The sequence below is a fragment of the Papaver somniferum genome, chromosome 11 (assembly GCF_003573695.1).
Source record: "Papaver somniferum cultivar HN1 chromosome 11, ASM357369v1, whole genome shotgun sequence".
Taxonomy (NCBI): Eukaryota; Viridiplantae; Streptophyta; class Magnoliopsida; order Ranunculales; family Papaveraceae; genus Papaver; species Papaver somniferum.
In genome coordinates, this window is record NC_039368.1 from 138,431,618 (window position 1) to 138,575,796 (window position 144,179).

The 144,179-nt window shown below is 35.4% G+C and overlaps 9 protein-coding genes, 2 long non-coding RNA genes, 4 other non-coding genes and 1 pseudogene across 29 annotated transcripts in view; 5 read left to right on the top strand and 11 right to left on the bottom strand.

Annotated features, from left to right (window-relative positions):
* LOC113322998 (zinc finger CCCH domain-containing protein 65-like) overlaps window positions 1-4,364 on the top strand; it is a 7,239-nt gene extending 2,875 nt beyond the window's left edge. For 3 of the 6 annotated variants that reach the window (XM_026571215.1, XM_026571220.1, XM_026571221.1), the window contains 6 exons: window positions 1-599; window positions 1,629-1,767; window positions 1,874-1,959; window positions 2,101-2,217; window positions 2,362-3,619; window positions 3,737-4,364. The exon at window positions 1-599 is cut by the window's left edge and continues 244 nt beyond it. In XM_026571215.1, the coding sequence (XP_026427000.1) occupies window positions 1-449 (449 nt within the window). In that variant the 3' untranslated portion in view covers window positions 450-599; window positions 1,629-1,767; window positions 1,874-1,959; ... (1 more) ...; window positions 2,362-3,619; window positions 3,737-4,364. The remainder of the gene's footprint in view (window positions 600-1,628; window positions 1,768-1,873; window positions 1,960-2,100; window positions 2,218-2,361; window positions 3,620-3,736) is intronic. The other 3 variants (XM_026571216.1, XM_026571218.1, XM_026571219.1) reach the window with 3 other exon arrangements.
* Window positions 4,365-21,862: 17,498 nt separating this feature from the next.
* On the top strand, window positions 21,863-23,462 carry LOC113323081 (peroxidase 3-like). Its single transcript, XM_026571327.1, has 4 exons — window positions 21,863-22,111; window positions 22,201-22,392; window positions 22,520-22,682; window positions 22,797-23,462. Exons 1-4 carry the CDS (start codon window positions 21,908-21,910, stop codon window positions 23,210-23,212), a joined length of 975 nt encoding a protein of 324 aa, XP_026427112.1. The 5' UTR covers window positions 21,863-21,907; the 3' UTR covers window positions 23,213-23,462.
* Window positions 23,463-34,119: 10,657 nt separating this feature from the next.
* Window positions 34,120-36,687, bottom strand: LOC113323770. Of its 6 annotated transcripts, none has more exons than XR_003347830.1 (5): window positions 36,551-36,687; window positions 35,762-36,225; window positions 35,459-35,519; window positions 35,265-35,276; window positions 34,120-35,121 (listed from the first exon to the last, which is right to left on the bottom strand). It is a non-coding gene; the product is annotated as an uncharacterized LOC113323770 (long non-coding RNA). The 6 variants fall into 6 exon arrangements; XR_003347829.1 differs by having other exon boundaries at window positions 35,735-36,225; XR_003347828.1 differs by having other exon boundaries at window positions 35,265-35,519; window positions 35,735-36,225.
* Window positions 36,688-44,440: 7,753 nt separating this feature from the next.
* Window positions 44,441-47,785, bottom strand: LOC113320325. The gene is made up of 2 exons (XR_003346037.1): window positions 47,265-47,785; window positions 44,441-45,612 (listed from the first exon to the last, which is right to left on the bottom strand). It is a non-coding gene; the product is annotated as an uncharacterized LOC113320325 (long non-coding RNA).
* Window positions 47,786-58,290: 10,505 nt separating this feature from the next.
* LOC113325646 lies at window positions 58,291-58,433 on the bottom strand. Its single transcript, XR_003348100.1, has one exon. It is a non-coding gene; the product is annotated as a small nucleolar RNA snoR136 (small nucleolar RNA).
* A 15,950-nt stretch (window positions 58,434-74,383) lies between these two features.
* Window positions 74,384-74,455, top strand: TRNAG-UCC. Its single transcript has one exon. It is a non-coding gene; the product is annotated as a tRNA-Gly (tRNA).
* A 71-nt stretch (window positions 74,456-74,526) lies between these two features.
* TRNAA-AGC lies at window positions 74,527-74,599 on the bottom strand. The gene has a single exon. It is a non-coding gene; the product is annotated as a tRNA-Ala (tRNA).
* A 2,671-nt stretch (window positions 74,600-77,270) lies between these two features.
* TRNAA-AGC lies at window positions 77,271-77,343 on the bottom strand. The gene has a single exon. It is a non-coding gene; the product is annotated as a tRNA-Ala (tRNA).
* Window positions 77,344-89,293: 11,950 nt separating this feature from the next.
* On the top strand, window positions 89,294-93,710 carry LOC113325444 (serine/threonine-protein phosphatase PP1-like). Of its 3 annotated transcripts, XM_026573652.1 has the most exons (6): window positions 89,294-89,512; window positions 89,782-89,969; window positions 91,660-92,219; window positions 92,576-92,773; window positions 92,875-92,986; window positions 93,210-93,710. In XM_026573652.1, exons 2-5 carry the CDS (start codon window positions 89,786-89,788, stop codon window positions 92,980-92,982), a joined length of 1,050 nt encoding a protein of 349 aa, XP_026429437.1. In that variant the 5' UTR covers window positions 89,294-89,512; window positions 89,782-89,785; the 3' UTR covers window positions 92,983-92,986; window positions 93,210-93,710. The 3 variants fall into 3 exon arrangements, with proteins under 3 accessions (XP_026429437.1, XP_026429436.1, XP_026429438.1); XM_026573651.1 differs by lacking the exon at window positions 89,294-89,512 and having other exon boundaries at window positions 89,525-89,969; XM_026573653.1 differs by lacking the exons at window positions 89,294-89,512; window positions 92,875-92,986 and having other exon boundaries at window positions 89,525-89,969; window positions 93,210-93,693.
* A 1,810-nt stretch (window positions 93,711-95,520) lies between these two features.
* LOC113322306 (serine/threonine-protein phosphatase PP1) lies at window positions 95,521-98,992 on the top strand. Of its 2 annotated transcripts, XM_026570375.1 has the most exons (4): window positions 95,528-95,993; window positions 97,019-97,578; window positions 98,101-98,307; window positions 98,632-98,992. In XM_026570375.1, the coding sequence occupies exons 1-4, from the start codon at window positions 95,810-95,812 to the stop codon at window positions 98,641-98,643; spliced, it is 963 nt and encodes a 320-aa protein (XP_026426160.1). In that variant the 5' UTR covers window positions 95,528-95,809; the 3' UTR covers window positions 98,644-98,992. The 2 variants fall into 2 exon arrangements, with proteins under 2 accessions (XP_026426161.1, XP_026426160.1); XM_026570376.1 differs by lacking the exons at window positions 98,101-98,307; window positions 98,632-98,992 and adding an exon at window positions 97,912-98,086 and having other exon boundaries at window positions 95,521-95,993.
* An 86-nt stretch (window positions 98,993-99,078) lies between these two features.
* Window positions 99,079-100,363, bottom strand: LOC113322308 (desiccation protectant protein Lea14 homolog). Of its 2 annotated transcripts, none has more exons than XM_026570379.1 (3): window positions 100,245-100,363; window positions 99,576-99,828; window positions 99,079-99,429 (listed from the first exon to the last, which is right to left on the bottom strand). In XM_026570379.1, the coding sequence occupies exons 2-3, from the start codon at window positions 99,824-99,826 to the stop codon at window positions 99,129-99,131; spliced, it is 552 nt and encodes a 183-aa protein (XP_026426164.1). In that variant the 5' UTR covers window positions 99,827-99,828; window positions 100,245-100,363; the 3' UTR covers window positions 99,079-99,128. The 2 variants fall into 2 exon arrangements, with proteins under 2 accessions (XP_026426164.1, XP_026426163.1); XM_026570378.1 differs by lacking the exon at window positions 100,245-100,363 and adding an exon at window positions 99,908-99,958.
* A 194-nt stretch (window positions 100,364-100,557) lies between these two features.
* On the bottom strand, window positions 100,558-101,561 carry LOC113322307 (desiccation protectant protein Lea14 homolog). The gene is made up of 2 exons (XM_026570377.1): window positions 101,091-101,561; window positions 100,558-100,986 (listed from the first exon to the last, which is right to left on the bottom strand). Exons 1-2 carry the CDS (start codon window positions 101,462-101,464, stop codon window positions 100,686-100,688), a joined length of 675 nt encoding a protein of 224 aa, XP_026426162.1. The 5' UTR covers window positions 101,465-101,561; the 3' UTR covers window positions 100,558-100,685.
* Window positions 101,562-122,083: 20,522 nt separating this feature from the next.
* On the bottom strand, window positions 122,084-122,948 carry LOC113323427 (annotated as a pseudogene).
* Window positions 122,949-123,615: 667 nt separating this feature from the next.
* LOC113325432 (desiccation protectant protein Lea14 homolog) lies at window positions 123,616-124,512 on the bottom strand. The gene is made up of 2 exons (XM_026573639.1): window positions 124,273-124,512; window positions 123,616-124,047 (listed from the first exon to the last, which is right to left on the bottom strand). The coding sequence occupies exons 1-2, from the start codon at window positions 124,419-124,421 to the stop codon at window positions 123,762-123,764; spliced, it is 435 nt and encodes a 144-aa protein (XP_026429424.1). The 5' UTR covers window positions 124,422-124,512; the 3' UTR covers window positions 123,616-123,761.
* Window positions 124,513-126,261: 1,749 nt separating this feature from the next.
* LOC113325319 (pentatricopeptide repeat-containing protein At5g66520-like) lies at window positions 126,262-126,924 on the bottom strand. Its single transcript, XM_026573519.1, has one exon. The coding sequence runs from the start codon at window positions 126,922-126,924 to the stop codon at window positions 126,262-126,264; it is 663 nt and encodes a 220-aa protein (XP_026429304.1).
* An 11,243-nt stretch (window positions 126,925-138,167) lies between these two features.
* Window positions 138,168-139,056, bottom strand: LOC113321128 (desiccation protectant protein Lea14 homolog). The gene is made up of 2 exons (XM_026569011.1): window positions 138,734-139,056; window positions 138,168-138,598 (listed from the first exon to the last, which is right to left on the bottom strand). The coding sequence occupies exons 1-2, from the start codon at window positions 138,934-138,936 to the stop codon at window positions 138,307-138,309; spliced, it is 495 nt and encodes a 164-aa protein (XP_026424796.1). The 5' UTR covers window positions 138,937-139,056; the 3' UTR covers window positions 138,168-138,306.
* Between the last annotated feature and the right edge of the window lie 5,123 nt (window positions 139,057-144,179).

Here is a 144,179-nt window from a genome sequence, read left to right on the forward strand (position 1 = left end):
CATTACTCTCATTCAGCAAAACACCTCCAAATAACTCCAGTAATAAGGCAGACTCCAATAGCACAGAAGCAAGCACTCGAAAAGATCAAGAGTCATTGAAACCACCCCCAAGTTTGGATGAGCTGTTCCAGAAGAATACAACGTCAACGCCGTCTTCTGCCAGTCAATATTCACAAAACCCACTACAGAACGTGCAAAACAAGAATTCAGCTAAAAGAGCACCGTCATCAACCTTAAATTTTGCAGCTAAATACGAATCAGAAATGAAGAAGAATCGGTCAAAAACTCCCACCGGCTTGAGCACCACCAACACCACCACCGACAGTAGTAAGACACCGACTAGCACTGCCAGTTCAAGCATTGATAACATCCAAAATCGATTACTCAAAGCTTCTCCGTTACTTCAAGAATTCTTGTTTGGTTTTGGTGGTACTGATGGTAAACTGTAATTTGCAAAAACAAAAAACCATTTCATTCATAACTGTAAGTCCTTCTCAGACAAGTTTGTGAAGCCGTCTGAACAAGAAGCTCCTGAACTATTGATCGAATAGGTGAAAGCTACTTTGAAATGAAGGTTTTGATGAGATGCATATGCGGTGGTACGTTGCCTTCTCCCTCTTTGTTTACTGCTGAGCTCTATGCTTGTTTTTAGGAATTGATAATGGTCACCTCTCATAAGGACAGCGTGAAGAATATCTGTCATGGAGTAGTTTGCTTTATTGCCAGTTTGTCATGAAGTTTTTCTAGACCTTCTCTATGCTTCCTAAGTTTATTAAATTGGTTTATATTAGACAGGAATTGTATTTGCTTTTGGAAATCGTAGACATACTGTAGATCTCAGTTTTGCTGATTTCCATACATCCGTGGACAAGCAATTCTATGTCCAGAGCGGATAGCATGGATATGCTGAATTTTACAGTAGAATTTAGATTGTAGTCATCTTCTACTTTGAGCTGTTTTAGCAGATTACTAAGATTTTAAATCCTCCACGTTTGTTAAATTCCACAACGGAGCAGTGACAATGGAATTAGCAAAGTAATTGATTGATTTTTCTGTTTGGATTGGAATTGGGTTTTCGATATTATATGAGTGTTATGTTGTTTTTGAGCATGAGAAGGCATGGACAAGCTTAATGATTAGTGCAGTATTTCTTATTGATAAAAGATTTAACATGATTTCTTTGTGATGCCTATGCTGTGAGGTAGAAAGTAGATTTAGCACTACGGATCAACTCGTGTGTATGTTCTTAATTATTTGTACTCTTGAGATATTCTCATGGTTTCTTCCAGGAATTTTCATAGTTACTTATCCAGCTGTTTTCTGTGGGAAATGCTGTTTCTGCGTATTTTTCTTCTTTGAAAGCTGAAAGCTGTTAGAATGGAGATTCTACCTTTTAGTTTTAAAGGTTTAAATTATATGAACCCACTCCACTGTATCCAAAGTTCTGACCCAAACCAAATTCCTAATTATACACGGTGAATTCTCCCGCAGCTGCCTGGTTAATTTTCAATTGTGATGATGCTTGGAATGATACTACTAATTATGGTGGAATAGTAGTTTTGCTTTTAGTTCAGATAGATAATATTGTTTGCTGCCTGATTTCTTGAGCATCTTCACCTGTTTTTCAGAAGGGGAAAGGGTGCAGAAAGGGAAGGAAATCTAAAGTTAATGTATCATCGGAGTGGCTAACTTGGACATGACAAAGGAGAAGAAAACACCTAAAGTTAAACCCCTGAAAGATGAAAGTTTCGGGATTGGTATTCTGAGGTATCTAATTGACCCTTTGTTTTCTTAGTTTGTATTTGCATATTATATAATGTGATAGTGCTTAGATCTGTAAGGAATGTGAATTCTGCTCTCTTGTTTTGTGCAGGTAGCAGTGAACTGATCGACTACTATGATATATCTGGGTGTTATATCCACAGGTCATCTACCATGGCTATTCGGGAAATTAAGCAAGTGGGTGAACATTTTTAAGTTACTGAAATCCTTCAATACCTATATTAGCTAGAAATTAGGATTATTTTTTGAATGTCATTTTATAGAATATATTGATCTGATATGATGATGTTACTAATTTACACTGTTGTCCATATGCAGACATTCTTCAGTGCAGAAACTAAGAAAATGATGATCAAGAGTCACTACTTGTCTTTGTTTGTGTCTGCTACTGCCTTACAAACGGAGAAGGATCACATTGAGGGCTTCGCTCCAGAGGTGAGAATCTAAATGCATCGTACAACCATATGTTAGCTACTTGTTTTTTGTTCACAGTACACCAGGAAGTTTTTGTTGACATAACTATTAACCTCTCTTTATCATAAGTGTTAGCCTTAGAGTTGGATGTTTTCTTGTTTGCAGATCTTTCTGCAATTGATACTTGTTGCTCTTAGTTCCTCGTTGTGGATGCAGGGTGTTGATCTAAGCATTAGGGCTCAGGTTTTGGCCGTCTCTCTTTAGAGCAGATGCAATTTTAACCTTTTATTTTGCATTTTAAGATGGCGCTGGTAATGGATTCTGTCTTGCTATTAGATACTTAAGGCTAAAAATTTCAAGGGTAGTAGAACTTCCTAAGTTACCAATGCTAGACTTTTTGCAAGGGTAGTAGATGTTTCAACATAAATCTGAGCCAAGGAAGTCAATTTTTCAGGAGAACAACCTCAGTGTTCCATATTCTTGTGAACAAATACAACTAGTTCGGAGGATAAATAAAATCTGTGATTTCAATGGCTAGATTGTGTGCTGGCAATTAAGAAACTTTATTTTTTGGTGCTGGTGATGGCGAGGTTGCTTTGTTTTTTTGCCTACCTTTGTATCGCTATCTTTCTGCGGTTATGACCTGAATAACACTCAAGAAGAAAGACAAAACACTAGTAGCAGTTATGTCATGGTTCCCATTTATGGATATGTTTCGGTCTCGGCTTCTCTTTAACCAATCATTTAGTCGCGAGAATCATTTCATCTGGAAACAAGGCCAATGTTCAGGACTAGTAATTCACCCTGCTTGTATTAATTCCAGAGGTATTGTCTTACCATTCACGAGCTCTATGTTTCATGGATATTTTGAAACCTTCCTTCTTGTAACTTACATAGGACAGGTAGCGTTTATGACATGTAAAGACGGGTTAGAGGAAAGCTGACGCAGCTCCTGCATCAAAAGCAAAAACTGTAGACAATTTTGGATGTCTTTTTGCACATTGACGAGTTATGAATGTAACTGAGCTTGATTTTTGTGCTGCCATCTAAAGTTCCAGTTGAACAGATCTATAATGCTCATTTTACTTGGCCTCTGAAGACCACACTTCATTGTGTGCACAGGGGTATTTTCTGGCAAAAAGAATTAAAATCATTTAGTTGAGTCAGATCTGACTCAAAAGATAAACACAATTTGTCAGGCACTAGTGAGTCAGACCCAGATGACTCAGGTGATTCGAGTTAGATCCAGATGACTCGGATCTGGAAAAGGAAAAACAAAACAAAAAGGTTGCAAGTCCAGTTCTGCTATTATTTGATTAAATTCCTACTCGGGAGGCTGTCGTTTCTTAACTTTGTTGTATTAAGTGATGGTTGCAACTTGTAACAAGGGTGTTATTGAGGAGATGAGAATTGAGTCACACAGGTTAAACATTGTCCACCCAGTCTAACTGATTCTGATTTTCTTATAAACTTATTTATTCGCCATGCTTTAGTAAGAAATTCTTGCTGACGGTGTATGTGATCTTGTCTTATGTTGCAGGGCCACCTTTTGAATATGGACAGGAAGAAAGCTATAATGATGGCCATGATGGAGAAATGACTTTTTTTTTATGGGACCTTAACTGTACCAGTCAATCAAATGGCAGAAGCATGGGCATGTACGCCCTCTCACTTCACAACCTGCAGCGGATATGTAGTGTTTTAGTTGGAACTTCCATTAACCTGCGTAAATTTCTCTTGAAACTTGGTGATCACATAAATGTATGTCTGGCGCATCTGGATCAACATCTGAAACATGAGACAGCGATCTGCTCAAGGAGGTGCTAAAATTGGGGGTCCATAATCCATATCATCATATTTGTGATTCTGCATAGTACTATCTGGTTAAGCTAAATGTTCCATATGGTGTGCTGACTTGCTCTGTCAGAAGGTTCTCTTTAGCCTGGGATTATGTGTTAAATTTGGTACCGTGCATCACTGAGTTAGATTGAGGGAAGGCCTTAATGAGTGTCGAATTAGGGAGAGCTACTTCTGAATTGAAGGATTTGCTGAGAGGAATATGAGGTATTTAGTATATCTGAATTCAAATTTCTTATGTACATTGTCTTTTTGGCTTTTGTTTGGCGTGCTGCCTCCCTTTATGAATTTAGCTCAGATTTTAACCTATAGTTGCCACTTTTGTTGTTTTTTCCTAAATGTTTATAATGTGCACGCCCACTTTAAACTTTGGTAGAGATTATGAATTCATGGTTTCTGAACCCTTAACTCCTGAAGTACAAATTCATAATGAAAAAGTACAACTGCACGAAAGCGATGACAAAAATCCTGTCAAAGCTAGGATATATTATTGTGCATGTTTCTTTAGACTTTGTTCAAGCACAGTAGATATACAGCCGCACTAGAAAGGGTGGTTACCAGATTACATAGACCGGCCTATGCAATTTAGTTGAAATTCCTACCGAAACACTTTTGACACATAATTAAGGTACTCGTGACTCGGGTAGCCGTTAGTTGCAAAACAACCTGAAAGGCTTTGTCATTGCCTTTTGCTGTTTAATCCACGTTTGTGGAATGAAGGAAAAAAATGTTTCTCACCGCTCATGAATTGAATTCTATGTTGCTCTTAATTTTGCCACTTTGTATTTTGGGCCTTGGACTTGGCCTTTTTTTTTTATATTAAAAAGAGAACAGAAGCTCTAGAAAGAGCAACTTAGTCCAAAATTACAGCAATAGTTTGAGAATCATCTGGGCCAATCATAGCTCCAAGAGGATCCCTAGCCAGATTAGAAGAGTTATTACAGTAATCCTGAATGATAGAGTTTGGACTAGACTGTAAAGTTTGCCAAAAAAATTTCAAGTTGGTACGTTTCCAGTTCATGTTCTGGAATAGAAGAGAAGTGCTAGTGATCCTAGCTAGTTTAGCAGCATTGTTTTGATGCTGACTATCTAATTTAGTGAGATTTCCCAAAACAAAGTCGATAACTCCTAACTTCCTATCTTCAATCGTAGAGTTTTCTTGGAACCGTTGTTGTACTGCAATTTTGTAGGCTGTGTGAATGGCTTGTAGAATATCATCCTCTTCTGCTTCAAAGTTGATATTCATCTTCTTCATCTCTTTTCCCCAGGTCAGTGCTAGTTGAGCTCCTCTGCAGGCTCTGCTTGATCTACTGAGTCCAATTGCTGGGTCTTTAACATTCCTGGCTCCCATGCATTGGCCTGAGAAAGAAAGAGCCGCCAAAGCAAAGTTAGTATACTGAAATCCATCACCATTACCCAAATTATTATAAACTTCCATAATATGTATGCTAATAGTGATTCCAAATTTTTCTTGTTGTTGTCTGCCTCTGGTGTGAGTGCTCAAGTTATCCTCAGCACTGCTAGCTTGATAGTAGATATTGTTTAAGATATGACTGGGTTTGTGAAGAACCCTGTCATGGGAGCAAAGGTGTTGAGTGATTTTCAAAGCAGTAGCAGCAGCATTATGATCAATGTTTCTTAAAATTTTGTCACATCTAGCTATCCAGATAAACCAACATATGGTAGCATAAGAAGAGTTCCAACTGGTTGTGGTATTGTCGGGTGAAAACCAACTATTAAACCAATCATTAAAAGATCTGTGATTAATAAATAGCTGGTGGTTCTCCCCGAAGAGATTCCTCCAAACATCTGAAGCAGCAGGGCAGGCTAAGAGCACATGAGTAATGTCTTCATTTGCACACTTGCAGATATTACAGAGAGGGTCAATATAGGTTAGGATACCAGCAGAGTTGGCATTTGTTGGAAGTATTCCATGAGCACATTTCCATATGAATAGTTGGATGGCTGGGTTGGTATCTAATTTCCAAATATCTCCCCATGGAGCTGTAAGAGTATCTCCAGCATATTTATCCTCAATCTGTTTATCATAAAGGGATTTAACTGTGAATTTCCTAGTATGAGTTAAGCTCCATTGGATGGTGTCCACAGAGTTAGGGTGATGATGTGTCTGGATAATGAGTTGTTGAATATGTTGAGGAAACCAGAGGGAAATAATGTGATGATCCCATTCTCCATTGGTATTGAAGAGTTGGTTAACAGTTTTCAGGTTGGAGGGGCAGTGAAGTGGTTTTTGGAGAATGTCAGGTAGATTTTCTATCCATCTATCTTCCCAGATATGTATGTTGGTGTCAACCCTTATTTTCCAGATATAATACTTTTGAATGCAGGTGATGCCCTCTAAAATTCCTTTCCAAATCCAGGAATCAGTGTTCTTTGGCTTTGTTTACATTCTAATGACTTCCTTGTTTGGGAAGTGAGAAGCCTTCATAGTACTGGTCCACAGAGAGTGTGGTTCTTCTATCAATCTCCAAGCAATTTTAGAAATCATAGTCAGATTGAAGTATTCTATGTTTTTGAAACCCAAGTCTCCTAGCTCTTTTAGTTTGTTGACAACATCCCAAGCAATGTAGAAGAGACCTTTGGGTTTGTCTTGATCTTTATTCCAGAAGAAATTTCTTTGTATAGTATTTATCTCTTTGCAGGTGCCTTTTGGGAGTTTGAAACAATTCATTTGATATATGCTTGATGTTGAGGTAAATGTTTGGATCATAATGAATTTGCCAGCTGTAGATAGAGTAGATTTCCAACCTGCCAGTCTGAGCTTCAGTTTGTCCACACCAGGTTTGAAAGCTTGAATCTTGCTTCTGTTGGTAAAGAGGGGGGACCCCAGGTACTTTTCAGAAGTATCAATTCTTTGGACTTTCATAGTATCACTTATGATGTCAGCAATGCTAGGATCAGTATTCTTACTGAAGAATATACCAGATTTGGAGAAGTTTATGAGCTGTCCTGAGGAGTGCCCAAAGTCTTGAAAAATCTTGACTAAGTTGTTACATTCTTCCAAATTAGCTTTGAAAAAAATCATACAATCATCTGCAAAGAGGAGGTGATTGATATTAGGTGCTTCACTGCAGATTTTGGTTCCATGAATAAGACCCTCAGCTTCAGCCGCAGTCAGATATCTAGATAAGGCTTCTATGCAGAACAGAAATAGATAAGGACATAAAGGATCTCCTTGTCTGAGACCTCTAGTAGGTTTAAAGAACTTTCTAGGAGAACTATTCACCAAGACAACCATGGTGGTGGTGGATATGCATTGATGAACCATATTGCACCATTGAGCGCTGAATCCCATTTGTTTCATGAGTTGCATAAGGAATTCCAAATTAACTCTGTCAAAAGCCTTGGCCATATCAATTTTGATTCACATGGTGCCATAAGCTCCTTTTTTCCCTCTTTTAGTATTCATGTGATGGATAATCTCATGGGCAATATCTATGTTGTCAGATATTTGTCTGCCATGAATGAAAGCAGACTGAAAAGGGGAGATGAGGGAAGGTAAAAGAGGTTTTAATCTTTGGGACAGAAGTTTTGATATGATTTTGTAGGTAGTATTACTCAAAGATATAGGCCTGAAGTGGGGAGGGGTAATGGGGTTATCATTTTTGGGAATAAGGGAGATAAAAGTAGAGTTCATCTCTTTGAGAATATATCCAGAGGTGAAGAAATTTTGGACCATAGAAATGATGTCTGCACCCACAACATCCCAGTTTGCTTGGAAAAAGTTGGGTGGAAAACCATTGGGTCCTGGGGCTTTGTCACCAGCCATGCTAAAAAGAATATTTTTGATCTCCTCAGCTTCAGGAATCTTAAGAAGATCATCATTTTCAATATTGGTGATGGTGGTGGGTATGAGGTTTATGAGAGAGGGATTTATGTTTATGTGTTCAGCAGTGGCCATAGTAGCAAAGTGATTGGTGAAACAGGAAGCAACTTCCTCTTTGTTGTGAAGCCAGGAGCCATCAGCTTGTTGAATATAGTCAATTTTATTTCTTCTGTACCTTTTCTTGGATGATAAATGGAAGAATCTAGTATTCTTATCTCCAAGTTTTATAAGTTGATCTATGCTTTTTTTCTTCCAGAAGTTTTCTTGAATATTCTGCCAGTGTTCAACTTGCCTTTTAGCTTCTCTTATTTCCTTGCCTCTGTTGCTGCTAAACTGATTTTTGGTAATCCAGTCCAGGTGTTGTATGCTGGCTTCTAGATTAGTTTTGATGTTTCCATAGACCTCCTTGTTCCACTTTTTTAACTTAACTTTGATATATCTTAATTTCCTAGCAGTCTTTATAGCAAGAGATCCTTTGTGATGAGTACTCCAACATTCTGTAATGATGTCTTTGCAGTCTTGGTGATCAAGCCAGGGGACAAATAATTTGAATGGGATGTGACCTTGCTTCCAATTGGGGTTGGTATTGAGAAAAAATGGGTTGTGATCAAATCCAATGGCAGGGAGATTTGATATAGTGGTATTTGGGTGTATTTCAAGCCAGGTTTCATTAGGCAACCCTCTATCCAATCTTTTTTAAGTAAGGTGAATACTAGTTCTTCTATTTGTCCAGGTAAAAGGACACTCAGTATAGCCCAGATCAGTAAGATTTGCTTCTTCAATTTTCTCCAGAAAAATGTTAGCTTCAGAAGTATCAATAGGATGTTGGCTGAATTTCTCATGTTCATAAAGGACAACATTCAAGTCTCACATAATCAACCAATGAAGAGTATTAGTTTTATCAGTGTTCTCTATTATTTTCCAAGAATTGATTTTATCAGGTGTGGTATAGGGACTACCATAGTATCTTGTGAAGATCCAGGGTGTGCCTGTACTAGGATAGATTGTGTAAGTAATATGGTGATTGGAGAATTCTTCTATAATGACCTTAAGATTTGTTTTCCAAGCTAACACTAGGCCTCCAGCAATATTTTTTTTTTCCTTTAGGTTCAACAAACCCGAAAATAGTGACTCATATGTTTCCAAGAATGATTTTTAAGTTGCTAGACTGTTGTTTAGTTTCAGATAAAAAGAAGATATCAGAATTATGTTTATCTAGCATGTTATTTAGGTTTCTACTAGTTTGGGATTGTCCTAGGCCTTGATAATTCCAAGCCATGGCAGTGTAGAATTGCCAGAAGTAAGACACATTGGGATAAGAAAATATGATAATAAGATATCATATGCAAGAGATAGTTGAGTGAGTGGTATTTCCATTCTTCTTACTTGATCTAAGGATAGATAAAAACTTCAGAAGAAAGATTTTGTTCCTATTATCATGCTGTTTAAAGTGTAAAAAATGGCAGGGAGTGTAATATATTACCTTGAGATTTGGGGAAGGATTTGATCCCTCAAGGCCACTAATAGTCAAGTTAGTCAGTTGATCTTCCTCCATTTGCATGACAGTGTTATTACTCCTTTTGGCTGGATGATTCTGATCCCCAAGATGAGTGAGGTGCTCAATAGGTGTGGAGGAGATAAAAAGCTTCCTATTTGGGTCAATTAGCTGAGGGTGCAGGTTAGCGTCTACAGCTTTAAGTTTGAACTCTTTTTTCCTTCTTTCCCAAAACAGCTTCTTCTGGTTGTTGAAGTCATCATTGATTTGTTGTTGGATTTCTGTTAGAGATGGGGTTGTGTAAAAAACAGTAGGTATTGAGATGTTTGTATATGGGTTTTGAACTTTTGGAAAGATAGTATCAGGATTGATATCACTTATTCCCCAATCTTCAGTAGTAGGATTATGCTTTCTAGCAGCAGTTTTGATGTTGATATTCTTCTTTTTAAGCATGTTGTTCTTGTTTTTGTGCTGGTCCATGATCCTTTTGTGATTCTTTTGACAGGCTATAACCTCAGGGTTCATAGTAGGTATTTCTCCCTCTAATGGTTGATTCGGTCCAGCTTTGAAGATTATATAATCCTATGGACCATCTAACTCCCCACTGCTATTCTTAGGAAGAATCTTCCTTTGTGCTAGTCTCATCTTGATTGCAAATTCCTCAGCAGCATCTCTGTCAGAATAGTGTCTTATTTTTATATTACTTTGAGGGATACTGGTGTTGGAGTTGGTTGGGGAATTGGATGTTGATGGGTAGGCATTGTTTAGATTGGATGGTTGAACTCTTTGGTTAACTGTTGGTGATTGTTTTTCCTTTTCTTCACAAAGGGGACCAGGATGGTCTAGGATTCTACATACCTTACAGAAAGCAATGCCATGTAAGGCATAAGCCATTTCAAGCCAGTGGGACAGAGTGGGTGTTTCATAAGCATCAACGCCATATTTGAGTTCTCTGGTAACATCAATAGTTAAGAAGAATTCCAAGTTCTTCTCATCTTCATCTCTTCCATAAGCTTTCTTGGCTCCTTGAAAGATTCCTGCTGGTTTGATGATGTTGCTAATATCAGGGATGATGTGTCTTGGTACTCTTTTGATAAGATACCATATCTGAAATCTATAAAAATTAGCTTCATCAATGTAGTCTGGACCAGATGGTGGAACTTCTGTTAAGACTATAAGTTTATCAAAGATTCCTCTAGTTCCTCCTTTTCTAAATACCTGGTAATCTTCTTTGCTGCCAAGTCTGATAGAGTAATAATTTCTTTTTTTCCTCCATAGATTAACTTCTGCTTGTCTTCTAAGCTCCCAGTTAGTATTGATTAACCTTGAGATGGTTCTAGTTTCATGAGAGATTTTGCTGCAGTACCTTCTTATAAAGACCCATTTCCAATCCTCATTCTTTTTGGGTAAGGTGTTTTCAGCATTGATGAATACTTTTTGGAATAGATCTTCAGGGATGTTTAGTGAGGAGTTCATTTTCTCAACCAAATTTTCAACTTGATGAGTGGAATTAGTTTCTGAGGTGGAGGCCATGAGAGGTGTTGTGAAACTAATAGTGGTTGTGAGAATGATATAGTGAATTGTATTGTGATAATTACTAGTTCTGATAACTTTAATTTGAATTTAGTTGTGCTTGATATTGATGGTGGCTTAAAATTCCAAATTTGATCCGAAGAAAAGTACATGTACCATGTGCTAGTAGTCCTTCTCCAGAGTCCGTGTTTCTAAGCTTTTCTGACTATCTTGGATTAGCTATCCAATGAAAAAACTCTAGCAAAGAATAATTTATAATAACTAATGGGGTTAGCTATCCACAAAGTATTATGTATGATGATGCCTTTAGTTATGCTTAGCAGAGTGTGGCCAGGGTAAACTTTAGAATCAGTAGACTTATCAGTGATAATAGTACTATTTATGAGAGAAGTAATAATAAGACTTAGACTGTCAGAGGAGAGTAGGATTACTTTGCTGACTAATTGAGCAATGCTAAAGAAGGGCAAACCTTGATTAAGCCTCCTGAGGAGGGAGAGTTGTTCAAAAGTTTTGCAGTGAAACACATGACTGGTCTCTCCTTGAATGTGGTATCTTTCAAACATGTGATTGATACTTGCATTGAGGAGTTCAATTTGTAGAACGAGTAAGAAGTTTTGTTGCATTGAGAATTGCCAGTCAGCCTTGATAGTTCTTTGAGTCAGATAAACCTCTAGTTGAATTGGGAACCTGTCTAACTGAATTGCACTTAAGTGAGTACTATGTGAGAGATGCATTGGAGTAGTTATTGGCGCCGAATGTTCTATGTTGCCAAGTGTAAGAATTTCCTCCTTCCAATTGCCATCTGTCACACAGTGAAACATGAGGTTAGTTGGTTTAAATATAAGATGGATGTAATCCATAGGATGTAGGTAATAATGCCCTTTAGAGAGGAGAAATGAAGCGACAAAGATAGGGTAAGAAGTAAGTAATACGAAAAAAATTCGTTTTGGAAACCGTTGTCTCTTAAAGAAGATAGACCCCAGAAACTGTCCCCTATAATCTTTATAAAAGCGTCATTTGAAGGGAGAGGAAACTTCAATTGCTCTGTTGAACTTTCTTCTTCTCTTTCTTCATAATTTTTGATAATTAGAGTTCTCCAATTGCTATGTCTGATATGGGAAATGATGATGATCGAAAAGGAAAGCGGAAGCTTCACGAGGTTGAGGATGAACCAATCACTACACCAAATTGAGTAATTTGTAACACTGAATTGTTACACTAATTTGTGTAACAGATTTTGTTACACAAATATGTGTGACATCATTAAAAAGTACATTAAATATTTATCTAATTATTTTTTATTATTAACCAATTTTGTCATACTAATTAGTGTGACTAATAATCCACCCTGATAAAAAGATTAAAAAAAGATTTAAAATATAAAAATGATAAGTGAAAATAATTTTCTCTTCCCGTATTTTTCTCCCTGTTGACCAGTAACCACGTTTCCACACACGGTTATTATACCCCGTGTATTATTAAAACCTAACCACACAGATAAAAGCCAAAAGTAAACATAACTAGTTTTCTTCCTCGAGGTATGCGCCTGTGTTTTCACTTCTTCTCTTGTAACCTCCGCTCTATAGAACCGTGAATCGTGAAAAATCCTTCGAAAATTCTTTTGATTTCGTGATACTTTACACCATTTTCTTTTTCTTTTTGGAAGATTTGTATCCCTTTTATATTCTTCTTCAATAATTAGATTCTGTTATTACTATTCTACCCTATAAGTTTCCAAAACAATTGGGATTCGTTAGTTGCAGATGAAAATTATTGTTATGGTTTTCTGTAAATTAATATTGTTAATCTGATTATTATTATTATTCTGCCCTAATCGTATGATTGAGATACTACTATTTGTTCCGACTTTGTTGTTTTCCCTAATTTCTATTTTAAGGTTAAAAGAATCAGTCGAGATAATATTATGGTTTGTTAATATGCGTTCTTCCTCTTTTTGGTGACGATTAATCGATACATAGTCAATTTGTCAACTTGTTTGTGCGCAAGTTCTTGTGATTTTATTGTTATGCAAACATTCTGGGTTACATTCATTTTCGTAGTTTGTTGTTATGTGAACAATTTGGTGTTTCTTATCACCATCAGCAACATAAGACTAATCCTATAACTACCTATGTGCTTTGTGAATTTATGTTTTCAATGAACAACTTTAGTTTCATACCTTACAAAAGCTTGACTCTTCTACAATGAAGGCAAGCAACAGTACTGTTTCGATGGTACGTGATTTAATATTTATTTCTTATTCGGTGATTGCTTGATTCTATAAAATTCCAAACCTAAGCAGCCTCTTTTACATTTCAAGGTTTGATTTCATAGTAAAAGAGTTTTAGATCTTAGAATATGAAGATTGTTTGTTTCTATCCGGGACTTGCCGGCTTGTTGAATCAAATGACTTCCTGACAACTTGTTTATTTGGTAGTGTGGTGATCGTATAGGGATAAAGTAGTTGACTTAGTGTTTTTATCCACCAGTTACTGAAAATGTTAATCCTTGTGACACGGTGTTTGTAGTCGGACTATACATGTAAAAATAGAGTAAGGTTCCTTATAAACTAGCTGGCCTGTCGACGGTCTTAGTCCCGTATCTTTGCTATTCTAGAGTCCACAGATTCTTCAACTTCTGAAATCTGCTAGCAACATCTGTTGTATGACCATGAGGCTTTAATTTTGACTGTTAAGACATGATATTTGAAGTTTCTATATTCAATTTCATAGGATTAAATTGTATGTCTCTACGTACTGTCTAGCTATGAGGCAACAAAAAAATGTTGGTTTATTGAATGATGGCACAATTTGATTTTCTTAAGCATTAACAATCTTGTGGTGTAAAGCTCTAGTTAGCATATGTCAAATACTACCGTCCATTTGGTCCATTTTCTTATTGAGCATGCTTGTAGGTCGCAACAGTCGCTCAAGTTGGCATATATTGTAAAAGTGATTGAGGGTGCTCTACGTAAAACTTCTGCACTATTGAAGCAAAAGTTAACATTACGAAATACATGGTAATTTAACTTTTGTATTTTCTTGTAGTTATTGGGTAGCATTACCATCACATGTCGGATAGTTCAAGAAAGTACTTTTTATTTTACCGTCTAAATTATTGGTAAAATTGCATGGTTCAGTACAACAACAACCAAGTCTTTGTTCCTACGATTACCTGGCTCACTAGTGCGCCCAAAAATAATTAACTGCTATCTGGGCCTTTTTGATAGATTTCATGTTTCTCTGTCAGCAGGTAGATGTTTGCCAGTGCATGTTGGGGGAATTTTTTCGGGAAAACCAACCGGAATGGAAAGATATATCCCGCAACGCCAACTCAAGTCACTTTGCATTCTTGGAGAAACTCTTGGATAAAAACAAAGTTGTTGATGAAACCGTTCTTGGAGGTAAATAAGATAAGACCAAATTGTGAGTTCAATAGTTTATTCCCAATTTTTTTCTTAGGCTGAGATTTGCAGTTGAAGATCTCATCTGTAATCTAGAGTCAAGTAGCATCTACTCTTGAATATGAACTATGAAATGGCAGTAAATTTCAGCTGATACAATGGGAAAAAGAAGGTGATGTAAGAAAATTAGAAGTTTTGTTTCTATACTAGTTTTCATAATGGTGGAAATTGTAGTTGTTGTGGTTAGCAGTTTTTGAATCACTAGGTTGTCCCTCCATTTTCTTATTTATGCTAATCCTTAGATATTAAGCCTTTTGTGGTGCCGTTAGGTCGTTTCGGCTAAGGGTTAAGAAGCAGTTTTTGTGCATGATTGATTCACTTCACATACAACGATTGAATATTAGGAAAATATGACTTGATAGCTTGTAAGGTAATGCCAATTAAATCCTAAAACATATGTTTGTTGATCCATAAATTAATATTTTTCAGCATTTGCATTTCTTCAAGAATTTTCTATACTGCTAGTCTTCTGGCATCTGATTGTGTCTTGTTATGGATTGTACTTTTATGATTTTGTTAACTTATCATGACTTTTGCTTATTAACATCTGTCATAAAAAATTTCTTGTATAGGATTAAAATGCCCGAGCATGGTGTAATAAAGAACTAATAAAAGTAGCTGAAGATAGTGTTGCCAGAAGGGTTTAGGTGAGCACATTTGGGAAAGTCTAGGAGCGCAGAATGATGAAATACAAGAGTAGATGATTATGATGACATTAGAAGTTTCTTCTGCAAATGTATATTGGAATTTTTATTTTCTGACCATTTGTTTGTATCCTTATTACTTTGTAATGGAATGACGTATATGAAATTTTAATGCAATTCAATTTTTATACTACTTCGCTGAATATAGGTTTAGAAAAATACTGAATATGGGTTTAGAAAAATGTCTTTGGGGTGGATGCCGAACATGCGATTTTTTTTTTGGTTAATTACTGCCAAGATATGTTACACTAATATGTGTAAAACTCTTGTCACACATTTAAGTGTAACTTTAATTAATTTAAGTCACACTTATTAGTGTGACCCCTTATGTGCAACAAAAGAATAACATCATATTTATTACACTAATACGTGTGACAATAAATAGGAAGTCACACTTATTTGTGTAACAAAATCTTTGTTTTGGTGCAAGAATCCATCGGTATCCTCGGGAGCATTGTATTACTAGGTTGTTGTATGGAATTCCTTTTCCACAGGGTTGTGAATCCCCTGAGTATGAAGCCGATTTCTCTTGGTATTTGGAGGATTTGCAGCATAATGTTGAAGTGAAGCTTGAGCAAGGTTTGGAATCACCAGGTGCAATTATGCATGAGTTGGTGATGGATTCTCCAGTAGATCGTCTTCGACGACACTTCAATCAACCCAAACCTGTAGCCGTTGGACAAGATACAAGTAACCCATTTGCAGATATATATTCTAAATTTGGATTTGGCAGTAGCGCTTAACATGCAGCTGAAGGTGTGAGTCAAAGTGATGCGACTATGAACGGAGATAATGGTGAGAGCTATGTTACCGGGATGCCCAAATCTACAACACATCCTCAAATGGGCGGAGATGATCATTGGATTTTGTATGCCTTCCATCCCAAATATGGACCTTTTGAGGTTCATGAGGGTGTTGTTGTAGTGGATGATCGATTACTGGTGTGTCTGGTGTTAGTCGGATTGGTTACCAATCTATCACTCTTGATGCTAGAGAAAGGAGGATCATTCGTCATTTGGCTGGTCAACCGAAGCACAGAGACAAGCCTATGCGGTTTCCGGTGATGGATGCTCTTTGTCCTGCTACAGGGAGAATAGGTCGTGCTATTTTTGCATGCTTTGGTGCTCCAGAAACCCAACCAGCTGCTAATCCAACTGCTCCTGCATTTATGCCTGAGGGAAGTGCTTCTACAACTGTTCCTGAACCTTCGATTTCTTCTCCTGATGTCGCTGAAGGTGGTGCTGATGTTGATGATCTTCAATCTCCTGAGCCTGGTGCGCAAAGAATAACATCTAGAGTTATTTTTGACTCGCAGTCGAACTAGAAGTGTTAATCAGGGAACACGAAGCAAGACTCGAGGTACTCCAGAGTAGCTGGTTAGATCTTGCTTCTTTATCTTCTTTATTTAGATTTCGGGGATTATTTTGGATGTTTGGGACTTTTAGATGTGGGTTTGTAATTGTTTTGGATATTTCTTCTCTTTTGGTAGCGGATTTGATGTTGAAGGATTGATATTATGTTTAGACATGGATTATGCTGTTTATACTTTGTCTTGATTGAATGGTAATTAGATTTTTCCGTGAGATAAATTGTGATATTGGTTTATGTGATATGAATGCAATTTTTGTTGAATTGAAAGTGTGGGGGATGATGGTGATGAAATTGACCTTGTGGGAGGTAAACTGTATTCATATGGGTAGGCTTGGATTGAAAAGTTTCAAGGGGAGGGTTAAAATTTCTTGTTTTTATCCAGCAGGATCTAAGAATGTTGGTGTGTTTCTAGTTTCTGAGTAATTGTCTATCATGATCTTGAGAATATAATTCCTTCCAGTTTTCCATGATGATTGAGCCAATATCAGAAGTAATTGTGATTGTTGAAGCCATATAGATGATAGTAGTACTGGGTAAGTTTGGGATGCCTATAGTTTTGGTGATTTTTGAGATGCCGATGTTATTTGTGATGTCTGTGATGATAGTGATACTGGTGATTCATGTATAGATTGAAGATTTCATAGTTAGAGTAAGAGAAGAAGGAACATCAATCAAATATTGATTTCCGGCATGGAATTCCGGTGAGAGACGGTGAGAACTAGTCGTTGGGAATAACGTTGAGATGCAAGAGGACAAAGAAAACGGCTAGAAGTAGTCGGGAGATTCATTTCCATGGTGAACTTAAGAGAAGATGAGAGAGATGGAGTCGTACATGATAAGAGAAGATGAAAGGAGAATAAGAAGGCTTTTTTTTTTCTTTTGAACCATTTTTTGGGGACTACTCAAAAATGGTGGGGGACTACTTTGTGATAGAAATGTCCACCCTATATTTATAAGGGGTGTCCTAAAATGTGGAAATGACTAACCTACCCTTCACCTATATATATAATCACATCCTCCCATCACCACCACCTATGTATATAGAACCACCTCCTCCCATCACCACCTCCGCTCGCACCACCATCTACCACCACCACCGACCATCACCACCATCGACCACCTCAAATCACCATCATCGCCACCTCTATATATAGATTAATTTAAATCATTAACAAAACAAAATCAAAATCAAAATCATAACAAACCCATTACTTTTCATTCGTTTTCCGTTGAAAAATGAGAAGTAATCATCAAAATGAGTTGAAAATGGAAGTTACATAGAGAAGTTCGGCTAGGAATTATGTGAAATTTTTTGTTGAACTAGCCGAACTCAACTTTAATGGAGGTTTTTTTCAGAAAAAAATTCGGTTACGTCGGAAAAAAAAGGTCCAAGCCGAACTCATAGTTCGGTTACGTCGCAACAAGTTCGGTTACGTCACAAAAAGTTCGGTTACATTGCAATTTTTTCTCCTAACCGAATTGTTCTATGTAAAACCTGCATATTGAGTTCGGTTACGTCGAAAATTTTTTTCCTAGAAGAACTCCTAGTTCGGTTATGTCGCAATTTTCTTCTCCTAACCGAAGTTTTCTCTTAAAGAAAAAACTCCATTAAAGCTGAGTTCGGCTACCTGTGTTTTCAGAAATATTAACCGAACTACACTTGCAGATGAGTTCGGTTACCTATTCTTCATATTTCATAGCTGAACTTTTTTAACGAAACCAAAATTAATTTGTAATTTGTTCATTTTTAGGAATGTTTTGGCTAATTCAAGTACCGTTAACTAAATTTGAAGTATCCATGAGTACCCAAAACATCATACTCTTGTTGTGGCTCTTAAAGAAAAAGATCTGAACTCTCATTTTCATTATCACCTTCATCTTCATCTTCTCCCTCTCAATAATTCTTCTTTTGAAAAAATCAACTTATTAATTTAATCTCACTAATCATTAATTAACTCACTAATTATTACACTAATTTAATTATTAAGGGAATTTGGTATTAAAAAAGAAATTAGATAAGGGGTGACTCATTATTACTTTTAATATCCACCCCAAAAAATGGAGAGTAGTCCCCCACCATTTTTGAGTAGTCCCCAAAAAAGAACGATTTTTTGGGGACCATGATTTTTTTGGGGGGACCATGGTTTTATTTTGGGTAAAAACATTAGAAGTAAATCTAGGTCACCCCTTATCTAGATATTTATATTAATACCTAAATTACCCTCCTGATTAATTTTGGGTGATGATTAGTTAGTGTTAATAATAGTTAGTGTAATGATTAGTGAGATGATTAAGTTAAAGATAATTAGTGAGATTAAAAAATCAGATGGTTTTTTCTTTTAAAGAAGTAGAATTATTGGGAGAGTAAAGTTAGAGAAGATGAAGAAGGAAAACATGAAAAATGATGGATTTTACCAATCACAACCGGAGGAAGGGTATTTGGGTACCCAGGTATGCTTCAAACTTAGATAATGTTGGTTGAATTGCTCCAAATTTTCAAAAAAAATGAAATTTTTTATGTAGATTTGGGCCAGTTCGGTTACCATATGTCAAAAACATGTAACCGAACACACCTGAAAGTGTAGTTCGGTTACGTTTTCCAAACACGCAGGTTACCGAACTCGCTCGTTAATGGAGGTTTTGGTCGTACAGTGTAATGTTCAGTTACCTAGGATAAAATGGTAGGTAACCGAACTTTGAACTTAACAATTTATTTGAGTACATCTTGTGTGTTCGGTTAGTTCGCAAACTTCAACGCAACCAAGTTTCCAACCGAACTTTAGGTTAAAAGTAACCTAGTGTTAGAAGTTCGGTTGGTTCGCAAACTTCAACATATTTTGCGAATCAACCGAACTGGGCTTATATATGCATATATGTAATTAGGAAAACGTTCGGTTACTAAGAAATTTATTTCTTGGCGAATTAGGTAGCGTACGGTTACGAAGTTTCAAAGGTAGAGTTTGGTTACAAAGAAAACTTAACATTTTTGCGAACGAACCGAACTTGTGGACTTCTCATTATTTTCGTAAACTAAAGTTCGGTGATATCCTGATTTTGCGAAGGAACCGAACTTATGGACTTGTGTTGTTCTAATACAAGGAGTTCGGTTAAACGTATTTTTTTGCGAATCAACCGAACTTTGAGTTCGGTTAAGAAAAAATTAATTCGTGATAACCGAACTTGTCTCTGAAAAAAAACCCTCCATAAACCTCTCTGCAACTTCCATTTTCAACTCATTTTAATGAGTACTTCTCATTTATTCAACCAAAAACGAATGACAAGTAATGGGTTTGTGAGAATATCTTTGTTAATGTTTTAAATTAAGCTATATATATAGTGGTGGTGGTGGTTGGTGGTGGTGGTAATCGGAGGTGGTGGTGGTAATCGGTGGTTGGTGGTGGTGATAATCGGAGGTGGTGGTGGTGGTAATCGGCGGTGGTGGGGCGGTGGTGGTGGTGGTAATCGGTGGTTGGTGGTTATAATCGGAGGTGGTGGTGGTGGTAATCGGCGGTGGTGGGCGGTGGTGGTGGTGGTAATCGGTGGTTGGTGGTGGTGATAATCAGAGGTGATGGTAATCGGCAATGGTGGGAGGTGGTGGTGGGAGGAGGTGGTGGTTATATATATATAGGTGGTTATTGGGTTGGTTTTAAATTAAATTAGATTAAGGAGAGGTTAGTCATTTCAAATGATTTAGGACACCCCTTATAACTATAGGGAAGGTGGCCTAATAAAACCATGGTCCCCTCAAAAAAATCATGGTCCCTAAAAATATCGTTCCCAAAAAATGAAACCTATTTTGAGGCATATTAGATTTTTTTGAGGCATACTAGATAATGTCAAAATAGGGTCACTAAATAAAAAACAACATCACCCCTCATCCACCATTTTTGATAATGGCATAACTACCCTTATATAATTAGTGTAAATGATTATGATTAGAATTGATTAATTATGAATTTTAAGGATTGATTAAACATTTAATTATTAGTGGTGAATTAGTAGAAAAATCAAATTTATGTGAGAGAGTTGGGATTTTTTAGAGGAAGAAGAAGAAGTGAAGAAAAAAAGCTTGGGTTTTGACTTTTGAGATTTTAGTGATTAGAAGTGACCAAAATGTGTGATTCAAATCAGAGGTAAATTTTTATCGAGGTTTAATTTCTTTTTGTAAGTTGAATCTGCCAAAAAATTGAATTTTTAAAACCCAGATCTGCTGACAGATGAACAGTTCGGCTCAAAAGTTATCAGCCGAACTTCACTCAAAAACTGAATCATCCACTAGGTTCGGCTTGAAAAATTGAGGTTCGGCTGGAAAATTGAGGTTCGGCTGGAAAATTGAGGTTCGGCTGAAAATTTTGTAAAGTCGCATTAGCCGAACATAGTGTTTCTCTAAATCATACACTAAGTTCGGCTCAAAATTGATACTGCAAGATCAGCCGAACTGATCTTCTGAAAACCCTAATTTCATCTTTGAAATAATATTTTACCGATCAAACAAAATAAAATCAATCAAAAACAAGATGGGTTTGTTACACATACATTCTAAAATACATCTAAGAGCATTTGAGATTTGGATTTCGCATTCCAACATCACTCACTTCGATTCGTGTTTCCTTTGTTTGATTAATTTCTTTATTGAATTGGAGTCCTAGATGTTTAAGTTTAAAGTTTATTTTGATTTTTAATTTTAGGTTTTTGAGGATAAGGGAACTATGACAAATTGAAATTATTTAGGGATATATAGGTAATTACACTACTTTTAGACACCCCTTATAAACCCACCCTAAATAATATAATGGATGAATACGCCTCAAAATAAAAAATGAGTATGCCTCAAAATAGGTTTCCAGAAAATGGTTCTTTCTTTTCTTGGGTCTTTCCATGCTGGGCTTATTGGTCTTGGCATTTTGGGCTAATTTGTTGTAATCTCTCTGTTTGTGTTGTCAAAACTTAAAAGTGAAAACTTAAATTTCAACGGTTCATAAAACCTGGATCGACATATCATACGTTCAAACTTTGGAGTGCAGGGGGTACGAGCCTATATGTATCATTCGTTAAAATTATAAAAGAATACAACTCATAGTTTGCACTTGCAGTTCAATTCATGCAAGAAAACAAAAAACTAGGTGAAGTAGGTTCAATAACACATAAACTAGAACCACTTTGCTATATATACCAAACCAAATACTCTCATTATAACATAAAAGCTGAACAAAACCACCCCTATCAAATACCAAACTCTTATTTAAAGCAGTGGATTAAGTAACAGACACATTTCAGTTTAGCTGTTATATTTTCAATTATTTCTGAGATTGTATTAGCTACGAATAGCCGATCGACACACTGGCTATATATACATAGGTCTTATTCAAACATAGCATTCATCAGCTGAACACACACAAAAACTCAAAGCAGTCTTACATATTTAAGTTCTGCTAAATAAGATGGGAAGAATGGGTTATTCAAGCATTGTAATATTTATGGTTTTTGGGTTATTGTTAGGTTCAGCTTATGCTCAATTGAAGATGGGTTTTTATGCTCAAAGTTGCCCTAAAGCTGAAAAGATTATACAGGATTATGTGCAGAAACGAGCCCCCGTAGCGGCTGCAGCTTTACTAAGAATGCATTTTCATGACTGTTTTGTCAGGGTAAGAAAATATATGCATTAACATACAAGTGTAGGCTAGATTCAATGGTGTTACCATCTAATAGCATATATATGTATTTGATCTTGCAGGGTTGTGATGCATCTGTATTATTGAACTCTACATCAAATAATCAAGCGGAAAAGGATGCCCAACCTAACCTGACTCTCCGAGGTTTTGACTTCATTGATAAAGTGAAAAGCTTAGTAGAAGCCGCATGTCCTGGTGTTGTTTCTTGTGCTGATATTATTTCTTTAGCTGCAAGGGATTCAGTTGTTGCCATAGTAAGAAACTGATGGATATATAAACTAAAACATTTATCTCATTTGAGGTTTTACTGAACTTATTAATCCTATATATACTGGGGACTTGTAATTGACTAATATTGTTTATTGCTTGCCATCATGACAGGGAGGGCCAACATGGAAAGTTCCAACTGGACGAAGAGATGGAAGAATTTCAGTAAGGTCTGAGGCGTTGAGAAACATCCCCAATCCTAATAGCAACTTTGCTACTCTTCGATCAAATTTTGCTAACAAAGGGCTTAACGTGAAAGATCTTGTTTTGCTGTCCGGTAAATATAAGATTAATCTCTATTGCCTGCTTTTAGCTTCAAGCAAAATATAATAAAATTTGTAAGCAAGTCTTAACTATGTATGATTTAACGTAAATGCATGTCAATATCTAGGTGCTCATACAATTGGCGTCTCTCATTGTAATCCTTCGTTTTCAAACCGTCTATACAACTTTACCGGCAGAGGAGATCAAGATCCTTCACTAGACAGTAAATATGCCGCTAATTTGAAGGCAAGGAAATGCAGAACAATAACAGATAACACAACAATATCTGAGATGGATCCAGGAAGTTTCAAGACTTTTGATTTGGGTTACTACAAAAATTTAGTGAAAAGACGAGGTCTTTTCCATTCCGATGCAGCTCTACTTACAGACTCTACTTCAAAATCAGTTGTTACTCAATTACTCCAAGGTAGTTTACCAAATTTCTTTGCGGAGTTCGCCACATCCATGGAAAAAATGGGTCAAATTGGAGTTATGACCGGATCGACCGGGGAGATTCGAAAGAAATGTTCAATTATTAATTAGTTTGTGCGAGTTTAGTTGTTCATATGTTCCCTTTCTGCTTTTCATTTTCTCAAGTGCTGTCGTCCATGTAAGCGTGGTTCTTCGGTTTGTGTTTTTTTATTCTTGTCTCCTTTATGTCATGTGTTGCCTTGTGGTTTTCAAGATCATGTTGCCTCCTGGATTTCATTGATGAATTGATTGTTTATATAACTTTGTACTCTAGAATGGTTGGGTGTTTCAAAATGCCCTTTAACTATATAAAATTTATAAATATTCGCGTCATATCTCGAGAGATATCTTTAGATGGATTAATTGTTTTAGAAATGAAGAGTAAATGCCATTTTTCAGCAATATTTGGACGTACAATGTGAAAAAACTTAATTAACAAGAGAAAAACTGTTGTAAACATAGACTCATAATCCTCTTTTTCCTACAAAAAGACATACAATTTTCTGAAAGACCCAAGTAACTAGAGCCTTGTGTGACAACGTTAGAATGGATGAGCTGAGTCACATTCAAATCCTAGGCCAGGAGGTGAGTTTCGAGTAGTATCATTTAGAGCAATTTTCAACTCTAAAAGAGACAAACGCGTTGTATTTTGATCGGCTAATAGGAATTAATTAATTAGATAAACGGAGTTTTGAATTTAGGTGGTGAGTATCAAGTCCTACACTATTAGACCAGCTTTTGGAAGCCTATGACTACTGGTCTGTCAGAGTTCGATTTTTAGCGCACTTTTCAGCGTGTGATGCAGCAAGACTAGTCTATTAGAATCCGATTTTGCAGATATTTTTCTTTCAAAATTGAGATTAAACTCTCTCTTGCAGGGATTTTTCCATGACTTAATCAAACCCTGAAACTTACTCAGAAACTTAACATTAGGTGGACACTATGTTGTCAAAGGCGAGCGCTGGACCAGCACCTAGGCAAAAAAGGCGCCCTAGGCGCCAATTTATGCTTGCTCCTGTTGTTTTGTAATTTTCGGGCGCTCGCCTTGTCCAGCGCTTTTTACAACATAGGATGGACATGCATACCATGATTTCAGGTATCACGTCATAAACCGTGTTGCATAGAAAAGCCAGATGGGAATAACTATGGCATTCAGAAGAACATTACCACATGGACTGAACAAATAACACCAAAAACAAAGAATAACTCCGAGAGTTAATCCTGATTTTCACGGTTATACCAACGTTTGTTGTTAGATTACATAAGTAATTAAATATATTCGAACACGCCAACAGCGGGGATAGCTCAGTTCGATCCACCTACACCGAACAAATATTTTTTTTATTTTTCAGCTATATTTTTTTGGCTTTTTCTTTTTTTGTTACAGTGACAATTACGTTGTTCTCTCCTATATCTTTTGAAAAAACAAAACAAGAGTCAACATTGAGTTAATTAGTACAGCACTGGGTTGCGCAGACGCGGACGCTCACGCAAAAACTGTAAAATTCTCAAAAAATTAGTACGCCGACACATATATATATATTTTATTTATATATTATTTATATATATAATCATGTATTTATACAGCGAAGTCAAGTATTTTCGATCCTAAAAATTAAAAAATGATGGTACATGTGTATAAATTTCAAAAGAAAAGAAGATATCGTTTGTTTATACACGCGGAATGTCAAACAATCAGTCACTATTAAACATATGACACAATTAAAATGCATTCTTAGAACAACACATGCCCAACTAAGGGTATACGTGATGTCATTTCCAATTACAAAACCCTAATAAAAACATAAATTATTCATCTAAATATTTCTTTTTCTTCATTTGGTTAATAATAGTAAAAATAAACGAAGAAGTTTAAATGAAAATGAAAAAAAGAATGCGTTGGACACGCGTCATCGGTGCGTGCAAACTAGACGCGTGCAGGATGTGCAAATTGGTGCGTCAGACATGCGTCGTGTCAGCATCCCACACGCGTCCCGCGTCCGATGCGGACACTGCTTAAGAAATGGAGCGTCCGGGCAACCCAGGTACAGCATAAAAAAATTACCATCCAAAAATAAGAAAAAACAGTCCTCACTGCGATTGAACAATGAAGAAAAATAAAGAGAGACATAATTAATATTTGATCAAGCAACAGTTAAAAAGATTTTGTTGACGTAGCTGTGCAGTGCAGATATTGATTGTTTCTAACGAGCAAACCGTTTCTTTTGAGGCAACCAGTAAGAAAAAAGTCAGATGAAAAAAATGACATGGGCTGATAAAAACAAACGTCACTGATTTTATTAATGATCCATAATACTAATAGTTTTAAGCATTTAAGACGCCCAATTACATGATCACATCCAGACCCTAAACAAAACACCCCTTTATCTTCTCTTCCGTCTCATCCCTGAAGTCCATGAATTTCTATTTCACTTGATCTCCGCAGAGTACTTGCCCTCCATTTCTTTGGTGAAAAATTAGAGCCACGAAGCTGTGAAGAATCTAAAATTCTCACCACATCAAAACTTTATAATAGCTTCAAATAATTATAAAGAAAGAATTTCAAGAAAAATATAGTCAACGGGTTTTAAATGACTAGTTTATGATTCTCTGGATCAAGCATAAACTAAAAAACAGAACTGCGTTATGACAGTTCTAGCTTGTAAATTCATGAAAGAAACCATCTCCAAATCAGCAGGTAAACGATTGGGAGGTAGAAGAGGAAGAACATTCTGCGGGAAAGTTTTAGCTGCGGCAGTAACAATCAATCTTGATTTATAATGTCAAACCAATAATGAAGATGTATAATGTCTGAAAAGAAGTCCATCCTCGTTAATCCGGAAGAAACTTTAGAACTGATTCTTTCGAATCCGTAAGAGATGAAGAAGAGATGAAGATTTAAGAAAGAAGGAATTAGGGTAGGTTTTGGATTGAGTTCTTGCTAGTTGTGTCCGATAAGTAAATGGGTTGTGTATGAATTACATGGAAGAAATGCAAGTCGTGAGAGAAGGGAAGACGGTTGCTGTTGACATCGGTGACGGTGGAGAAGAAATTGCTTCATTCTGTTGCTCATAAGTTATTCGATGAAATGTCCGTTAGGTATTGAACTTTGGTTAGGATATAATGTCATCTGACTTTTTTATAAGGGCTATTTGGTAAAATTTTTGGACAGTCAACCTTAGTCTACGACCCTAACGCATCAACGACATTTTTTACGACCCAGATCCTAATTTGACGATAAAATTACGACCCTTTTGCAAAATATCTCTTTATGTTAACATCTCAGGCTCTTTCAGTATATCTGTTATTGATAATTTATCTTGGCCTATATCATCGAATTTTATTGCTTGTTTCAACACTAGCTTGTTTTGTTGCAGGATCTTTCTATGTTGTTGCTTGGTTTAGGAGTTGGCTTTTGCCTCTCTTTTAGTTTATGTTTTTCTTTTTGGTGTTGATGTTGGTGTTTGCCCTCATCTTAGGACTGGCTTAGGCGCTCCTATCCTGTACTCTTTTTTCTGTTTTAATGTAAAATATATCTTCAAATTTTATTGTTAACTTCTCAGAAAAAAATGCATCTGGGTAATAGTCGCCAGGTTAACCATCTCTATGGTGGCGACGACAGCAATGATAACGTACCTGCTATGGTGAAGTGAAATCTCTGTTTTGCTTGTTGCATGGACAATCCCGACAACTTCACAACTTTTCCTTCCATGGAGGGAAACTAAGTGAGGATTATATATCATATCTCCGATGCACACCGAGCCTATGTTGTAAAAGGCGCCATGACATGCCCATTTCTGCAAATTTTCCAATTTTTCCTCGACGCCTAGGCGCCACAGGCGCTAGGTTTGGTTCGTGCATATATTAAATCTACAACATAGCACGGATCCTTTATTTATTGATAACTTTGTTGGCTCACGCAATGATTTGGTTTGTGCATATATTAAATCTACCATTCAGTTATATATATGTATACCATTTAGTTATGTATATGGTCATCATCTTGGTCAAGAAAGAAGACGTTGATCCTGATAGTTTTCTGATAATAGGAGGAGAGGTTAATAACAGAGCTTGTGCCCCAGGCCGAAGAGCCACTTCCTTCATCCCAATCTTCGTGAAAGTAGATAGTCATACTGAATGGGTAGTTCCTGGACCAAGTCCTGCCTTCTACGAATGGTAAAGGTCTTAACGTGAAAGATCTTGTGTTGCTATCTGGTAAATATAAGAAATAATCCCTACTACTGCTTTTTTAGCTTCAGGTCTAACGATATATGTATACAGTATGATTTAACGTAATTGCATCGCATGTCAATCTATAGATGCTCACACAATTGGTGTCTCTCATTATAATCCTTCGTTTTCAAACCGTCTATACAACTTTAGCGGTAAAGGAGGTCAAGATCCTTCACTAGAAGTTTCAAGACACTTTATTTAGGTTATTAAAAAAATCTAGTTAAAATACGGGGTTTTTTCCAATCCGATGCAGCTCTAACCACAGACGCTACTTTAAAATCATTTGTTACTCAATTACTTCGAGGTAGTTTATCGAATTTCTTTGCCGAATTTGCCACATCCATGGAAAAAATGGGTCAAATTCGAGTTATGACTGGATCAACCGGGGAGATTCGAAAGAAATGTTCAATTATTAATTAGTTTGTGCCAGTTTAGTTGTTTTACTTGTTCTCTTTCTGCTTTTTAATTTTCTCAAGAGCTGTCGTCAGAGTAAGTGTGGTTCTTGGGTTTGTATTGTTATTGTAGTAACCAAAGTATAAGCCGACACGTGGCAATAGGAAGGCGCGGGAATCTGGTGAAAAAATCTTACTTCAAGCCCCGAGATTCGTCGTCAGGGACTTGTCAAATCAAGTCAGAATTATCCTTATCCACATGACAGCGAAATAGAATTTGGGACGAGGTAACTCGCCAAAAGGAACGTAGGGCGCGAGGAGAATCAGATGACCGACATGAAGTAACCACGAAATAATGTGACTTGGCTTGGAAGAAAAGCTACCCCCACGAAGTAGATGAATTGTCAAGCAAGAAATGGGACAGGTGTCCCGACAAGACCACGTGAAGACAGCGAAAGGTGGGGGAAAACTTTATGGAATATGCACTAGGCGAAGCATAAAGTAACCTCGGCGAGATGACATGAGCTGTATACCACTATGGTTGCGTAGGCCTATAAATAAAGACTTTTGAGCAATGTAAAAGGGGTGGATTCTGGCAGTGGAGAGCGGAAAAGGAGAGTGAAGGTTTCCTTGTAATCCATAGGCTTAGAGAAGGAATTAGGGTTTCTCGATAACCCACGAGTATAACTTGTATTTCGCTGGATATTAATAAACAATCTTTTGTTCTTGCATTTATCATGTCTTAGATCTTATTTACTTTCCATTTGGGTGTGTTGCTGAATTTCCAGTAATCACATTTTGGCGCTAGAAACAGGGAACCAGAAACTGGGAACCCTAACATGAAAGACAGCTCCCTAATCTGGAGGGTGTCATCCCTTTATATTCCCCCTGAGTGCCCCTTCAAGGAGGTTAACCCTAACATGCATGTTGGTCTCCTCCCATCCGGTTATTACGATATTCAGTTGTTTTCGCGACTTCTTATCATCTTCGCCGATAAGGCTTGGAGTTACGAAATCACTCCCTAAGTGGGGTTTCTTTGGGATCGAGTGCATCGTAGCCAAGACTTGCCAGACGGACATGGACGGTAACGTACGCTCCAGACGTCCCAAGCACCCGCAGCTCAACCGAATACGTCGGCGCCTTGGTCATATTTCTTCACTCCTTGCCGAAGGCCATCATAAAAGGGGTCCCCAGCGGATAGGTCTTATCATTTCCCCTAGATTTCTGTCCGAGAGTTGTCCACGACATGTGTTAGGTCTTTGCCTCTTGCATTTTTATGCGAACTAGGGTGCATGTCGTGGGTTCCCAGTTTCACCAAGATTAGGGAGCAGAACAAACTAAAGATTAGGGAACCCACGGCATGCACCCTAGTTTCACCAAGATTGGAGGGATCTATCCTCGTCTAAAGAGTAGGTAGAGAAACTGAGATTGCACCAAGGAGGCGGAAACCAGAAATCGGAGGATTAAGCGGAAGATTAACAAAAAGGTGAATACAAGGACGGATTTCAGAGAAAAGTAAACGATGGCGAGGAAGGTAAGGCAAACGAAACCACGAACGGTGTTGAGAAGGAGTAAACGATTGGAGGCTCGGGACCAGGAGATGAAGAACGATACATCGGTAAAGGGAGAAAGACGAAGGATCAAGATACAAGGGAAACGCAGAGTGAAAGCCGGGACTGTGGAAAAACCAGGTCGGAAAGTGAAAGTCGGGACTACCACGGAGAAGGAAGTGAACCAAGAAAAGGCGGAGGCAAATGACAGCGAGAAGGATGAGGTATTAGAAGAACTGGATGAAAGCCCTAATCAAGAGGAAGATGACCAGATAATGCATGAGAAACGTGAACGAGAGATGACTGATGAGGTCATGTGGGAAGGAAACGATGAAGCGAAGGAAATCACGGCTTTATCTCAAAGACATACCCAGAACGAAAGAAATCAGGAGATATATGAACAAGGGGTGATGGAGTTTCTAGAAGGGTATCATAGAGAAAGAGACTTAAGAAGGCTATTAGAAGAGGCAAGACGGGAAAACCGCGAACTAAGGTATGAGGAAGAAAGGAAGCGGGAGGAGGAAAGCAAACGGGTCAAAACAGAAGTAAACATTGATAAAATAAGAAGAAGAACCATAGATCACGAGATCTTATGCGAGCTACGGGTCAAAAAGACAACGAGGAAAGAGGAAGATCCCGGCGAAAATATCCATGAGGAGATGGAGGAGAGAGGCATAAGCTGAAAAACAAGAAACAAGACGGACAAGAGTCGACGGCCTGGATGGAGGTAAAACTTCTAGAACCTAACACAACTTTGGAGAAGATATGGGAGGACGTGATATTGACCGAAGAGATTTTTAGCACCACCAAATCTGAGGAGAGAACCAGTCCCGGGATGCAAGAACCATGAATTTTGCAGGTATCATCTTTTTCACGGACACCATACCAACAGCTGTAGGAATATTAGGAAGATCGTATTTCGGCTTATCAAGCAAGGGAAACTCGCGCACTACGTTGATCGAAAGGAGACATCGATGATTCATTGTCATAACAGACAGGCCAAAGAAAGCCGAGAAAGGAGACGACTAGGTTGTAATTTCATAGCACATTCCAGGGGAAGTTTCGAAGATTTTGAATATAATGTACTCTCAAGAGTGTACAAGGTGGATCACAAAGGTAATGATATAATGAATTCCACGAAGGAAGAACCATTGGAAGATTGGAAAAAGAGAAAATATCCTTTTCGGCGAAGGACGTACCAGAAGGAAAAGACTAAAGTCTTAGATAGATGAGAAGGGGAGTATTTATACCAGATGACTGGTTAAAACGACCCACGATTGAAGAATATGAACAGGTAATCGACGTTTACGAGGAAAGGAGAACCACTTGGAAGACGAAGAAAGGGAAGAAAGACGGTTACCCACTTCAGACGGTTCTTATTATCCTCTCTTTATGATCGAGCAGAATAAGAAAAGGCAAAATGTAGTAAGCAAAGTATAAGCCGACACGTGGCCATAGGAAGGCGCGGGAATCTGGTGAAAAGATCTTACTTCAAACCCCGAGATTCGTCGTCCGGGACTTTTCAAATCAAGTCAGAATTATCCTTATCCACACAACATCAAAATAGAGTTCGGGACGAGGTAACTCGCCAAAAGAAACGTAGGGTGCGAGGAGAATCAGATGACCGATATGAAGTAACCACGAAATAATGTGACTTGGCTCGTAAGAAAAGCTACCCCCACGAGGTATATGAATTATCAAGCAAAAAATGGGACAGGTGTCCCGACAAGACCACGTGAAGACAGCGAAAGTTGGGGGAAAACTTTATGGAATATGCACCAGGCGAAGCATAAAGTAACATAGGCGAGATGATATGAGATGTATACCACTATGGTTGCTTAGGCCTATAAATAGAGACCTTTGAGCAATATAAAAGGGGTGGATTCTGGCAGTGGAGAGCGGAAAAGGAGAGTGAAGGTTTCCTTGTAATCCATAGGCTTAGAGAAGGAATTAGGGTTTCTCGATAACCCACGAGTATAACTTGTATTTCGCTGAATATTAATAAAGAATTTTTTGTTCTTACATTTATCATGTCTTAGATCTTATTTACTTTCCATTTGGGTGTGTTGCTGGATTTCCAGTAATCACAGTTATTCTTGCTTTGTTTCTTTCATGTCGGGTTTTAACGATCATGTTGGCTTCTGGCTTTCATTGATGAATTGATTGAGAGTATATAACTTTGTACTCCAAAATGATTGGCTTATATATATACAAGTTCAGTAAACCCGTGCAATTGTGCGGGCTGGTTAATTGATATAAGATTCACCCAACGGTCGCCTTCTCTTGACCTCTCGCTTATTAGTAGCTTCTTGTCAATAATTTTTCCTAATCGAAAGTGATGTTGCAACTTAAATGTGATATCTAGCTAACCGCACATAGTCTCAAATACTTCTTTGTTACGGTTGTGTCACAAATAGTGGATTCCTAATCAAGATCTGGTAGCCAGACTAAGATGACTGACGTGAATCAAACTAAAAAAGATAATCATGACTAGGCGAACATATTTGTGAGACCGTGCAATGCATACATTACCAAAACTCTAGATCATCTACTAAAACTCTGTTCAGATAATTTATGTGAATCAACTTTTAAGTATTTCTTCACCAATGCCAAGCAACAATATGACAATTTCGTGTGCTTATTGATTCTACTTGGTGAAGTATCATACCTCGCCCTTGTTATTCTGGTGTAAAAGAAGTGAATCAAGTTCCCTATGCTTCATCAAGTGCTAACATATTCATCAAAAATTGCGAACATATAAAAAAAGTGATCGAAGAATTTAAAAGGTAGACCAAATTCCTAAAACAACACTATAAGTATCCACTCCAACCATTTTATTCTTTTTTCCTATGCGGTCGCTATAACAGTACTTGTCTCCAATGTTACACCATTATAATTATCATTGTTTCTGAGTTAGTTCAGAGAGGAGATTAAATTTGATTCACATACAACCTGGTTATGTAATGACCAATTACACCATACATGACATTGACACTTAAACTGCAAAAGAAATTTCTGAATTTTACCAAAATGTCCGACCTACAAACTACTTACAATTTGAAGATTCGTATACGAGTACTTGTATCAATTTCTTAATACACATTTTCAGGAACTCTTGAATTCTCTAGCAAAGATTATCTAACAACCTAACATTCATTCATTTCTGGCAAGTATTTTCTCATTATTTTGGCACATTTTTTCGTCACCAACACTCCAAATTTTGTGTTGTTATTCGGATGCCATTAACAACCTACAAAAACAACACCTTTCTGTAAAACAGTTCTTTTAGGAATCCACTTTCCTAAGTCACAAAATAATGGAAGTTGTCAACCATCTTGCGTACAGTATAGGATTCATAACTCGCAGCCAGATTAGGAAATTTAACATACATATCTTTCCTGATTTTTATCAAAACATATGATGTGAAGGGCAACAATAAAAAAGTGAGAGTGGAAAAAATAGTAATAGTTTGAAAACAAAACTACGTGGGCATAATTTTATCTGGTCAACGTAAACAAAACAAAAGATGGTAATGATTTTAGATGGTACTTCATACCTTTAATGTATATGGGTTAATGCTATGTGATTGATATCATTCTCTCGTTTGTTATTAATGAAACCACGACCAATACATAAACTTCAAAAACACCAATTTCCGGATCATGTTGGAGAAAGAAAAGAGAGGGGGGTTTCAGTTTCTCGAGCCGATCATTGAAGAACAGTGGCAGTAGAACATAACTTAAAGTAGTTTACATTGGGACGCTTCCCTTCCAATTAAACTTCTTGCAACCTTTTAGGTGACTTTTCTTTTAAAAACACGACTCCTCACTCTTTCTTTTCAATGCATGGCATGTGGCCCTCTGATCCTGAACCCCATCGATGGGATTCTTCGGCCTATCTGATATATATCACTGAAGTACAATCTTTAGTTTAAACACAAAATTGGTTAAAAAGATCAAAATCAACAATTTCTGGATGAAATGGACAATTAGATTTTAATACTGTTTAAATGGACAAAAATGTAAAAATAGGCAAGATGTAACCAGTTTCATCGTGCCCATTTTCAAATATTTTTTCTTATTTTTAATTTACACAGGATGTATCCAGTTTCATCCTTACTATTTTTTTTTGCCATTTCACCCAAACTATTTTTTACTCGTCCATTTGAACCGTGATTTAAAAATATTTGGACAAATGACCCATTTTCCGTGGTTTAAACTGTGAGGGATGTATCGTTTGGCAAAAGGTTTTTAAACCGTTGCATCATAGGCTTTCTACTTGCTGTATTCTTATGTGATGTGAAGCTTGGGTTTGAAAAGGATGTTTCGTATATTGGAGACCTTTCGTTTCAAAGATGCGTCCTTCTTTAAGCTTTCCTATAAGTTTAGTGACGTTATCCAAAGGGTTACATCCACCAATAATTCTTTTCAGCCCACCTGAAATCTCATTTTCAATCCCATCGATGATGTGGCAATGACATTTCCCAATATTTGATTTTCTCTCTCTTTCCACGTATTCCCTTGGTTTTTCGTTTTTTTCTTCTTTTTCTTTTTGGTTTTCAAATATCGGGAACACCCGAAAATAAATTGAAAAAAGAAAGAAAAAACTCACGTGTCTCTGTTACCCGCTCACGGTAAATCAACATTGAAGATCATAAAACCAACAAATCAAAGAACAAGAAAAATAAATAAGGTGATTTCTATACAAATTCTTATTAGAGATTAAACAAGATTTTTTGTTTGACACAAATCTTTTAAAAAAGAATATTTAGGATTTAATAATCTTAAATCAATCTAAGTATTTAGGGTTTATTAATCTTAAATCAATTTTATATAAAAGTTTCATTCAGAAAAAATAAATGTGACAGGGTTAACGTTTTAGCTTACGAATATAGGTTGTATGATAGCTTGCTCAATCAATAACTTATTAGTATGCATATAACTTTAGTTTTTGATTCTAACTTAACTACTATCTGTTTGTTGTAGATATATGCTGTCATGGATGATGGTGATCAGAGAGTAGAGTCGAAGATCTTTATACGGAAGTGTTGGCAATGCTGCAACTGCCTACGGAATACCATATATCCATTCTGAGAATGGTGCACATACACAAGGAGTATTTTCTGGAAATGTCGATAGTGTTGCGCCTGCTTTTGGACATGGAGTATTTTCTGGGCATGTTGATGGTATTGCGACTGCATTTGGAGGAGCTCAGACACGGAGAAGCGCACATTTAGCCAATGCCGCACCTACAAATGAGGATTCTACCATTTCTTTGCAAGCAAATTTGAGTGGCTGGTTTACTCAAAATAAAAGTTAGTTGTCTGACAATGGGTTTAATCACAGACCTTTTTACTTTTCATTAAATATTTATAATGTGGTACCATCATGTTTTGAATTGTTAAAACTTATTGTTGTTTCAGTTATTTAAAAAAATTTAAAATCTTATTATTGTTCTAGTGAGAGTTAGTCTAGAATCTGAATGTGAATCTACAAGGAATTTATTGACGTAAGCATAACTATAGCATAGCATGAAGGCGATGGATAAACAAATTGCATATAAAAAGAATGAAATGTGCAGTAATCTTATTTCGAACCGTTCAGAGAATCAGACATAAATCGAACACGCAACCTTCTGACAGAGTCAGATGTACTACCATTGCGCCACAGATTCATACTAGAGTCAAGATTTTGTGAAGCGAAAAATAAGTAAGAGCGAACACGATATTTTACCTCTATTAGGGACAAGATGTCGATGTTAAGCAACTGCCTTCGGGACTCCCCAGCCTGTGAAGCAAGTACCTAACCTTGTTATACACAGGGAAACAAAGAATATAAGTAACTAACCCAAACTCCTAAAAATGTATATACATTGATGACAAATAACATTCCAATACTGAAAGTCATGCCAACAATACCAATCTCAAAATCTAGTTGAAAGTCTACTCACTTGTCCCTGGTACTGGAGAAACATCCAATGATTCGAAAAATGGAAAACGAACGACCCAATCAGTAGAAAAAACTTATACTTGATCAATGAAATAGTGCAGATCAATTTTCTGCAATTTTCACAAACTTCCAAAATATATACAGTAAAAGACTTCCATATGTAAGCAGGAAATTTAAGTCACCTCCCCCACTTACATAGTTACATTCACCATTATCTATGCATCTTACAAAACGTACTGTTAGCTACAACACCAACCTGAAGACATAAGCAAATGAAGATGAAAAATATTCTTTGGATTAGTAACAACAGTAAAAACCCATGCCCATCCAACAACGAATCAAAATAGCGGAATGTTTCTAAACCCCATCAATTACGCAAAATGATATAGCATTCTCGATTTCATGTTACAAAATTCAAAATGAAATAGCATTCGCATACAAAAATTAGATTAATTAAGGAGTGAAACTCACAAAAACAAAACCGGAAGAAGGACTCACCAACTCCAGCGACTTCTCCTCAATAAGTGATTCCTCTGTGCAAAAATTACTATTGATTTAAACCAAAATTTAAACCGGAGTGACTACCATGGAATAAGAAGATGTACCATTCAAATTTACAGTGAACAACTTAGCAGGCCTTTTGTATGAAAGACACCTTACAATTCTGGAACATCCTAGTAAAACCAACCAAAATTTTGCTTGCAAGAACAATTTTGTTTCTTTCATTTTCCCGAATCCACAGTAACACAATATAATGATAAGGAGATAGGAAGAATATACCTGAGTGATAATGTTAGTGGAAGAAATACCACAGACAGAAAGAGGGAGATTTGTGAAACAGTTTCAATGATCAAATGAAAAAGAGTGATACTATCTTCTTGAACTTGAGCACCAATTGATGCAACTCAAATGATAGTGTAACTTACAGTAGAAATTAAGATTCGAGGGTCCAACTGAGTTACCTACAAATAAAAATTCCAACTGTGTTATCACTTTTCAATTACTTAACAATTAATTATAAGAAATCCCCTAAAATCCCCAAAGTTTCAAACCCTAATTTCACAAATTTAAGTTACATTGGGATTGACTGTTGATTATAAACCAAACACCCAAGATCAACACATTCTCAATCCCTAATTTCACAAATGTAATCTGAATCCCTAATTTCACAAATGTAAGCTTATATTAGTATTTCATCCTAGAATACAATTTTCATAATTAATGTATACATTGTATCAAGTATTGGTATTCATAGAAACAAATCCAGAATCTGATAAAACATTATACCTTTTTGTTTTTTGTGGAGTGAGACGATGTGCTTCAAAATATGAGTTTGAGCGTGTGGGTAATCTTAGTGAACACTTAATCTCTCGGGAGGATGTGGAAAATTTTAGAATCTGGAGAAGGTCGATGGAGGAGGAGAAAGGAGGAGAAGGAAACTGTGGAAAAAAAGAAATAAAAAGGAGGATAAAAATAAAACACGTCAGGGAGGAAAGAGGAACACTGAAAGTAGCCACGTCACCACCACATCACCAAAGTGGGATTTAAGGTGGGCTGAAAAGAATTATTGGTCCTAAATCAAGTCATATACTTGTGGGTCGTTATGGAAAAACAAGAGCCGGGTTACATATACACGGTTAATATGGTGCAGTGATAGGTGGCTAACCATTTTCAGATTTATATAAACATGGCACCGTAGGTGGCTAGTTATTTTAGGCACCCAATAGAAAATTAGTGTTGGGCGTATAAAAATTAAAATATTCGTCGGATTTATTCTGTTAGATGCTAATTCATCATTAAATCATACACTTAGTAAGTTACCACGTTTGAAAATAACAGTGTTTTTTGTGTTAAATGATGGGTCCCACTATTTTCACATTATATGATATGACGGAATTTGTTTGTAATATCTTATTGACGTAATTAATTTGTCATTTAAAAACGTGATTACAGCCCTTTCTGGACTAGTGAGGAAAATGTATATACTACGATAAATAAGAATTAATCAAACAAATCTAGCTAAACTGAAGAGATGAATGACAGAAAACTTACTTGCTCTAGTGGCGGAACCGAATGTGTTTTTGAATCACACATAGAAAGAAGAAATTTGGATTGAGATTTTGAGATCTGAATAATAAGAAGAGAAAAATGAACAAAAAATTTTGTGTGTTTTATAATGGTCCTGACGGCTGAAGACACATTTATAGGGTACATTTATCCATTAAGGGTGTAAGAGAGGGTTGGGATAGTGATCCAACGGTTGGGAGTACTTACAGAGAAATGGATGCCTAGAGACCTACATGTACAAGTGAGGGTGTCTTTTCCTAATGTGAGCCTGAAAATGGCCACCGGCACTAGAACACTTGTAAAGTTCGACAAATTTGTTTTGTATACATACTAGCTTGATTTGATTCACCATGCAAGGCTAGACATTAACTTCTTCTAATAACACATTGCAGGATTTTAATTAGATCTCAATGGAGAATCTTTAGTCGAGTCACCGTGAAGTCGGCCTTAGTCTACTCTTTCCAATTGCATATAAGTGAGTTTCTTTTGCACTCAATAAACACCTGAGGTAAAAGAAAGAATCTAATAGTGATGCAGAGCCGAGAGTGTCATGCCCAATCCTAAGGGAGCTTCTTGACATTGTTTTCAGTTTAAACTTGATAAATACAAGAGGAACACCTGATGGAAACATACATCTAATAAGACTGCATAGTAATAAAAACTGAAGGGATTCTTCTTCTACATTCAAGTTGTTTGCAGAATCCACAAATGAAAGAGGTATGAGTGATCGCATTTGGACTGCAGTTCCATTTTACCATATATCTGCAACTCCAGAGCAAGACTTTCACATAAATGACCACATGTAATGGCATCGACTTGATTTCCCTTTCTCGGTCAAATTCTTGCACAACCCTAAATTAGTGTTATTGAAAGTAATAGTCTCATGAGTCAGGATCATAATCATAACCCGCCTGAGGTCTGAAAAGTTGCTACATAGGTTTGAAAATTCGCTCAGGGTTCCGCCTCAATCTGTAAACATGCTCCATCATTTGTTCACAGACTCCCTGTTGCTTCCATCCAGAAGTTTCTTGTGGTGTAACGTCGTCAATTAAGGATCTGAAATTCAAATGATTCCTGATAATGTGAGACTTGGTTTGTCAAGGAGAAAAGACTAATTAAACAGCATACCATTCGTCAATTATTCTAAACTAATCACTACACAAAAACACAAACAAACAAGTGACATCTTTAATCTCTATGGTAAAAGCAAGGATGCTAAAAAAAGCAAGAAATGAGAGACACCGTTCTTAATCTAAACGTAAAAGCAGACAAATCTTGATCATAATAACATCATACATAACAAACCAAGAGTTAGTGATCCAAATGCCAACATTGTGAAAGATACGAAATCTCTACAAACTAATATGAAATCTACAAGACCAAAGAAGAATTTATCAATGTGACCAGAACATAGTCTTGTTCCTGACATCCTAAATATTATAGGGTGTAAGTTGGTGGTATGAGGTTCCACTATAGAATAAGTGTGTCCTTAGCAAATACTACTAACTCAATAACAGGACCAGCAACAATTTTAATAGCAGCATTTCTTGTTAATGACTAGCTTAGGTAACCGAAAATATAACTCATAAATTAAGGTCTCATTTTAAATTAAAGGTCTTTCATAGGCAAAGAGTAGCATGAGGCGAAGTGTATATCTGGCTTATTACATCACCAGTTTTTAGATCTGAAGTTATGGACCCTGGTTTCATTTCCACTACACTGTGTATACCAACTCTGAATCAATTGGACTTACTATCATATAAAATTGCAAAACAGGCAACGAAATGTATAGAACTCGGTAAAAATAAGGAATCTGAAAGCAATATAGAACTAAAAATAAGTTGCCTGCAGAGTTATGTTCATCAATAAATACTAAGATCCATGCGTGCCAAAGTGTGGTGGTGATAGTTATGTGCTTTCTAATTTCTATAAATTCAATTATCTCCAGTAGAATCCTCAATGCCAATGGTCCATATTTCCATCCCCTAATCAATGGGTTCCCCTAGTACAATAAATCAAGAAAACTTTAAAGACATCCTCTAATGCAAAATAGCTGCTAGTTTACTTTGATGCCTAATTAACAAGGATATACCTGCATAGCAACCAAAAGTCATTCAAAAACAAAATTATATACAAGGGGATATATAATAAGTTCTCATATATCTTTACCTCCACTAGCATACTTGGATTAGAATCACTGACGTCAAATTCCAACCCAATGAAACTAATTTGATTTAAATATGATGAAATTTTTTGGATCTGGTAACTGCTGCTGGTCTTTCTCTTAGAAACTTATACAGAAGTGGGATTGCTCGCCCTAAATGTACAAATAAGTGAGTGCGAATTAACCAAGTATAAGTGCGAACCGCAAGCTATTTTTTATGTACGAGTTGGTTCATCGGATACAAATGCATGTAGAATATATGTGCTAATACGCTATCTTTACTTGAACTACCAAGTACATACTGTTGATCACTGATGCTAAATTTCTTTCTCCAGTTAACTACGTCGTCAAGAACTAGAATAATACTTACAAAGTTCAACAAATTTGTTCTGTACGTAGATTTTGATTCACCCTGAAAATCCTAGACATTAACTTGTCCTAATTAATAACACATTGTTGGCTGATCTCAATGGATAATCTTAAGTCAATAATTATCATCAAACCGGGCGGCCGTTTTTAGTTCTTGTTGCAGTGGAGCTTAATCAAAACAAAGAAGAATAGAACAAGAATTCAAAAAGGGAAACTTAGGCAAAGGTCCAAAAAAAATAATATTCTCATTGTCAGGCCCACAATTAATTTTAGGTACCGTGACACCCATAATTATATGAAATTATTAAATATGTCTGCATGACGAATTATGCATCCGCATGATGGGTTATGCATCAGATGTATAATAGGAAAAGCAATTTGGATATAACATATCTAAAAATCCGTGCCTTGGAATTTTACAAATTTTATATCGTTGGAAATCTTTTTAAAAGAGCTACGCAACGAGTACAAACAACAATATCAAATTTTTGTTTTTCACGAAAAAATCGGAGGTGATCATCATTTTAGGCAAAATTTCGAAAACTAACTACATAACCATTATGCAGCCACCAAAAAAGATGTATAACACATTCTGCAGACGCATAACGAATTATGCAACCATTTTCTCGACTGCATAACAAATATGCATATGCATAACAAATTTATGCATCTATAACAACCATTGTTTTGGTTGATTTTAGTGCGTACATTATGCATAATGCAGTATGCATCCATATTTACGGATGCATATCAGGTTATGCATCTATTTTCTCGATGCATAAAAGATTGTGCAACAATTTTCTCGATGCATAATGTATTATGCAGTCATATTTTTGGATGCATAACAGGTTTTGCATCCATTTTCACGACTGCATAACATGTTATGTAGATATTATTGTAGGTGCATGACAAGTTATGCAACCTTATTTTTTGTTGGTTTCAATATTAAGAAAAAAGTAGCTGCATAACGTGTTATGCAACCGTTTTCTGGACTGCATAACAAGTTATGTAAAAAAAAAAAAAAAGTTGCAGAACGTGTGTTATGCAACCAATTTCGTGAATGCATAACAAGTTATGCAGCAAATTTGTAGATGCATAACCTGTTATGCATCACTATTCACACCTCCATTTTCTTTTAACTGCACGTCACACGCACACCAAACCCATCTGCACTTCCATTTCCTTTGCCTTGCCACTGCCGCATCATTTTAGCTTTAATCAGCTGTTGTAAAGCACTTCCACCTTTTTCTTGAGACGACACCAAATTCAAACCCCTTAATCAGTCCTAACTTGCGATTTCTATCACCATTATCTGTAGCTTCCCAACCATTTTTCTTATATGTGATAACCTTCTTCTCGTTTTGGTGAAGATGATTTGCTTTTGATTCTTCTATTCATAATCACTAAAGGAAAACTAGAGAAAAAAATTAAGCAGAGAACACATATACTAATCAAAAGGAAGAAAAAGCCGCAAAAATAAACAAAATTGAATGCTAAGAAAAATAACCTGAGAAAGAATATGCATCCAGTTATGACTGTTAAAGTTGAATGCGAAGAAAAATAACCTGATAAAGAATGTACAAATGAGTACATATACTGACGAAAACAATCCATGAAGGACCAAAAATATCACTGTTAAAGTTGCTCGCTATAAATTAAACAATGTGCTAATGCAAATTTGAAACAAGCATGTTGAGTACTTGCTAGAAGCCAAGGGTTCTGGCAATTCAGTAAAATGGTGGTGCACTGCAGAGACCGGTGACTAGTCTTGGGCCTTGGCCTTCTTTTGTCAGGAGCACAAGGTCTGTTATTTTGTTGAATTAGAGTTAGACAACTTACGCATCTGGGTACCACGCCAAATCTTTATCAGGGGCGTGAGAATATTTAAAGAACAAAAAGGTAAAATACAGGGAACAAAAACATGACAACAAAACAGATCAAAAATTCATTCCGCAGGAAATGAAATCCATTTATAATGCTAGCCTTTTACAGTTCAAAAAAAAAAAAAATGCTAGCTTTTAAAATTGAATAACAACAATGGTTTCCATAGGTGCAAAAGAAAGTTATTGGATAAAATCTGCCTGGTACAACTATTAATTGAAAACCATAGCCCCAAGAAAGACGACTTCTTTCATGTCGATCACCAGCATATTTGAGTTCATATCTTCAAAAAAAAAAGACCTTGTGCATTCCCAACTGCACACATTTAAACATTTCCACAAAGCTTGCAAATTTCCACTAAAAATGAAAGCATCAAGTACTTTGAAAAAAAAAGGTTCAACAAAAGCACCACCCAAATTTACGATGCAACTGAACCCAGATTTTGGTTATGAAACAACAGTGAAAAAACCTCTGCATTCAAGCACCAAACTGCATACGCTATATGCAGGGGAACTACAATATCTCTTCCACAGACCTTCTTTTATAGATAGAACATATAACATGCTTTTGTTGCCAAAACTTGAGGTGTTAAGTAGGATTCATGACAGAGAATGTGGAGCACATTTACCAGTATGCCTGCTGCTAAACAACTTCACTCAATTGGTAACACATCCATAACAGCAAACTGCTCTCGGACCCTGTTATTGAATGGCTAATGGCTCCTGCAAAGATTAAATTAAGCATTAGGAAATTAAGAATCGTAAGTCAATTTTAACCTAGGTACAACAAAATTTTCTAATCAATTGAGATGTAAAAGAAACAAACCCCCAGAAATCTTCGACTGTGGAGAAGGTATTGATGGGGCGAATGGAGCTTCCCCAAGTGGCTTGTTTGGATTTAGCCGAAGGAATGTCGAACCAGAAGGTCTATGAATGCTCTAAGGAATGAGGTCCATGACTCTTATCGAAGAACAATCCTAGTTTTTATGAAAAATTTGCCAAAATTTTCGTTTAAAAACCACCAGATCTGAAAGTTCAAAGTAAAGAGATGAGTTAAGAAAATGATTCATCCTTTTAAAACCAATTGCTGATGTAGATCATCTCCTTCATTGTTTATACATCTTCATCAATAAAATCTATTCACTTACTTCGGACACTCATCTCACAGAATCACTAGCAGATGAAGAACATGGAAAGAGAAGAGAGTGAGAAGAAAGAAAGAATAACTTTTCACGAAGAAAATAATTTTCCAGAAAATGGGTTTGTCGATAATTTTTTACGAAGAAATGGGTGCGCCCATCAACTTTTCCGACAGTGGGTTTGATAGTGTAAAATATGAACGGTTTTTTGGGGACCATGGTTATTTTGGGGGAACCATGGTTTTATTTTGGGTAAAGACATTAGAAGTAAATCTAGGTCACCCCATATCTAGATATTTATATTAATACCTAAATTACCCTCTTGATTAATTTTTTGGTAATGATTAGTCAGTGTTAGTTAGTGTTAATAATAGTTAGCGTAGTGATTAGTAAAATGATTAAGCAGAATTATTGAGAGAGTAAAGTTGGAGAAGATGAAGAAGGAAAACATGAAAAGAAAGGATTTCACCAACCACAACCGAAGGAAGAGTATTTGAGTACCCAGGTATGTTTAAAACTTAGATAATGTTGGTTGAATTGCTCCAAATTTTCAAAAAACGGTAAATTTTTAGGGTAGATTTGGGCTTGTTCGGTTACCTTATGTGAAGAACAAGTTACCGAACTCATCTGAAAGTGTAGTTCGGTTACCTTTTCCATATACGCAGTTTACCGAACTCGTTCTTTAATGGAGGTTTTTAGTTGTTCGGTTACCTTTTACATACACGCAGGTTACCGAACTTTGTTTATAGGACTTACAGAGTAATGTTCAGTTGGTTCGCAAACTTTAACCCAACAACATATCTAACCGAACTCCACATGTATGCAATTAGTGAAGAGTTCGGTTTGTCAAGATTTTTTGCGAACAAACCGAACATAGTGGAACAAGTTCGGTTAAATTGAAACTCAACATAGTAGGAAAAATAACACAGTTCGCTTACATTGGAAACAAAATTTCTTTTTGGAATATAAATAGAGTTCGGTTACTAGATAGTTTTAGAAATTTTTGCGAACCAACCGAACAAGGTAGGTAAAGTTTGGTTATATCATAACTCAACATAGTAGGAAAAATAACACAGTTCGGTTACATTTTTTTTTCTTTTTTTGTATTATGGGTAGAGTTCGGTTACTAACTAGTTTTAGAATTTTTTGCGAACCAACCGAACTCGGAGTTCGGTTATGAAAAATTAAATTCGTGATAACCGAAGTGTTTTTCGTGTTCTTGGTTTCAGAATGTTCGGTTACAAAACTAGTTTTTTTAAAACTATTCCTAACCGAACATGCCACTTTAACATCCATTTAAACCATATTTTGATGATTTCTACTCAATTTTCCTATCCAAAAACGAATTAAAAAGATTGATGGGTTTTTCAATCGAATGAGGAACGTCAAGAAAAGAGAGAAGAAGAAGAGAATAAACTTTTTTTCAAAACTAAAAATTTTCGATTGCTCTTTTGGTTTTGATTTTGGTTAATAAATTCATTTAAATTAGATGTATATGATTAGATTTATATAGTTATTAAGTTAGTTTTAATTTAAATTAAAGTAAAGGGTAAATGGGTATTTACCTAATTTTGGGACACCCCTTATAAGTATAGGAGGTTGGCCTAATAACACCATGGTCCCCCAAAATAACCATGGTTCCCAAAAAACCGTTCTAAAATATCTGGAAAATGGGTGTGGTAATAGTTTTCACATTCAAAAACAGAAAATAACTTGGCAGGAGCCCAGACAGCCAAGTCACGCCCATAAAATCGAAGAAAAAGAAAAGGAAAAACAAAATCTGTAGAATATCACAGCTTTTGAGTCTGACTAAGCAGTGGCAAGGATTTCTGCAACATAATCCGTAGCAATTCCAAGACCACCTGACGACTCAGCATTTAAAAGGAGCCCTGATTATTCCCGCATAAGAATCCATAAACAACAATGCCTGGATTGCATTTAGAAGCGCCGTCACAACAAAGAAGATTAAAAGGAGGCTCAGGCAGAACGAAAAGATATTCCACCACTTTGAGAAATCTCATATTCCTTCACAGAATGTTGAAATACTTTGAGTTTTGTAACTCATCAGGTGTATTCCACATGTAACCTGTCATTCTAGTACTTTCAGTTAGTTGCAATACCCTGTTTTTAACCATAAAAGAAGAAAGGAACTATATTTCCAAAGATATGCCTTTTTCAGGAAAACCAGATTTCCACTAGAAGGATGGATGCAGAAATGTAGAACTGACAGTGCCATGCCCATTCACCAATTATCAATCATAAGGGAGCTTCTTGACATTGTTTTCAGTAAATTACCCGATGGAAAGCAATTTCTAATAATAAGACTAAGTAATTCGAATCTGCAGGGATTGTTCATCAAAATTCAAGTTGTTCGCAAAATCCAAAAAGCAAAGAGGTAGAAGAGATCATATTTGGATTGCAATTCCAGTTCACTCTCTGCAACTCCAAAGCAAGATCGACTTACACGGTTCTACGATGCCCACATGTAACAACATCGAGTTGATTTCCCTTTCTCAGTCAGATTCTTGCCCACAGCCCCTCGGTTAGGTTTATTGGAAGCAATAGCCTCACCAATCAACATCATAACCCCGCTGAGGTCTGAAAAGTTGCTGCAGAGGCTTGAAATATTGCTTGGGGTTCCACTTCCACATTAATCTGTAAACATGCTTCATTACGTGTTCCCGTACACCCTGTTGCTGCCATCTGGGTGTGATGTCCTCGCTTACGGTTCTGCAATTTAAATGGTTCCTGATAAATGTGAGACTTATTTTGTCAAATAGAAAAGACTAATCAAACAACATACCCTTCAGCAATTATTTCTAACAAATGAGTACATAAAAACACAAGCACCACCTTGTCTCTACAGTATACAGTGTTTGAATTACAGAACAAGGTTACTGCACGAAAGAAATGAGAGATGTTGTTTCTTGATCTAAAGTTAAAGGCAGAAAATCCTGATCATAATAACATAACAAACCAACAGTAGCATTAGTGACCCAAGTGCCAAAAGTACTGAGAAAGATACGAATACTACAACTTAGTATAAAATACCAAAGAAGCACAAGCACCACCTTGTGTCTCTACAGTATACAGTGTTTGAATTACAGAACAAGGTTACCACACGAATGAAATGAGAGATGTTGTTTCTTAATATAAATATAAAGGCAGACAACCCTGATCATAATACCATAACAAACCAACAGTAGCATTAGTGACCCAGGTGCCAAAAGTACTGTGAAAGATACGAATACTACAACTTAGTATAAAATACCAAAGAAGAATTTATGTCCTGTAATCCTGACATCCTCAAGTTTCTAAGATGAAACGTCGTGATATGAGGTTCTGCAATTGGTCAATGAATTTTCAAACCAAGTATTTCTCAATTATGCATATATTTGCTTTACTACATATCAGAACCACACTCATCCAGAAAGCTCAAAGTAACAAACTGATAATTCAACACCAGAAGGCATCCCATAAAATTGAAAATAGAAAAACAGAACAGGAGAATAACTTAATTTGATCATTTTCCTGGGTATCACTATAAACAGCGTGAAATCAAGGTTCTAACAAATCTCAAAACCAAACCTCCTTGCGGTAATTCTGGTTTTTCTTCAAGGATTAGATATGGTGTCTACGGAAACAATAAGCCGGAAAAGAGTTTATCATATCATCTTGTGCATCTAATCTGTACTGTATACAACAATCTGAATTACAACACAGGGATACTAAATGAAAGCAATGAGAGAAATTGTTTCTTAATCTAAATGAAAAGGCAGACATTCTTGACCATAATATCATAACAAACCAACAGTAGCACTAGTGATCCAAGTGTCAAAAGTGTGAAAGATACGAAACATCTACAAACTAATATGAAATCTAAAAGATCAAAGAAGAATCTGACAATGTGACCAGAATATAGTTCTCAGAGAAGGGACTTACCATCATATAAAATTGCAAAGCATACAACAAAACTTATAGGACTCGGTGAAAAGAAAGAATCTGAAAGTAATCTATAAGGAAAATAAGTTGCTGCAGAGTTATGTGCATCAGTAAATTAGATCCATGCGTACAAAAACGTGGTGACCATGGTTAAGTGGTTTCCATAAATTTAACACTGATAAATCAGATATCCCCTGACGCAAAATGACTGATAGTTTTACTTTCATCTTGTCAAGATTGTTTGGACTACCAAAAAATTTGCACATTATACACGCCAAACTAACAAAGCTCTACCACCCCCATAGCATCACTGTTGTGACAGTCATCCCAACTAGGTTAGCACTCACAGCAACCAAAAATCCTTTTGCAACAATCAAACCATTCAAAAAACAAAATAATTTATTGTAGAGGATATACAATGAACTGACATATATTTTTACCTCCACTAGTGTACTTGGAGTAGAATCACTGGAACCAATTTGTTGTAAATATGATGAAATTTTGTGGATCTGGTAGCTGCTTCAATTTGAGATCAGGAATGTCTAGAAATCATAGGGTATACACCCCTTCAATTTGTTTTGATAATCTTCAATCAGGTAAAGACGGAATACAAAGGTTTTTTCCCACTTCAAAACCCCAACATCCATGATGATGAGAGAAAAATAACTGAGGCATATTTCAGCAACATTTATTTAAGAAGCCAAAGCAGATCAAACCAAACTGTTCAGCGACTAATCTGTTACCCTATTGAAATGTGGAGGCTGATGTGATAAACTTGAGTTTTGAGAGGAAAAATCAGTGAAATCTCATCAATAATGAGATTTAGGGTTTCATTTTCTTTTTCTGGGAGTTTTATAGGAACGATGAGTGTAAAATTGGTGTTGAGATAGAATGAAATTCTTGAAAAATGCATCTCATCGAGAAAGAAGAATTTGGATAGAACATTTTTGAGATCTGAATAATAAGAAGAAGAAATTGTGTGTGACAAGTGAGAGTTGATAATGATCCAACGGTTGAGAATGCTTGCAGCGAAGTGGATGCCCACATTTTTTTTTTTTTTTTTTTGAAGGAACAAGGGGGTAGAAAAGCCCCAAAGAACATTTTATTAAACTACCTCATTCAAATTGAGGTTTGAAGAAATACAATCAGATGGAGACTGTGAATCCCACCATCCAGATACATTCTCATACATTGCATATTGGCAAAAGTTGTGAGTTAGACAATTTACATTTTTTGGAACATAAACAAACCTAACTACTTGAAACTTAACACTGATTCTTTTAGTTTGCAAAACTAGTGAGAAATACTCCATGGAATATCTTTATGATCTCCCAGAATCGTTTTTGTAACACTAGCGGTGTCACCTTCGATAGCCAGTCTCCGAATAAGCCTTTTAGCGAATTCCAATCCTAGAGTAAAGGCTTTTGTTTCTGCAATGAAAGAAATTGGAGCGATCCAGTCTTGATTAACATTAACTGCATCATTCTGATCATAATATTGTTCAACTTCAGGAATACGTGCATGAATACCCATTGTTGTCTTTTGAAGAATTTGACCAACACTTGTCGTTGCTATCTGCCAGAAAATTTTCTTTTCTAGTAAAGGTCTAACCTCCGTTAAACTATTCCATATAGAAGATCCTTTCTTGCTTGCATAAACAATCCAGAAAGATTGCCCTTGATGATATTTTGCATCAAAGATTTTAGCCCAAAAAGAATTTCTGTTTTCTAGAAATCTCCAAGCCAACTTACTAACCAGAGCCTTATTAACAACTTCTATATGGGACTCGGTATCCAGACGAAACTTATTCCAATTCATGAAATGTAACTTCCTGGTATCGATGGAATGCTCCCACCAGAATCTGCATTGAATTGTATCAATCTGCTGTAGAACATCTTGTGGTAGAATACTAATGCCCATGAATATCTGATCACAGTTGAACAGTTTGCTGCAGAATATATAAAAGATCGTTGTAAAAACATTCATGAAAACAACTATATAGCCCATATAGGCCACTAGCGATAAGAAAACATCTAAATGGCAAGAACTACATGCCATTGATGATTGATTATTGAAAAAACTAAAACCTAAAACCTAAATTCGCTTAAGAAGCGATGGTTTTTTTTATTTATAATTTACATACAATTATCTGATATGCCTGGAAGATCTGAAAAATCAGATCATACCAAACAAATCAAGAATAATGGAGGAAGACATTTGGAGAATCAAGCAAAACTGTTTGGGAAAGTTTGAGAAAAAATTTAGTGGCAAAACCTCTATCTATGATATTGACAAGTAAAAATTACGGAAAATATGTCATTTGTCCAAATATTTTTAAAACATGGTTCTAATGAACGAGTAAAAATTAGTATGGGTGAAATGGACACCAAAAAAATAACAAGAGTGAAAACTGGATTCATCCTGGCTTAAATTTAAAAAAGAACGAGGATGAAACTGGATGCATCCTGATGTAAATTAAAAATAAGAAAAAGTATTTGAAAATGGGTAAGATGAAACTGTTTACATCCTGTGTATTTTTACATTCCCGTCCATTTAAACAGTATAAAATTTTACATGTCTTTTTCACCCATAAATTGTCATTATTGGGTTAATTGATTTATTTGTGTAAATATTATATGTCCGACAAAAACGAGCAATAAAATTGCGAAGAATAGCAGTTTTTGATCGCACACCAAATGTGATTAAAGAAAATTAATGAACTTGTGGATTGGATTTTTATTCCGTGAACAAACATCATTCACTACGATATTCAACAATACTATACTCAAATTTCAATTATCTTGCTCAAGTGCAGTTTTAACTTGCGGAACTTAGTGAACTCGATCATTGAAAAACAGTTTTTTTTTCTTTTTATTTTGTACTATATATGAAAAGGTTGAAGTATATTTATGATAAAGAAACAACCTCTCTACCAGAAAAAACATGCCCAAAGTACAAGTTTTAAGTTATGAGTTACAATCCATGGTAACAGTGAAACCAGTTTTGCGTAGACTCATTCCCTTGACCTTTATTGTGATAATGTCTTTCTTTCGGGCAGGTTTTTCTTTTAAGAAAGTAAAAGAAAACATAAATTATAAAATCTTGTTGATCGGTTTTCCTTTTTCGCATTAATAAGTTTGTCCTGAAAGGTTTTATTGGCACAATTTTGACGATGAAGAAAATTTATTAAAATTAACATAGGTTTTACAGCTTCTAGCTAGTACTGTATTACTTTTCCTTCGACCAGATTTCATCCGACAAAATTTTTCTGGTAAGATTTTGAAGAGGCTACTTTTAGAATGGATTGACTACCTCCTTTACAAGGTTAAGGATACGTTTGCAAATCAGTTTTATCATGTATAAATTTGTAGATACTTAGACATGCGTTGGTGTCTATAAATACCCTGATTCCCTCGTCTGCTCATTATTTCCGTTTCTATGCGATAGTGTATAAACACGTTTAAACAACAATACTATATATGCATAAAATAAAACAAGGAACTATTTGCAAATCTAAAGGATGAATTCGACAAGCCCCATTCACATTCTATTCATATTTTGTGTATTTTCTTTTATGAAGCATATTTTGTGTATATTGTGCAAGTTACTCGCCTTCATAGTTTTTCTTTCCATTCTCTTGGATTTGTTTATTTCTTTAGACTCACTCTTACTTAGTTTAGTGTGGTTTAGTTTTTGGTTGTTTCATATTTTTCGTGTTCCGCTGGGCAACATTTTAAATAGTTGTAAAATATAAATACTTTCATACATCAACTAAAAGTGAAAATAAAAACTACAATGAAAACAATAATTTTGTTTAATTTATTCAAATTAGAGTGGGAAATTAATGTGGAAATTCAAGTGGTAAGACTTCCATATGGATTTCCTTACGTGCAAATTTATAATTTTCATAAAAAACCTTAATTGTTTCAAAGGATTCCAGAATCACCCTTTCGCCAAGTATTTGTTGTACGCATACTGGTTTTCAGCATTTAGAACATCTCCAATAGAAGGTGGAACATTTATTTTTGAATGACAAGTAGGATTTTAGACCTTCATTTAAAACAAATCCATCTCCAACATTAGGTCCTACAAAACAAGAGGGATGAAATATTAATTTTGAAGGTTTTAAAGAATGTCTTATTTAGACATTCACAATGACCTCCATGTCATATTTTTGATTTTTAATAATTAATTAAAATACGGTTAAACGGTTAAGATTTCATCAAATAAGATTTTTTAAGAATTAAACCTCTATACTATAGTTTATTAGTTACGGGGTCCTATATTTTCTTTATATTTAAATCATACTAAATAAGGGTCTTAATAAAAATTCCACGTAGGATTTTGAACACCCACAATTGGAGCATCTCCAATAGAAGGTGAGAATTTCATTTTATTATGACACATAGGATTTTACACCCTTATTTATATTAAATTCATCTATAATATTGGGTCCTATAAAGTAGGAGGAATACCAAAGTAAATACAAAGGTGTTAGAAAAAATCTTATCTAGACCTTCAGAATCCCACAAATAAGTAAAAAATAAGAAAAATGAAACCTAACTAATAACCTCTATCTGGCTAAATTGGGGCTTACTGTGATTAATTTGGGCCTACGACTAAAAAACAAATAGGGTCATTAAGATGTAATCTATAGAAACCCCTTATCCTCCTATTTATGTTAATGGCTAATATGCCGTTATTCATTAGTGATGATTAATTAAGTTAGTATTAGTGAAATTAATTAGTGTTTGAGTTTGATTATAGTGTTAGGATTAGAGTAGAAATCATTTCCTATTTTAAGGTTTGGAAGGAAAGAAGAAGTAGAGGGAAAAAAGAAAAAACTAGGGTTTGTGATTTTCTTGGCAAAAATAAAACTTTATAGTGACGATGAAGACTCTAGTAATGATGAAGAAGTGGGTGCATCTGATAGTCTTGATTTCGATCCTACCGAATTCGATAATTTGTTGAATGAAGAAGAGAATGTCAACCAAAGAATGCTTGAGGATATTATTCAAGCACAAGAACAATATCATCGGGAAGAAGAAGGTGATAATGCTTCTAATAAACAGGTATGAGTTGTAACGATGTACAAACATATATTTGCACGTCTAGATCGCCAAAAAGGAAAGAAAAAAAATCAAAATTTTCATTTTTTTTTTCCAGAATCAGTTTATTCGATATCACCACATAAACCGATTCTGGGTAAGATATCATAATCGGTTATTGTTCATCACCATATAATCCGATTGTAGTAAATTTTTGTCACGATGGGTACGTGACCAAAATTGGTTTATGTTGGTGATGTGCATGCCGATTCCTTCACTTGGATTTTCCAGTAAAATTCACGAAGTTCGATTGTGGAGACCAAATGATACAAAAAAAAAATATGACCAAAATCAGATTACATGTTATGCAATGTCAACTGATTGTAAAATCTAGAAATTTTTCTCTGAAATCATCATGTCCTTAATCGGACTTTATAATTGCTCGTATAATCCGATTCCTAATAATCGGTTGTCTCGACTATGACACATAAACCAATTCTAAATCCTACAACTTTAGATATATGTTGTAGATTGTTGCGATGTTCGACGAAGATCAGACCAAACCCGTATCTTTGCTGGGTGTTGATACCTCCGCCCATTATTTCGCCGATTTGGAGTGGAAAGAAAGAAACGATGCAAAGAAATGGTTTATAGACAACACATGGAGATCAAATGCGCATTATTTTTAGGTCGTTGTTTAAAAAAAGATCGTTTGGAACTTGTTTGTGAGAGAGGTGGAAAGCAAGAAAGTCATTGGGCAAAGGACAGACCGTACGCGGAGAAGATGACAAGGGAATACATTACTAAATCAAAGAAGTATGGTTGCCCGTTTAAGATTATAGTTAATATACCAAGTGGACCCAATGGTAAGGTATACAAGCTCGATAAAGTGATGAATGGTTGTCATAATCATGATGATCCGGAATCTCTTATTGGACACGCGGCCGTTTGTGGGTTGAAACCACATCAATTGAAAACGGTAAGATCGATGAAAGCGTGTAAACCAAGTGACATCCTTAGGAAGATTAAGGAGGATGGTAGGTATAACTTGTCCACTTTGAGGTAAATTTACACGGCAAAAGCATCCTTTAGGAAGAGGGAATGGTATAGTAGAGCGGTTATGGAACAATCTCAGTGGTTAGTGGATCAACACAGATACACAATCAGGAAGAAGGTATTGGAAGGCAAAGTGACTCGTATTTTCTTGGCGCATCCGAAGATGATGAAGTTGTCCCAATGCTTCTATCAAAAAAAATTTCAATAGATTGTACGTACAAGACCAACAAGTACAACATGTCGTTGTTAAACATAGGTTGCCATACTTTCGACAAGCAAATTTTCACGGTAGCATGGGGTTTATGGATGGGGAGAATGATGTGAGTTTTACTTGGATGCTGGAGACCTTGAAGGAGATATACCGTGGCGATCAGACTCCGAGGATCATAATAACGGATAAGAACCAAGCACTAATGAATGCCGTAGGAGTGGATCTAAGGACCGCTCTTGGTGATGGAAGCACGCCTAGGGATGAATGAGGTAGACCCCATCGAACGTGTTACACCATATTCGAGGAGTATTATTCGAAACTTCCAGAATTCATTAAGCCCTACGTTTTTCCTACCGACGATGTGGATGCGGATGGGAATTGTGGTTATCACGTTGCGTCGGAACAAATAGGTCATATAAATTTGGCGGACGATGAGAACCTAACCCGATGCCAATATTTTAGAAAGACGATGGCCTTGCGCCTACAAGAAGACAATAATTTTTACATTTCAATGATGAAGGAAGGATAAATAAGTGAGATTTTATGAAATGGTTGCTAGTGTACAAGGGTCAATGGGGAATGGACCAATTACCCCATAGTATTGGATGAGCATGCCTCTATGTGGTCATCTTCTGGAGGAAACGTGGAGTTGCGTTGTTCATTTATTTGTTCAGGGAACATATTATACGTACACCCCCCAAGTACACCATTTGGGATGAGTCGCTTAAGGATCGGAGAATTTTTTTATTCAACCCTAACAACATACATTATATTGGTCTTAGGCTACGTGAAGATTGTCCATTACCACCGCTGTGTAGGTTTCATTATGACTCAGAGTCTACCAAGAAATGGATTGAAAAATACAAGCCCAACATGAAGCGTTGGGAAGAGTTAGTTGAGCCGGATCAAATGAAGGGTCTTCAAGTGTTGGAATGAGTATTTTCCATTTGTTAAGAACTTGAACTATCAGATGTTTATATTTTTTCGCTTTCATATATTGTATGTTGCAATTCAAACCAAGCTTAATGAATGAAAGTGATTTGTTTTTTTTGGGTACGTTGGACTCATGAAATTTGTAACATAATCGGTCTTCTCATACGTTTTTAAAGTCCGATTCTGGAGGTAGTTTGTTGCAGCTTTTTTAGAATCGGTTTATACTACTACTGTTATAAACCGATTCTGGATTCAAACAAGAATCGGTTTACGAAGGAACTATTATAAACCGATTTTGAACAAAACTTGTCTGGGATTCTTTCAGAATCGGTCTTTGAGGACGATAATGTAATCCGATTTTGGGAGGAAAAAATTACAGAAGAACATACAATTGTTAACTCAATAATCGGATTATATATATGCACTAATAATCTGATTCTTGATTTCTCTACAAATACGAACTTATCCCCAAATCGGTTGATGTGTGCATTAACGTAAACCGATTGTGGTTGATGCTCATCCAGAATCTGGTTATGTAGGTGCCCAATAAAAACCGATTGCTTGTAACATCAACCATAATCGGACTAATATGGTGCACAGATAAATATTCTGGGTGAATTTTCAGAAAATTTGATTAGTGAATTTCAAAGATTTAGAGGTAAATCATTGTAGAGTACCTCTTAGAATGAATGGATTAAAGGGATTTCACTCAATCACTTGAATTGTTTGGTTTTGGGTTTTTTTTTTTGAAAACCCAAAAAGGGTCATTAGATTTCAATTGTTGTTTGTGATTGATTATGATTTAGTTTTAGTTTTGATTTTAATTGAAATTGAAAAAAAATTGAGTTTGATTAATGATTTTTTATTTGTTAATTAAGTGATCATGATTTTGTATTTGTATTTGTCTTTCAAGGTTAATTTAATATTTTTACCATCATTTAGACACCCCATATTCTACTCTTTAGGTTAGTTGAAGAAATTCATATGTCCAAATTAATCACAGTAGGCCCCAATTCAGCCAGGTAATTTTATTCGGTTAATTATGCAATGGTTACAACTTAATCGAATACAAAGTTTATAGCCTCTGTTGTTTGTATTGACGAACTGCATACAACTCTTAGAAAATTATAGATATATATTTCTTTTTGTTAATATTTTGGAACAGTGGTCTTAGATTACATCCTTAACTCCTTAAGGAGTTATTTATGGCAATTGGGTTTCGAAATCTTAGCCAACCATCAGACCACTGGATGGTTGGTTGGATTTTTTTTTTTATATAAATTGAGTACTTTCTTTAATTAGATTGATATTACCATAACATCATCTGTTAGATTGGAGCTGAATTTATACCGCAACTTTAAATAAATCTATGAAAAGAAATATGTTAGATTGGAGCTGAATTTATACCGCAACTTTAAAGAAATTGAATTTATTTATTGGAGAATTTAGATTCCACAAATAAGACATTTAATATCTGAAATAGTCATCGTGTATGAAGTTGAAATAAGTGACCAAGTAAACAATCGTGATATGAGGTGTATTTGTTATTTTCTTACTGTGGTTATTAAACTTATCATACCGGTCACCGGAGGACTGTGTCTGTATTGTGTATCTTAGCTCAGCTGGTATAACATCCACTAAACCAAACACAACCATACAAGTGGATAATGTTGTGATACACTTGAACACATGAATTCAAAATTTCTTGTTATCTCCTATAACTTTTTTGTGAAAGCTTGTTTCATTTTTTCGTTCGTGCTTCTTCAATTTTCTCCAACATTTCAAGGTTGTTTGTTGATTACTAATACTAAATTCGTTTTGATGAATTTAGAATATCCTTTTTTTTTCGGAGATCCATTTTTATCTTCTACTGTCACTTAAATAGTAGTGTAACCACTTTACAAGAGTTGTTAAGAAAGAAAATTATATGACATATAACTAATAGTTTTGTAATTTTTTTGATAAACATAATAGTTTTGCGGTTGGACAGGATGATCAATTAAACAGTGGCAAAACCTCTTCAAATAACCAAGTGAAAATTGTGTGCCGAAAAAAACTAACAAAGATTATGTGAAATGTGACAATCTTGTGACCGCACACAACACACCTAATGTAATTAAAGCAAATTAAGTGGATTTCTTATGTGAAAAATAAAAATCCTCATTCGCTAAGAAATTCAACAGAGTATTCCGAAAAAATTCAATTGTCTTCTTCAAGTGCAGCTTTAGGTTTGGAATTGTTCCTTAGTGCACTGCAAATAGAGCAATTTTAGTAAAGAGAATAACATGAAAGCAAAAATCGCAGATTGTTTTCATGGCTTTCTTTGGTTTAATTAGTTTTACACTATGGGACGTGATACATTATTTCAAATTTACGTATTTAATTTTGTTGCAAATTTCCTCATCTTAATTTTATTAATCTCCGATTTGACAGGATACTAAAATAACAATGAAAAATGGCGTTGCTTGATTCTATTAATGTCAAATTTGAGTGGATATTAATTTCGTATCATTCACCGGAAAAATAAAAAGGCATATATATTATGGTACCTAGATTAGACATATTTTTCAGTTGTACGGGACTTCATCGATAAATCACGACATTGTTTTCCTTTTGCTCCCAAGTGTGAAATGTGCACCAAAACTTCCATATTTATTCTTTCAAACAAAATATGTTTTGTTTAGTTGACTTTGTAGATATGCGCGAACCACATGTGCCATATTTGCTTTCAAGACTACAACATTTTATTTTATTGAAGATTTTGGTTTACAATTTTCCCTTACGTGCATGTGTAAAATGTCATGATTTTTAGTATTATTTCTGAGTGAAACCTTGCATAAGGTGTTTTTATTTCTTTATTTTTGCAAGTTTCACTAAAATTGGAGCTTAATAGTAATTAACCATTAGCTTTAATCATGCGTGGTCCAAGTTTATTAACACTGTTATCCATCAGACTCTGGATTGACCTGTATATATACATGTCCGAAATAAGACCATGACGATAAAGATGACCGAAATGAAAATGAGTTGAGAAGTGAAGCTGTAGTAGATTTGTTCTTCGAGTAAATAGAAGAAAAAAATTAAAAAAAAATGGTAAAAAATATATTGAATAAAGTCATTACCTATATAATTCAACACCAACTCAAAAGAATCAAACTGCGGAACAAAGTTAAAGTATGTCAGTAGAATTCTGAAGTAGCAAAAAAATAGATTGAGTGACAAAGTAACACAAAATCCAGAATGGTGAAGAGTATCTAGGATAAATGGGTATTAATAATGCTTACAACAGAGGGTCGGATTCCTCCTAGTGCAGTATAGAGAGAAAGTTCTCCAATGGGCATTTTCATTTCCTACAATCAATCAGACACCGTCAGCAATGGAAACATAACATAAACAAGCCATAAGCAACAAGTATTAAAGACGCGCCGCCGACAAATTTCCTAACCATGTATGACATGAAAGTTAATAAGTAAAATGAAGGCATGCAATCTCATACTGATACATCAAAGATTGAAGACATTGGTAATTGGGTTTTCTACATAACTATAAAGAAAATCAGGAATATACAAGAACAAATCAGTTAAGTTCATTCTTACAGAATTATCGTCCTTAATGGGATATTCATATGACCATATACATTTATCTCATGCAATCTACCAACAACTACTTTTTGGAAATCCATCATTACGATTTTTTGGAGTACCCTTGTGATCTTCGTCAAGTTTACCTAACGAAGGAAAACAAGTTTCAATATTTGAACCATCTTTGACTTATAGTAACAAATAATGTTATACAATAAGAAAACACAAACACCTAATATAAGTGTAATTGCAACTGCTAAGGCATATTTCCATGTAAAAGTGGGTATTCAATTCAAAATTTACTATCTTTTCTTTAGTATTTAAACAACAGATTGGACGAGCATAACAGTTGCAATGTTGATATGATACAATGCATTTGTGTTCTTCTACACCTGATCAATAAATAATATTTCTTCATATTGCTTCGTGGAACGAGTCAACTAACCATAAATAATCCTGCTGACCAGATTGTGAAGCCTACATAAATTACCTTATTATATCTGGACTGTAATCCAACAACAAGTAATTCATTAACAACACAAGACTACGGTGAAATTTCCTTCACCAAGCAGATTAAGATAACCTTACATGTAAGGTTCGGAGACAAATCAATTTATTAAACTATGTTATTACAATGAAATGTAGTTACCCAACGTCCAAATGCAACATAGAAAGAAGCACCGGATAGAGAGGGAAACAAATTTTTATCGCTTCACCACAAAAATATGCCACTAGAATTGATTAACCTAGCTACACCAATGTTCATAGGACAGATGAATAAACTAACACAAAATCAAAAAAATCAATTTAAATATGCCTCAGCCGCTTAGTATATTCCTTCAAGGCTATATTAAGTCTATGTTACATAATAGTCGAGATTTTAACATATTAAATATGCGAGTAATCAAAAAACTGGACTAGTCTTGAGTTTATTCTACACTTGTAATTTTCCTCATTAACAAAATAATACATGTGTAATGCTCTCTAATTTTATTCTTCTGCATTATGTTGTCTTATCATTATAATTAAAAGTAAGAGTCATGGTATTCTTTTCTTTTCACTATGTTTTAGGTATGTATGTTGGGTTATAGTTGAAAACGTTTTGATTAAATACTATGAATATAGTTAGTGCACGTGTACAAATAAAGGCCAATGCATGCTTTTATTGAATCTCAACTTCCTGCAACTATTAATGATGGAAACTTACTCATTCTCAGGTTTCTTACAATTATAAAATCTAAAAAATTGAAACCACAATTCAACGTAGGCTCATGTATAAGGTAAAATGTAAAGTAAAGTGCATTATCGATCTGATAAAATATAACCTAGCATGTACAACTCAATTACTAACTGATATGGAAGATAATACACAATGCATATATTAGGAAATCTACTTGGTATATTTGTTGTTGTGGATATGTTAACTTTGCAGTGTGGTCTCAGTATTTATTTATTTTTCACTCCTTGGTATTTCAAAGATAAACAGTGCAACTTTATGACCCTTCTCTTTCCAGTTATAATAAATGACAAGTTATTTTCATCTATACCTAAATATATATGAGAAAGAAACAAATAACCCTCATATTATATTATATGTGATATGTGTAATACGTGTGATATGACAATATCTAATTTTATATCTTTGCATATCGAGAATATTCAAATTCTTTTTATCGAAAACTTTGTTCCACCAATCTAAATCTAACTGACAACTAACAAGGGCTATAACTCAAGAAAATTAGTAAGAAACAATAATTTTTATTTATTTTGTATAATTGTGTTATAGTTATGCTTCATTTGTATATGTCATTATTTTAGTTTTCTTAATTTATGACCATCATTCTTGTACAGTTCTTTCCCAAATCGTAAGTTGAATAATGAAGGCATAAAAAAATGATAGCATTCCAAAATTTGTTTTGTTAAATCAAGTGGAGTTAATCTCTTGGACCAAAATAGAGATTTATCACAAGGAAGAGAAATGGAATTTTACCATGAGAGTGCTTCCACACTGGTTGCACGTAAAAATCCCATTCTCATAGAAATCAAAACTCTCAATTTCCTCAAAAAGAACACTAACCGACGAATGCCAAGGCATACTTCAATTCCTCCTCCACTCCCTAGAATATCAAAAGTAATTAACAAAAAGGTTAAAAAATAGAGAGAGTTACACTTCAAAATAAAATTACTTGAGTTATATTCACAACACCTTGATTTTCGCGTCCACGTACGGCTGAGTATCTGCAAGACTTGAATATCTATATAGGAATGTATTTCACTCATCTTCAACCCTATCTTTACATATTCTAAAGCCTGTGAGGGGAGCCCTCCTTTGCATCTGTTATTCTCGTACGCGGCTGAGCAGTCTACCAAATGTTGCTCAAGAGAAATATGTTTCCGAAACAGCGCTCCGGTCACACTACACAAAAAATATTAATTGATTAGTGACCAGGTGGAGTGATCTTTAATTCTGTACTTTAGAAAACCAGCGGCGGTTTTTGACATCCACAAGACTACACGTATTAACAAACATCTAATGTGTTTCCTCCAAGTCTTCCTTTTAAACTCCTCAGCAAACTCAGTGATGAAATGTAATTGTTGTTGTTTTATATCCATCATTATCTTAGTATATTTTATTTTTAATTGTTGTAAATTTGGTTTCCTTAAAAATATTTGATGAAATTCCTGCCAAGGACATAGTTTTTTGATAAAAATGCATAATTTTGTTATTATAAAAATATCTGGAAAACTTAATAACGAACTATGTCTCTCCACCAGTAAGATAATAATATATATTAGAATATCATCCTTTAATCATGCTTTTGATACGCTTTATTAGTTAGTAAGCATGGTTAACCAAATTAGGATTACAGTTTACATGTATGCTGATATGGACACCTTACTTTACACCTAGGATTACAAGTTATACATCTGAAAAAACTGAAATGGATATGAACACAGAGAACATGCTTTATACTTAAACCTAATCATGTTTAAGTTCAACTACTTCATACTCCATCATGTTGCATACCTAAGATTAGGATATACAATCAGTACATGATAGACAAGAAATACTATAGTTTAAGTATACATGTCTTTACCTTATTGAAGACCAAACAATAGTCATCAGAAGATACCTTTAGTTCTTTGAGAAATAGTAGGAGAGAGTACTTGTTGATACCTTAGACTAAGTACTTGTTCATCTTAGGTTGTTTTTTCTCTATAGATAATCACTTACAACTGAAGAATCTATGCTAAGATCTTTTCTTGGAAGTTCTTCATCCACTTCTATCAACCTTATCTTTTCTAATGGCAGAAATAAACTTTAAGTAAGGCTAGAAGGGAGTCCACCCCCAACTAACTTAGACATGTGTCACACACTCAGCCATCATGAGGTGGAGACACACCCCTTAACTGAATTTAATAAACTAATATGCCCACTTTATGGATTAACTTGATATACTTTGGCCTTATGTACACATCCCACAAAACATAAATTTTTGCCTTTGGTACATGATATAAACCTAACACACACACTTGATTAAGGCTAATCCGGTTTTGTTAAAGTAAACATGATTTTTTGCTAAACCATAAAAAAGTCTAACATTCTCCCACTTGGTTAAGCAACAAATCATTTTTGTTTCTCTTGAAAAACATTTACCAAGTCCTTTCGGATCAGCAACTAAAATGATTGTAGTTGCACCCATTTTGGAAAATAGAAAATCTTAATCAATGTGTAAAATATCATGTATAACTGAAGCTTAGATCAAATGGAACGTTATTATCGGACCATAGAGACACAAACACCATTTAGAAGATGCATGGCCATTTCTACAATCACCACACTAGACGGGCCATTATCCTTAAGCTAAACTTTACGGGCATACATAGTTCCAGGATGTCTACAAACTTAAGGTTACACAATGAGCTACACTTTATGCTCATTGACAAGGACACTCTATGATCTGAACAAGATCCTTCATACTTCTAAGGTCTGTAATGATCTTCACTTTATGCTCAAACTGAAACACAACTTGAGGATTTAACTTTATGATCTCAAAAGAGATCCCCACCTGCACAAACACAATTATGCAGCAAACATAATTTATGCATGCTCCCGCTGAGCTACACATTACGACAAAAACGATAACTTTACTCCCACTAGACTCTACAAACCATATATTAGAGTTACATCATTAGTGAGACCTAAACATGCATATTACCAACCTTATCAGCTTATCTGTAAACTGAAACATGCTTAAATTACCATATTCACAAGAACAAACACACAAGGAAAGAAAACACACAAGGAAAAAGAGAAATGATACTTACAGATGTCGAAGTCTCATATATGGGAAACATAGAAACACTTACAGATGTCAGAGGAGTGTAACATAGACTTTGATTTCCATCAAACTTCAAGGTATTAAAGAAGATGTAATCCAACTCCCCACTGACTTCGTGAAGCTTTAAAACTTAGCATGGTTATACTCTTTGAGGTGTCCAAAAGATGTTCGACTGTCGCCATTTGTACCTGGGATTGATTCTTGTAAAACTTGGCAATGTTGTCCATACTTCTTGTTTTTTGTGCTTGTCCGATAACCACACCATCTTTCCGTTGTTACACCAAAAACTTGGTACCATTCAGTAGAATTACCTTTGATGATGACTCATGAACCTCCGTCGTTATGATGCTGCAGCTGCCGACAAAGAAGTGAATTGGGCAGTGATCGTATTGATTGCTTTCTGCCATCACATAATTGCAAGATGAACAACCATTATTTCGATTGTTGCATGCTTCGCACGGCGATACATGATCTGTAACTTGCAAGTGGACGACCTCCATGAACTCCTTAATCTTCTATTCAACAGGAAAACCTCCTTGTACAACATTAGGTACATCTCCATGAACATTCTATTTGCATTTCTCACTTGAACTTGAACCACTCAAGACTTAATACCACCCAAAGTTACTGAACTTGTGAAAGATTCAAATGAAAACTGTATTCACTTTAACTGCCTAAGACCTTATGGCAAGCATAAACTTTACAAAGACTCGATACTACCGTCACTTCACCTTTGGGTAAAGTTAAAACATATCGAAATCTCCTGAATTGAAGTTCAAGACTGACCTACTCATATAAAGTAAGTAACGGATCTGTTAAACCTTTGGGTTCATTAGAAATATCACTTACTAGATATGAACAAATCATCTTGTCCATTAAGGATAACATCTGTATGATTAACCTTTGGATTTAGGCATACATAATGTGATCCAAAATGCAACTTTATGCAGTCCCTATCATACAGAAATATGCACTTTTGTGTCCTATCAAATTATCACTTTGGCAACACTTATCAAATAACAAAAGATATATAAGACTGCGGCCTTTGAACACTTTCAACTTCATTTCAGGCCAATGCATGATATAAGAAACAAAACACCTATACATGGCACTAGCAGATTTGGAATCAATATACCATGACAACATATGAGGTGCTGAAATATTTCATGTTAAACACGATGACCATGTCCTAATCAGATGTAAAACACTATTAAAACCTGTGAGCTCTGATACCAATGTTAGAATATCAACCTCTAATCATGCTTTTGATACGCTTTATTAGTTACTAAACATGGTTAACCAAATTAGGATTACAGTTTACACGTATGTTGATATGGACACCTTACTTTACACCTAGGATTACAAGTTATACATCTGAAAACATTGACATATGGATATGAGCACAGAGAACATGCTTTATGCTTAAACCTAGTCATGTTTAAGTACAACTACTTCATACTCCATCATGCTGCATACTTAAGATTAGGATATACAATCAGTACATGATATACAAGAAATACTAGAGTTAGGTATACCTGTATTTACCGTATTGAAGACCAAACAATAGTCATCAGAAGATACCTTTAGTTCTTTGAGAAACAGTATGATAGAATACTTGCTGATACCTTAGACTAAGTTCTTGTTCATCTTAGATTGTTGTTTCTCTATAGATAATCACTTACAACAGAAGACTCTATGCTAAGATCTTTTCTTGGAAGTTCTTCATCCACTTCTATCACCCTTACATTTCTAATGGCAGAAATAAACTTTAAGTAAGGCTAGAAGGGGGTCCACCTCCAACTAACTTAGACAGGTGTCACACACTCAGCCATCATGAGGTGGAGATACATCCCTTAACTGAATTTAATATACTAATATGCGCACTTTATGGATTAACTTGATGTACTTTGGCCTTATGTACACATCCCACAAAACAGTAAGTTTTGTCTTTGGTAAATGATCTAAACCTAACACACACACTTGATTAAGATTAGGCTAATCCGATTTTGTTAAAGTAAACATGATTTGTTGTTAAACCATAAAAAAGTCTAACAATATATACCAAAAACATATAATATAAAGATATTATTATAAGATAGTAAGTTTTGGTTTGAATCTGTATTTTTAAATTTTGGGTATGCCTAAAATACCTTATATCCTCTTATTTTTAATAAAACAAAATATTTAACAAATTTATGCGGTTCATTATTTGGATCCATTAATTTCAACCAATCAGAAAACCCAAAATTAAAATACTATGACTATAACAGATATTTTCAAAATTAAAATCAAAAGATATTTTCAAATATTTGGTTATGTTACTATTATCATTCAAATAATGGTAAGACTATAACAGATCTAATTTTTTATTTAGGTATCAATATTACAATGGACTTATCATATTAATTAATCATCCCGAATCTCTAGATTTTGATTATAAAATCTAAAATGAGTATTATAAACAAACTTTTTTCCATGTTAATTTTCATGTGCTTTTCTTTTCTTCAATTGAACCGGTTAACCAAGGAGGTTTGGTCAATTTTTTATTTTCCTATTAACTTATTATTGTTTATATTTAGTATGACTCAACTCACGCACAATTTTTTTCAAGGGATACTTTGTGTGGTTATATGAAACCTCTTTTTGTGGTGAATGGTCAAGGCTAAATTGCTTAGAATTCAAGCCACCTTATTTAGAAAAGGAAATATCAAAAACATGACTGAAATAACATAAAGTGACGTTTTTGTGAGTTGTCACTAAAAGTTTCTGTACTCTTTCCTATTCAAGAACTTAACCTCCAGCCACAGTTTTTAGCTTTAGTAAATCACTCATAACTTCTTCGTTATAACTCGTAATTGAGTGATTTTTTTCTCGTTGAATTCGTATTTTCATTCTCTATAGCATGAAGACCGTACTAAGGTTAATAATTATTCTCACTAAATTATTAGGCTCAAAATTACTCTAGCATATATACAAAAGTATATTTACCGTTATAGGAATTATTTCAAAGTGTGAGCACTTCGTTTCTATAGATATAGAGGCATAATAAACAAGATAAGAAAGTATTTGTTACTAACCTTTCATGAAGTTCTAGATAGATATAATCTCCATTCTTCAAGGATAGCTTTTATTTCATACTTTACTATTTAAACATAATCTAGACTAAAACTGACTTTAGTAGATTAAATCAAAAATTCTTTTTGACATCTGAAGAATTTGGAAAATGACCGGACATACCAAAGCCAGCAGGTTCAACCGACCAATTCTATACAATAATCACCATGCTAGCACATTCAGTCGTTTTGTTGGCAGGTACGTAATTTACTCATTTTTCCATCAGGAATTTCTTGTAGAACATTTTAACTCCTAATTTTCTATTTCTATTTCTTTTTCTTGTTTCACAATCTTTTTCATTGAGAATAAAATAAAATAGTGTACTATTACTAATGTTTGACTGTTGTATTTTTCTGTTTAATACTTAGTTTAATCTGGAAACAACTATGCAACTACATAAAAGTGAAAGAAAGATATAACAATTCCGTAAATAGCTTAAAGGATTAGTTGTTGATCCCTATTGTTCTGCAAGGTCATGCGACAAGGGAATATAATCTAGCAGCTTGTTGGACGTTAGATTATGTTTATATTGTTAGATTATATTTATTTTATATTTTTAAAATATTACAATTGAGAAAGCTACGGTATTATAAATAAGCTTTTTTAGTTTATTTTTTCATTTTGTCTTAATAATTAATTAATAATGATTACATATAATCATAGTTTCATCATTATTACTTTCATAACGAGGATTTGAAAAAAAAAATATTCATATGCATAAAAATATAATCATATTATACAAGGAAAAGTTAAGTGTATCAAATATATTAGCAACACCTATAATGAGGGCTAACACTTATGGTATCCATATTCCAGAGTGGTTCGATACTCCTAAAAACTAGCTCAAGCGATTTCTTATGTTCAGGATTGATATTATGATGTAGTGAGTAAGATACTCTTAAGCAACTATACTGATGATACAACTGAAATAGATGAATTGAGTAAGAAGACAGAGACTTGTGCAAAGGTGATAACTCCTGGGTTTAAAATGAAACCAATACAACTAAATAAGGCATGTCTTTTTCTCACAACTTGGTTTTATACATTATTGTAAGTTATGACACACAAAGTTCTCATGTACATAGTTTCCCGGTCTTCAGATTTCATACTAATTAAACATAGTTTTAATACAAAGGGGTCCTTTTTTATCTAATATTTGTTTATATATGAATCTTAAAAATATGTTTAATCTAAGTAAAGACTACTTCATTAAAAAAAGTAAAGATATCCTTAGAAACCAGGTATTTTGTTTTACCACTCCTAGTCATAGAAAGGCCATTTCTAGGTATACCTATTTTTGCCGGATTGATCCTAGTCCACTTATTTGAACGACTAAGTATTCGAAAAACTCGTCCACTTATTTGAACGATTAAGTATTCGAACAACTCTGTAAATTCGATTATCTATTAAATTTATGTATTGAGTTTGGGACATTTTTGTAAATTAGATTTTAATCTGATCACTTCAATTTTTTCTTTATGAAACTTTTCTTGCTTTATGACTTTCTAGTTTCTTTGCTCTCACTGTAAGTCTTAGTTTCATTCTAAGATGTTGGATATGTAAATATTCATACGCAAAATATAAATTTGTATGTTGGGATATCGTGTGTTTTTAACACTTCAATCACAGTTCATGACTAAGAGTTTCTCTAATAGTAAATGTGGATTTTTTTTATGTGGAATAAATCACAAGAAATCCTCTTAGTTAAATAGGCACAAAAATTCCTAGATATTACGAGTTAAACATTTCATCTCCATCCCACATAAATTTCTTTTATCTTTTCTTTACCTAAGTATTATCGTGTAATTTATTGGAGTATTTTCAAATAAATATGATTTTATTATTTGCAAAACATAAATGTCTAAGACCAAGTTCCGTGAGAGCATTACACGGTTAAACTTACAAGTTTTGTTATATGAAGCATGTTTTCAATGTTATCTTGATTTTTGGTCTATTAAAGTGAAGTCCGGACTAGGATTAGCGGATGGTAGTTGAGTATCAGATAACACCGAATACCCTTGAACAATGTACGCTGAAGGACAAGCGAAAATGTTTGCGAGAACTTCATCAACAAAGGTATGTCAAGACTGACTTATCATATTTACTCAATGTTTCTACCACTGTATCTTATGATACTATGTCGTATTATTTTAGTAATTGCAAATAATAAATTTCATGATTGTCTTGATTAATCTCGAAATATGATTCAAGCAATGATTGTTCATAAATCTTTAACAATCTTAGTCAAGGGCAATTTATTATTCACAATTTATTTTTGTCTAAATTGATCTTTTAAAATTTACCTAAGTAAACAGTATACGAACTGCTTTGGGGTATGCATCCTAGTATGATACCTGTGGATTTTGGGTATAATTCTGAACATAAATATGAGAGACAAAAGTTCACGAACTGCTTTGGGTATGCATACAATGTTTATTAGACATAGATTTTTACCCTTTGTTTTATAAAAGCCAAAGTACAAGAACTGTTAATGGTATGCATACTCGTTTGCATGACTTGTCTTAATTTTAAGACAAAGTTCTAAGAAAATTATAAGGAAAAGGTAAACGAACTGTCAAAGGGTATGCATACATGGTTTGCATACAACCCAAAATTTTGACATAGTTCTGTAAACTTTTGGCAAAAGCAAAAATAATACTATTTGCAAAGGAACGTTTTTGCACATTAGTTACTAAAGGGTCTTTGCACTTTTACTAAATTTCTCATAAACACTTCCATGACACCTTTTTTCACAAAATATTATTTGGATTGTGGATTACTGTTTAATATTAAGTGTTGTTAAACATCATTATTGTTTGAACGTTTACGACCTTTCTTGGCCCTTGTGAACCATCTATTGTGCACTGTTTCATAACCAACTGGACTGTGAGTGTGTATTCTTTTTTGTGACACAAAGAATACATCTCATATGCTTATATGAATTTCTAACTTGGAATTGTCTAATTAGAGAATTTATGTAGCTTGAATTCTAAGCAAACCCTAAGCCTTGATAATCAATATAAATAGAGGACTCTCGCAACTGGAATTATCAATCCCTAGCACTCTAGTGTCCTAGTAGCTAAGCTAGATTCGTCCTATAGAACCTAGTTTTCTTCATGAAACTAAATTAGGTTATACAACTTTGAAGATTTCACTTAGGGATTCGTGTAGCCCGGTCAGACTATCTTTTACCTGATAGTTCTTGGATTTGGATCTTGTTGTTATTGATTATTGTAGTTTACGGACTATAGGTCGGGAAAAAAATATAGACATGACAAAGTTCTCTCATTCTCATACATTTGTGTCTAAAATATTCTTTGATGTATCTGGTTTGTTCTTGTGAAGTAAAACCAATAGTTATCTCTATAATTTTTGAAGATGGTAAGATATCATAACCATCGAGGTTTACTAGAACATGTTATTTCCTTGAGGATTGTTCTACTACAAACAAATTTTTATTACCTTAATTGAAATGTATCTGAAGGAAATCACTAGGCTTTCTGTTAGAGGAAGATAAGTTTCAAAAGTCTTCACTTAGGCTGACGTAAATTCTAGACCTATATAGGACGCCATCTCGCTGTATCAAGTGTGTAGGATAACGGTGGATACAGAGAAGTAAGGAGAACGACCGAAGATAAGTTCCTCGGAGGGTGAATTCCGTCTCAACTAAATTCCAATCTGAAGTGTGATAGTATGTATGCCAGTGCTTGTAGCGGTTTAATACAGTACGGTGTTCAAACTTGACTAGTTATCGCGGTTTTTTTGCATACTGCGGTTCTCCTCGTTAACAAAATTATGAATTCGTAATTATTTCCTTTTCCGTATTATATTGTTATATTTTTATAATAAGAATATACAAGTAGTACGTAATCATCCTAGATAGTCTTCTATCCTTAATTTATTGATATCTTATACGACTTGTTTTTGTTGAATTCATATCTTGAAATATAGATTAAAAGTCTTGTGTTTGTTTGAATTCTGGTCTTGTACAATTCCAAGCACATACTAGCTAGGTTGATCTTGGGTATTGATTTTTTGAGATCGTCCAAGAGCTCTTATACACAATCAGGCATGTGGACCTTTGGTCTATACATATTTATTGTGCAAGAAAAACAGAAACTATATACACAATCATATACAATGATCTTTATTGTTGATTGTATTAGTTTTTGTCCATACAGTTTCACGAAAAAAACAACTGATCGTGTACTTTGTATGTACCCTCTCTTTTTCATGTTCGAACTTGAGACTTTTAATGTGGGAGACTAACATGATGACCAACTACACATATTTCATTATTGTTTGAGCAATTTTTATCCTTATATTCTTTTATATTTGATTAACAAAAATCCGAGAATATCTACGGGTGCGTCGTCTTTGTCTATCCGCTAATTATGTTTCGATCTACAAGTCATCAGAACTAAAATTTCAACAAGTAATAATGCGCGTTCCCCATTAAAGTCCATCGATCTAAATTTATTACCTCATTCCTATTTTCTGGTTACACTGAATTAATCTTCTGAGTAACTATGGCATGTCATATCAAACAGAAATTGATGAGCCTGATAATGCTCTCAATACACAAATACATATGAGTGATTCTAGGATTACCGAGCAAAATCTTAACCGATAGTAGTTTTCGAACCCGTTCTGTCATTGGAATAAGTAATGGGGTAAAATGGGATTCAATTTTTTCTTTGCAGAATTTTGCTCGGGAAAAACTATTAATCGGTCTAGCACTAATATATATATATATACATGTTTGCTTACCTCCATTAATATGTTCTTTGGATAGGTTTAAATTCCATTTCTTTCTCTTATTATATAGAATAATAATTATAACAAATCGATAAATTTTCAATAATAGGATAAAACGAGTTTGTTTTGATTGCTTAATATATGAACAAGTTCCAATTTAGGTCGTAAGTATCAATACTTAACAACCTAGTTAGCGATTTGGGATACAAAAAAGTTTGGGACGACAAAAGTATGAGTATCATTCGTTTTGAAGGAATATAAATTTTTTCCACCATTGGATCATTGATTCGTGATTCGAGGATAATTCGAAACGATATATGTACGTGTATGATTCGTTTTAGAGATACGAATTCAGTATGTCTGTCAAAAAATCATTTTTAACATAATCTCGTCTTAGATAATATAATTTTATGATTTAAATGAAGTATACACATGATATATGCAATATAATCATCACATAACACGTAAGTTGGCGGTATAGGGTTTAGATTGGTGTATATAAAATTCTAACAGTAAAAAATGTGATAAAGAATGGTAATTTGGTGGTGGAGTGGAAAAGAATTAGACGGACCGTATAATTCAATAATTCTTAAATACGCATATAATTCGTTTTAGGATGGAAATTCGTAAAACTAAATCGGGGTTCCAACGAACGAATGATACAGTCTATATATATAGAGACGGATTGTATAATTCGCGAATTTCACTATCTAGTCTCTACAACTCAAGCGCCTTGCTGACTGTGGCGGAGCTACGTTGTGATTAGGGCTAGCTTAAGCCAACCCTAACAAGAGGAAAAGCCATTTTTATAGCCACTTTTTTGAGTTGGACCACAGTAGGTGTGTAAATTTTGCGTTTAAGCCAGACATAAGAAAAGGCTCAAGTCCATACTATAGACAATGTCTAATTCTGCCACTGCTTGCTGGAGATGCGTTTCCAAACCTTTTGAGTTTAGAAGGTGAACAATCACCGAGTTAATCTCATTTTGATACTCATTTTTTCATATCTTTTCATAAGAAAAAAAATGAATAAATCAAAAAATATCTCAACTAAGATGAAAACTCAAAAAAATGAAAAATGAAAAATCATTTAGTCAAAAAGAATTGTTTTATCCAACCAAACTTTAGTTTTTTTGTTTTATTTTGAAGCATTCGTTTGTCGTTGAATAAAAAGAAGTAAGTTGAAGTTATACCCGAATAATTTAGTACCCATAAAATCATGAACATAATGTGATTAATAAAACTTGGGATCGAGAGTTTTGTTGTTAGGTTTCCCGTTTGACTTTCATCTGCCACGTGATTGGCTAGTCCATCGATCGCCTGATTTCCTTCCCGTTAGTTGTGTTGTATAACACAATATGGTATATTTCGCATTCTGATCTTTATTTCTCCAATCGTATCAGATATATAACAACGCGGTGTAGCAAAAGAGTTCACGAGTCGAAGTAAATTTCCTTTTCAAATAGAACTTTTGGCCATATCATTCGCGGTTTTAGATGCTAACAATAAGGCCCAGTTTTAGCTATTAAAGAAGCCATGATTCCTACTGGTTGCGCCAATTCCATCAGAATTATTACCTTTGAGTCCCTACCAATAAAACAAGTATACACCATATTTGGGTGTCCTCTTGCATCTCCATCAGGGTTGATCTTTATCTAATCCATGGTAGGGGTGGAGCATCCAATAGAGTTTGTCATCATTTTTCTGGTGCTGGTTAATTGGTTGTGAGGTAGTGAATCATCCATAAGTACAGGAGGTAAGACTTCCATAGCTCAGGATTATTCTTGTTGCTGTTTCAAAGATCAACTTTTATTTCCTTCGTTGTTGGAACCAAACTTTATGCTTTTCTTACCATTGTATAGTTTACTTTACATCACAAAAAATTCATCCAAAGGGTGCACAAATTTGCACTTACCAATATGTGATAACTTCCAAACTCTCTATATATTTTAACTTTGACATTTAGATTTTGTATGTATCCATCAACTTTAGATTTATGTTTATCAACCAATCACAATATCTTACTCAAGCTGAAAATTCAAAACTCAAAAGAAAAATGAATTCATCCAACCGAGAGAATTATTTCATCCAAACATAATATTTTTCTACCTTTTTTTCTTTTAGAAATCACACCTATTTCAGCAGGTCCGATGCTTAATATTACTTTAAAGTTTTGGTACCAAACACCATAAGGACAAAGTCTTCAAATTTGGGATATGTTCATTTTTATATGACTTTAAGGAAAAGTTGTTCCTTCCATCCAAGCAATGGCATAGCCAGACATTCGGATTGAGGGACTAAGAAATAATTTATATAAAATATGTGCATTAGGTGGACTAAATTTAAACAACAATGCTACACGCACCATGATTAAATCACGGTGATATCCACACAGCCCCGGGACCTCACCCAGAGAAAAGGGGGTTAGGTTTTTGTTTTTGTGGCCCACCATTTGTGTGTGTGTGAGAGTGATATCACCGTGAATTTTCAAGGTGTATCTATACTTACTCAAATTTAAAACCTACTGTACAATTAAAGGGCATTTTTATGATTTTGGTGATTTTAGGGGGCTAGAGCCCGGGTTAGTCAACCCTTGGCTCCGCCCTTGCACCCAATGCATGTTTGGTCGACGTACACATTCGGTGTTTGGCAGAGTCAGTCTGATTTTGTGCACACTTCCTAGCACTTCTTGAACTTTGCTACACTAGTCTTCTAGAGCTATCTTTCTTCAACAACCTAATCTTCTTGAACTTGAAGCTCCTTTTAAAATCTGTGGTAAATACTTTATTTCTTTTACCCCCTTTTTGATTTTGATTCTATTAAAGTATTTTCTGAATTGAATTTAGGGATTTGAGTTGCTTGATTGTGATCATGGAGACATGTATCGATTATATTCAAACTTTTAAGATTTGGGTTCTTACAAAAATGTTTGCCTGAGTTGTTTAGTTACAAATTTAGTACTTGTTGTCATGGATGGATTGAGTAGGTTTAAGTTTTGTGTTTCGTTTTGGTATGTGATTAATCTTGTGAATTTGCAAAAGCAATGAAGTGTTGGTTGAACAGATTGCGAGGTTAGATTGCAGCTTTTGTGTTTGACTTTAGTTCTAGGGAGACCTTATGCTTTGTGTTAAACAATAAGTTGAAGAATATGTGTCGATGTATGTTTGAGTGTCCGAGGATTGAGAAGGAATTTATAGCATTGTAGTTTTCCTGCTGTCGGACTGAGTTTTAAGTATGGAATTTATAACCAGGTGCCTCTAGGTAAGGCTCAATATTCTGTCTAGAGTCTAAAGCAACGCTATTTCGTTGCTGTAAGCGATCATCGTCATACTGTGATTTTTCTCGCCGTAGTTTCTATGTCAGCACAACCTTATTTATATTCATTTCAGAGTTACTTGAAAAACAACAGTGCAAGACAACAGTAGGCCGTAGGAGGGGAGAAAAGTCTTGGTAAACTTGGAACCAAAACACTAAGAGAGAAGGTGATAGATGAGCAGGAAATAAGGAGGGGAGAAAAGTCTTGGTAAAATTGCAGCGATATACATTCTATTTTAAGTATTCCGGACTTCGTAATACGCTGATCACGTAGTATAAGTAATGGCTCATGGATTTTTGAGAGTAGAAACGTGTTTTTCAAGGTCAGTGCTAGAAAAAGCCTTGATAATTGCTCGGTGCAAGTAGAGTTTGTGATCATTTTGCTTGAGTTAATGGCGTAATTAAAAAATTTCTTCTCCACATTCTCCTTCGCTCTCATCTTTCTGTTTCAATTCCACCTTTCACTAGCTTTGTTCTTTTTTGACATTTTTTCTGGCCTTTCTATGTTTTGCAGTTGTTTACTTATTTACTGACACCTAATCTGTGCTTGCATATCCCTACATAGTCGCATAATAACAATTTGATTCCTTTAAACTTGTAAATAGGTTGTACATTCCATTCATGCCTATTTTCTCTCACATTTTGATTGATACCATTTACTTTCGCATTCAGGAGGAATTATAGGGCTAGGAGAACCTGGAGAAGATTGAGTTGGTGTGTTGCACACTCTAGCAACATCCCCTGAGCACCTAGAAAGTGTTCCCGTCAACGAACTGCTGGGAGTGAAAATCACACCTCTTGGACACCAAAAGGTGTATTCGCAAATTTCTGAGTTGATAATAAATATTTGGTTCCTTTATTAATTGTGCAACATCCTTAGCTGAGCCTAAACTACGGTTAGAACGGAATAATCAAGATTGTTAAGATTTAAGTTCTGGTCAAGCATCCTTAGCTGCTTTGACCACCTCAAACCATGCACTCAGACCACTGGCTCAGCTATGTTTAGTTGAACCCACGAGCAGACATTTAGTGCTAATATTGATAAGGTATGTAAGCTTTTAAAGTAGTCTCTGTGAAATTCTAACTTTCACTAAACCTGTTAGTAAAAAGCTTTTTCTCCGAAAAGTGTACACTCTTGGTCATAGCATTGCTTAGAGAAAACTGGAAGGAAAAGGAGCATAGGATGGATTCCTAGCACCCAGCGTTTGTAGTCCAACGGTTAGGATAATTGCCTTCCAAGCAATAGACCCGGGTTCGACTCCCGGCAGACGCAACTTCTTTTTCTTATCAACTTAAAATGGCCATTTTTTACCCAATCCATGAAAAAAAAGAAATGAAAATGAATGGAGAAGTGGGGCATCGATCCCCATACCTCTCGCATGCTAAGCGAGCACTCTACCATCTAAGCTACATCCCCTTGTTGTACTACAGGGTCAAGAAATCAGAAGTTCCATCAAATGGATATAGGACTCCCAAACCGTTCAGCAGCTCTTCTATGCCACTATTTAGGGCTCCCTGCAGACGCATTGTTTTAGATTGAAGGATGATGTTTAATGTAGCTTGCTTGTTATGCCTTTGCTATTACATGCAATATCCATAGCCATTTCCAAACATGATTTTACATCTCAAGCACATTCCCTGCACCTCATATTTTTCAGACTTTGTGATACACTGATTATAGCTCATGGTATTTTGAGAGTAGAAACGTGTTGTTCAAGGTTAGTGCTAGAAAAAGCCTTGATAATTGGTCGGTGCAAAGTAATAGCTCATGGTATAGTTAAAAAGCCTTGCTTGAGTTAATGGTGTGGTAAAAAAGTTTTGTCCTCTTTTCTTCTCCCCATCCCCCTTCGCTCTCTTCTTTCTGTTTCACTTCCACCTTCCATGCTTTGTTCACAATTTTCTTGTCTTTCTATGTTTTAGAATTATCAACCTATTTACTGACACTTAATGTGTGCTTGCATATACATGGACCATGTTGGAAGCAATCTATTAAGGTTGACTTTGTATTTTGTGTTAACCCGGTTGCAACCTGATTTTTCTTGGTGAATGGAATAGGAATTTAGTGTCTTACTTTTTGAATATTTTTGTTGAATCCTATTGCACTAATCCGAGTATAGTCATACCAGACAGTCGTTTGTGTGCATTGCAAAATTGCATTTTGTGTTGGACACAAAATTGACTTATATTGGTTAAAGATAAATTTTCTGCCGACCTGCAAAGACTAATCCATGGCAGGATCTTTTGGTATTTCTTTTTGATTCAAGATACTGTCTCAACTGCTTGCGTGAGATTGAGAGGAGTTCTAGGCTTGCCAAAAAATGGGATAGATGAAGACAGAGAGAGTGTGCTGATTTAGCGAGGGTAAGCAATGCTAACTTTCACTAAAACTGATACTAAAAAGCTTTATTTTAGTAGATGTAGAGATCTCTTATGCTGTAAAATCTTATGATTACTGGACATGTTCATTAGAATCCACAAACTTGATTTGTAAAATGCTATTGATGTACTGAATCGATCACTTTGGTCTGCAGAGTATTTGATGGATTTGAACTATTAGCCAAGTAAAGTCAGGTATGCCATTTCTATAATCTAATTCTGCAGTTTGTTCAAAAGGAGAAGAAGGTACTCAATTTAGGATGGACTGATAAGATAAACACAGAGCGTTTGTAGTCCAACGGTTAGGATAATTTCCTTCGGTGTTTGCTGCCAGAGTGTGAGTGAGTAACCTCGATTGTCTCATTGGAGGTTGAAGTAAATTCCACAGTAGCTTTTGTCATGGAGGTTGTTTTCGTCGTTGCCAGGAAATCCACAGCCGCACTAACATGTCACACTGCTCTCGCCTCTGTTGGCCTTATGAGAAAGAGTGCACGTGTTTTGATAGACAAGGCTAGGAATGGGTGACAGAGCCATAGACTCCTGTAATTTCGATAGCTAGCTAATTTTTATTGCGATTCTTTTTGTTCTTGTTATAGGTCTAGAAGCGGTTCTTTTGGCTGCACTAGTTTCCCAATCCCATGATTCAACAACTATTTTATTACCAAATCAACAATTCAATAATACATTTACACGAGAGAAAAATCTTTGATACTACAGAAACAACTTGACGAAATTCTATATGATTCTCTTTTTCATACAGGCAAAATTCATAGATTTCAGTAAAAGTCTCGGGTTATCTCGGGCCTTCTGTTACGTTTTAGTTGACGAAACGTCCACTCAATGCGTTCATGAACCGTTTTTTAAAGGTTCTTTTGCTCCCCTGATTGTTGGCTTTCAACATTACAACAATGCTCCTTTGTTTTTTTGCTGTAGACAAGAAAATTAAGAAATTAACACTACTTCATAAATCATTCAATACCGAATTCAGACAAACAAACTTAGTTAAAGGGCTTATGCTTCGGTACCCAGCACACATCTTCTCGACAGCAGCTTCAAGCTTCACTTCTGAAAAATCTATATCGGCTTCTTTTTTCAGATGGAATACTTGTGCCATGATTAGTTTTGTAAACCCTCTTTTCAGTACGTAAAATCCCTTCTCTGCTTCTTCTTTACCGCTCTACTTCAAAAACGTATCACCGAAGATCTCTTCATTGTTTTGATCACGAAATTCAGCTCTTTGAAAAATACTCATGTTCTATTTTGTGCATACATATCTAATTAGAAGCTTCATGTTCCTATATTTCAAAACTGGTGCAGCTGTAGGGGAGATTCTATGCATGCGCGGTAAGAAAAACTTGGAGGACAACAAATATATGAGATCACTGAAAACAAATATAAGATGTGATGTTTTTCAGTTTGCCAACTGCAACAAGAGCATCGGTAACATCAACAAACAACAACGCTAACAGAAAAATGTTCACCAGGATACCTATGGTAAAATGTTCATCAGTTCAGTGCACTAAGTTAACCCTGTGGAACGGGCTGAACGACGAGCGTAACACAGAAAGCAGAGATAAGCACAGCAACTGAGCACGGCATAACATCAATGTCTTGTTCCGGTTCGACTCCCGGCAGACGCAAATTCCTTTTTTTTTTTTTTTCAAACTTCGTTTTTCATTTCATGAAACTAAAAAGGCAAAAAAAAAAAAATTTGGAGAAGTGGGGCATCGATCCCCATACCTCTCGCATGCTAAGCGAGCGCTCTACCATCTGAGCTACATCCCCGATTGTGCCAATGGACTCCCCGGAGTACTAGAAAATTCAGGTGCTTCACTGTTTTTACACAGCTAGCACAAAGAAAAAAGGCAGAAAATTAATAATCAGCTTTACAAAGTTCTACTATGTTTCTAGTGCAAATTAGAAGCCTCTAGATATGTCCAAAACAGACACATTTAGGTACAAACTTCTGTGCCTATGGAAGGAAGCTTTGTTCTTGTCTACCAGCTGACGATGCTTAGATCGACAGGTTTCCTAAAGGGAAAAATCCAACAAGTAATAATTTATCATGGTTCCATTAGTCAATTACTTTTAAGTGAGTATATGTTGCATGTCATATAAATTTTTTCGGTTTTGAATATTAAAAAATATCTCTGTTTTTCAGAAATTTCTATAGATACATCTTTTCGTAATAAAGGATGCCGTTTGAAAACGTCTGTTAGAGATGAAACGAAATCTTTAACGGACATGAAATCCTCTTTAAATAGCGTAGGTTTTATGTTTTTTTTTTTGAACGGTAGAACTTTTAATCTTGTAGGTACCCACAAAAATCTAAATAGCACTCTGCAGGGTGGTCAGCGCGAGATAGCTTGGCAGATAAACAAGATAGTTGTGCCGGACCGGAAAATTACGTCTTTGGCGCATTGCCCCGCAAGCCATAACTTTCCCGGTGCGCCATGATGAAGTTACAACCGGGACTCAAAGCTGGGCAAATGCACGTCCATTTTCCATTGCACGCATGCTCTTGGAGCATGATGCGGCAAAATTAGCTTCCACACCGTTCCAACTTACCCTCGTTCCGCAGAGGGTTCATTAAGAAAATAAAGACTTTCCTAAAATGGCAAAAAGGCCATTTGAGGCCCTAAACGATGGAATTTGGCTAAATTCTGGTGACCATGTGGATTTACAGATCAACATGTCTTGATCTTTGGGATGTTTCCCATCAAAATGGACTCTTCTTGAGCTAAATTACGACGCTCGGGTTTTTAGCCTCCAGATATAGCTTGATCTTTGTAGCTTGACAGGAAGTATGAGCATCCACTTGCTAGCATGCAACTAAGCCTCATCAAGTACGGCCACAATCTTCTCTTGCGTCGAGCTACCGAGCTTAGATGATATGAGGGTTCGGAATGTCGCAATCATCTCCCAATTAGATGATATGAGCGACAGAGTGTTGGACTGGCAATGCTGCAACTCATTGCGGCAGCCTACGTACACTTCCCTACTCTAGAGGGATCAATCACAGACCGTAGTTCATCCACGAAGGGACAAGCAACTTAAACCAACTCGTTTGCTAGGTGTTGGCCAAGCAATAGTGTCAATGGCCTAGTCCGTATAGGTCGTTCCGTCAAATACATCCAATTGATGCATCATCGAGTCCGTGGAACGGCATAGTGATACCTTAGCATCTTATGCTCCATTCATAAGCCTACGCAACTTAGAATGAGTCTTAGACATCATTCATAGCGTTCTGGCTAAGCTGTGAAGCTTACTTGGTACATGGTCCGCTTATGCACCTTCAACCAACTATCCCTCCCTATATATGTTAATTTAAAAATTTTACAACTCTGATTGGGGGATCAAAAATCTTTCATCAACTCCCCGTTTACTATTCATGGTCGTTGCCATGTATTTTCCTGAATAACTGGCCAAGATGGATGTACATTCAGTTCTGGCTCACATGCCAGTTCCTATGCCCGGCCAGGATGGCTGAACACTTCCTGAGCCAAACCCGATGAAGGGCCGTGATGGCTGTATTTCCGACTTTGGCCCATAGGTCATTCAAATGTCAACTCGATGTCCAACCATGTTGGTTGTACATATTCAAGGCCATCTACCCAACTGGCCTAATGCATCGTTTGATGCAAGATTGGGTTTTGGCCAATGTAGCCTCCAACTAATGCCATATTGGCTAAGCGCGATGTGTCTTACTTGGCACCAGATATTGGCCCTGGGCTAAATGCATCTCACATGCAACGGAAGCTTTGGATGAAGCTTCATAAAAGATGCGTCATGCTAAAAACACGGGGTGTTACAATAGTCGACAGTCTATTGTTTTCTGTACTTCTTCTTGAAAAGGTCTTTTGTAAGGAGATTCGGTCCAAAAATTGCATTGACCTTCGACAACTTACATTAATCGGTAGAAAAAACCAAAGTCCTCAAAGTTGGGAGGCACAAAACGTCTCTATGATTGGTAACAGACAGTAATTTATCTTTTCCTTTATAAAAAAAAAAGCGAAGGATTTTTCCCATTTCAATATATCAAATCTCTGTTTTATTTTCTCTTTAAGCATCATCAGAAATTTTATACTGTGTTCTTAGTTGGGTCAAGGGAGTACAACCTTTGAGCTTTATTGTATCTTGAAAGAAATATTTCATTGATCGATTGCACTCGCTGCCTTCTTATGAAGGGGCGAAATAATTGCTGAGAAGCATCGCATGGCCTTGAAGTCAGTGATACGACATTCTTTTAGGTTCTTTGTTTTCATCCTCTGGTACTCAAATTTCTAACAATATATACATACACAATGTAGCAAAATCCTACGAGAAAATTCAATAGTGGTTTGGGAGCCTTTTTATTATTATTAAGACATGTAATAAGCTAATTAATTTGAGATCAGTATTTTCTCACGCGGGGTTTTGCTCAGAAGAACCCCTCGATCAATCTTACTCATATTTGCTTATGCTAATCCAAATTTCTTCGAATAGATTTTGCTTCAAATCCCATCTTTATTTTATATTTAATTACTTTTTTCCTTGAACATTCAAAAGGAATTGTATGAAGAAGCATACAAGTTATGCGCGAGCGAATACACCAAAAAGAGAAGAAAAAAACCTCAACCAAAGACAAAAATTTCAAGGATAAGCTAAAAGCAACAAAGGCCTTTTTGACAAATCTTAGAAACCAAACAACCATTGTTACTTGCGAACTAAAATAACATCGCAAGTTACATTTAAGTAAGATTTTCAACAACATCTTCCACAGTGAAACCCTTCTGATTTTTCGCCACACCATTAAATATTTCTTGACGATTTACCTTCAAAGATGCTTAACCGCATTATACAACCAACCACCATGAGATTACCTGCTGAAATATTACTAGGACTAGTAAGAGGTTTCGAAGAGCATTTCTTTTTGGTACTTAACGTCTTATTCGGGAGGATACCCGCTTTAGACTTCATGCAACCGTTGGTGTTAGCTCCTTTAACGGGCTCAGACACTATTAATTTGGTGATGATGACGTCGGTAGTTTTTTAACCAACCTCGTGATCATTTTTAATCGCTTGGAAATGTCCATATATTTCGAATCCAGGAGGAATTGACGGATCCGAAGAATAGAAATTTGATCAAATTCATGCAACTCATGCCCAAGACTTGATGAAACTCCTGATTTAATACAAATTCCACTAGAATGTGACTCTTCCCCATCACAAATTTGGTTTTTAAAATGATTAACATGTAATTGAATTCCACGTATAATCATCTACATAAATTCTTCCTTAGTAGCAGGAAAAGCCGTCATATTAGGGTTTAAAACCCCTTTTGACATATCAAAAAGTTTACCAAATTTGTATTCCAAGTACTTTTGAGCCTTTTTTTAATTTATTCTGATCACACTATTGACCTAAAAAACAAGAATTAGATGGAGTTATGTGACGACCGAAAAATTACGCCTGGCGCGCAGGCCATAACTTTCCCGATGCGCCATTATTATCCTACTTATCATGCCTTAATAAAGCTACGCAAATGCACGTTCATTTTCCTAGAAGCTTGTGCAGATATATCCTAGAAGCTTCTCTACCAACCCATGTTCCTATATTTCAAAACTGGTGCAGCTGTAGGGGAGATTCTATGCATGCACGGTAAGAAAAACTTGGAGGACAACAAATATATGAGATCACGGAAAACAAATATAAGATGTGATCAGTGAAAACAAATATAAGATGTGATGTTTTTCAGTTTGCCAACTGCAACAAGAGCATCGGTAACATCAACAAACAACAACACTAATAGAAAATGTTCACCGGGATACCTATGGATTATGGTGCGCATCATATCATTCCTTAAATGTTCAACAGTTGAGTGCACTAAGTTAACCCTGTGGAACGGGCTGAACGACGAGCGTAACACAAAAACGCAGAGATAAGCACAGCAACTGAGCACGGCATAACATCAATGTCTCGTTCCTAGCTGAGTTTCAAACACAATGATTCATCAACATCAAGCGTTTGTAGTCCAACACTTAGGATAATTGCCTTCCAAGCAATAGACCCGGGTTCAACTCCCGGCAGACACACTTTTTTGTTGGAGAAGCGGGGCATCGATCCCCATACCTCTCCCATGCTAAGCGAGATCAGCTTTACAAAGTTCTACTATGTTTTTAGTGCAAATTAGAAGCCTCTAGATATGTCCAAAACAGACATTTTAGTACAAACTTCTGTGCCTATGCAAGGAAGCTTTGTTCTCGAAAATGCTAGGCTTCCCCCACTCCTTTTTCCCACTCTCTTCCCCCAATAATTGTCACTGATATTAGTCCTTGATGCCACACAAAGGGACCCCTACTAGTCCCAATCCAAGGGATCAAGGGCTAATATCAGTGACACCTATTGAGGAAAGGGAACGGGGAAAAGGAGTGGGAAAGCCTAGCAGCTTCGCTTTGTTCTTGTCTACCACCTTCCTATGCTTAGATCGACAGGTGTCCTAAAGGAAAAAAATCCAACAAGTAGTAATTTACCATGGTTCTATTAGTCAATTACTTTTAAGTGAGTATGTTGCATATCACATAAATTTTTCTGGTTTTGAATATTAAAAGATATCTCTGTTTTTCTGAAATTTCTACAGATGCATCTTTTCGCACTAAAGGATGTCGTTTGAAAACGTCTGTTGGAGATGAAACGAAATCTTCAACGAACATGAAATCCTCTTTAAATAGCGTAGGTTTTAGGTTTTATGTTTTTTTTTTGGACGGCAGAACTTTTAATTTTTTAGGTACCCACAAAAACCTAAATAACACTCTACAAGGTGGTCAGCGCGAGATAGCTTGGCAGATAAACAAGATAGTCGACATTCTATTTTCTTCTTTACTTCTTCTTGAAAAGGTCTTTTGTAAGGAGATTCAGTCCAAAAATTGCATTGACCTTCGACAACTTACTTTAATCGGTGGAAAAAACCAAAGTCCTCAAAGTTGGGAGGCACAAAACATCTCTATGATTGGTAACAGACAATAGTTTATCTTTCTCTTTATAAAAAAAATAGTGAAGGATTTTTCCCATTTCAATATATCAAATCTCTGTTTTATTTTCTCTTTAAGCATCATCGGAAACTTTATACTGTGTGTTCTTGGTTGGGTCAAGGGAGTACAACCTTTGAGATTCATTGATCGATTGTATCTTGAAAGAAGTATTTCATTGTATCTTGAAAGAAGTATTTCATTGATCGATTGTACTTGCCGCTTTCTTATGAAGGGGAGAAATAATTGTTGAGAAGAATCGCATGGCCTTGAAGTCAGTGATACCACATTCTTTTATGTTCTTTGTTTTCATCCTCCTCTGGTACTCAAATTTCTAACAATATATATATATATATATATATATATATATACACACAATGTAGCAAAAGCCTACGAGAAAATTCAATAATGGTTTGGGAGCCTTTTTAATATTATTAAGACATGTAATAAGCTAATTAAATTGAGATCATTATTTTCTCACGCGAGAATTTTGCTTAGAATAACCCCTCGATCAATCTTACGTTGGTGTGTACACATATTTGCTTATGTTAATCCAAATGTTCTTCGAATAGATTTTGCTTCAAATCCCATCTTTGTTTTATATTTAATTACTTTTTTTCCTTGAACATTCAAAAGGAATTGTATTAAAAAGAACACAAGTTATGAGAGAGAGAATACACCAAAAAGAGAAGAAAACAACCTCAACCAAAGACAAAACCTCCAAGGATAAGCTAAAAGCAATAAAAGGGCCTTTTTGACAAATCTTAGAAACCAAACAACCATTGTTACATGCGAACTAAAATAACAACGCAAGTTACATTTAAGTAAGATTTTCACCAACATCTTCCATCGTGAAACCCTTCTGATTTTTTGCCACACCACTAAATATTTCTTGACATTTTCCTTCAAAGATGGAAAGCTTAACCGCATTATACAACCAACCACCATGAGATTACCTGCTGAAATATTACTAGGACTATTAAGAGATTTCGAAGAGAATTTCTTTTTGGTGCTTAACGTCTTATTCGGGAGGATACCCGCTTTAGACTTCATGCGTACGTTGGTGTTAGCTCCTTTAACGGGCTCGGACACTACTAATTTGGTAATGATGATGTCGGTAGTTTTTGAACCAACCTCGTGTTCTTTTTTAATCCCTTGGAAATGTCCATATGTTTCGAATCCAGGAGGAATTGACGGATCCGAACAATAAAAATTTTCCCCTTCCAATTGATCAAATTCATGCAACTCATGCCGAAGACTTGATGAAACTCCTGATGTAATAAAAATTCCACTAGAATGTGACTCTTCCCCATCACAAATTTGGTTTTTAAAAGGATTAACATGTAATTGAATTCCACGTATAATCATATACATAAATTCTTCCTCAGTAGCAGGAAAAGCCATCACATTAGCGTTTAAAACCCCTTTTGACATATCAAAAAGTTTACCAAATTTGTATTCCAAGTACTTTTGTGACTTTTTTTTAATTTATCTGGATCACACTATTGACCTAAAAAGCAAGAATCAGAAGGGGTTATGTGACGGCCGGAAAATTACACCTGGGCCCGCAGGCCATAGCTTTCCCGATGCGTTATTATTATCATACTTACCATGCCTTAAAGCTAGGCAAATGCACGTTCATTTTCCCATGCAAGCATGCTCGTGGAGCATGATGCATCTAACTTAGCTTCCACACCGTTCTAACTTACCACAAAACAAGGGTATAAAGCCGCCTCAACATAGGAATTTGATCACTGAATTTCCTATCTAGCTGAGTAACCGTCATACCACTGAGTCTTCTCCAGGACATCCTGCTACATTGTCCGATCGCTACAAATTTGTGGAACTTCCTGCCTCCCGGATGTACACTCCACAAAACACCCATCAAGGGTGTCGGATCCAAATATCGCACAACGGTAAGAGTTTGCGATATTATAGATAGAGCCTGCGAATTTATAGACAGAGTTTGCGAGAAGGTAGCGAAGCTTGCGAGAATGTAGTTTGGGCGCGAGATAATATTAGCTGTACTCCACTACATATGAGCTGTCATTCACTATGTAAACATTTATATAAAGGGAAAGTCAGAGAGAGAGAAGGGAAGTTTTAGAATTTGTATTATTATTATTTCGTTCTTCTTCCTCTACCAACCTAGAGCTCCAAATACTCATTAATGGAGATTCTCAATGTAAACCAAATGTAATTTCAATAATTATAGTGAAGATCCTTAACCCCGTGGATGTAGATCATATTGATCGAACCACGTAAATTTGGTGTCTTAATTTCTATTTTCATTATCTTTATCTTTATTTTCATATCAAATAAGTTAAGATCTAGAAATTATAGTCATGATAATACAAGGGGTGTGTTGTGGGATTTCCTGCAACTACATAATGGCGCTAGAAACAGGGAACGAGTAAAGGATTTATCCTTTCTGTAACTTGTTGATTCAAGAAATTTTCATGAAGATTAGCTATTGTTCATATTTTTCTAGATCTACAAAATTTAGGTTCAAAAATGGAAATTTTATGGAAGAAATCACACTTTTAGGGAGTAAACATCATCAACAATTCAAAGACATGAAAAGAGTGAGAGAAAAAATTAGTTGTTGTGGTGAAATTTAAGGAGAAAATGGAAGTTTCAGTGGAAGATTTTCATGTTCAGGAGAAGAATGAAAATGTGAAAGAAGTTAAGGAAGGACGAAGAAAAGATAAGAGGAAGATTCTGCAATTTCTATCACAAACAGAAATTCGCACAGATGGTTTGAGCTGGAGCGAGCAAGCGATAGGTTACGGGTTCGAATTTCATAGAGACACATATTTTTCATTTTCTTCTTATTTGCATGGGAGAATAAAAGAATAAGAGAAAAACATTGTGCATTAATTTCGCAAAGAGATTTTTGAACAGTTGGTCAAGAGAACAATATGTACGTTCGTGGTCACAAGTTCGAACTTCCCTGCGAGCATAATTTTCTTCTTTTTACAGATAGAGAAAAAATGAATAATTTCGCAATATTGTTTCATTAGTTCGCAAACGAGAGGTACCACAGTTGCTCAAGCTTCGCTAGAGTGAGTTATAAGACTCGAGTTCGAATCCCTCGTCAAGCTTAATTTTTCGCACATTTTTGAAATCCTAAAGGCGAAGAAATGGAATAAAGTACAACATTGTGTGTTTCTAGAGGATATGGGTTCGATTCTCCCTGCGACCAAATAATTTTTGCTTCGGAAATATTCATTTCGCAGAGTTGATATTTGATTACTTCGCACAGTCTTTGATTATTTCACAAGAGAGGGTTAGCACAGTTGGTCAGGAGGCATGAATGCAAGCAGCAGGTCGTGGGATCAATTCTTGCTTCTCGCATGTTTATTTTTATTATGCGAATTTTATACAGAATTGCGTCTTACACAATTGTAATTTGATTACTTCGCAAGAAATTTGATTATTTCGCAAGAGAGGCTTAGCAAAGTTGGTATGGTGCAAGAAAATCCAAGAAGCAGGTCGAGGGTTCAAATCTCACTTCCCACACTTCTTTTTGCTGCGCGAAATTCATACATTTCAAGGCATTTATTCACTTCTCTGATAACAACAGCGACTCACATGAAAGATAAGTACCACTTCCTTGAACATTTTACTTTAAAAGATAAGAGGAAGATGCTGCAATTTCTATCACAAACAGAAATTCGCACAGATGGTTTGAGCTGGAGCGAGCAAGCGATAGGTTACGGGTTCGAATTTCATAGAGACACATATTTTTCATTTTCTTCTTATTTGCATGGGAGAATAAAAGAATAAGAGAAAAACATTGTGCACTAATTTCGCAAAGAGATTCTTGAACAGTTGGTCAAGAGAACAATATGTACGTTCGTGGTCGCAAGTTCGAACAATATGTAAGTTCAGATCTAGAAATTATAGTCATGATAATACAAGGGGTGTGTTGTGGGATTTCCTGCAACTACAAAGGGGCACCTACCTCTGTAAACCCTCAAAACCCATATTCCAACTCCTGCAAACAAAAACCCAAGTTGAAGCCACGACAACATTTTGCTTTCCTTTTTGGTCTCTTTGGTTAGCCAGAAATGATGTAGTATACAATCAAAAGAAAACTAATTCAACAAGCATAATGTAAATGGCTAGCAAACTTCAGTAGGAATACACATGGGCTCAACACAACCTCCCACCGGGGGTACCTAGATTTTAATTATCTACAAACCCTGATAGGATCCCCAACTCAACAACAATCTTAGTGGGATGGAGCAAACCTCACGAAGGCTTGATCAAAATCAACACGGATGGAGCCGGACCTGCAGGAGCAGGTATTATATGAAGGATTGCTGGAGCTATCACAATCTTAGCAACTGCACAACCTCTGGGAATAACCACCGCCCTCGTTCGGAAACTTGGGCCATGCTTATCGCGTCAAGAACGGATGTAGACCGAGAATGGCCAAAGGTGCAACTCGAAACGGATTCGGAAAATCTGCTGAGATTTCTAACTTCGACAACCGAGCCACCTGGTACTTAATTAATATGATAGCGGAGATCAAACTTAGACTTGTCCAAATCCCACACTGCACACTATAAAACACAACTATTGGAAAGGAAATCAAGCGAACGAAGGACTGGCAAACAAAGCAGCGTATAATAGCACAATAGAAAATATATCGAAAACAATTTGGGATCATAGAACACCAACGTGTATTAGCCCCATTGTAATGGCAGACTCTATAAATACTACGTACCCCGTGTAATCTCATCCTCATGTTAACAAATTTCTTGTTTAAAAATAAAATAAAAAAAGAATCTCATTCCTTACTTCAAAAGTAAACCATTATAGTTTGTTTTAATCACTAGGTTAACCTCATATTGATGCTCACTTTTTCATAAGAAAATAAATAGACAAATCATATTCCAATTGTCAATTTGTGATAACTCTCAAAATTCTACATCATGCATGTACCCATACACCAACTTGACATTGTATCATTTAGGTTTCATTAAAATATCTTAATCAAGATGAATAGTCAAAACATAAAATTGAATTAAAATCACTTAGTGAAAAAGAATTTTTCTATCCAAACAAGTTTGACGTTGTTCCTACTACCGTAGTTTACTTTACAACGTAAAAAAAAATCATTTAGAGGGATGCATAACTTTTCACTTGTCAATCTGTGATAACTTTCAAACTCTACACTAACTTGACATTTAGATCTTGTATGTATCCATCAACTTTGACATATATACATCCATATATCTTAATCAAGAAATTTCAAAAGAGAATTCGTCTAGCCAAGAGAAAAGTTTTATGATCCAAACATATTTTTCTTTTCTATATATTTCTTTAGAAATTATCGACATATTTAGATTCGGTATTTGAAATCTTTTCTTTAAAGTTGTGGTATCAAAATAATGACAGAATCTTCAAATTAGGGATCTTTCCAATTTTCTTAAGAAAAAAGTTGTCCCTTCCCTTATCTATTAGTAACACGACGTGGATGCCACTCCTGAAACGTGGCGTGAACCAACCGATGACTCTTTTATTCTGCCACGTCATAGTATTGGGTTGGGTAAGTCCTACGCTAATCTAAGGACATGTTTGGTCGACATACACATTGAAGTTTGGGGGAGCCAGTCTTCCTCGAGTCTGATATTTTCACTTTTTCGATTCGATAAAAATAAGTGTATTATATATTATTATTTTTAAGCATACTTTCTAACACATTCTAGTTTGGTGAAGCCAGTCTTCCTCCGAGTCCGATTTCCTACACCCTCTCTAGCATATATTGCATTGAGATTAACAGGGGTATTTACTCCTCCGTTTCGGGAAAAAAATATTTTTATCTTTTTGGATCGACTGAGTATATTTCCTCAAATGGGTGTAGTATTGAAATTTATTTCCGAGCATACCTTTTAACACACGGGATAGTGAAACTCACATTAACACCTTTCAAAGAAATGCCCGTAACAGTTAATAAGTAGGGAATGCCATCACAGTCATTAGCCCAGGTAGTAGCCATCATAGTCTTACAACCTAAAAAAGTGAAATGCTATGGTCGACTAAAGCCATTATCCCAGACTGGAAAATGAATTAAGGCTTTTTGGGTCCGTCCCTGCATGGAATAAGAATTGGGAGCACTGGCCTTCAAATTTATAAAGGATTTTGGTTGCAGGATATTGGTATTGTTAGCTTTGGGCAAGTCGGAGGAGGTAAGATTCCCGGCCTTCAAAAAAAAGCATTCTTGTGCTCTTAGGTCCCTTTCCTTTGGCAAAGCAAAATCTATATTTTTCGCCGTTCGGACCCATTTGAAGCATGACATCAAATGTATGAATTACAATCCACAGGTACACATAACTACCGGCTACAAATGACATCTTCAAAAATATCATAGATACAATCATTGTTTTTGACAATTAGTTAAGCACCTGGAAGTCTGATGTGGATGATGAGGCGTCCACCGCTCATGGTCGACAACAATATAGTCAAATATCGATTTCGGTGAATATCAATCGGGATTGGGTCATTATATTTCGGCCAATATCGATGAAATATCGGCCAATATCTGTGAAATATCGGCATCTCAGATAAACACCAAAACCGATATTATCGGCGATATCTCGACCATCTCAGCCAAAATTAACTACTGGTCAGACAATTACTAATTCTAAAGCATACCGCTCACCAACTGGACTAGTCTTGAAAATCAAATTCAAATCATACTTTTGACCAGCTAGACATGCTAATATTCGAGTTTACAATCATATCTCTACCCACCTAGACTATACTTTGTTCGTTTTCCGGCTAGACTATCCCTAATTTGAATTCCCGCCGGCAATACTTGCCGCAGGAAAAATTGCAAACAAACATTCCCTAAAATCTCATTTGACAGTACATTTTTAGAGAGAAAGAGGGCGGGAGGGAAATCCCCAAATAACAGCTCAGCTCAGCTCACACAGGTATATTAATAAGTAAACCAAAATCTTCAATTTTTCATTCCCCTTAAAAACTCGTTCATGGTGGAAGAAAAAAAAAACCCTATTCCTTGTTCCTCCTTGGAATCAATCAATTTTTCATTCCCCCTTTTGGTTTGTAGAATCAAATTCTATTCTCCTTTTAGCTTTTGACCTATAAAGATCCAATCTTTTCTCATTTTTGCTGAATTCAGTTTTTCCAGTCTAGAGAGAAAGTTAGGGTTTTGATTTTGATTTTGTGTTTGTTGAAATAGAAAGATGACGATTGAAGGGGATTTATTAGATGATATAATAAGAAGATTACTTGGAGCAAAGAAAGGAAGAGTAGTAAAAGATGTTGATTTAAGTGATTCTGAGATTAAACAACTTTGTGTTACTTCAAGAGCTATCTTTCTTGAACAACCTAATCTGCTTGAACTTGAAGCTCCTGTTAAAATCTGTGGTAAATACTTTATTTCTTTTACCCCCTTTTTGATTCTGATTCTGTTGATTTTAGGGATTTGAGTTGTTTGATTTTTTTATTATGGAGATATGGATTGACTGTATTCAAGTTTTTTGATTTGGGTTCTTACAATTATGTTTTGCTGAATTGATTGTTCAGTTATAGATGTTGTGCTAGTTGTGGTTCTTTTTATGGTTGGATTGAGTAGGTTTAAGTTTTGTGTTTCGTTTTGGTATGTGATTGATTTTGTGAATTTGCGGAAGCAATGAATTGTTGTTGGTTGAATCGATTGTGAGGAGGTTAGATTGTAGGTTGTGTGTTTGACTTGAGTTCTAGGAGACCTTATGCTGTATGTTAAACAATAAGTTGAAGAATTCTTGTCGATTTGTGTTTGACGGTTGCTGTTGCAACATTGATAACGGGGATTTAGATGTCTAATATTGTTCTGGAATGGAGATATGCTCTTGCTTGTCTGCTTGATGTCGCAGAATGATGGAATATAGCAAAAAATGGTCAACTGAAAGAAGTCAAAATCCCGATTTCTTATCTTGTCATCGACTGTTCTGTGTATGGTTGGATCATTGGTTGAAGAAGATAGGTAAAGCATGTATCAATTCGTTGATTGTCATAGAAAAAGAAAAACAAACTGAAATCTGTAATTTGTAGAACGTAGTCCATTAGTTGGTGTACATAGAGAGGTGTTGATCCTTGGTGATTGCATTATATATCTTAGTGTTGAACAGATTACAAGGATAGATTACAGCTTGTGTGTTTGACTTTGTTCTAGGGAGACTTTATGCTAGATATTAAACAATAAGTCGAAGAATTCTCGTCGATGTATGTTTGAGCGTCAGTGGGTTGTTGTTGGAACATGGGTAATAGGAATTTTGGATGCATAATGTTTGCTCTTGCCCTTCTGCGTGATGTAGGAGAATGATGGAATGTAGCAAAAAATGGTCAACTGAAGGAACTAAAAATCCTGATTGCTTATCATGTCATTGAATTTTCTGTGTATGATGTTGGATCATTAATTGATAAGTGAACCATGTATCAATTTGTTGGTGTCATACAAAGAAACTGAAAACTGTATCGTGCAGAATGTAGTCCATTTGTTGGTAAAGAACTAGAGGTGGTTATCCTTGGTTAAGAATGAGGGTTGTTGTTGGAACATGAGTCATGGGGATTTTGGATGAATAATATTGTTCTTGAATGGAAATTTGCTCTTGGTCGTCTGCGTGATGTCGTAGAATGATGGAATATAGCAAAAAGATGGCAACTGAAGGAACTAAAAATCCTGGTTGCTTATCTTGGCTTTCAATTTTCTCTGTATGATGTCGGATCTCTGCTTGGAGAAGAGTGAAGCATGTATCAAGCCCGTTGATGTCTTATGAAAAACACTATATCTTTCATAAACCGGATGTTGTAATTTGTAGAATGTAGTGCATTAGATGGTAAAGAACGAGAAAATTCATGCTTTGATCTTTGGAAATTTTATCTAAATGGGTCTGGATTTCATTAGAAGTTTTTGAATGTTTCAGGGGTTCATTCTTTCGGTTTTAGATAAGTCCTTTGGAATTATGGAATCATTGTTCTTCTGTTCAACATTACAATACCATAAAATACCTAGGTTGCAATTCACTGAGAACAGCTTTTCATGGAAATTTCTGAGCGGCCACCTTTAATTTTGCAGGTGATGTTCATGGTCAGTATTCTGATCTTCTTCGACTGTTTGAATATGGTGGATTGCCTCCAAATGCAAACTACTTGTTCTTGGGTGACTATGTTGATCGTGGTAAACAGTGCATAGAGACCATTTGCCTTCTTCTAGCATACAAAATCAAGTACCCCGAAAACTTCTTTCTACTCAGAGGCAATCACGAGTGTGCATCCATCAACCGAATATACGGGTTCTATGATGAATGTAAGAGGAGGTATAGTGTCCGCCTTTGGAAAGTTTTCACCGATTGCTTCAACTGCCTACCTGTTGCTGCTATTGTGGGAGAAAAAATTATATGTATGCACGGAGGATTGTCACCTAAATTGCATAGCTTGGATGATATTAGGAAACTCTCTCGCCCTGCTGATGTGCCTGATCATGGCCTTCTCTGTGATTTGCTCTGGGCAGATCCTGATAAAAGCACTGAAGGTTGGGCTGCAAATGATAGAGGTGTATCCTTTACATTCGGGTCTGAGCAGGTTACTGAATTCCTTCAGAAACATGATCTCGATCTAATTTGCCGAGCTCACCAGGTAAAGTAACTCCAGTAACAGATTAACTAATTTCACTTCCTTAGTCAACCTTACTGGAAACTTTGTACAACGTTATTTTAAAGTTAGTGCAGCATCACATGTGCTGCTTTGGTTAACTTATCCTTAACGTAGATAATCTGATGCGCATAGATGTGGATATAAATAACTTTTTGGCATGTCTTTCTCGATGCAATTTGTATCCCAAGTTGATGATATGTCTTTCGGTGTGGATATAGTGGTCCAGAGATTCTGACAAATGATAACATTGTCAAATTATAGTGGCTCATTATTTGAATCGTGTTCCTCCACTTGTTTGTTTTCCTTAACTAGTTTCTCTTATTCATGTATCTTCATAGGTTGTAGAAGATGGATATGAATTCTTTGCAAAACGACAGCTGGTTACAATATTCTCGGCCCCAAATTATTGTGGGGAGTTTGACAATGCTGGTGCAATGATGAGTGTGGATGAATCTTTGACTTGTGCATTTCAAATTCTTAGACCTTCTAAGAAAGGTTTCCGTAGTTACACAAAACCTGGAACACCGCCATATAAGGTACAGCATCGCTCTTTTAACAGCTCGGATTCATTTTCAATCAGCGTTAATAAGTAGGCAACATCTATCACCAACTAATAGACAATATTTTATGTTCGTAGCCTGACGGACGTCCTGTAAATCAATTGCTGTTTAGGATGTTATTATTTACGGCCATTATGTTCTCTCTACAATACATCATATGCAAATTATTTTCTTGCCATCTATAATTAGGTAAGGACAAAACAGGACAGGTGACATGTACTATTGAATTGAGCACTTTAAAACATAGTGTATTTTGCCAGATGTTTAGGTTCCCTCATCTGACAGCACTAACTTTTCCGTCTAGACTGACTGGATCCATGAACATTGAGCAATTGTCTCAAGCCACTTTAGTAGGTTTGATCATCAATGTCATACATGATTCAGCCTGACCGATATTTCTTTGCATTTTCAGTTCATCGATGGATGACAATGGACAAGGCTATATAATTCAAGAGAAGAAGAACACGACTGACTTGAGGATGTTTGGTAACTTTTATTTCATTTTTCCTGAGTAGACTCCAAAACTTGAACTCGATCTTGCATGGCCTAGCATGGGTTTTCAAATACAGGTTGCTACATAATACGGCCGCTGAAAAGTGAAATAGATATACTACACATACGAAAGAAACATAAAGATTTGCCTCATATACGAATACGAGCCAGATACCCGTATGTAAATTTGAATTGTAGATGACCTTAAAACTTTGTTCTGTTCTTGTGAATCGCTTGTTTGGTGTGTTTTTTTTTTGTCTTTCGCTTCTTTTTGTTACTTTGCCGTATACAGTTGATGTAAGTCAGGCTTAAAGATATACAAAAACAAGGAAAAGGAGAGAAAAATACAGTTTCTTATTGCACTTTGGTGCTGTATGTACATTATATGAACTTACTTTTCACAATTTCATTTTGTTCGGCAGCTTTATAATCTGACCAGCACTTTCTGGGTTAGCGAAAATGCAATGCAGAATATGGAGTATATCCTCTCTTTTATGTCAGGCATTTATAGGAAAAGAATGGCTCATCCAACAGATATAGGACAATTTTTTTCCTTCAGGTAGTCGGTTCTCAATTCTTTTTGGTTGAAATTTGAAACATCCACCAAATCATGGATACACTCCATGTTGGAATGTGATACTCCCTCCGTTTCAGAAAAAATGAAAAAATGAAAATAACACTTTTCCTGAAACGGAAAAATAACATGCAAGATGTCGGAGTCTAGGGACCCATAGTGTTTGGGTGGCTTTGCCTTTGATATAGAAGTCTAATACGACCTAACTTGAAATGTGGCTCCTAGCCGTTGGATAATCCAAAAGGCAATCCCATAGATTGGGTTGGTGTTATAAGTTTGTTTAAATTGCTAATAATTCATTTTAGGCGTGTCATTTTGCTAAGTGGGTGCAAAAGGTAGGATAGTAAGAATCAGAAATGGCAAGTGGTCTGCCTTTTTTATGGCAAATGTCACCAAAAACTATGCAAGTGGTTTTCCAACTTGGTAGTGTTATTTAAAGACTATTTGCCATTAGGGGGGCAAAAATTGGAGATTCTAAGATTAGCATGCCACAAACTCCAACATTGCTAACAGGGTACACTGTTTGGGATTTCATATAGGGCAAACAAGAAATTGTATGGTCATATTGCCTTTTCCGTGAACCCAGCATTCCGTTAGCAGCCGCGGCAAACTATCCCATAAGAATACCGTGCTGACATGTCTCGAACTGAGATCAAATTACTGAAATCATCACCTGTTGATTTTACCACTGTATAATAATGATAGCGATCCGTTTTTAAATGTTTATTTTGATAATAAACCTGTATTCAATTATAAAAATAAGATTGATCAGGTTTTTTATTCTTTTCTGACTCAACTAGCTCAACTAAGAGCGTGTTTGTTTTCTCCTGACTCACCTGATTCATCTGAATCTGACTCGTCTGGACCTGACTGAAATCAGCTGACTCATCTGGGTTTGACTCAATATGTTTGTCTTTTGAGTCAGATCTAATTCATATGACTCAAAAATATGAGTCAGTGGTTTGTTCCCATGAGTCAGGGTGTTTTATTACCTGACTCAAACGAGTCTGAGTCAGGGGTTAGATCTGACTCAGATCGCTAGTCAGATCTGATTCAAAATAAGAAACAAACGGTCTGACATCTGACTCGGACCGAGTCAGATCCAGATCCTGATTTAGTAAAAAACAAACACACTCTAAATCGGACCCATGACATCCGATTCAATAATATTAGACATTATGTCTAACTTGTAATGAGAAAACAATACTTATCCCGAATCTAACATCACAAAAACTAAGAAAAAAATTATCTGGTATCTGATAGACTCCATAACCTTCACCTATAATTGACCAAATATTTGATCGAACTAGCATTTTATCTAGCCGATTAATGCACATAATTTTACTAACCCCAATTTTTACCATTCGGCGAATTACTAATTAGGCTCAAGAGTAGATCCAAACATTTTATCTAGCCGATTAATGCACACAATTTTACTAATCCCAATTTTTACCATTTGGAGAATTACTAACTGGGCTCAAGAGTAGATCCACATAAACAAACAAGTTGTACAACAAAGTTAACCACCAAGCGTCAATTGGCACTAATGGTCCATCATTTTATATCCATCCATTTCCAAGAAAAGTTGACTAGGGACATTTGCCCCACACGAGGAGTCAACCAAATTCGATCATAGCAAGAACAGAGTCCATCCAGTCATAGATAGGGTTCCCTTCACACACTCATTCACTTTCTCTCTCCTCTAAAAAGTCCATCTTTGCTGCTGCTTCTTCTTCTTCTCTCTTCCATCAGTCTCTGAAAAACAGAGGCGGAGTTGCAAGAAGAAGAAGAACCACCACCACCAAAAAACAGAGTGATTAGCAACATCTAATAACTGTTACTAAACATATACACCCAAAACCATACAGTTATTCTTTTTCTTCTGGTACTATATATATTTCTCTGGGAAAGATAGGGTTTTTATTTGAAGAAAAAGGGGAACTGTGATGCCGATGGATGAAGGGGTGTTGGATGATATAATAAAGAGATTATTAGAAGCAAAGAACGGGAAAACAACGAAACAAGTGTTGATTACTGAGGCTGAAATCAGACAGCTTTGTGTTGCTTCTAAAGAGATTTTTATTTCTCAGCCTAATCTTCTTGAACTTGAAGCTCCTATCAAGATTTGTGGTAATAGAAACAAACCCTTTTCTTGTTTTTTTTTTTTGTTTTTACTCTGGTTTTTTCTGTATTTTTGATTGATTGATTTTTAGTTGCTCAGTGTTTAGGTTTTTTTTAATGGATAGTAGAAATGGGGTTTTAAGGCTTTTGGGATGTGTATATTGTTATAATCATATAGATTGGAAAAGGGTTTTACCTAATTGATGAATCTCCAGTGGTTTCATTGGGAAATTTCAACAGTACTGTTTGGGGTTTTGGGAATTTTTCTGATGTGTGTTTGGTGTTTGAGAAAAGTTCTAGCTGGTCTTTTTTGTTGATGTTGTGGAAATCCTGATTTTGTTCTGTGTGTTTGGTGCCTGATTGGGTCACTTGTCTCCTGCCCCTCCAGCCTTTAATTTTGTTTTGTTCTTCTGTACTGCCACCCCCAGCCCCATGTTTTAGTTTAGATTAAAGTGTCTAATTCTGTTGTAGAAAGAGGTATTAATCAGCATAGATATTGCCCCATGTTTTAATTTTTGTGTCGCACTGAAGAATGTAAATAGTGGGAATGTGATTGAAGGTGTTTTCTATTCGGACACGGTGTGGTACCTTATAGTACATGGATGTGAGAACTACTCATTTTTGCTAACTCTGGTGGCAAAATAGCTTAGATTTGATTATGTATCTGGCTTCAGGTTTCCTATTTGTATCTGTATGAAGAGTGCTGTTAGTTTACTAGTTTCCTACGGTTAAGTTCTCCTTCATCCCTTGGTCTCTTTTTATCTTCATTTTACGGCACTTCGAGACCCTTTTTGATCAGTTTGTAAGAGGGGGCACATTGCTCATGTTTCTTTTCTTATCTATATAAAAGTTCTCCTTTTACCGCTCACAAAAAATAAGTTCACCTTCGTGCTTAAATTTTTTCTCTTGATTTTAGGAATTTTAATTTAATGGTTTATTTGAGCAATTTTATAGTACTCACAAATGTTACATAATGAACTAAAATCAGTTTCTATCTTGTTTTGATCCCTTTCAATATATGAAATTCTTGGCAGGTGATATTCATGGTCAATATTCTGATCTTCTCCGGCTGTTTGAATATGGGGGTTTGCCTCCTGAGGCTAACTATCTGTTCCTTGGTGACTATGTTGATCGTGGTAAACAGAGCATAGAAACCATTTGCCTTCTCTTATCGTACAAAATCAAATATCCAGAGAACTTCTTTCTACTCAGAGGCAATCACGAGTGTGCTTCCATCAACCGTATTTATGGGTTTTATGATGAATGTAAGAGGAGGTTTAATGTCCGTCTGTGGAAAGCTTTTACTGATTGCTTTAACTGCTTACCGGTGGCTGCTATCATTGATGAAAAGATCCTTTGTATGCATGGAGGGTTGTCTCCTGATCTGAAACACTTGGATCAGATTAGGAATATTGCTCGCCCTGTGGATGTCCCTGATCAAGGCCTTCTCTGCGATTTGCTCTGGGCTGATCCTGATAAAGACATCCAAGGTTGGGGTGAGAATGACAGAGGTGTATCTTATACGTTCGGACCTGACAAGGTTGCTGAATTCCTTCAGAAACTCGATCTTGATCTCATTTGCCGAGCTCACCAGGTAAACCATTGAAATGCTTATAACTATCTAGCTGTAGTTTGCTCGTATCTCTCTTTGTTTGGTTGATAAGGGCAGGGCGTGATACCTACAGTAGTGGGTTTTATCATGTGTAATCTGATATCTAAGAGGACATGAGTAGATATCGTATGTAGTGAATGGTATGTAAAACTTATCTTATTTCAAACACTCAAGACAAACAGCTCAATGGACAAGATCTCAGCTAATGCTTGCACATTATATCCCTGCAGTTACAACTTTAGGTTGTTGAGTCTCCATGCTTGTTGCCCAGATAGTAGAACTTGTGAAGCTCTTATTTAAATCTTGCATGTCCAGACAGGCACTGCGGATACAATGATGTTGCTGGCTTGCTGCATTTTGAGGACTGTGCTGAATTATTTGGTTGCTCCAAGTCCCAACATGGTTCAGCCACCATGGATGGTTTTATGAAGTGTATCTGTGATTATATCATGCCGTTATTTAATTTTTGCTTTCCCCTTATTCACTCTTACTTGTTGTAAACAGGTCGTGGAAGATGGTTATGAGTTTTTCGCAAAACGACAGTTGGTGACCATATTCTCTGCCCCAAATTATTGTGGGGAGTTTGACAATGCTGGTGCTATGATGAGTGTGGATGACACATTGACGTGTTCGTTTCAAATCCTTAAACCCACTGATAAGAAAGGGAAAGGGTTCGGCAGCATGTCCAGACCCGGAACACCACCTCATAAGGTACATAGTACACGAATCACTCTGCAACACTTGATTTTGAAATTCACTTTTGTATGTGATCTTCATTTAGGATAGGCGAACCATTAAGTTATCAGCAGCTGAATTCACGCTTGATTTTAAAATCCATTTATCTATGTGTGCTTCATTTATCTATTGCATGCTTCATTTTATCTATGTGGATGTGCTTCATTTATATTGATTTATCTTAAGTATGGAAGCATTGGGTTATCAGCAGCTGATGCATTCACACCTTGGTTATTCTGTTAAATCTCTTGAAATATAGCCAAGTCCGGGGCTAACTGCCTGTTGCTTTGTTTCGTGCAGGGGAAGGGATAACGAGGATTGAACAAGCAATAAATGAATGAGAAGAAGTGAAGAACAAAAATGTGTGAGTCCTGTTATTAGGAGGGGTATAATGGATATGCAGAGGGAAAAGCTTGTAGCAAAATTCCGGTGATACTCAAAGGCAAAATACAATGAAAAATAAGTAAATATTTTTGTAATACTCATCCTACCCTCAATAACCTCAACGTACTGAAAGCGATTGAAACAATCTTATCTCTTTTGCCGGCTACGCTTGATTGTGATTACCAATGTTTACTTGTGTCGTTCTTAACGCTTGATACTAGTTCATTGTTTAGCAAAAATGACAACATGAATCTGATTAAATTTTTAAATTTATCCTCTCGGCCCTGTCGAAAAAAGGATCTTGAAAACAGAGATGACAAGAAACATGTTTTCAAGTAACACTAGGAAGAATCGTTTAAATGGATTCTCTTTATTCTTGTGTGCTCTAAGTGCTTGATTCTAACACAATTTTCTCATATCCAATTTCTGATAGAGAACCAGTCTCTGTCTTCCTTTTTGCCACAATGCAAGAATTTGGAGATGGCAGGGAGCTTGATTTCTCCTTTTCCTGTGATGGGGATTGTTACATCTCCTATTACAGGAATAGCAAAAGTAAAACATAGCTGCAATTCATAATCAATAACCCATTCAGTACTTGCGTCTCGTAATAGAGTGATCACAACACTGTATGGCACCTTCACTTCGATCACAAGCAACGTCGACTTCATGGGCGTTAGGGATACTGGATCCTGTATTTTGCCGGAGGCCATAACACTGCAAACATGAACAACCAAAAAATAACCACATGGTCAGGGAGATAACTCCGTCTATTTGCCCGACCTGAAGTGAGCAAAAGGGTTGTATGTGCCCCCAGTTGATAGAGGACAGGAGAAAATAAGAGTAAAAGCAATAAGCCTCACCTTTCTGCACTCTTGAGGATGTAATTAAGCTCACCTATAGGAATAATTGTGATATATGGGTTGCTTACAGAAACCTTTGCAAGTAAAGTGACTGAATCAAAACTGATACTCTTGAGAATTACATCATTTAGTGTTGCTTCTGGTTTCTTTACAAGTATTGCAACCGTCTCTTCCGTAAAATTCACTGGTGTCATGACGATTACTGCTACCTTCTCTTCAACAAAGTTCACAGCTTGCTCTATGAAAGCCATCTCTGTTATCAAAAAATTTCTGATGTCATGAAATGAAGAAAATGGTTCAAGTTAAAAGCTTTTGAGTAAATGAAAACTTACCTATTCACACTACACAATATCTAAATTTACTTGTTGGCCAGCAATCTTTACTTGTCAGTTTGGTATTCTAATTGACTTGTAATTAAAACATGTTTATATGGTCTAATCTTTTTTTAGGGTTTAACTAAGTTTGGTTATCTTCTTTGAAGAGTTGTTGGGAGAAAATTTGTTGAGGAGCAGCATATTTTATTCAAATACAATACAAAGAGGTCAGTTTTTAGACGTCCTCATCCAGAATCAATAAGAACGGCAAAGCCGGTTTGGCAGCTTGTCCAGAACAAGAACGCCACCTCATAAGGTACATAATATACTACAGGAAATGATCGAATGAAATCACCTGACTCTTCTAGATCTGACTCAATGTGTTTGTTTTATGAGTCAGATCTGACTCAAAAATATACGAGTCAGCGGCTTGGTCCCATAAATCAGGAGAATTTTATTCCTCCTAACTGAAAGGGGTTTGAGTCAGGGATGGAGTCTGAGCCAGGTCGCGAATCAAATCTAACTCAAACTAAAAGCGAAACAATCTGACTCGTGCCGAGTCAAGGGTCGAGTCGAATCCGGACGCCGAGCCAGCAAAAAAGAACAAACCCTCCAAGTCTGAGGGATGATGAGGATTGAACAAACAGTTAATGGCTGAGCCGCTGAAGAGAACAAAAAAGTGTGGACTGAAATTAACTCTTTCCATACAAACATGATCCATTGAAATGGATTTTCATTATTATACTTAATTTGAAGAACAAAGAGCAACACAAAGTAAGATTACGTTACAATTTTCTCACATCCAATTTTTGAGAGAGAACCAATCTTTGTCTTCCTTTTTCCCACCATGCAAGACTTCAGAGATGGTAGGGAGTTTGAGTTCTCCTTTTTCTGTGATTGGGATTGTGATATCTCCTATCACTGGAATTTTAAAAGTGAAACAAAGTTGCAATTCATAAGGAATAGCCCATCCGGTGCTCACATCTCGCAGTAGAGTATACACAACACTGTATGGCACTTTCACTTCGATCATAAGCAACGTCAAGCTCATGGGCATCAGCAATCCTGGATCCGGTATTTTCCCCGACGCCATAACACTGCAAATACGCACAACCACAAAATAAACTCACTGGGTGATAACTCTGGCTGATTGCCCTATCTGAAGTGAATTAAAAGAAGAGTAGATGCAATAAGGCCTCACCTGTCACCGCTCTTGAGGATGTAGTTTACTTCACCAATAGGAATAGGTGTGACATATGGATTGCTTAAAGAAACCTTTGCAAGCAACGTAACTGAATCAAAGCTGATACTCTTGACAGTTACATCATGTAGTGTCGCCTCTGGCTTCTTTACAGCTTTTGCTACTATACCTTCGATGAAATTCACCGGTGTCATGAAGGTATGCGTTACCGTCTCTCCAATAAAATTCACAGGCCTCATGATGGTTTGTGTTACCGTCCCTGCAGTCGTGACTGTTTGTGTTACCGTCTCTCCGACAAGATTCACCGGAGTCATGATGGCAACTGTTGCCGTCTCTTCAACAAAGTTGACAGCTTTCCCTAAGAACTCGGCCATTTCTGTCTTCAAAATTTTTCTAATCTCATTGAAATGAGATGCTTGAGATGAAGATTGATAGATTATGGTTGAGTTGCACTTTTGAGTATAAGGACATTTACCTACTCCAACTATGCAATATATATATATTTAGTTGTTGGCAAACTTTACTTGACAGTTTGGTATTCTAATAGATTTGCTTGGAGAAAATTTGTTGAAGGGCAACATATTTTACTCAAATACAAGGGAATCAGGGATCTACGCTTTGGTCGCATAATTTCCAACTTGAATATATAGAGAAAAACGAAAAGGGTCGGTTTTAAACATCCTCGCCGAAAACAACCACTTGACTTCCATGCTATATGTCTGGCATATCAAAGGATGCGATTGTAGACGAAATCTTACAGATGCCATGTTATCTTATAGATGCAAGTTACTGAAAATATGGTTAAAAGAAAAAAGAAAAAAACACATAGGGCATAAATCTAGTTTCTAATAAGAAGAGTAGAATTTGTCAGAGTAGCTAAACATCCGAAACATACAGGTATGTCGGAAACACTTCAAAAGTATGTCCAGAAAATTCGTAGCGGGCCGAGAAATTCAAGTGATTTTATTTTCTGAAAGCTAACATGAGTTAAACACCGGCCAACCACCATGAGTTACATGCATAATCGAAAATTCTACCACAAAATTGGTTAAAAAGACCAAAATCAACAATTCCTAGGTGAATGGACATTTAAATTTTGATACTGTTTAATTGGACAAAAATGTAAAAATAGTAAGGATGTAAACAGTTTCATCCTACCTATTTTCAAATATTTTTTTATTTTTAATTTACATCAGGATGCATCCAGTTTCATCCTTGCTATTTTTTAAGTTTAAGTCAAGATGAATTCAGTTTCATCCTTGCTATTTTTTTGGTGTCCATTTCACCCATACTATTTTTTACTCGTCCATTTGAACCATATTTTAAAAATATTTGGACAAATGACCCATTTTCCGAAATTCTAAGTCCACATTATCTTTAAAATATCATTATATCAGTGAGTTTGAAAAAAAGAAGGATTGTGCTTTGAGATTATGAGAAAGTCATTTTGTAGACGTCAATTACTTCTCTAGCCATTTTTCCAGACCAATTAAAAAATTTTAAATGTTGAAAATAAAGTAATATATGTATAAACTACAACACATTAATTATGATTTAATCGAAATATAATAAATAATTAGTTTTCATTATAAAGATCCGCTTCCATTTTGTTTGAACGCGCGATTGGGGATATGCATTACTTCCCTCAACCATTAGTGTCTGTTAAGGGGTGATTTTTGGGTATGAAAATACTAAAATACCCTTTGGTTAGTTTAAAAACATTATGAAAAGACTATACTACCCTTTCCCCTAAAAGTTAAAATCTAAAAACCAAATTCATTTATCCCCCATTCTCCACAAATTAGTACCGGCACTCTTAGGGTTAGGTTTTGAAAAACAAAATTCTTCCATCTTCTTCTTCATCCGTTCTTCATCGACGATTAATCGTCGATTCAAAAATTTCTTCGTCGATTAACCTACCCGAATCATAACAATGCCTCCACAAAAAAAACCAAATGCCCAATCGAACTCAAAATCGATTGGTGAACAGAAATTAAAACAAAAACTTGCTAAGATTGATCAAGAGCAAGAAGAAAAAGAAGCAGCGGACTCGGACAATCAACCTCTGGCAAACATGGCTTCTGTGAGAAGGTAAGTGATTTTAAACTACTTTATGAGTGTTTAAATCGATTTATAAAAATGGGCTTAGGTTAGAATCGCGAACCTAACTCAAACAGTTGAGTTACAGAGAGTACCTGCATTGAAATATGTATGAATACAATGCCGGTATTGGGTTACGTCATCCAATCTAATATGAATAGAGTGTCGGTATTAAGTTACGGCTTAGATGTTAGAATGAATGCAATGTCGTTTCCAAATCCAGAGTCGCCTGAAACTGAATGTTATGTACCTGCATAAAAATTGGGTTGAATAATATGCCGGTTTTAGGTTACGACATTCCTTAATAATAATTCGGGTATGCCGGTAGTGGACTTAAAAACAGGAACACCTATGAATTTGTCACCAGTACCGGCATAGGTTTTAGGTTGCATTGTATGACGGTACCCAGTTTACGACATGGAATTGATTTATTTCGAGAGTGTCGTTAGTGATCTTTTGGTATCCAGGAGAATTACATATGACCACCGGCATTGTCGATAGTTTCACTGCCGGAACAGTGTACCGGCAAGAGGTATTTTCTAAATTTCTATGTCGGGAGCTATGTACCGGCGTGGTTTGTTTGAGTGAGTCTATGCCGGTACTAAAACTTAAAATGGGTTATCTTATATTCATTTCGTGTGCTTATGATATAGGTCAAAAGCTAAGGGAGCTAACAAAAGAAAAACTAAAGATGTTGTCACTAAGAGAAGAAGGAAGGACGGTCTTGATACTCCTCAGTCTCTGCCTCCTCGAGGGAAAAATGAAGGTCGCAACAAGCATTTGGGGGCTGATACAAGAGGAATGATTTGGGAGAGTGGTGGTGACCGTAGTCGACCTGTAATCCGTGAACCTACTGGAACTGTTGAGGACGATGAACATGATGAAGAGGAAAGTGAGGTGGAAGATGATGAGGTTCATTCGCCGATTCAGGTTAAATAATCGCACATTATTACAAAAATCTAACTACTTATTTCGTCCATAAGATGTCGTTGTTTTTTATATACTTTGACAATTAATTCACCGCTTCATGTTACAATTTTCATTTTTTTTTAAGTTTTGATAGCATAAAATTAAACTAACTTAAAAATCATACTATTAAGTTATGATTTTAACCAAGCAGATGAGTATCAGGGTATTTCTTTTGAATTCCAATCCTATAAATTTGTCTTCAGATTGGGACTCTTTCCATCGAGTATCAAAAGGTAAAAGTTTTAGTGAAAGAAAATTGTCATTAATATTTATCTTATTTTCTCAAAAATTCTCCACAAGTCGTAAAATGGGAGGAAAAACATAGAAATTATTTCGTTGGTGGTGATACTAACGTCTGAAATGTTCGTATGAAAAACTACAACATTCAGTAAAAAATGCTTCGCAAAATGTATGCTGAAATGTGCAATTACTCATCTTGGCGAGACAATGGCTATTTGTCCAATAAAATGTTTGGCAAAATGTATTTTCAGTTGGACTCCTAACACGATCACTACAAAAAGCCAATGTTGTCAGTTTGGTTGTATTATTTCAAATTGCATTACGAAGCACACTACTCAGTAAAGGAAAAATCTATTTGGTAACCACTCACTTATCTTTGGAAGTCAATCGGAGATAATAGTGTTGAGTTTGAGAAAGGATTTTATGTTTAAAATCAACTAAACTCATTTGTAGGGTTTTAGATCTTCGAAGATCTGGATTAACCACCAGATTCGAGTAATGAAGACTGAAAAGATGCGGGTACCCAAATACACCGCAATCTCTTGTTTATCAACCTATAAGTCCTCTGCCGAATGTGATCGTCTATGGACAGAGTTGAGACAATACGATAATTCGGTTCATACTTCGTGTGATTGTCTATGGATATGAGATGGAGACAAGACAACTACAAGATAACTTGTGTGATTGACTACGGATACAAAATCGAGACGATACGACAACAACGTGTGTACTTGACAATAGGTTCGGAAATAACCGAAACTCTATATGATCAGTATCAAGTATTACGGAGTTAACTGAAAAAGCGGGGGTCTAACAACACCACCCAATATTTCTCTTAGCAATCTGTATGGACTAACTCCAATATACTTTTTATGAGAATCAACTAGACGGTCAGACTCAATCAATAAAAACATATATCAAAGAGTTTATATCTCAATATATCGATTTGATCTTTACTTAAGAAAATAGAAATTTGCGAGCCTTTATCAAAGAGAAATAACTTGGACGATACCAAAGACCAATATCCAAGGATCAACCAATATCAATCAACAACCAAAGGTTGAATTACTAATTGATGATCTTAACTCACAACCTGTATTATTTCAATTATATAAAATATAATGCGGAAAAGAAATAACACATACACCAGACGTTTTGTTAAAGAGGAAACCGAAAATGCAGAAAAACCCTGGGACCTATTCCAGATTGAATACACATTGTATTAATCCGCTACAGACACTAGCCTACTACAAGCTAATTTCGGACTGGACTATAGTATAACCCCAATCGGTCTCTCACTGATCCAAGGTACAATTGTACTCCTACGCCTCTGATCCCAGCAGGACACTGCGTACTTGATTCCTTAGCTGATCTCACACACAACCAAGAGTTGCTACAAGCCAAAATCGCAGGCTTGATAACAAAAAAATCTGTCTCACACGGAAAAGTCTATCGAAGGATAAATCTGTCTCCCACAGAAAAACCCTAGTTTTGTTCCGTCTTTTGATAAATCAAGATGAACAGGAACCAATTGATAATCCGGTCTTATATTCCCAAAGAACATCCTAGATTAATCAATCACCTCTCAACACTCCTTCTTGACTACACAAGAGATTTGTCGAGGAATCATAAACAGTGAGACGAAGATGTTTGTGACTTCTTTATCTTGCCTATCGGAGAAGTATCACGTTCTCAAGCCAATTAAAGATTGTACTCGTACGATAGAATATGCAAGATCAGATCACACAACTACGATAAAATAGTATCTGTCTGGCTTCACAATCCCAATGAAGTCTTTAAATCGTTAACCTGATTTCAGAGAACAAAATCAAAGGTTAATGGAGATCGACTCTAGCGGGCGCACTAGTATCACACAGACGTGTGGGGATTAGTTTTGCACAATGCTAGATGTCTCCTTTATATAGCCTTCAAATCAGGGTTTTTTTCTTAGTTACAAAGCAATCCATATTCACCGTTAGATGAAAACCTGATTTAGATTCAAGCTAATATTTCTCAACCGTTAGATCGAAAAACATAGCTTGTCACACACACTTGGGTAAACGTTTACTGGGTTCGTGAAAACCTTGTCAAACGTGTACGTGTATGTTGGTTCAACATAGTAACCCAAAAGGTTAACCATATGAGCATTTCATATTAACCATGTTCTTCTTCACCATAAATAGTTCAATTGACTCAAATGAACTAGTTAGAGAGTTGTTCAATTGCTTTGAGATCTTATGTAACTACACAAGACACAATTGAAACAAAGATGATTCGATTCACAGAATCAGATCATGAACTTATAGCCACGGTTTGCATAAAGCATTCCAAAGTAATTTAAGTTACATGTTCAGAGCACATCTTTAGATCATAACCTCTTAAGTTCACAAACAAGTTCACGGACTTAAGTAAACCGGCGGAGTTTTCCAAACTCAGCAGAAATTCTCGGGAAGATAACTTCCGCCAGTTCGCGGACTGGGTTCGCGGACTAAGCACACAAATGAGTAATTGGAAAATCCCAGAAAAAATTCTCGGTTGAGAACTTCCGACAGTCCGCGGACTTGGCAAGCCAATTCCACAATCCTTCCGATTTCTCTTGATCAAAAAAGTTCGGAAACTTCGGTTCAAGGAATACATGGTTATGTAATCTAAACTCTAATTCCAATCATTGAGACATTCTCAGAGGACGCTATGTAGCCATTATTCACAGAACGATTCATGTCAGAGCAGTTCTCAAAGTAATTCAAACTTTTTATGACTTTCGTCACTAGGTGAAGATAAACTTGATCAAAGTGAAACGCTTTACCAACACACGATTTCGAGAAAAGATAAGCAATGATTACTCAGCTCTAAATATCAAATGTGTATGATCCTGTCTATATAGCATACGACTTTTTGTCTCATAAGAAGTGGGAGATAGAATAGATAGAATTTTGAGTGATAGATAATTTCAAGTCTCCACATACCTTTTTGTTGATGAAGTTCCACGGTTCTTTGTATAGATCCTCGTCGTTGTATGATGAATCGCCATGAAGTCCTTGAGCTCAAATACACTTTTCTATCCTAGTCCGAGACTTAGCTATAATAGACTAGAAATCAAGACTTATAGTTTTGATCACTAACATTGATAAACATGCTTGATATAGCAACGCGTGCGAGGTCGACCGAGATATGCTCTAACATTAACATACTTGTGTATTTTACTTAATTACAATAAAAATTATAATGTGGAAAACAAAGTAAAAGACACATCGAGATTTTGTTAACGAGGAACCACAAATGCAGAAAAACCCCGAGACCTACTCTAGTTTTGAATACTCTCAGAATTAAGCCGCTATACAAAATCAAATACCAACTTCGCATATATAGTTCAGACCAAGCAGACTACCCCTAGCTACTTACTTCCCTCGGTATCCCCGGGCCTTCGACTTCTAGAGTCACCCACGTGAATATTAAGTCCTTTGGATCATATTCCAAACAACAAAGGAAGAATCTGTTTGGTAACCACTTTAATCAATCTTGCTAAAAGATAAGATGAGTCGTTGACAAAGTCTCTTATGTTTAATCTAATAAACTCCTTTGTCTGGTTGGAATAATCTATCCAATAACTACCGAAATAGTCAAGTTTAGATTCGCACTCAATCAATATAGATCTCAAAGCGAAACTATAGAGAATTCCGATCTCACGCATATTATCAATCTGATCTATCATAAGTTGCGTGAGATACGAAAAAAAAGTCTAAGCCGATCAAGGTTTGTGCACTAAATCCACCAGATACGAAAAAAAATAAAAATTATTCATCGTCTTCAAATCTTCTATTGCTTTCAAATACCTACACAACACCATTTGAATCTTCTTGTGATCAATCACACACAGAACAAAGTCTGTTAGCAATGGATTATCACAAGATGTCGTTAGATATAAAAACAGTTCTAAAGATCCCGTCGATACTTTGATATAGTCTGAATGAATTTTATATCAGAAGAGAAGAATAAACAAACTAGGTGGAATCAAAATTTCAACAACCGTTACTCAATCAAATCAAATCGAAAACTAATAACACTGCAATTATCTAGTTTCCCACCAACGGTACTCATAGAGCTTCTTGATCCCACAAAAGTCTTTAAACGAGCGGCCGTGATAGATTTCACCTAAGTAGGATACTTTCCTCCCCGAATAGACGGATCCACTAGAAACAACAAGAAATGAAGTTTGTCTGGCTCTTAGGATAGTTTGATAGAAATGCAAAGGTATTTATAGACCAACGATGTTTGGACACCAAGTAATTTCCAAAACTGAAAATATTCTTAAGATATGCAATGAATTCCCAAATTCGGTTTTCCTATTTCGAGTAAATGTAGTCCAATATTTTCCGAAATCTCTCATATAAAATCTCTAATTAGTAAATTCAAATTACTAATTTTTATTCTGTAGAGCTATCATTAATTGCTGGTAATTAAAGCATACAAAACCAAAAAAATTAATTAAAAGATTCTCACAAGATCATCTTGAGTATCAAGAAATATCTTTGAACAATGAATGATAAGAGTTAATGCTCATGTTCAAAGTATGTTGACATCTTTACACAACAAATCTTAATTCCGAATCTATACAAGGTCATGAAGAAAATATGTAATTCATATAAAACGGATTTGCATCTTGGAATCGGTTGTACCATACTTCCAAACAAGTTTAGAATTGGTTCTAGCAAAATTCCAAGACTACTATGTGATCGGTATTACCATGTCACAATGGTTAGCTGTGATGGTTCCACTAAGTCTACATGGGTTCGTATCGGTTATACCAATCACATGGATCGGTTCTACTTAAACATGGCACCTAATTGTGATCGATCATACCAGTCACTAGGATCGGTCATACCAATTATAAGGATCAGTCACAAAACCTCTTATGATCGTCCACACCAATTACCAGAATCGATCACACCAATTACAGGGATCAATTATACCATCTCATGGTGATTACTTAGGATCGATTACACCAATTACCAGAATCAGTCATACCAAATCTTAAGTCTAGGTATTGGGATCGGTTATACCAAGATACATAACCTGAGTTAAGATCGGTTCTACGAAGTCATACATATTGGTCATCCAAAGAATGTATAATGAATAACCGGACCAATATACCTATTGATTTATCTTTCAATCCATGAAACAAGTTCACAAACTTATTTCCTTTAAGAAAATGTAAAACATCGTTCCTAGGATGAAATCTTCACCATATACCCGTACACATAATCATAAAACTATATACAAGATTATGTCGATGTTATGTTCAAAAGATAAGCGTTATACTCCGTAATATAAATCCTTAATACTATGACCATACTATTAGGATCATTTCTATCCACTAGAGTATTATTTATATAAATATTCTCATGTTATGTTTTCAATATAACACGAATTGAAAGATAAGTTAGGAATGGAAACAAGTTCAAGTCAATTTTACTAACCTCAAGTGGAAGGATGATGTCGTCGTTGTAGTCGTTACTTCTTCTTATTCCTCACGTCTTCGGAGTAATACTTGTATGTCTCAACATTCCTAGACTTTCTAGTCAAAGCTGAACAAAGTTGACTCTAATATTTAATCAAGCGACTCTAGATGAGTTTTGATACTAAAATATGACAATCAAACTTGATATACTAACGCTTGGTGGGTTCAATCGAGCTATGCTCTAACAAAGACTATCACCAAATGATAACTTGTCGATCTAAATAACACTAGTAATAACAAGTCTATCAGTTGATCAATTTTTTTGCACAAAGCAAATCACAAAGATTCAAAACGAATAAGAAAAACCTTTTTCTTCAATTTTCAATAGTATTTTGTACATGAACAATAACAAACTTGATTTTTAACTTGTGATCGACCACGCATAACACCTATTCTGATAATAATGGATGATCACAACTCAATGTTAAACTATAAAAAAGACAATAAAGTATTTATAATTCTTGTTTACAGGAAGGGATGATATATGCTCTAAGAAAACGTGACTTTTATCCCTTATTTCATGTGAAATCTTTTACATAGCAAGTAATGTCTCTTTATGTTGTTCCCAATGACAATTCGTTGAAACTGTGACGCTGATTACTCCCCCAGCCCTTTTCCCAATCCAATTAAAAAATATCAAATGTTGAAAATAAAATAATATATATACAAACTATAACATATTAATTATGATGGAATCAAAATGTAATTAATAATTTGTTTTTATTATAAAGATTTACTTCGATTTCTATTTGAAGTAATAGTCGTAGAAGTTATCCCAATACAATGACTCATCTGTTTTGTTTCTAATGGTGATATGCAATAAATAATTGCTCTTTATTACAAAAATCAAACTCCTTATTTCGGCCATAAGTTGTTTTTCTTTCTATACTTTAAAATTTAATTCACAGAATCAGGGTACAATTTTTATTTTTTAAAGTTTTGATAGCATGAAATTAAATTTCCTCAAAATAGTACTATTTAGCTATGATTTTAACCAAACAGATAAGTATCAGTGCATTTTATTTTGAATTCCAATCCTAAAAAATTAGTTGTCAGATGGGGACTATTTCCATCGAAGTACCGAAAGGTAAAAGTTTTAGTGAGAGATAATTGTCATTAGTATTTATCTAGTTTTCTTAAAAATTCTCCGTAAGTCGTAAAATGGATAGAAAAAATTTAAAAATTATTTGTTTGGTGGTGATACTAATGTTTGGAATGTTCGTAGGAAACACTTCAGCATTCGGTAAAAAATGCTTCGCAAAGTGTATGCTGAAATGTGCAATTTCTCATTTTGGCGCGACAATTGTCATTTGTCCAGTAAAATGTACGGAAAAATGTGTTTTCAGTTTGACTCCTAACACGATCATTACTAAAAATCAATACTGCCAGTTTGGCTGTGCTATTTCAAATTGCATTACGAAGAACACTACTCAAGATATGCGTGGAGATGAACTTGAACATTGCGTTAACACTGATTGCGGTACCAAGTGCTTTAACTAAACAATACGCTTTCTTGATATTTATTCAATATAATGAATAAAAGAATCTACATGATACGAATTCTTAATAAAATTTATGAGATTGTTATTTGGAATTTATGTTTCTAGTTGTCATTTTACCATCTATTAAGAACCATTCAATAAAACTATAGTTTAATATATTTTATCTACTCTGCCTGTTTTATGCTGTAGCGGAATTTGAATCGGACTGGATGTACGAATTAATGATCCTTCTTATCGTTGGTTTCTATAATAAGAGATAATTAACTTATAAATGAGACACTAAAGTATTTATAATTCTTGTTTACCAGGTAGGGATGATATATGCTCTAAGAAAATGTGACTTTTATCCCTTCTTTCACGTGGAATCTTGTTCATGGCAAGTAATGTCTCTTTACGTTGTTCCCAAAGACAATTTTTTGAAAATGTGACCCCAATTACTTCTCCATCCTTTTTCCAATCCATTTAAAAAATATCAAATGTTGAAAATAAAATAATATATGTACAAACTATAACACATTGATTAGGATGGAATCGAAATGTAATTAATAATTTGTTTTTATTATAAATATTTACTTCGATATCTATTTGAAGTAATAGTCATAAAACTTATCCCAATACAATGACTCATCCATTTTGTTTCTAAAAGTGATATGATATAAATAATCGTTCTTTGTTACAAAAATCTAACTCTTTATTTCGTTCGTAAGTTGTTTTTTTATTTCTTTACTTTGAAATTTAATTCACCGAATCAGGGAACAATTTTTATTTTTTAAAGTTTTGATAGCATAGAATTAAATTTCCTCAAAAATCATACTATTTAGTTTGATTTTAACCAAACAGACAAGTATCAGTGCATTTTCTTTTGAATTGTAATCCTATAAATTAGTTGTCAGATGGGGACTCTTTCTATCGAAGTATCGAAAAGTAAAGTTTTAGTGAGAGAAAATTGTCATTAGTATTTATCTAGTTTTCTTAAAAATTCTTTGCAAGTCGTAAAATGGAAGGAAAAAACATAAAAATTATTTGTTTGGTGGTGATACTAATGTTTGAAATGTTCGTAAGAAAACTACAGTATTCAGTAAAAAATCGCAAAATGTATACTGAAATGTGCAATTACTCATATTGTCACGGAAATTGTCATTTGTACAGTAAAGTGTACAACAAAATGTGTTTTCAGTTGGACTCCTAACACGATCATTGCAAAAAATCAATACTGCCAGTTTAGTTGTTCTATTTCAAATTGCATTACGAAGAACATTACTTAAGACACGCATGGAGATGAAGTTGAATATTACGTTAATAGTGATTGCGGTACCAAGTGCTTCAACTAGACACTATTAAGAACCTTTCAATAAAATCATAATTTAATACATTTTTTCTACTCTGCTTATTTTATGTTATAGCGGAATCAGAATCGGATTTGACGTCTGAATTAATGATCCTTCTTATCATTGGTTTCCATAATAAGATATAATTAACTTTTAAATCTTGTTTATAGGTAGGGATGATATATGCTCTAATAAAATGTGACTTATACCGCTTTTTTCATGTGGAATATTGTTCATAGTAAGTCATATGTCTCTTTATGTTGTTCCCAACGAGAATTTGTTGAATTTGGTGATAGCTCATTGAAAATTGAAGGTACACCTCTTTTGAAATTGAAAATGAAGTTTATGAAAATGAGACATAGCTGATGACTAAAAGTTTGTTACCTAATTACAAAATTTTAAGTCAATCACTCGATATATAAAAAACCTGGCGAGATTGGGCTATACAAAGATTAATTGGGGTATACCCATTTTATTCCCATCCAAACTAGTGTGCTAAGGGGTGTCTAAAAGGTGTTAAAAGACCAAATTTCCCATACTATTAATACAATAAAACAACCATGCCGACGAAAACTTATTCAAAAAAATTTCAAAATCTTTCTTTAAAACTCTAACTATACATGATGAAATCAAAAAAAGAAAAAAAACAAAAAAAAAAAAAGACGAAACAAAACGAATCAAAAGTCGGCAGAGTATTTTTTTTGTCGACCTTGCTGACTATATTTACAGGGTATAAGGTTGAATACCATTACGAATTTTGATCTCTGAAATTAGCATTTACAGGGTCTTCACGGTATCCATCTTTATACCTTTCCGACTAATCATGCATTTCAAAACACCTTTCTTAGTATGTCAAAATTCCTATAGTCGGCAGGGTATTTTTTTGTCGACCTTGCCGACTTTTCATACTTTCAGAATTGAAAATGTTGATTCCTTCTATAATTTTGAGCATAAAATCATGCAACAACTTTGCAATCCTGTTTGGCTAGTGTGGTTTTATTTCCGTTACAAAAAAGAAATCTCAAAAAAGAAAAATTTCTAAACAAATCATAATGCATAATCCATGAGTTCAATCCAAATAATACCTAAATTGAGAATTTTAATTCAACTATTTAACTAACTAAATTAACTAAACTAAACACATTATTAGTGTTAATTAAACAAGGATAGATTAGGCATTTTGAAAATAACTGGTTACGGAGTGTCCTGTTTTACTTCATAATGACCTGGGTTTTGTCTTATTAGGTATATCCCAATTAATCTGGGTATACCCCAATTTGGCCAGGAGAAAAAAGCTGATTTTAATTTTATTTTAAATAGATTTGTTTATTTTCTCAACATTTTTTGTACAAAAAAAATATTTTCGAGTATCGAAAAAGGTAAAGAATATATATATATATATATATATATATTTCAATTCAAAACAGAACAATTAAAATCTTAGTTAGATAGTTGATTGTGTTGAAAAGAGGATGATCTTATTTATTTTGTTACCAGAAAGAAAAAAATTTGCCTAATTTTTATTTAAGGTATTATTTGTATGGACTTGACTTTAGCGAAGCCATATTTATGTTGTAAGAATTTATATAAAATTATTAGGGATTGTAATCTAGATCAAGGTTTTATCAACGTGTCATGATTTTATTCATATGGTCAATGAATGTGAGGTTATTATTGAAATAATGAGGGCACCAAGTACACCAAAATATTTTCGACATCAAATATAACTCTGATACCTTGTGCGATCTAATACAAACAAAGACTATCAAGAAAATGACGATAACAAGGTATAGACTTGGTAAATAATTATTAGTTCGATACCGAACCTTAACTATATGGATCAACCCAAGTGTTTGGGATTAACGGACAATGTATTTACAATTAATTATAAATAAAACTATAATTATAATTGCGGAAAGTAAAAGTAAAGACACAACAAGATTTTTTTAACGGGGAAAACCAAAAATGCAAAAAAACCCATGGACCTAGTCCAGTTTTGAATAGTCTCAGAATTAAGACGCTATACAAAGACACTACCAACTTCACATAATTGAGACCAAGTAAACTACCCATAGTTACCTAGTTTTCTAAGTATCCCTACGCCTAAATCCAATCTGACCGACACACGTGAATCCTAAGATAGAGTCCACTATTTTAAGTTGTTTCAGTCTCTATGAAGACTGAAAGCAATCAACCATTCCAATCATTTTCCAAACAGTAAAGAAATAATATATTTGGTAACCACTCTCCTATCTCTGGAAATCAATTAGAGATAATTGTGTTTAGTGCGAAAAACAAATTGTTTAAAATCAATTAAACTCATTTGTTGGGTTTTAGATCTTCCAAGATCTGGATTAACCAGATCGAGTCAAACAAAATTACCCGATTCGAATACTGAAGACTACCACCGAATGATAGCTCGTCGATCTAAATACCACTAATAATATCAATTCTATCAAAAGATAAACTAGATCTAGACGAATCCCAACTGATCCAGTTTTGGCACCAAACAAATCACAAAAATTCAAAATGAATAAGAAAAAACTTTTTGTCTTCAATAGTATTCTGTACCTGCACAATAAAAAACTTGATTCCTAACTTGTGATCGACCATGCATATCACCTATTATGTTAACAATGGATGATCACAAGTCAATGTTAAACTCTTGATCTAGTTTTAGTGACCTTATGTCAGAAGGGAAGGCTCCCAAGAAGAATCAAACAAGGTGCAAATCAAGAGCTAACCAGCCATTAGTCATTCAAATCAATAATCGGAAAGAAAAATAACAATGTAATTCAAGTTTCCCACCAATTGTACTAGTAGACGCTTCTTGTTCCCAAATAAGTACTAAAACTAGTGGATGTAAGAGATTCCTCATAATTAGGTTACCCTCCTCTCCAACATAGTATAGAATTATTAGTCGTCTACACCAGAAATAACAAAGAAGAAGTTTTCATGGATGAGAATAAGTTTGTAACAAACTTCAATATTTATAGACCAAGGTAGTTTGGACACCAAGGAATTTCCAAAATCGGAAATATTCTTAAGAGATGCAGTAAAGCACCTAAATTCATTTGTATCTAATTCCAACCAATGTCCAACTTTATAACCGAAATCTTCATGGATAACTAAATATTATCTAGTATTTAACTATTTTATCTTTTCATAGATATGTTTTGATTGCTGGTAAAACAAAACGTATTATTTCGATAATCTCAAAAAGATTCTCTACTATTTTGGTTTGGGATCTCACCTCGAGTATCAAAGAATATCTTCGAGCATTTAATTAAGAATTAAGATTTTAGCATATGTTCAAATTACTCATTATGTCGACATCTTGAACTTAACTATTTTTCAAACCCCATTTCCAAATCACACAATCCCTGGAGTGTACGTGACTTGGAGAAATCATCTTTACCTACTGGGGCCAGTTCTACCATGACTCCCAATACAGGCAAGGCTTATGCTTTGAGATTATGAAAGTGATTTTGTAGACGCAGATTACTTCTCCAGTCCTTTTTCCAATCCAATTAAAAAACATCAAATTATGAAAATAAAATAACATATGTACAAAAGATAACACATTGTTTAGGATGGAATCGAAATGTAATTAATAATTTCTTTTTATTATAAATATTTACTTCGATATATTAGAAGTAATAGTCATAGAAGCCATCCCTATACAATGATTCATCCATTTTGTTTCTAATAGTGATATGCTATAAAAAATTGCTTTTTTATTACAAAAATCTAACTCATTATTCCATAAGATGTTGTTGTTTTTTCCATACTTTGAAAACTAATTCACCGAATCAGGGTATAATTTTTATTTTTTAAAGTTTTGATAGCATGGAATTAAATTTCCTCAAAAATCGTACTATTCAATTATGATTTTAACCAAACAAATAAGTATCAGTGCATTTTATTTTGAATTCCAATCCTATAAATTAGTTGTTAGATGGGGACTCTTTCCATCAAAGTATCGAAAGGTAAAAGTTTTAGTGAGAGAAAATTATCATAATTTATCTAGTTTTCTTAAAAATTCACCGCAAAATGGAAGGAAAAAACATAAAAATTATTTGTTTGGTGGTGATACTAATGTTTGGAATGTTCGTAGGAAACACTACAGCATTCGGTAAAAAATGCTTCGGAAAATGTATGCTGAAATGTGCAATTACTCATCTTGGCGCGGAAATCGTCATTTGTCCTGTAAAATGCACGTCAAAATGTGTTTTCAGTTTGACTCCTAATACGATCATCACTAAAAATCAATATTTCCAGTTTGGTTGTGCTATTTCAAATTGCATTACGAAGAACACTACTCAAGATACGCATGGAGATGAACTTGAATATTGCGTTAACACTGATTGCGGTACCAAGTGCTTCAACTAAACAATACACTTTCTTGACAGTTATGCTTTAATAAAAAAAACTACACGATACAAATTCTCACTAAAATTTATGAGATTGTAATTTGGAATTTATGTTTGTAATTCTCATTTTACCATCTATTAAGAACCTTTTAACAAAATCATAATTTAATATATTTTGTCTACTTTGCTTATTTTATGCTATAGAGGAAACAAAATCGCATTTGACGTCCGAATGAATGATCCTTCTTATCATTGGTTTCTATAATAATATATAATTAACTTTTAAATAAATGAGACACTGAATTATTTAAAATCTTGTTTATAGGTAGGGATAATATATGTTCTAATAAAATGTGACTTATTCCATTCTTTCATGTGGAATATTGGTGATAGCAAGTAATATGTCTCTTTATATTGTTCCCAATGACAATTTGTTGAATTTGGTGATAGTTCATTGGAAATTGAAGGTACACCTCTTTTGAAATTGAAAATGAAATTTATGAAAATGAGACATAGTTGATGACTAAAAGTTTGTTGCCTAATTACTAAAAATTGAAAATAAAGTTTATCAAAATGAGACATAGTCGATGATTAAAAGTTTGTTGCCTAATTACTAAAATTTAAGTCAATCACTCGATATATAAAAAAGCATATTTAAATTTTATTTTGAATAGATTTTTTAATTTTTTCAACAACTTTTGTATAAAAAACAATAATTCCGCGTATTGGAAAAGGTAAAGAATATATATTTCAAATCAAAACAAAATAATTAAAAATCTTAGTTAGATAGTTGATCGTGAGGAAAAGAGGATAACCTTATTTATTTTGTTACTGGAAAGAAAACAATTATCCTAATATCTATTTAAGGGTATTATTTGTAGCCTAATATCTATTTAAGCGAAGCCATATTTATGTTGTAAGATTTTTTATAAAATTGTCAGGGATTGTAATCTAGATCAAAGTTGTATCAATGTGTCATGATTTTTTTCATGGTCAATGAATGTGAGGTTATTATTAAAAAGACGAGGTCACCAAGTACACCAAAATATTTTCGATATCAACTATAATTTTGATACCTTGTGTGATCTAATATAAACAAAGACTATCAAGAAAATGACGATAACAAAGTATAGACTTGGTAAATAATTCTTAGTTCGGTACCGGACCTTAACTATATGGATCAACCCAAGTGTTTGGGATTAACAGACAATGTATTTACAATTAATTATAAATAAAATAATAATTATAATTGCGGAAAGTAAAATTAAAATCACAACAAGATTTTGTTAACGAGGAAAACCACAAATGCAGAAAAACCCCAAGACCTAGTCCAGTTTTGAATAGCCTCAGAATTAAGACGCTATACAAAGACACTACCAACTTCATCTAGTTGAGACCAAGTAAACTATCCCTAATTGCCTAGTTTTTTAAGTATTCCTTCGCCTAAATCCAATCAGATCAACATACGTGAATTCTAAGATAGAGTCCACTATCTCTGAAAATTCATTTGCTATACAAAGACACTCAACCCTTTCGATCGTTTTCGAAACAGTAAAAGACTAATCTATTTGTTAACCACTCTCTTATCTATGGAGATCCATTTAGAGATAGTTTTGTTGAGTGTGACAAAGGATTTTTTGTTTAAAATCAATTAAACTCATTTGACGGTTTTACATCTTCCAAGATCTGGATTAACCAGATCGAGTCAAACAGAACTATCAGATTTGAATCCTGAAGACTACCACCAAATCATATCTTGTCGATCTAAATACCACGAGTAATAACAAGTCTATCATACAATAACCTCGATCTAGTCGGATCCCAGCTGATCAAGTTTTTTCACGATGCAAAATCACAAAGATTTAAAACGAATAAGAAAAATCTTTTTGTCTTCAATCTTCAATAGTCTTATGTACCTGAACAATAACAAACTTGATTCTTAACTTGTGATCGACCATGCATAATACCTATTCTGTTAACAATGGATGATTGCAAGTCAATGTTAAACTCTTGATCTAGTTTGAGTGACCTTATGTTAGAAGAGAAGGCTCCCAAGAAGAATCAAACTAGGTGCAAATCAAGAGTTAACCACCATTAGTCAATGAAATCAATAATTGAAAACTAAAATAACAATATAATTCTAATGTTCCACCAACTGTACTAGTAGACGCTTCTTGATACCAAATAATACTTTAAACTAACGGATGTATGAGATTCCTCTCAATTAGGTTACTCTCCTCTCCAATATAGTATTACAAGAATTATATTAGTCGGCTACACCAAAGACGAAAAAGAAGAAGTTTTCCAGGATTAGAATAAGTTTGTAAGAAGAACAAACTTCAATATCTATAGACCAAGGAATTTTCAAAACTGGAAATATTCTTAAGATATGCAATAAAGCACCTAAATTCGATTTTATCTAATTCCAACCAATATCCAAATGTGTAACTGAAATCTTCATGGATAACTAAATATTAGTTAGAATTTAACTAATATATCTTTCGAGAGATATTTTTAATTGCAAGTAAAACAAAACATATTATGACTCCCAATACAAGTAGGATTGTGCTTTGATATTATGAAAGTGATTTTGTAGACGCCAATTACTTCTCCATCCCTTTTTCCAATCCAATTAAAAAATATCAAATGTTGAAAGTAAAATAATATATGAACAAACTATAACACATTGATTAGGATGGAATCAAAATGTAATTAATAATTATTTTTTATTATAAAGATTTACTTATATATTTATTTGAAGTAATAGTCATAGAAGTTATCCCAATACGATGACTAATCCATTTTTTTCCTAATAGTGATATGCTATAAATAATTGCTCTTTATTAAAAAAACTATGACTCCTTATTCTGTCCATAAAAGGTATTGTTGTTTTTATTGTACTTTGAAAATTAATTCATCGAATCATGGTACAATTTTTATTTTTTAAACATTTTGATAGCATGAAATTAAATTTCCTCATTCATACTACTTAGTTATGATTTTAACCAAACAATTAAGTATTAGTGCCCTTTCTTTTGTATTCCAATCCTATAAATTAGTTGCCAGATGGGGACTCTTTCCATCGAAATATCAAAAGGTGAAAGTTTTAGTGCAAGAAAATTGTCATTAATATTTATCTAGTTTTCTTAAAAATTCTGCAAGTAGTAAAATGGAAGGAAAAAACATAAAAATTATTTGTTTGGTGGTGATACTAATGTTTGGAAAGTTCGCAGGAAACACTACAACATTTGGTAGAAAATGCTTCGCAAAATGTATGCTGAAATGTGCAATTACTCATTTTGGCGCGCAAATCGTCATTTGTCTAGTAAAATGCACGGCATAATGTATTTTCAGTTGGACTCCTAACACGATCACTACTAAAAATCAATACTGCCAGTTTGGTTGTGCTATGTCAAATTGCATTACGAAGCACACTACTCAAGATACGCGTGGAGATGGAGTTAAATATTGCGTTAACATTGATTGCGGTACCAAGTGCTTCAACTAAATAATACGCTTTCTTGATACTTATGAAATACAATGAATAAAAAAACCGTATGATACGAATTCTCACTAAAATTTATGAGATTGTAGTTTGAAATTTATGTTTGTAATTCTATATTTCCATCTATTAGGAACCTTTCCATATGAATCATGGTTTAATATATTTTTGGTACTCTGAAACGGAGTTGACGTCCCAATTGATGATCTTTCTTATAGTTGGTTTAGCTTTAAAATGAGACCTTAACTTTTGTTTTGTAGGTATGGTTGACATATACTCTAAGAAAAGAAGACTTATATGCATCCTCTCATGTGGAATCCTTTTCCTAGTAAGTAATATGTCTCTTTAAGTTGTTTCGATGACATGAATTTGGTGATAGCTCATTGATTGGAAATTGAAGGTTTCTCACTTCTTTTAAAATCCAAAATGAAGATTATGAAAATGTCATATAGTTGATAATTAATAGTTTGTTTCCTAATTACATAATTTAAGTCAATCATTTGATATATAAAAATACGAAAAATGGATCATATTTTGCTTGTCTTATATACCCAGAAATTCAAATCTAAGGACTAATTGACCAAAAAATTGGATATATACGAAAACCGATTTAAATTTTGTTTTAAATAGATTTGTTTATTTTTACAACAATTTTCGTACAAAGATCGTATTTGTGAGTATTGAAAAGGGTAAAGAACATATATATTTTAATTCGAAATAGATCAATTAAAAATCTTAGTTAGATAGTTGATTGTGAAGAAAAGAAGATGTTATTTATTTTGTTAACGGAAACAAAACAATTCGCCAAACTAATAACTATCCGTACGAGTTCGACTTTGGCGAAGCCATATTTATATTGTAAGATTTTTTATAAAATCATCAGGGATTATAGGCCAGTCCAAGGTTTTATGAACGTGTTGCCATTCTGTTCATGATCAATGAATGAGACGTTATTACGCGTATCAATGGATGCAAGCACGGTTCGGTAAAAAAACAAGCTTGTAACGCAGTTTTTGTAAATAACGATCATTACATTAGCGGGATTGAAGACAACAGGGATTATGCTTTGAGATTATGGAAGCATGGAACGGTTTTGTAAATGCCAATTATTTCTCTAGCCTTTTTTCCAAGCTGATCAAAAATATTACATAAAATTGGTTAAAAAGATTAAAATTAACAATTTTTGAATGAAAAGGACATTTAAATTTTAATACTGTTTAAATGAACAAAAGTGTAAGAATAGACGGGATGTAAATAATTTCATCTTACCCATTTTCAAATACTTTTTCTTATTTTTAATTTACATCAGGATGCATCCATTGTCATCCTTACCATTTTTTAAGTTTAAGTCAGGATGAATCCAGTTTCATCTTTGCTACTTTTTTAGTGTCCATTTCACCCATACTAATTTTTACTCGTCCATTTGAACCATGTTTTAAAAATGTTTGGACCACTCATTTTCCGAAAATATTAAATATTGAACTATAACACATTGACCAGGATGGTTATTTATCTTTGAAACACTATAAAGGGGAACATTGTACATATATAGTGTATCTTGTTTAAGTTTAAAGCATAAATTTCACACATCATTTCATTTTCTTAAAACCAGCTTTTGAGAGCACTTAAGTTCTTTGGCATTTCGAGCTTTGATCCTCCTCCCCCTTTCAAAATATCATTAATGGTAGGGAGTTTGAATTCACCCTTATGAGAGAGTGGGATTGTAATATTACCAAATATTGGAAGATCAACTATGATACCCAACAACAATTCATAATCTATATCCCAATCCGACCCAACATCATTCGCTACACTCTTTAGAATATTGTATGGCACCTTCACCAAAACCTCCAGGAGCGTTATGCCGTTCGCCTTGATTGAACCTGGATCAGGCATTTTTCCAGTAGCTATAGCCCTGAAACAAAAAATCAGAACCACCAAACCAAACCCTTGCTATAATCAGTTCAAGCTTTTAGAGAAAATGGTTATTCAGGACCGATGATCACTGGTACCAAAAAAGTTGCAACCATAAAGGAAATAAGACTGATAACTGAAAGCTCACTCACTTGTCTAGGCTCTTGAGGGTGTAATCAACCGCGCCGATAGGAATCGGTACAGAAAATGGATTCGTTATGAAACCTTTGCAAGCAAAGTGACTGAATTCATGTTAAATGTCTTCACATCTACAGTAGTAATCGTTGCTTCTGGTTTCTTCATTTGTGTTACCTTGTCAGTAACAAAGTGTTTAGCTTTCTCAAGAAATTGAGCCATGTTATTTTTTTCTCTTTCTGGTGATCTCTATATAAAAATGCTCTGTATATTGTGATAAAAAAATGTCGAATATATAAGAGTTTTGAGTGGGGGAAGAATCCAATTCCGAAGTCCCAATCCAAGTTGTATTTGAAAGTTAGTTCTCTAATCTCTCTATCAGACTAGTAGTTGGAATCTTTTTCCCTGGAGATGATCATTTCTCTTTATTAGATAATGACCCCCACTATACTCATTGCGGAGTGTGGCATCAGCTGACCTACGGTTGCCCAAACATGGCAACGCATACCCGCGGAGTCGAGTTGAATCGAACCCAAAGCCATTTTTCGTGACCCCAATGGGTATAGTCAGTTCCACTGCTGAATCTCAATAAACAAACTCTCAAATTCATGTGGGTTTGGTATAATTATCCTGAAAGCAAATGTCAAATTGTCTTGTGGGTTTTGTATAATTATCCTGAAAGCAAATCTCAAGTTGAGCGAAAAATATACTACCAATGTCGAGCCCCAACAAGTGTTTTTCAAAGTTGAACTGATGGCCGGGGACAGTCACTAGGCTCCATGCATGCCAGGGTACTGGTACGAGTCAAGATACATGATTTTAACCATAACTCAAGAGTGTACTCAAATACCAGTCGTGCAAGATTGTACGAGTTCGCCGGAATTAAATATTTATTTTTGCGAATATTCACGGAGTACCAAAGTATAATGTTGATCAACTAGCCAGAAAAGTAAACGATAAAACAAACTTTATTCATGGTACTTTGAATCTGAAACATTCAAGCTAACATATAGTATGACCAACACTAAACCAAATTAATTAAACAATGCAACAAGGAAAATCACTGTTTCTTTGAAGTTTTGAACCTTCTTCATTCATCATCATTCTTGTCCTTTGAATCATCATCATCATCTCCACCAAAGATAGTTGGTAGTTTGATTTCTCCAGTCTTAGATAGCGGGATTGTAATATTACCAAAGATTGGTAAATCAACAATAAGGCCTATTCTCACTTCATAATCAATATCCCAGTCTCTACCTATATCCTTAGCTATAGTTATCAATATGTTATACGGCACTTTCACTGGTACTTTGAGTAATGTCACGTCATTCTCCTCTATATCACCTGGATCCGGCATTGTCCCTGACACAATTTCCCTGCAGTAACCATAACATTTCTAAAGTTACAACCAACGGCTTTTTTGTTCTTCAAAATATTTAATAAACATGATACCAACGACCTGAGTACGAAGTTTATCAGTATCTAAACTATACTGAAAGATTAAACAGACAAGGTATAAGACCTGGATCCTCCTGGATCATAAGAGGAAAAAGAAGGGGTAAAAACTATGAGCAGAGTAAAAAATGTACTGTAGGACTTACTTGCCAGCACTGAACAAGGCATATCTGACCTCACATATAGGAAGAGAGTGACTATATGGATTAGTTATTGATATGTTTGCCATGAAAGTGATCGCATGTAAACCCAGTTTGGAGATATCAACGTCTAAATCTGCTTCTGGTTTCTTCATAGCTCTGAACAATGAAAATGAAAATGAAAATGGAATTGGAGTTGAGTTTGATAGAAATGTAGAAATAAGAGATTGGTTTGATAGAATTTGATATCTAACCCCCAACCCCAAAAATATAGTTTTATAGACATTTTCATTCCTATTTTTTATATTTCTCTAGATATAATATATAGATATATATGCCGCCACCATTTGGGAAGTTTAATGTTCAATTTCAAATAACGTGAGTGTAGCATACTGGTAGATATACCGATAAACATTCGTCTTTAAAACAGGTTAACTTCATCGGTGTCCAGAGTACAAGAAGTCGTAGAGATAAGTGTTTCTTTCACCCACGTTAGGACAGAGTGATTAGAGGGAAAAGGGAGACTTTGTTTCTGTTTTTCTTTTTGGAACAACCAATGGGTGTACATTTTGTTGTAGGATTGAAAGCACCTACAAAACCATGCCAATTTGAACTGTCGTGATTAAAAAATCATGCCGACAACTACAGTGAAATATCTCATAATTCGTGTATTCTCAAGTTGTTTTTCTTTTTCCTTTTCAAGCATCTTTTATTTTTGATTATTTATGCCCACAAATGCATTATTTTTCTGTTGGTTGTTGACCAACGAAAAGTTGGGAGTTTACTTACTTGGAAAGAGAAAGATCAATGTGCTTGGACGATATATGAAATTAGATACTTACAGGGGTTAGTCCTCGAGTGATTTCGGGGGAGTTGAGTGTATTTTAAATCTCAGGAATTTTGAGAGAGTTTGAGAGAGTGTAGGGAGTTTGAGAGATTTTGGTGTTTTTGAGTTCAGGGAGTTTGGGGGAGTGTAGGGAGTTTGAGAGAGTTTATTAGAGGGAGTTTGGGGGAGTTTGAGAGAGTATTTAGAGGAGAGTGGTTGAAGAAATAGTGATGATGTTGTTGAGAACTTGAGATTATCAGTCTAACAGAGAGAGAGAAGGGGTTCTCTTACAGTGCATTGATCAAAGAGAGCTTTCACTTACACTCCTGTTACACTGAGCTTGCTGGACGATGCCATCATGGTCCATCGATTTACTCACTCGTCACCAGTGTCAGTCTATAGGAGGAAAAATCAATTATCAAAGTGGTAACTGTTCTGGAAAATTAGAGTTACATACTGCTTGCTTGAATTCTTGATGCAAACTGTTCTGGAATGATTCCATTTTTCAATTATTTTGTTCTGTCTGGACTGCGAAGTCAAATGGCGTCTGGAATTTTGGATGTGTCAAGATGGAAAGGGCTGGTAACTCACAATCAATCTCGTTGGGGAAAGCTTCACAATCCATCAATGTAGCAGTTACTGAAGTTGTTGCATTATCAATTGCCAACAAAATAAACTCAACCCGTCATTTGTCTTCACATCAGGATCATGATGATACTAGAATCTTCCTGCCAAAATTAGTGATGAGATCCAAAATATGGTGTCTGAAACAATTGTCAGCCCAACACTCGAAAGTCGGACCCCTATAGTGATTCTAGTAAGTGGTACAATTTAGAGTCCAAATACAATTTTCGCTTCATGATTTTCATCTTTGGGAATGTGAAATGTACGAGGAAACCAATCCCACGAAAAAATGTAGTATTCTTCCGCTTCCTTTATTGACTCATCAATTTGTAAGATAATTTGTAATGCAGGTGGGTATGATTTATCCCCAACGACAAATTCATAAGAAACACACCATTAACATCAATCAAAATACAACCTGGACTTTTCCCTGAACCGGTTTCCTTCATTTCTCTATTCACCATAACAATACCATCCCATCTCTTCGCTGCTAACTCTCCCGCTTCGACATTCTTATGAACTCTACATGCGTTTAAAAGTGCACCTCATATAGCTTTCAGTGGCATATTGTTCACGAAATCAACCTCTTGTGCAATCAATCCTGCCCGGCCTAGAAAATCGACCACACAACCGAAGTGTTCAACTGTGGGTTCAATCCCGAACTCGGATTTCATTCTCTTGAAATACATTAACCCTTCCTTGACCAATCCTGCATGAGTGCAACCAGATAAGAGGCCGACAAATGTGATTGCATTAGGCTTAACACGCGATTCCACCATGTTTTCGAACAATTCAACAGATCTCTCTCCAAAACCATGCATTGTTATGCCAGAAATCATTGTTGTCCGTTCTCCCACAAGCTTCTCCTTAACCCCTTTAAAGAAAAATACCCCATCTTCGACGCTCCCACACTTAAAATACATACCAATCAGTGCAGTATTTATCCGACTGTCAAATCGATTTCCATTCTTATTCCTAATATAAGAATGAATCCATTTACTAGTATCTAAACTTCCCAAATCAGCAGAGGCAGAAATGACACCAATAACAGTAGAATCATTAGGCTCCAACCCCTGAATATGTAACTCATGAAATAATTCCAATGCTTCGTTAAACCGTCCCTTTCTAACATAACCAGTTTTCATCGCACTAAATGAAACAACACCCTTCTCAGGCATTTCCTTGGACAACTCACATGCAGTTCCCATTGACCCGTGATTAGCATAACAAGAAAGCAATGTAGTCCAAGTAGCAACATCTCTTTCGAGAATTTCATCAAACAGTTTACGAGCAAAACTAAATTTATCATTCGACCTGTGAAAATGGATTAATGAACTCTGAACAAATATATCAATATCAAACCCATGCTTAACAGCTTGACAATGGGTTTCTTCGCCTTTACTAATGACACCAAGAACCGAACAAGCTTTGAGTAGGAAAAGGGAACGTGTATTTATCAAGTGAAGGTCGTCCGTTTCTGTGCATTTGGTTATACATAATGAATGAATCTTTTGGATTACAACTTGAAGAATAAGCTCGTATCATAGTGTTGTAAATGATTTTGATCGAAAATTAAGCGTGCGTAATGGCGAGTAGACAGGTTAGAAATAATGAGTTTTCGAAGGTAAATTTCTTGGCTTTGGAATCCAGTGATCTATAATGTGACATATCCTCTTCTTTCTCCTATGGTTTCCTACGCACCAAACTCCTTTCCAAATCTCTACTCTTTTGAGAGATTTGTTGTGAGACCAAAATACACTAAAAACTCCTTCGAACTCCCCAAAGCAACCAACTCCCTAGTATTGTAGGGTTTTATGACTAACAGGGAGTTCAAGAGCTTTTTTTAAACTCCCCAGCGACTAACAGGTGTTTTCTAGGGAGTTTAGGAGACTCCTCTAAACTCCCCCACGACTAACGGGGATTTGAAGAGACTCCCTCAAACTCTCCCACGACTAACAGGAAAAAATCTAAATACATTAAAATCTCTCGAACTCTCCGACGACTAACCCCTGTTTAACGTAGATATATAGCATTATTCAAGTAAATACGGATCAAGATCGTAGAAATATAATCTTGTGAAATAGCTACTCCTAGTTCCAGACCTGTCAATGCAAAAACCATAAATAATGGGTCTAGATCACCTATGAAGAACAAGAGGTCGTTCCTTCGTAGAATTGTCCAACCAAAGCCACTTAAAATCTTAACAAGGCTATGACGGGCCACTTAAGTCATTGAGTGTCTAGACTCTAGTTATCCTCAGTTTTACATCCACAAAACCTACAATGTGTTGAGGTGTAGAGTAATTAATTGCACAAGTATGTGAATTTGGTTCTCGTATACATTAACATTCCGACGTCAGATTATTAGAGAGGGTACCAAACTCATATAGGATAGGGAATTTTTTAAATTGTCTCATATAGATTTTGGTACCTACCCATTAAACAAGTATCCCATTATCAGTCATGGTACACATCATATATGAAATTAGCTTCTGTTTTGGTTCAAATAGATTCATAGACGCGACCTTTTTCTAGATGGATGTATGCGGCAACCAAAATATACACAATGAGGGTCCCAAGCTTATAGTTCCACTCTAGTAAGGAGGAAGGAAGAAGTCAGGGATTCAATCCCCAACCTATAAGTTTGGTATGGCAAGTTGGGTCTGACAGTGGGGTCAGTCCGACTAGCTAGGTTTAGGTAGGGGAGGTTTGTAACAGACTGGTTGTATGGTTGGGTTTAGCAGGTTGGGTCAGACAGTGGGCGAAGTCTCTAGCCAGGTCCTAGTAGAAAACCTTATGGGACAAACGAGTCTGTCCGACTGGACAGGTATGGTTGGGCCTGGGTCCGGCCTTCGCCTATAAAAAAGAACGATTTTTTGGGGGGACCATTGTTTTATAAGGCCATCTATCCTACAATGATAAGGGATGTCCTAACATTAACCCTACTTAGGGAGTTTACTAATTTTTCCTTAACCTAATTAACATTAACCCTAACACTAACCCTACCTTAAATCATGAAACCTAATCTAAAAAAAAAAAATGCCGCAAGGAGAACTGTTTTCTCCCCTTCTTCTCTTCTTCTTCATTTCAAACTCGTCTTCATCGATTAATCGTCGATTCGTAAAATTTTCATCGTCGATTATCAATCAAGTATATAATGGTTCTTCGAAAGCAAACCAAAAGACTCCCAGGAACAGGTCCACCATTAGGACATTTAGCAAATCAATCAAATGAAATTGACGAAGAACTTGAACCGGAAGGTGAAGCTTAAATTCGTCGTAACAGTCGCAAGAACAACGCTGAATCTGGCATGGGACCGATCCGGTGGTATTTCCCGACAAACCCATTCATTTTAATTTGTTTTTCATCGATTCAATTGAATAGAAATCATCAAAATAGGATTGAAATGGTAGTTACAGTGTTGATTTCGGTTAGAACGTGTTTTATAGTTGCCCTAGGTTCTTAACCGAACTCCCTGAACTGAAGAAAAGTAAGAACAGTTCGGTTTTATATGCTTTATAACTATGTTACCGAACTGACGAGTTCGTTTGTTTCGGAAAAAATTGTTGAAACTGCCATTTAACCGAACTCTAGGCTTATTCCCATACTTTTTAGTACCCACATAACCGAACTCAATCAACTTTGTTCGGTTGTTTCACATAAATGTATAAAACTGCCATGTAACCGAACTCTAGGGTTAAAAACATAAGAAAAAAAGTTGCCATGTAACCGAACCTTATTGTTTTTCCCATTATTTTTATTTCTCTTATAACCGAACTCTATCAACTTTGTTCGGTTGTTTCGCAAAAATTTTAAAACTGCCATGTAACCGAACTCTAGGGTTAAAAACATAAGAATTTTTTTTTGCCATGTAACCGAACCTTACTGTTTTTTCCATTATTTTTATTTCTCTTATAACCGAACTCTGAACTATGAGTTCGGTTTGTTCACAAAAAATGCTCTGGTAACCGAACCTTACCCTGAATCACTAATAAAAAAATTTAGTTGGCCTTTTTTTTTCGTGAGTTATTCCTAATATATTTTGTTTTCTTCATTAGTGTCAAAGGTAAGAAATCCAACCAACCATTACCAGAGGATTTGATAACTCCCCCGCCTAGAGGCAAGATACACTTAGGTGCCAATAAGCATGGAGCCAAATATGTTGTCAACCCAGACGATGTCAATAGAGATAATGTTGACAATGTCATTCAACAAGCCAATTAAGAAATTGTGGAAGACATGGGTAATCAAGAACATGATGAGGAGATTGTGGAAGACATGGGAAATGTAGAACATAATCAAAGAGGAGGTAAGGAACCAGCTGAAGAAGAAGGAAATGAGGATGAGGATGATGACGGTGAAGAAGATGAGGATGATGACGGTAAAGAATATGAAGAGGAAGCGGAAGGGGAAGTTGAAAAAGTTAAAAAGACGCCTAAAAAGCCTTGTGCTAGATATGCATACATTCCTGAACAAGATCTGTGCTTGCGGCCAAAGAACCCAACTTATGGTACTCCCAGAGATGGAGGGGAGAAATTGTTTGGCTACAAAAACTGGTGGCCTGCCAAGATCTTTGCGACCAACGTATTGAATCTTAACCATGAAGATTTGTTAATTATTGGGATATTTTGATTTTGGGTCGCGAAAAAGTGGCCAAAGTTGCGTTTGGGTCACCACAAAATTTTAATTAGAGTTTGGGTCACAGGACTATTGTTGACCGTTTTTACCTTTACATTAATAAATGTTATTTTAATTATTTTGTAATTACCTAAGGGAAATGCTAGTTGGCTCCCTATTCTCCGCCTCCCTATTCACCTCCCTACAATCTAAGCCTCACATTCATATCGAGATTCGCATTCAGGTTCAGGTGGGGTTCACCATTCTCCTAATGTGGGGTTTAGATTGCAGGGAGGAGAATAGGGAGGTGGAGATTAGGGAGCCAAATAGCACTGTCGATTACCTAACACCGTTAAATGAGAAAATAAAAGATCCATCATGTTTTGTTTTCATAGAGAATATCAAAATAATAAAAAAAAAACCAAGAGAAGTTTCTGGCGAGATAGTTGAATCTTAAATGATTCATAACAACATACTGGAGTGGTTTTATAAGAAAGATGAAATGGGTGGTAGTGAGAAAGAGAAGTAGGAGAACATTTGTGGTAATTGTCAGCACAACTAGTCAGAGACTCACAGAAGACTCTCAACAATCTCCATATACTAAGGAAGCAGTTCAACAATCCAACACCAAGTCTGGTCATCAATAAGTATATCCGACTATTATCTAGGATCTTCCTATTATTTTTGTTTAACAGTTTTGAACAATGTACTTGTTTTTGATATAAATAGAAGATCCAAATCTCCACATCATTGTGTGGAAGATAATACACCAAAATCACAATCTGACTTGGTATCAGTCCTTTCGATCCAAGCACAGCTTCCGCAAAACCCTAAAACAACACAAAAAAAAAACCAAACCCTAAGCAAAAACAACACAACAATGGCAGATACTACAACTACTCTTCGCCAAGTTCAAATACATCACCTAGTCACTTTGAAGCACACATAAACCAATCATATTTTATGGAAGGCTCAGTTCAAGCCTATCCTAAAAGGCTATGATCTCGCAGGGTTTGTTGACGCTCTAAAGAAAAACCAGCAAGAACACTACCAGATAGTGAAGATATCAATCCTTCTTTTACAGCTTATGAATCCCAAGATTCTCTCATAGTTGGATGGTTGAATTCAACTTTGATGCTTGAAGTCCTCAGCGTGGTTGATAATACACCAAAATCACAACCTAACTGTAATGAAATTAAGGAAGGTGGTGATGGTGCTGATGAGAGATGAGTTCCAAGAGAAATAGATGAAATAGATAATGGTGAATTTTATTTGATCTGATTTCATATTGATTTGAATTTGGGTTCTTCAATTTCAATTCATTTGATTTCAATTCATTTGATTTGATTTCATGAATCTTGATTTAATTGATATTTTTTCGGTTTGGGAATTTGAAAAGGTTTTGATATGTGATTTGGGGATCTTGATTATATAGTGAAACGGTTGTAAGGTAGGGTTGATTGCGGAAAAATTACAGAAAATGGTTGAACATGCAATGAATGTATTGTGAGATTGGGTTGCTTGTGGAAAAAATTGCAGGAAATGATCGGACGTGAAGTGAACGATTGTGAGATGGGATTGATTGTGGAAGAAATTGGGGATCGGGGTTCCACCCATATTGTTTCAAGACCAAACACGAAGAAAAATATGATGGGTTTGATGTAAAACCAGATGCTATAACATTTGTCGGTGTCTTGGATGCTTGGTCACAAAGGTCATGTTGATGAAGGATACTCGCATTTTGATTATTGAAGCCGAGGAGTTAACAGAAGAAATGCCCATGAAACCAGATTGTTTCGTGCTGCGAGGTCTTCTTGGTCCAAAATACTGTTTAAGATAAATTTGGTCCAAATTTTGGTTTTTTCTCGATCCAAACCTTGATTAGTCTTCAATAATCCTTCGACTTTTATCTCTGGTTTCTGGACACTGGAGATGAAGATCCGTTTAGCTTATTTAGTAAATTTAGGATACTGTTAGGGTCATTTTAATCATTCTGCGATATAACTGAGTTCCCTAACGGTCAAGACGATCAGCTATTGTCATGTGACCCAAACTCTAATTAAAATTTCCTTATGTTCTGGTCACTTTTTTGTGACCCAAAGTCAAAATATCCCTTAATTATTTTATTTTTCTATACATATTTGTATATAAGATACGATCTTGTTAACGTAGGACCATAATGATGTTGTCCGGATTTTAAAATATCAAAAGAACAAGAAATGAAATATAAAGTTTGAGTTTGATGAGGTCAAGCAGGCGGTATATGATTGTGTACTTTGGAAAGCAATATAACAAGCGCACCAAAAATTTGATGCTGTCACTGTTACTGCATTTTCCGAGAGGGCTTATCCAGAGACGGATACTTTCCTTCTACCGTTTGGCGAGATGGCAATAACTACGGATGATTGTTTTAGAATCATAGGCCTACCAATTACTGGAAAAAGTGTTCGAGATGGGTACGATCCCAATATGACTTTTGAAGCTCTTGAAAAGTTAGTTGAAAGGTGATGAGTATAATCCGTTTAATGCATACTGCACGGCCAAGAAGACGTTGAAAAAGATCAAGCTGAAGACCTTGTTTGATGAGTTTGGAGGGACGATAGATTTGGTTCTTAAAGGAAAGTTAGTGATGACCGAGGAGAAGCTTAAGCACCATGTGACTGCTTATTTGTTATACCAACTAGGAAGCATTTTCTTCCCTGAAACTTCAGGTCATGTGGTAAATTCCCATTACCTCCATTTATTGGACCCACTTGGTGAGGTGGAAAACTACTGTTGGGGCATTGCGGTTCTTTCATTCGTTCAAGCGAAGCTTAGAAAAGCTTCGAGGCTAAGGAGTCTTTACTTTGGAGGGTTATACACCCTTGTTCAGGTACGCCGTTAGGTTTTCCTTTGTTTTTCATAATTGAATTAATGTGTATTGTTACTAATCATACTGTGAATGTATATTTTCTTGGTTTTTCTCATAGTTTTGGGTGTACGACCATTTCCCTAAACTGAAATTGTCTCATTCTCACGATCCTTGGCCTTATGGGAAGCCTACAGCTGGTAAACATGAATTTTTGAACTCACAGGACAAGAAAAAGGAAGAGAAGGTGTTGAGGTTGAGGGAGAAATTGGATGATTTGACGCTTCGAGATGTGGTTTTCCATCCATACTTTTATAATGAAGATCAAGAAGATGTTGATGTTGAGTATATTGATTTCTCAGCTGTCGCGGGTTACAACGGACCGTTTTTCATCCCGGCGGTTGTACAATGTATAATCCTCAGAGAGTATTGAGATAATTTTCTTACATCCAATCTATCCCAAATGAGAAAAAAATCAACTTCAAGGTGACGAAGCGGGGAACCAAGAACACCGAAAATAATTTTGATACCAAATACGATCCTACTCCATCTGTGGTCCATTGGAACAACATTGCGGAGTATATTGTTCCTACTGTAGACTTGTCGGATTCCATTTATGATCCAAATGCTGTTGAAGAGGGTTACATTGAATGGTATGAAAAATGGTCTCATCCTTTGGTAATAAACAAAGTCCAACAAGCTCGTGCTGAGAAAGCGAAAGCGAAGATAGTGGAGAAAGAGGCTCAGAAAATTATGAAGAATACGCCTAAATGTGGTGATGAGGCTTTGATCTTATGGAATGCGGCGGTAAGATATTTCTCTCGTCTTTTATTTCTAGTCATTTATTTATGCTTTTGATTGAAAATAGAAATAATAATCGTTTATTTATGATTTTGTTCTCTAAATAGAAAAAGGCTAGTGCTAAAATGTTGAAGAAACTGATGGAAAAGATCAAGAGTGGAGACCCGATGAACACTAAAGAATAAACGGACCTTTACACTGAACTGACTCATGTTTTTGCATCCTCACTGTTGATCCAATGCCGGTAAAGAGGAGTCGCCAAGAAGGTGAAGGTACAAGTCAAATGGTTGAACAACAAAGCAGTGGAGAGGACACTAACAGTGACAAGGGAAATGCGAGAGATCCTAAACGCAAGAATAGAAAAGTTTCTCGTAATGGTCGTCGTAAATGAGTGATTGCAACAATTAGTACTTTGGTTTCTTATGTTTTGAAGACTTTTTTAGTTGGGATTTCGTAGTTTGTTTCTTATGCTGGGAAGACTTTTTAATGGCGGATTTGGTAGTCTTATGTTCTTATGTTTGGAAGATTTAAAAAAATTAGTTATGGTACTCTTATGTTGTTGTTGTTACAGTCATGCATGTGTGTCATTACATTAAAATTTTGCAATTTTTCAATTTTTGGATTCAACACAGGTAGTTCGGTTTGATCGCAAATTTGCAGTGTAACCGAACTCAAGGATTGAACAAAAACAAAAACATACCAAAACATCCAGAGTCAGGTTCGATTAACTGTTGAAAAAATGGCAAGTCACCCTTCTTCTTGTGACTAACATCGGGATCTCCACTTCTCTCACAAATCATTTCAAAACGAGTGTTGCTTTCTTTTCCATTCGAAACCAAGACACAATTGACTCTCTTGGCATGTTCTCTATCCCAATTCTTCGCATCAATATGAAAGTCAAATACCAAATCATTAGCATAGTGATGGGATGTATCTTCGAATAACATATCAACCGGAGAAGGTTGATCATCTATTGGTATAGGTTCACATTTAATCTACAAGAAATGTAACAAGAACAATTGGAATTACAACATAGTGCGATAATTTAAGAATATTATCGCAACAACCGAACTATGAGTTCGGTTGCTTTCTATTTTTTTCTGGGTAACCGAACATGACGCTGGAACTTCACATTTTTTTTGGTTGTTAAGTTCGGTAACTTCAGAATTTTATCACAACAACCGAACTCAGAGTTCGGTTGGTTATCTGTTAGGTTCAAGTTTGCGAAAGAACTGAACTTTGTAAACTTATATACTCTTATATTACGTAAAGTTCGGTTAGATCAAAAGTGCATGCAATTTGCGAACCAACCGAACATAACGCTGTAACTCCTAGAAATTCTATTATTAGAGAGTTCGGTAACCTGCGTTTTTGGAACAAGTAACCGAACTACACTTTCAGATGAGTTCGGTTACTTTTTTATCTCACGAGGAAACCGAACTACAGTTTCAGATGAGTTCGGTTACTTGTTCTTCATATAAAGTAACCGAACTGCCCAAAATCCAGTTCAGAAATTTACATTTTTAGGAAATTTCTGACCAATTGAACATACATTATCTAAGTTTTGAGCATACCTGGATACCCAAATACTCTTCTTCAGGTTGTGGTTGATAAAATCCATCATTTTCATCTTGAGATTGAGTTTGAGGAAGAATAGAATCACCATCTAAGAAATAACTCATATTCGGATCATTGTGAAAGATTAACAAATACTCTAGGAAAGGATGGAGATGAAGAATCAGATGAGTTTTCCAAACTTAGTGAATTGGAAAAAAATTTTATTTTCCATGTTTTTCTCCTTCATCTTCTCTAACTCTACTCTCTCAATAATTCTACTCAACTAATAATAAACACATATTTTAATTTAATCTCACTAATTATTTTTAACTAAATCATAACCTAAAATTAATTAAGAGGGTAGATTAGGTATTAAATAAATATCTAGATATGGGGTGACCTATAATTACTTCTAATACCTTTACCCAAAATAAAATCATGGTCCCCCAAAAAAACTATGATCCCCAAAAAATCGTTCATAAAAAAATCTACAAAATGGTAGCATACACCCTGCTACACTCTCTCTACCTCTACAGCAGTACTACATCATCAATTCAATCGAGTAGGATTAACGTTTCATCCCTTTTCGTTGGGCTATTCTCTAGTCCAGTCTCCCAAGCCTGGTACACTCTAGTCCCTTTCTGCTGGGCTTAAGGGTGAGCATTTGGCCCGTAATCCGCGGATTTAACCGGGACGAACCGTTTATTTGCGGATGGATGTCCGGACCGTGCGTTACTGGATTGGATGCGGATGGAATTTTTAAAATCCAACGGATAGCGGATCGGGTCCGGATGCAACCTTGAAAATCCGTTGGACATCCATATCCGTTAAATTAAGGGCATTTATATATAGTTTTTGAAAATACTATGGATCATTTAGAAATTTTTCAGTCGTTTGCTTGGGGTGTAGTACATGACATTTTTATATCTGTATATATATAGGATATGTAGGTTTTATAAGGAGTCATTTGTATTAGCTTTATTTTCTTTTATATAAATTTTAACTAAAACAAATTCATTGGATTATCCGCATCCAATCCGTCCATCCGTGCATCCATTGGATGCGAATCCATTGTATATGGATTGGATGCGGGTGTCAAATTTGAAATCCGTAGTTCAATGGATTGGATGCGGATGAGGTGAAAACCGGTCCGGCCCATGCTCACCCCAAGCTGGGCTCCTCTTTAGTCCGGTCACTCAAAGCCTGGTACACTTAGTCTTGCCAGTCTTATACTATCTAAAGACTTAAAGGCCTAGACAAATAAAGTTCCCACGTTGTACGGTAAGGAAACTCTCGCTTTCTATTGGTTGAAATAGGTCTTTTTTGAGTTTTGTGAAATGAGCGTTTTGGTGACGACACTTGGCAACGTATGATTAGTTTAAAAATAATAGAAAAAAGATTAAAAAAAGGAAACCGAATTCAATTTGGAATTTATAATGTGACAATATATAGGTGAAGAGACTTGGCAAATTGATTTAAAAATTACGAACTTAAAAGGAAAACCTATCTTACCATGTGTGGAATTTTATAGATGTACAAATTCAATTTGGAAATCGAGTAATTGCTATATTAGGACTATTTTTTCCAAATTAATATATAAAGGGGAAAAAAATCTTCATATTTTATGTGAAAATAAAAGAGAAAAATAAATAAAACTTCCACATATCCTCCACCTATTTAATGTATTTGTCCTGCCACACAAAATCAAAAATACATCTCCATGGGGCGGGTAGAAAACCCGTGCACACCAAGTTAAAAGGAAAAAATAAATAAAATTTGCACATATTTTCAACCCATTTAATGTATTTTCCCCGCCGTACTAAATCAAAAATACATCTCCAAAGGGCGGGGCGAAGCATCACGCAGACCAAATCAAAAATACATCGTCACGGGGGGAAGCGAAGTCCTACGAACACCAAATCAAAAATACATCGCCACGGGGTGGGGCAAAGCCCCGCGCACACCATGTTAAAAGAAAAAACATGCCCGGTGCGTAGCATGGGCACAAAGGGGAAAAAATTCACATATTTCCCACATATTTTCTGCGAAAATAAAATAAATAATACATGCACATATTCTCAACCTATTTAATGTATTTTCCCCGCCATACCAAATCAAAAATACATTGCTACAGGGAGGGGTGAAGTCTGGTGCACACCAGATCAAAAATACATATCCACGGGGCGGGCGAAGCCCCGCACACATCAAATCAAAAATGTATCTCCACGGGGTGGGGAGAAAGCCCGCGCAACCAAATTAAAAGAAGAGAAAAATGCCCGGTGCATAGCACGGACACAAATCTAGTAATTAATAATTGCATATCCTGAAAGCAAATCATATATCCCGGAAGCCAATCATATCGGGACATGGGTGTTGGACCACAAAATGGACTTCCAAGTGTTTTCAGAGTTGAACTAATGGAGACAGGCACAACGTCAGGTTAATCATATCGGACATGGGTGTTAGACTTAATTAGACTCGAGATGATTTTAATCACCATAACAAGGGATTGAACGGTTTGCAGATTTCGAACCTGAATTTTGCTCTATTAAATTTTAGTTTTTCCGAATATTCACCGAGTACCAAAGTACAACGCCAAGAATTAAGATATTGATCAACTAGCCAGTAGTCAAGTAAATGACAAAACAAATTTTATTCATGGTACTGAAATATTCAAGCCAACATAGTAGGACCAATATTAAACCAAGGCCTTACTAATAACCAAAACAATACATTAAGGAAAATCACTCTTTCTTTAAATCTTCCGATCATTCATCATCATTCTTGTCCTTTGAATCATCATCTCCTCCACCAAACAGACTAGAGGCAGTTGGGAGTTTAATTTCACCCTTCTTAGATAGTGGAATCGTGATATTACCAAAGATCGGTAAATCAACAATAAGATCTACTTTCACTTCATAATCAATATCCCAATCTCTACCTAAATCCTTGGCTATAGTCATCAACATGTTATATGGCACTTTCACCGGTACTTTGAGCAATGTCACGTCTTTCTCCTCAATATCACCTGGATCTGGCATTGTCCCGGACAAAATTTCCCTGTAAACATCAACACACAAAAGTTAAAAAAACTAAAAAAAGCAGATCACCATGAAAACAACACGCCCTGGATCATAAGGTTAAACAGTGAAGTAAAAAAAGTATCGAGGAAAGTAAAAAAAATGTTGTACTTACTTGCCGGCACTGAATAAGGTGTATCTGACTTCACAGATAGGAATGGAATGACTATATGGATTAGTGATTGATATGTTTGCCATCAAAGTGACTGAATGTAAACCCATTTTTGAGATATCAACATCTAAATCAGCTTCTGGTTTCTTGATAGCTCCAACTTTGTCTGCTACAAAGTTCTTAGCTTTATCAAATAATTCTGCCATTTAGAAATAGTGTGTGGGAACAAGCTCTGAAAAATGAAAATAATGTAGAAACTGAATTTGAGTTTTGATAGAAATGTTGAAATAAGATTATGAATTTGATATCTAACTCTGAACCCCAAAACTATAGTTTTATAGACATTTTATTCATCTTTTATTTTTCTATCTAGATTATAATAAATATCTAAGCCTCAATCATTTGAAAAGTTTAATGTTCACTTTCCAATAACATGAGTGAAGCATAACATGAGACATACTGTCAGATGGTCATCCTTTTTAACAGATTAATGTCATGGATTTGCGACTTTTTGAAGTCGGCAGATAAGTGTTTTGTTCACTCACGTTACAATAGAGTGAGTAAAAGAAAAAGAGCGACTTTAATTTGCTTATTTATGTCGACAAATACGTGTACCAGTGTATGTCTATTCTTTTGGTCGGTAAAAGTGTCTAGTTATCCGAAGTCTGATTTTTTTTGGTTTGACACCTAAGAAATATTGCTATGTATCATGATGTAGAGTAATTTAAATACACGGTATCTGTAATTCATCCACGTATTGTTAAAAATGTGGATCTGGCATCCTTTCCGAGGGTTTACTAAGTGAAATTGATTATTTGTTTGGATTATCGTCTTTACAGCAGGTTTGATTGATGCGATGATGTGATGATATTTGATGATCGAGCAGTACTATTGAGGTAAAATGCAACAGGGTATATGCTATCACTTTGTGGGTTTTATGTTGCCTAGATTCGTTCACGTGTCGATTACGCGTGGTTTAATGTTGCCGCGTACGTCTATCAAGAAAAGGTCACATTCACTGTATTTATCTCTGTAAATTTCGTTGGGCGGATGTGATGTTGACACTCCAAATTAGACCTCCAAAAGAATTTAATGGGCCTTTTATTGGACTATTGTACGTATTGTTTTTATTGGACTGGTTTTAGCATCCGAGAAAGAATTGGGAAGGATTTTGCTCTAGCAGCGCTAGAGCATATTTGAACTAGCAGATTTATGGCCGTCGGATGCAATAGATGTGACATCATCTAATCCCAAGGATTAACCATAGTTATCAAACAATATGAAGCATTAGTTTTTCTTTCAAGTTCTAATTTAAATTTGTTGATTCATTGCAGCTATACGCTTCAAAGAACATAGATTTATATGTATATATATATATATATGAAGATGATCATGGAAGTGTTTGTTGATTTATTGACCATTCTTTTTGTTATGGGACGGTTCAACGGGTATTATAATTAGGGAGAAAATGACGATAAATGAAAATACCATCGCAGAAAACAAAGCCACATCAAATCAATAGATTTTGGTTTTTCCTTTTTTGATCGGTCTTTGGGACTGTTTCATCATCACCACTGAAGTCCATGAGTTGTTTCATGCACGTTTAAGCAACTGGTGCTTAAACACCGACGACCTTTTTTTGTGTTAATCAGCTGAAGAGACATCATTAATTGTAGGAGGATCAATAATGAGACCACCTTCAAGTATCTTCTTGCTGCCAACATAAATCCTTCTGCTCTAATGCTTTTTGTGTCCTACGATTTTAAGATAAAAATGGCATTTGGTCCTTAATTTTGTGAAGAATGGTGGGTATCTCTTTTTCTTCTAATGGATCATGACAACAGATATGACTGAACTATCAGGAACTCAGGAACTTAATTTCATGCCGGAATTTCATTCTTTCTTGTTATTTGTATAGGTATTGCAGCTTTTTTTGATTTCCTTTACTCTGGAGGTTATCAATCTGTTTTTGGAAAGCCTTGGGTATAAATCTGACTAACTACGGTTAATCTTTGGGGTTAGATGACATCACATCTATTGTATCGGACGACCATAAATCTGCTAAGCAAAAATTTTCCCGAAAGAATTTATGTGAAAGGTAGCAATTTAGAAAAGTAGTGTCGTCAAAAATGGTTAATCTTCAAGATCTAGAGTGGCCAAAAAATGTTGCAAATCAAGAAAAAGGTGTGGGAAAAAGTTAATACTACTTATGTCTACTTCTCTCTCCTAGTATTTGCTCGCAGTTCAACTAGCAGCGAGATTGAAACGCTGAATGATCCAACGCTCAAAAAGTGGTCCCAACGCTGAACGATTCAGCGTTTTTTGAATATTCCAGGCATCAACGCTGAACAATTCAGCGCTCCTGTGGAAGCTGTTCCATTCAGCTGTTACAATTCGGCACTGCACCATTCAGCGCTTGACCTTTTTTTTTCCACCAACGTCTATTTTTTTCCGGAACTTGATTCTCTAATGTTTGATAACTTGTTCCAATGGTTGTTTGTTTCAAAATTTGTGAATTTACCAAAGTAATGGAAATCTTCCATTGCATTACAAAACAAGGTTACAATATTTTTTGAAGAAATTAAAAAAATACATTAAAATCAAAATAACTTAAATAACTTAAAACATAAAAAAGTATATTGAAATTGAAATTGAAATTCTACTTCCAAATAACTTAAAATCTAAAAAAGTACACTGAAATTGAAATCCTACTTCTAAATAACTTAAAACATGAAAAAGTACATTGAAATTGAAATCCTACTTCTAAATAACTTAAATTATTATTAATATATCACTTTAATTTATGGGATAAGGTTCAATCCATGATGGGCCAAAATCTCGTTCCTCCATATTTTGTAGACGGGTTTCTCCCATTCCTGTAATTCCAAGTTTTGTCGTAGGATCTTCATGTCTGATTATCTTTGCTTCGTTTGTGCCAAGATAAAAGAGCTTTCCATGTTCTTCTTCAGATACTCTTCATCTGTATCATACTTGGCCACTCTTTGTGCTTATACGTTTTCAAGAAGTTCGATGAGTTTATCCATTTTTTCATCTGATTTCTGCGATGCTTTAGTCTGACGAGCCCTTTTCTCTGCTTGATCTCTCCCTTCACTTCTAACGTCATTTTTTTATACAAAATAACATCTTCTCTTTGATATGCCCGAGGTTTCATAATTATGAGTAGATGAAGTGCTACCAAACCTTTCTATATTTTCCAAATCTTCATCCATATTATCAGCTTCATTTTCTTGAGTAGCTTGAGTCTGTTTAGTAGGTTGAGTGGAAGTACCGACTCCATCATCATTATTCACCGCTGGGTTGTAATCGGGTTGATAGGTCTTCAGGATCTGGAAAACCGATTCGTGCTTCCAAAGTCTTCCAACCTCTGCTTCATGATTCTGTTGTCCACGACGATACTGGGAAAAAAATGAAAGGAAAAACTTAGAGAAAGAAAGAAAGAGATCAAAATGGAAGAAAGAAAACATTAATTTTTTTTTGAGGTACTTACATAATCCGCCTCTGTCAACCCCGTAGGTTTGTTTCAGAAGTAGGAATGTTAAATATATCTTTTCACTTTGGCTCTCAATGTGTTGCACTTAGTTTGCAATGCCTTTTTATCTCTTTCGATACCATTAGGGCCCTTTCTTTTATTGTACTCTTCAATAATCTTCCTCCAAAATACTGCACCTTTTTATCCTTTCCATGAATCAGACCGTTGCTTGCTATAACCAAACCATAAATTAGTGTCTCTTCTTCTTTTGTAGTAAAGTGTGTCATAATTTTGTATGACCAAAATTATATGAAGAAGAAGAAAATCAATGGAGAATGTAATAAATAGAGTTTGGTGTGAAGGATGAAGGAGAAGTAGTTCTCTTTTTATAGGGTAGCCTGAAAATATAGCTGTTGAGGTTTCAAACATACACTAAATCAGAACAATTGAGATTCAACTGTCATATTTGATCTAATGGATGAGATTGCTCACGCTGAATGGTACAGCGCTGCCTTCCCTGATGCTGAAAATAACGACTAGTTTTTGATCTTGCGGCTGATATGTAGAGTGTTGTTTTATTCAGCACTGAACGTTGTTTGGTTCAGCGTTTTTTTTAACGACTACATTTTCATCCCAAACTCAGTTCATTTCTTCTCTATATATAAACTCAACACATGAACTCAAAATCCCTACCCCAAACTTATGAAGTTTCACTCTCTTCTTCTTCTCCTAAATTCTCAATTCAAAAATCAAGCATGGTTGCATCCTCAATTGCCGAAGAAAATGACTTGGTGAGAGGTTTTCACAAACATAACATGTCTCAAACAACCAACATATTTTGGGAACAAGTTTTTGAAGAATTTGTGAGAATTAATGGTAATACTAATGGAATATGCAAAAAAAAAACTACAATATCGGTTAGAAAATATCATGCGTTATTGCAAGATTTTTGTAATTTCATTTAGGTCATCAAATGGTAATCGTGAAGATCCTATGACTTTATACGAAACCGATCATAGATTGCTAAGGATAATTAATTTTCTTAGAGTCCCATACACCATAATTTTTGATATCCAAAAAATATAAATCAGCTAGAGCAGGATATGTTAGATCACTACCCAACGACGGCATAACTACTGGTCGTTTACTAGGGTCACCTGTGGGAATTCCCGTTAACATGTACCAGTCTAAAGGAAGGAGGCCAATTTCAAACTCCCGAAAATGAAAGCTCTTCGTTTTTGACCACCATCTCTCAGCTATGACTTCAACTAAGCCTCTATCCCCATCGGCGAATTCAAACTCAAAAACAGAAGAAAAGCCACAATTGTCACAATATCGTTTTGCCACCGCATTATCTTTCACTAAAATATTATAAAACACTTCAATATTATACTCCCTCTGTTTCAAAGAGACCGTCCTCTATTCCATTGTGGTCTGTTTCAAAATTATGTCCAACTTCTGTTTATAGTCATATTTTTCCAATGAACTCTCTAATATGCCCTTAAGTTTTTTACATTCATGTATTATTTTTTAATGGACCTAATCTAAAATATTAATGAAATTTGTATAATTAAGAAAACAAATATATCTTTCATTCCTTTTTGTATTTCCTATTTACAATCCCATAAAAAAATTTGGTAGTTCTTATTACTAACAATTTTATTGAAATAAATTAAGCAATAAATTCAGGGTAGGCATATAAACTACGATGGTCTCCTTAATATCTTGACAAAGTCAAAGCGGACTGTCTTTTTGAAATGGAGGGAGTAACACACTTCAATATCCTTCAAACTACCTCTAAAGCTTACTTTGCGAGGGTCTTTCGTAACATCTTGACATACATGTCTATCACAATTCTTTGATGAAACTATATCCAACCGATCTAGCATTTCATCCATACTCATACTACATTCAATAACAAACATGAAAAAAATATCAATCATACAAACTAAATTATCA

What these genes read in the sequence shown, in the direction of transcription:
- LOC113323081 (XM_026571327.1), top strand. Translation starts at nt 21,908, where the DNA reads ATGGGAAGAATGGGTTATTCAAGCATTGTAATATTTATGGTTTTTGGG. An exon ending in GGGATTCAGTTGTTGCCATA is followed by an intron (nt 22,393 to 22,519) that starts GTAAGAAACTGA and finishes CCATCATGACAG; the next exon opens with GGAGGGCCAACATGGAAAGT. An exon ending in AGATCTTGTTTTGCTGTCCG is followed by an intron (nt 22,683 to 22,796) that starts GTAAATATAAGA and finishes GTCAATATCTAG; the next exon opens with GTGCTCATACAATTGGCGTC.
- LOC113325444 (XM_026573652.1), top strand. Translation starts at nt 89,786, where the DNA reads ATGACGATTGAAGGGGATTTATTAGATGATATAATAAGAAGATTACTT. An exon ending in AGCTCCTGTTAAAATCTGTG is followed by an intron (nt 89,970 to 91,659) that starts GTAAATACTTTA and finishes TTAATTTTGCAG; the next exon opens with GTGATGTTCATGGTCAGTAT. An exon ending in CTGGAACACCGCCATATAAG is followed by an intron (nt 92,774 to 92,874) that starts GTACAGCATCGC and finishes TTATGTTCGTAG; the next exon opens with CCTGACGGACGTCCTGTAAA.
- LOC113322306 (XM_026570375.1), top strand. Translation starts at nt 95,810, where the DNA reads ATGCCGATGGATGAAGGGGTGTTGGATGATATAATAAAGAGATTATTA. An exon ending in AGCTCCTATCAAGATTTGTG is followed by an intron (nt 95,994 to 97,018) that starts GTAATAGAAACA and finishes AATTCTTGGCAG; the next exon opens with GTGATATTCATGGTCAATAT. An exon ending in TCATTTGCCGAGCTCACCAG is followed by an intron (nt 97,579 to 98,100) that starts GTAAACCATTGA and finishes TGTTGTAAACAG; the next exon opens with GTCGTGGAAGATGGTTATGA.
- LOC113322308 (XM_026570379.1), bottom strand. Translation starts at nt 99,826, where the DNA reads ATGGCTTTCATAGAGCAAGCTGTGAACTTTGTTGAAGAGAAGGTAGCA. An exon ending in ATCCTCAAGAGTGCAGAAAG is followed by an intron (nt 99,430 to 99,575) that starts GTGAGGCTTATT and finishes TCATGTTTGCAG; the next exon opens with TGTTATGGCCTCCGGCAAAA.
- LOC113322307 (XM_026570377.1), bottom strand. Translation starts at nt 101,464, where the DNA reads ATGGCCGAGTTCTTAGGGAAAGCTGTCAACTTTGTTGAAGAGACGGCA. An exon ending in ATCCTCAAGAGCGGTGACAG is followed by an intron (nt 100,987 to 101,090) that starts GTGAGGCCTTAT and finishes GCGTATTTGCAG; the next exon opens with TGTTATGGCGTCGGGGAAAA.
- LOC113325432 (XM_026573639.1), bottom strand. Translation starts at nt 124,421, where the DNA reads ATGAAGAAACCAGAAGCAGATTTAGACGTTGATATCTCCAAACTGGGT. An exon ending in GCCTTGTTCAGTGCTGGCAA is followed by an intron (nt 124,048 to 124,272) that starts GTAAGTCCTACA and finishes TGGTTACTGCAG; the next exon opens with GGAAATTGTGTCAGGGACAA.
- LOC113325319 (XM_026573519.1), bottom strand. Translation starts at nt 126,924, where the DNA reads ATGGGAACTGCATGTGAGTTGTCCAAGGAAATGCCTGAGAAGGGTGTT.
- LOC113321128 (XM_026569011.1), bottom strand. Translation starts at nt 138,936, where the DNA reads ATGGCAGAATTATTTGATAAAGCTAAGAACTTTGTAGCAGACAAAGTT. An exon ending in ACCTTATTCAGTGCCGGCAA is followed by an intron (nt 138,599 to 138,733) that starts GTAAGTACAACA and finishes TGATGTTTACAG; the next exon opens with GGAAATTTTGTCCGGGACAA.